The sequence below is a fragment of the Cupressus sempervirens genome, chromosome 1 (assembly GCF_028749045.1).
Source record: "Cupressus sempervirens isolate cs-2001-9-10 chromosome 1, ASM2874904v1, whole genome shotgun sequence".
NCBI classification, from domain to species: domain Eukaryota; kingdom Viridiplantae; phylum Streptophyta; class Pinopsida; order Cupressales; family Cupressaceae; genus Cupressus; species Cupressus sempervirens.
The window spans coordinates 566,294,746-566,438,924 of record NC_143118.1 but is presented as its reverse complement, the minus strand read 5'-3'; the positions used below and the strand labels follow the sequence as shown (position 1 = coordinate 566,438,924).

General features: G+C 34.0%; 1 protein-coding gene across 1 annotated transcript; it reads right to left on the bottom strand.

The window, feature by feature from the left end:
- Positions 1-60,033: 60,033 nt before the first annotated feature.
- Positions 60,034-138,231, bottom strand: LOC149578690 (cell number regulator 6-like). The gene is made up of 4 exons (XM_089831099.1): positions 137,710-138,231; positions 136,484-136,598; positions 61,584-61,849; positions 60,034-60,515 (listed from the first exon to the last, which is right to left on the bottom strand). Exons 1-4 carry the CDS (start codon positions 137,818-137,820, stop codon positions 60,294-60,296), a joined length of 714 nt encoding a protein of 237 aa, XP_089687225.1. The 5' UTR covers positions 137,821-138,231; the 3' UTR covers positions 60,034-60,293.
- Positions 138,232-144,179: the final 5,948 nt, after the last annotated feature.

The window sequence follows — 144,179 nt, the reverse complement described above, 5'->3', positions numbered from 1 at the left end:
TCTAAGGTCATTATTCAAGTCATGAGAGTACGACTTATTAATTCTGATATCAATATTTCTACAATCTCATTAAAAGAATTATATCAATTAAATCTCTACTACATAACTTAATTATTAATTAAATCCAATTAGCTCTAGTTAATTGATTTAATTAATGATTTCACAACCAAACCATCAACCCAATGAGTATTAGTTGACTAACAATAGTTTGTACATCAAAGTCAACTTCAATCCAATACACAAATATTAATATTTTAATAATAATAATAATATTAACAAGTTATTTTATAAATCTTATCCATAATGACTATATTCATCTTTCTTAACAATTTCGTATTAATGATAATCATTTCAAATTAAAACTCTATCGCATAATATAATTATATTGACAACTCAATGAATATCAATTGATTAAAATCAATTATAATCCACTCCAAAAATTATTATCTTTTACAAAACTTCAATCAATAAATAATTTTTACTAGATTAACTCTAATCAAATTTGTTGATATCTATTTAATCCATTATTTATTAATAGTTTGCTAGTCCTTACAAACATTAATAAATAATAACACCTCAAACTATAAATACTTGATCTATAGAATCCTTCCATAAACTCATTAGTTAATATTTGACTAACTCTTAACTCTATTAAAGTATTCAAACGTATTAACCAATAACATAATAATTCAGTCTTAATCCAATATCATTCAGAATTTCTAAATTTAAATCAACATAATATAAATTATCATCTTACAATTATTTAATCAAAATCAACCATTAGACTCCATTTTCTAATTGTTCTAATAATATTTTGTCCATATAAAGATCCCTATCACAAACCAATAAGACTCATTGTAGATTTTAACATGAATAATCTTCAAATTCTTAGCATTATCATCTTCATTAAACAACTCTAAAATTGTTTAATAGTATTCAATATACATTATAAAAAGTCCACTATATAAACTATATTCAAAAATCTTTTTTCTTTTAATCCATTTACTTAGATTGACTAATAATTATTTACACTTCTTCTACTATTTACTAATCTTAATTAAATTTGATTTAATTAGATTAGATAATAAACCATATAAAACTAATGCATATTAATAAGATTTTAATAAGGGAAGATTGCAATAATATCTTTAATTCATTTCATGCTTTGATATATTATTTTTGTGAAGTTTAAGAACTCTTGGTTATGGAAGATGAAGAGACATCCGTTCTTGAATAAAACAGTCCCAGTACGACGGCCATATCTCCGTAATGAACCGTTGGATCGGGCTGAAATTTAAATATGTTGGAGAGGGCCAAGTTGCACCAATTCTGACTGAAGCGATCGAATAAATTCGACCCCGATAAAAAGTTATGAATGACTGAGTTCGGGTCTATCCAAGGGGCAGCGACAAGACAATTTTATGATGAATTAAGAATTTCTCCTAAAAGATAATTGTTCTCTAAATTTATCCAATAATTTCACTAATGGATTTGACCATAAATCTTGAAACCATTTTCAAATCTATTTCAATTTGACTCTAATTCGAACCCAAACCCGTTTAGATCTAATTTCTTCCTTAATTGAATCTAGGGTTTTCTATTGTTTTCTTTGCAACTCTACATATCTAAATTCTGATTCAAATTGCAAATTCATTTATGGAATATAATCAGACACTTATAACAAACATGATGAAGACAGGAAGAGAAATGGTGCAAAGAGAATATGCGAATATCACGAGTGCACCTGGACACTGATGCTAATTTGCCATGCCTCAGAAGTCGATAGCAAATTCCTTCCTTCTCCATCATTCGCAACTCCTTCAAGATCCAAGCCAACCGAATCCTCCAAGTGACTAGAAAAGCTAGATGGAACATAGAAGCATGTAGAAAATATATGAGAATATGAACTTCTCCAATGCATGTAAGCTTTGAAGCTTCCATTTTAAGCTTGCGGCTTGTAGCTTCCATTCAGCTTTCCTTTAAGCTTCCATTTTTGCTTGTCCAAACACACTAGGGGAGCCTCTATTTAAAGGCCTCTAAGATGCATCTAGAGTGTCTCTAGAGACAGCTAGAAGATAAGTATGACAACCAAGCATGGGCATTCTCCAACCTTCTAGATAATTCTTAAGGTTGTAGACACCATGTGCTCAAATAAAATGCTAACTCCTAAGTGTAGACAACTTAGTGCATTCTTAGAGTGCAAACTCAAGTGTTGTCTACACGACAACTCCCGAGAACTTGCCAACTCCTATGTGCACAATAATTAATATAATATTTAATTTACTCTTTTCAATTTAATTATTTTATTTTATTAAATCTCATGCACTAACTTTAATAATTCCACTTTTCAATCTTAATATATTTATATTTTAATCACATGAAATCTAGAATCTTTTAATAATTTAAATATATTTTCCACTTTTAAATTTCATTTCCCAAAACTTATTTGCTAAAATATTTATTAGCTTTAATAATAATATTATTTAGTCATTTATTTAAAAATGAACTCCAAATATATTATTATTAAAATAAATATTGTCACATTCCAAATTTAAACTTTTAACTTTTATCTTCAAATTTAATTATTTTATTTAATTAATTTTTCAATTAATTAAATAAAATAAATATTAAAATACTATATTAATTTTTCATTAAATTAAACCATTAATTAAATCTTTTAATTAGGCTTAATTAATAGAAAATACATCAAAGTCTCACAAGGTAAAAATATGAAAACCCATCACAACCAAAATACATACAAAATCAAACCAAGGGTTTATATCACGAATTATGTCATCTGACATATTCAGAGGGTACTCAACTCAGATACTTGTCCTAATTTTCCAATTAGAACAAATGGCTTAAAGGGTTGGGATTTGGACTTGAGAATTTATCTCTCCTCTCTTATCATTGAGATAGTGTGATAGGGACGCTCATCCTGGCAATTTAGGGAAGTCGATACCCGGTACCTGCAACCTGCATAAAAAAACCACGCATGTACAAGCACAATATATACTAAATTAAACAGGCAATGGCAGGAAGTGGTGCATCGTGTAGATCCCGACTAGTAGGTGACTACGACTCCCTTCCTTAACCAAATCAGACATGCCATACAAAAGCAAACACGCACACCATACACATGCAATTATGGGGTAAGTATCCATAATAAAAACACATATGATAATAAACCATCTAACTAATCATCATTAATAACTGAAAGCAATGTAATATTCACCATCAATAATTGTGAACACTAAAAATAATCATGAAATGTAGAGTCTAAGTGATCTCATCACATAATAAACTGAATCCATAGCACAATATCTGATAATCTCAAAACAGTGCTACTAACCAACAACATAAAACTAGCCCTAAAAGAGTTAAGCAATGATAACAAAATGCGAACTAGGGGCAAGCACTACAGTTGCAACATGGCAACTTTGTCAATTTTTGCAAATTTTGCAAATTTTACAATTTCATTACAACTTTGGGCTTCCTTTCCACCAATGGAGGAAATAATGAGGTCCTATGATGTTTCAAACCTCATTACATGTCACTCCACCTTATTTCATACCTTGTGACCATGTTGTGGTTGTTTGACCACTATTGACCGCCTATGAAGCTTTTTTATGTTTTAACCAAGAAATTGAATGAAATGAATGCAAAATGCAATTTAAACCAAGAATTTTGGTAAAACCACACACTTAGGTTATTAAGAACCTTTATTCCATAGGCAAGGCCCGAATTTGAGTCTTTCAAGCCAAAATTGGGGTGCTCCTGCACCAGTTATGGTGTGAATTTGTGAGAGGGCAATCTCAAACAAGGAATACCTTTAAACCTTCCCTAACTCAACACAAAAAGATCATATAGTCACCAGGGTACTTGACTCTAAAAATATACATAGCTTATTGTCTAACTAGTGGAGTGAAAAGACAAATACATGCACTATTGAAAAAAAAGTGAGGAAACATGGTTTTCTCTTTCAAATAATGTTTGTTGTTTCTTTTAGAATGTAGAAAGGCATTCTTTTCATAAAAAATATTATATTTTCTTATGGAATGTTAAGGTGTATTTTTTAACCAAGTTTTTTTCAACCACTCAAAACCTATTTGGTTATGTGTGTTCAAGTTGAACTCCCTTTATTTACCTCATAATCCTCATAAGATGGAGCTTTGAGTTAAACCCTTGAGATTTTAGTCCAAAAACATTGAATTAAAAACACTAAATTATTCTAGATAAAACTCCTCTAAGTGATATCTCAATCTAGATAAGGATGATCCACCTTTGGTGGGTGTGGTTTCACCTTGTGTGAGTGATAACTTCTCTTTATCATGGTCTCTTATTATCTTGACTATATAAGCAAGAACATCCACATTGTAAATGAATCCATTAGTTATGGTATTGTATTCAATTGATCCATTATTGCATCATTGATAAGAGTACAACTTATTCTTGTTCATATTATCTCTTTCTTTTGTTTTTTTCATTAGCCTCTAATCCTAAGTTGTCAGTGTTATATGCAAATTCTTAGAGAGACCTATACAAGAACTCATATGAGATTATGTAGCATGCCATTAGGAATTATAGAACACTTACATAATGTAAAAACTTTTATGGCAGCACCAAATATTTGTATAGACCATAATTCTCCAATAATCAAGATTAAACATGAACACAAGCATATCTTGCAACTCAATATTTTAAATTTTCAACCAAAAACCTATAGCTTTACAAAATATAAAACAAAATGGAGATTTCCAAAGGCACCCCAACATAATTCTCCTCACTAACATCAAATTATAATGTTAGCTTATGCATCTAAAAAAGACTCTACACCAAACTATAACGAGCAATAACTCATTCTTGAGTAACTCCATAGCTAACTTTCACAACTAAAGAATGCAAAATCTTATCCCACCACGACATGAAAGGCAATTTAATATACAATTATAAAGCTCAAATAAGTAAAGATGTAGACCTCTTTTGAAGGATGAAAAACATACTACATTCCTTATCAAAAATTATCTTTTTCAACCTCAATAAGCCATTGACCTTTGTAATCCACAAATACTCAATTTTATTCAAATGAAAAGACTCACAAGGATGTTGAAGGGTCCTCTTTTCAAGGAGCAATAAATGATTTCATCGTGAATACATTTTCCTTCTTCACCAAGTAAAGTTCATTTTCGTCACAATATATTTGTGAGTTTACAACCAATTACTCATGCACTTAAGGAGTAACATTGAAGGTTCAAATCTTGCAACATGATAACATTTTTTGACACTTCTGGAAAAATAACATGTGTGATAAGAACACCTACTAGTCAAGTTTTTAGTCTCCCAAAGAATTTGACAAAGACAACTTTCTATTTGCACCTTTACACAATAGCACCTATCGATCAAGTTTGCATCTGAAAAGGTTAATCATGCACTAATAAAAAACACACTACAAATTCAAATCTTTTAGCATAACAATAACTATTCATTGACACCATTTCCACAATGCCATGTGTTATAAAAAACCTACTAGTCAAGTTTACACCCTCCTAAAGATTTAAACATAGGCAACTTTCTATTTGTACCTAACTACAATAAGAACACGTATTGATCAAGTTCACACATCACAAGTTTAATCAAGCACCATTAGTGAACAGCACTATAAATTCATTCACATCTTTCAAATATGACAACTCTTTGTTGTCACCACTTTCATAAAAACATGTGCAATAACCTACTAGTCATGTTTGCACCCTACCAAGATAGGCAACTTTCTATTTGCATCTCTATGGTATACAAACACTATGGTCAAGTTTGCACCTCACATGCATACTTGCACCTATAATAATATTAAGACTTGTGTCCATGTTGAAGAATCCAGACAACTTTATAGAATGCGAAATATGGCACAATATTAAGAAACACTCCATGTGCTCTCCAAGAAATATCCCAAGAGGCAGCAGAGCCCGTGTTTACACAACAAAATAACACTTCTCCTTGAGTCAAGAAAAGATCAATAAAGTAAAAATGATTGGTATATAAACGAGTTATTTAAAGTTTAAGCACATTGCAATAAAAGCCATTTATGTTCTCTCAATCAGACAAGAAAAACATATTATAAGAAATTTTTCAGGAAAACATGCATATAATAAGAAAGTTTAGATGCTTAATTCCATCATCTAAAGAAATTCTTAATGATATTGCACAATTGATCTAAATATTCAACCTACAAAAGTAACACAATTGTGAATGTCGAAGGCTTTAATTGTATCCTTAGCACAATGTACTCGTGATTAAGAGCTCTTCACTACCTATGGACTCTATTGAATGTTTAGTGATTGATACCTTTGTAGATGTCTATTTCATTCTCATCTATGTACAACAATTTCACATGTTTCTATGATATGTTCATTTCTTATGGATTAAATTGAACTAGTCGTAGGTTTGGTATGGATTAATTTCCATATATTCTCTAGTCAAAGCTAACAACAACATGGATCATAGCTTTTCAAGCTTCGACAATCATTTGTGCATTCCAAACATGATGAATATAACGACTTTGTTTGCTAGTTATTGAGTTTGCTAAAAATCAATGCTACTTTGAGTCTGTGTTCTCTATTCCCCATTGACTATCCCATAAAATTCACATATTAGTTAGGCATATATGCATCATAGATAATTTAAAGATCCATCCATAGATTTTTTTGAACTTGATACACGTCAATCTCAATATGTAATAATGTGAATAACACCTGATCTAGAACATAATAAAGACCTACATCCAATGTTATTTAGTACAAAGAAAACATATGATGTCTATGTGTACCAATGATTTTCCATGAAGATACTACCTATGTCTTCATGTAAAGTATAATATCTATGTCTCTATAGTGATTTTTTTTAAGGAAATATTTTCTTACTATTTTATGTATATATATATGTGTGTGTGCATGTATATATATATATATATACATATATATATATATATATACAAACATATATATATACATACATATATATATATATACATACATATATATATATATATACATATATATGTATGTATATATATATATATATGTATACATATATACATATATATATACATATATATATATATATATATGTATATATGTATACATATATATATATATATACATATGTATGTATATATATATATATATACATATGTATATATATATATATACATGTATACATATATATATATATGTATATATACATGTATACATATATATATATATATATATACATATATATATATATATGTATATATATATGTATGTATATATAAATATATATATATGTATACATGTATATATATATATATACATATGTATGTATATATATATATATACATATGTATATATATATATATACATGTATACATATATATATATATGTATATATACATGTATACATATATATGTATATATATATATATATGTATACATATATATATATATTTATATATACATACATATATATATACATATATATATATATGTATATATATATATATATATATATGTATACATGTATATATATATATATATGTATGTATATATATATATATATATATGTATGTATATATATATATATATATATGTATGTATATATATATATATTTGTTTATTTATATTGTATAATTCATTTGATTTGTTTAGATGCCACCCCTACTGAAGAGATTAAAAAAATTAATTATTTTCAATTATATACAAGATACTACTAATGCTTGTATGTTTATATTTGATATAATTTTATAGCCCAAATATTTGCATGTGAAGAAAGTTTGTGCCTGACAATATGAACCCAGAACAAAATAAGGTGACAATTGCTAGATTGTGGTCTCAGTTCAAAATAAAAGGTGATGGAAAATGTTGTTGTCTTTGAAAAACATGCAAGGGATTAAAGAATCAAATAATTCTAATCACAACTCAAAGACATTGTAGGCAACATGATCACATTGAAGGGGGAAAGGATTCTTTCCCTTTGGTGAATGTAGATTTTGAAATGGTGGAACATGGAGGTGTCAATATCAAAGTAGAAGGTAATGCAGACGATGAATATCATGAGGCAAAGATCACAATTGAAGATGTTCTTATTGGCACAACTGATAATGTGCTAGAGAATAGGATTGAAGAAGATGTTACTAGTGCAACTGATGAAGATGATGATAGTAGCACATCCAATGATGATGAAGAGAACCTTGATATACCTATAATTGAAAAGGCATGTGATCCCCTATACCAAGGCTCCCAAACAATGCTTCTCTCTGATGTATTATTTTTGGTAAAATTCAAGGTTATGAATTGCATATCCAATGTAGCAATCTCATGTATGCTAAGAGAAATACATGAGGTTAGAACTGTTATATGTTAGATTTGTTGTATAGATATTATTTTTGTGTCTTGCTCTTCATTTTATGTTATTTATTGTATAATTTTTTTGTAGAGTCTTGTTAATATGTTTTTGCATGATAAACATCTTCTAGGTGGTTTTCATCTAAAAAAATTGATATAAAAGACATAAAACATTGGAAGAGAAAAATTCCTCAGCTCTTGTGTGAGATGCAAAAGTGTTTACCTTCAACTTTTTTCAATGTACAAGAACACTACCTCATACATCTAGTTGAGGATATTCAATTGTGTGGACATTTACCAACTAGGTCAATGTGGATGGTGGAGAGGCACTTGAAAATTTTTAAGGGCTTAGTTTGACAAAGAGCACGTCCTGAGGGTTCCATGGTTGAGGAATGTATTGTGTACTAGCCCATGGTGTAAATTAGTGAATATTTTTCCAAGTTTGCATCAAAGATCCATGTAGATCACATTTGGGATCCCAACTCCATTAATAGATTTGAAGGGGAGTACTTGATGGGGAAAGGTAGATTGAGGAAAGTGAGAGGTAATTATAAGATTTTATTGTAGTTAATTAATTCTTATCCATCATCAATATAAGTTATTTCTAACTAGTCTATTTACTTTATACAGTTTCTCATGAGTGAATGCACTTCATTTGTATATTGCAACCAATCTTGATTGGATGATGGTAGGGATTGAACGATCTCAAAAAAATGGTTGCTCATTAACATGGGAAGGTGTTGCTTTATTGTTTAAAGAAGTTCATTGTAATTGAAATCCCAATGTTACGCCAATGGTAATTGATGTAGCAAATGGTTTAAGGGGTGGAAAGGTATGTATAAGTTAATCTATCATGATCCATTTGTTTAATATCAACTCACGAATGGATGCATAATTTTGATATGTTTGAAAAATAATAGGTTAAGCACCACAAAGCTATGCACTACAATGGCCATAAATTTCACATAGAAAAGGTGGACGACACTAAGAGAATTTGTGATTCTAGGATAATTGTAGTCTTTGAGGTCACCAATATTTTGTCTAGAAACAACATGCATCCTCAACAATCTGAAGATAGATACTATGGTATTTTGGATGGTATAATTGAGTATGATTTTAATTCCTTCAAACTAGTTCTATTTATTTTAAAATTTTATAGGCTACGATTGAATCATAATGATCTTGATAAAACTATTATTCAACATGATAATGGATTTATAATGATTAATATAGGGTTATTTGAGCCAGTTGGAAATGAGCCCTATGTTCTTCCAAGCCAATGCGAGCAAGTATTTTACTTTAGCATTCCACATAGACTGGGTTGGTCATTTTTCATCAGACACGATCCAAGAGAAAGACCAATAAAATATAATGTGATTAAAGAAGAAGATATCAAAGAAGTGGAAGATGAAGTAGATGATGATGATGATGATGGTGAAGATGATGATGATGGTGATGACATTGATGGTGGTGGTGGTGGTGGTGATGGTGATGATGATGATGGTGGTGGTAGCAGTGGTAGTGGTGGCAATGATGATGGTGGTGGTGACATTGATGGTGATGGTGATGGTGATGGTGACGATGATGGTCATAGTGATGATCATGATGATGACGATGGTCATTGTGATGATTTGGTCATTGATGGTAGCAATAATGATGATGTTCATGATGATGAGATGGATGAAGAAGATGATCAATGACATGACCAATGAAAATGTATTAGGTGTTGATTAGGTGTAAATATTGTTACGATACTCAATTCTTGGTGTTGATTACTCATAGTATGTTTTTTGTAGAGGTAATGAATTAAAAAGTATACAATGATTATGATGTATGCATATTGTTCATGTTATGTTCTATGTAATTTGTAGCCTAAGTATTATGTAATGTGTAACTAACTTAAGACAAATGATTTACATATGTAGGAAACTATACCTGTTTGATGAGGATCATACATAGTGACATGGATAAGGAGGTATAATTTTATTACATGCTTGCTTTCTCTTTATCTTCAACATTAACTTTAGGAAAACTTCATCAATATTAGCCTCATTTTATAGCAAAATGTTTTGCTCCTTCAACTATATCTCTCATTTGATGGGCTACAGGTACCACCAAATAGGTATATGTCATATTTGTCTTCCTCGAGTGAGGGAAATGTGGAATAGAAGAGGATAGTGAGACATGTAGTAGGTCTACGAAAGAGAGACAAACTAGAGGTCAAAAGACTAGAAGAAAATTCAATAAATGCATACAATTTTTCCTTTCTCAAGGGGGGTCATTTTCTTATGATAATGAGACAAAGGGAAACATCAAGGTTCCCTTGAGGTACACACATCTCTAGAAAGAATGGGTAAACAAGGAATTTTGTCTAATTAACACTAATTTTTGTGTTAACGAGAGGATGTATCGCATAGCTCCATCATCATTACATGGTTTGGGCCTATTTTCCATGGATGGCATAAAGGTCAGTTATAAAAAAGTTGTTGAATTGATGGAATATGTAGGACCTTGTTATAATTACAATAATTAGATGTGGATAGTTCAATAAAAAAAAATTATGCATAGGTATGGACTATCAGCAAATTATCTACAATGGAAAGAAAATGATCAAAGTAAAAGACTTGACGTGTATATTGATGGAAGGCCAAAAGAAATAGGTAATATTGTAGGTTTTATAAATAGTATGTGTCTTGGGTCAACTAATAAGTGACCCAATTGCATTTTTGAGGAGCATGAGGGAAATCATGTTTTTGTATGTGAGATAAAATCAATAAGTTTAGGTGAAGAGTTGCTAATAGATTACAATTTGAGTCACATAGATATAAATAAAGTTACTATCATGGGACTTGTAAGTACTATATATTTAATACTTAAACTGATTACTTCAAATTAGAGCTCCAATATACAATATACCATTTTATTAATAATTTTTTTTGCTAAGTCGACTATTCCTTTCATTATGCTGATGTTTTTATATATATTATTTGTCACAGGGTGACATGGTTGATCCATCGGATGGCAGAGGCAGGGATGTTGCTCCCACCCCTTCTCTAGAAAAGGTAAACCTTTTGTATAAAATAAAGTGTAATTATAATTTTACTAAATGTCATATTATTATGTTTTTTCGTTAAGGTTTTGGACTTGTTTTTATTGTTTTACTGATATTTTTGTCACAATTTGATGCTTAGGGAAAGTGGAAAGAACATATTACACAAGATCAATTAGTTGCCAATATGGTGACCATAGTATTATGTGATGAAGTCATCACATATACCAGTAACCCTATAAGAATGTGTAAAAAGAGCCTCAAAAGCATCAATCTACAAATTCTTACACTTGTGATGGATCAAAATCCATCCAAAGAGGAAGAGGTGACAAGAAATGCATTGTGTCAAAGAGCACATTGTTTGGAAGTAAGCAACAATGAATCTTTTTCTAGGACAATAGTTAAATAAAACTTTAAATGTTTTATACTAATTTATGGATCATGAACCAAAAAATGTATTTGTTGTTCCAACAATTGTTGAGACCTTACCAAGTTGTTCCACCTGATGAGGGTACCAATGTAGCTCCTACAGCTATGTGATTCCAATTTTCAATCATCAGAAGGGACATATTTTATTCATGATTATTATTGACAGTTTTATATTATTGTTGTCATGTTTTTGCAACCTAAATTTTTAAAAAAGACAATACATTGTGTGTGTGTGTGTGTATAAAATTATTTTTCAAGTCTTGATGACATGCATACACCTCTAGCTTCCACGAGGCTGGATAGCACTCCAAGATTGTTGACTATATGATCGGCAATAAGGAGCATGCAAACATCCACACCTGCTACAACTAGAACTAGTAAATCCTTGTTTTGCTACATTTTTGTGTTAAATATGATTTGATTTGTACTTTCTTGTTCATTTGATCATAGTATGACATTGATTAACTTTATGCATTGAAAAGTACATCGTCTCATGATGATAGAAAAATATTAGTACTAGTGATAATTTACCAGCCTTTCCTAGAGCAACCTATGTTACTTCTATTGGATCGTTGGAGGCATCATTGTTGATGGCCGAGAAATATATTATTCTTGTAAAATTGCCTAAGCTTCCAGGTACTTTAAAATTGTAATTATTTAGTGTAATTGTAGTTTACTTATTCATAACTCATTTTTAACTAATGATCTCGTGATGATTTTATAGGAAATAATTTTTTTTATGAAACTTTTTATGATTTGACATTGAAGATATTGGGCCCACATTACATAAAAGGTACATAGCTTTATATAATTGGTTGATACATTTTTTTGTTCATCCATTTGTTCTAATATATTCAAGATACATAGCTTGAACTCATTTTTTTATCTAACAATTTTGCTTTTTGTTAAAAGGTGGAATGAGAAAGGCCCTAAATTAAAAGATCAGCTCATAAAATCTATAGAGGAGATTTTTGGTCAAAATATTTTGAACATAGTCCAAATTCTTAAAAAAACATCTAAAGACTATGAGAGACCAATACAGAAGGGCTCTGAAGCTCAACCCAAAGTACGAGTGTCATCGTATGGTTCTAGAGCTAGAGTAGAATGAAATCATTGAAGATGCAAAAGAGATAAGACTAAAAGATAAAGGAATTAACCCACCACTTGGAAAAAATAGGTATGTGGTAGTATTAATGTAATTATGCACAAATTAGTGATCTTTATATTTATGTAATCTAACATATTTCAAAGTTTACATATATAGGTTTTAGGACACATCAAAGGCTACACAAACTAGGAAAGAGAAGGTTGTTCAACACCATTTTGGCTCTAGTGGATATATGAAAATTCACTCACAACTTGTAAGTAGCAGTAAATGAAATTTCAAATCAAATTTTTTATATAAAATTAAAAATAAGCAATACATTCAATATTGACGATATTATGCAAAAAATGCAGGGCATTGAATTTAATCTAGTGCCTACAGAAGATGACAAACAAATTGGCTTCAAGCAAGGCTATAAAGCAGTGATTGCCCACCACCACACAGATTCTAGTGGCCAAAGAGATGTAGAATATTTTGGTGCACTGGTTCACACATAGGTAAATATGCCTAATGAATAATAACAGAAATTGAGAACTTCATGAGAAATAATCTATTTGATGTTAATTTTGAACAATGATAACAATGCACATGACATTTTACTACAACCATCTACTCCTGGCATAGATCCTATTCATGATAACAAAGGCAGGAATCCTATGCATGACGAAGGCCTTGATGTGCATCATGATGATACAAGTACATAATCAATTTCTATTAAAAATTAATTGTGTAATTATTACTAAAATTTAACATCTTAAATTACAATTGGTGTAACCTTAGTATGTAGAATTTCATGATGACGGAGTTGAGAGTTATGTTAGTGTTGAGCATGTTGAGGCTCGAGCTAAACAAAATGTGATAGTAGATGATGTGGCACTATTAGGTAAAGAAAAATCCCTATTATGTTCTTTAGATTAATGAAATACTTATAACATTTTTAAATATGTTTAGAATTAAACCCATTTATTTCTTATTGCAGAGGCACATTAGCCTTGTCCTCAAAAAAAAAGAGGAAGCCCCATGTCATAAGATCAAAACCACAAGAGCCACATGAGAATGTCAAAAATAGTCACGATGTGCCTATTAGCCTTTATCTTTGACAAAAGAAAAAACAAAAGAAGAAATGAATGTTAAAAACCTTGTTTGATGATGAATGTGTTGATGAATTTTTTTTATGAATGTTGCTTATTAATTAATTTTATGTCATATTATTGAATATTGTTATGTAATTATAATGATTGATGTATTCACGAATTATTCATGAATTTTTTGTATGTATTAATAAATTACATGTCATGTTAATGAATGTTATGTGAATATAATGATTGATGTTTTCATAAATTATTGATGAATGTTTATATGTATTAATAAATTTTATGTCGTGTTAATGAATGTTATGTGATTATAATGATTTAATGATACAGTTCTTAAATGAATGAATGAATTATTTGCTTAGTTGTTAATGGGGAATTTAGAATGATTATGGGGGGGTAGGGGGAAGAGGCCAAATGAACTTCCAACTTCACGTGGTTTTCCTTGTTAAGTAGATAATATGAAAGAATTCTCAAAACCAGGTGAGACTGAAACTGAACCTATCAAAACTAAACACCAATATATGGTCCCATCATCAAGTGGTTGGAGAACTTCACCATAGTCACTAACGATTTTCATTTCGTCCATGTTGATGTAGACGTGTCTAATTGACTCCTTTGGTCATCACCAAACTCCACCTAACACACTTTTCTCAACTTTATAATGAGGCCCTTTACAACACCCAAAAATTGCTTTATTTTCCCAACATGGTTTCTCTATCCTAAATTGCTTGAACTTGCTCCTTTCTTTTCAATGTCTTAGAGGAAATTGAATAAGGTCTAAACATCTTGGTTTTGATCTAGAATGAAAAATCAAAACAACCTCAAACTCCCTTTCTTTATCAATTTCTAAATTGGTTGGTTACTTCCTAGTAGCCCTTTCATGCAAGTATTTTATGGGAAAAAAGGGTTTGTTATTTCTTAAAAAATAGCCAATCTCACTGCCTGAAGATAATATTCTATTGTGAGATTGTACATATGAAAAGAAATTTTAGGGGGAAGATGGCTTGGTGGATATGACATGCGTTTGATCATATGTTATGATTTTGATTAAGTTTGAGGAGAATAGTCTAAGGTAGTTGTGAATGAGGACGTAAGAGCTTTCTATTTGGACTCCTAGTGAAGGATTACAAATTTGATGTTTATTAAAACTTTCATTCTAATGTTTTATTAAAACCTACTCTTTGGACCTTAAATAAAATTCAATTCTTCCCAAATTCCTTACCAACTTGACACTCAAATAAACCTTCACTAAATCATCATAACACCTTCTAAATAGGATCAGATGGATCAAACTCATTTGCTAATTACAAAAGATTTATGAACAGACTCCCAATGGAAGCTTCACCATTTCCATCACACAAACCCAAAGGGATATTTGGATCTCTAATTTTCCATGCACTCCATGAATGCAATCAAAATACCCAATCCCACAGACATTTAAACTCACTTCACTTCCACTCATGAAGTATCCAATGGAATTAGATCCTTCAAATGAATTGTCAACTCTTATCCCATTCACTGATCACATAAATAATAAGGTTTATAGGAAATTCATGAAAATTTTACTATACCCACCTAATTTTCAACCCTTGAATCAACTTGACAACTCTCAATATGGATTCAAATTTTCTCCTTGCACCCTTTCAAACATGACAGATGAATGCACAAACTTTTTTGGAACCAAAGGCTCTTTCTTTCCACAATCTGATTTGAATGTCATACTGTGATTGTGGCATAATAGTGACACATGAAAGGATCCAAAACTTCCCAATGCACATTTCAAACCAAATAAATAACCTCAATGCATTTCAAGGTCAATCATAGTGTTTTGTTCCCAACCATACAGATCTAACCTTTAATGAATCAATATATTACTATGTCTATCACGGTCATGGTCAAGACAATATGATAATATATTTTCTACACAAGGACTCAAAACAACTTAAAAGCCATTTCCATCCAATGTGAGGGTTCATCTTATTAAACTTCATAGAATAATAGGAGACCTAATAATAATAGTGACTTATAAAACTCTGCAATAATAGTCATAGTTCACAAAATAGTTGGATAGATTAGGGGAAATGACATCCTCAAAATACTTGAGATCCTTTCCATGCAATTTAAATTGATCCTTTATATTTTAAACAACATTATTTGAATCTATCTTTTAACATTTGGAGACTTCCATGATGTTTGGTCTCAACCACTTTCATATTGCAGAATAGATACATGCCACTTTTCCACTTTTCTTTTGGTATCAACTATTACTTATCATTTAATATTTGCTCCTATAAATGATTTTTTCCTAATGATCATCCATGAGATTAAATTCTTTGACATATTAATTTGTTTTATATGTTTTTTTTTGACCATATGATACTCCTAATTTTTTAAATAAAAAATTCTTTATTTCTTCATTGCTAATCAGGCACTCTTGTATGTTAACATCCCTTTTTTAATCCTCTTTTTTTTTCCCTTCATCCATGCGGTCTTTCTCCTATCTAATATTTCCTCTTTGACTAATTTAGGCCAACCAATTTCCTCCATATGTTGGGTTTTCTTTAGGTATCTCAATAGTTGGGTCATTATTGAAGCTCTAATGGGAAGGTACTTATTTTCTCCAATAATATCTCTTAAATAACTATTGTTTTAATTTTGAGGTTGGTGATGATGAGATGCTTAACTAAGAAACCCTTATTCCATATCTATGACCCAAAATTGAGTCTTGCAAGAAAAAATGGGGGTGCTCTTGCACCATTCTCCCCCACAAAGAAATAAATTATCATGGAACAACATGGGTAAGTAGTTGAGGATTGATTCCTCTCTTCTTGAAGTCATCTTAGTCTTCTTAAAGAAGTTGTTATAACACTATAGATCCTAATATGCATATAGCACACTCACCAATGCAACAAAATTAGAACATATCTTGAAACTTTTCAACATCTTTTGTAATGTTAATTGATCATGATTTCATTATATTTGGTTGCAAGGTACCGAGCAATAGAACTGAATGAGAAATTGAGGTTGTAAGGTATATAAAGTATCTCTCCATCATTTGAGGGTGATTCCAAGTAAGGATTTAATCTATTTATGGTTTGAATCTAGAAGGAAATATTGATGACAATATTTTTTTAAGATTCTTGCATAATGTTGTTTTCTTACATGTTTGGTGTTGAATGAGGGATGTCAATCGATGATCTTCTCCTTCTTATTCCAATTGGATATAATGTTATTAAGGCTTCTCCAATTGTAGTAATCTATAAAGGATAATATAGTAATATAAAAATATCTAGCCAATCCCCCCTTGAAAAGAGTTTGAATCCCATCTTATATCTTGCAAGAATGTGAAGAGACGCACCCTCAAAGCATAAATTGGTTGTTTATAAGTTAGCATTACACACAATGTTTAAATAAGGATAAGTTCTCAACTATTTGTAAGATACAACTTCTCACTTCATCTACCCTTACCAATGTCACTATTCAAAACTCAACTCCTTAAACATCAAGCACTCAAACTTTGACCAGTTCATCAACTGTTGATCATATTGCAAGGTCCGACTTTTAATCTCAATCACAATTTTTTATCACTCTCATCATGAGACATCTTGTCCTTCCCTATGTACACACCCTTGGTCTGTTCAAACACACTATTTTCCATCACTAATGCCCATTGACAACTACCATCACTATCATCATGTAGACAATAAAATGTAAATTTCCCTCTCTCCCAACCAACCCACATTACATCTTTTCATTTATCCAGTCCTTGGATCAACCCTTGACCCTTCAATCCTTAACTCTTTTTAGGTCCAAGGATGTTACTTGTGACATACCCTTGAACAAATATCTGATACTAAACCCCCAATAACATCCTTGACTTTGTCAAACTTATGATAGACAACTAAACATGTGGAATGTCACTCACCTATCAAACTAGAAAATGTATTCCTCCATTCTTAAATCAATAGGGACACTTACTCCCCATAGAACGATAATTACCTTACCTTGGACCACCAAAGAAATAGGACTCTTACAATCCTAATGTTGCTAGCATGATAGTCACCAATTACCTTGGATAACCAAAAAAATAGGATTCTTATGAAAAAAAATTATTAAAAAACTAGGGTTGTCATTGAAGTTTTGACGACTATGAGTCAATTTATTGATGGTCATTTTCGTCGATGAAATGGAAATGTCGTCAGAATCTCATAGGATTCCAACGATGTTTCATCGATGTTTTGACAAGGCCTATCATCAATGGCATGGAAAGCTTGTCGATAACAATCTCCTAATCATCAAAGTTTCAACGAGGCTTGTCGTTGATGGCATGACAAGCTCATCGATAAAAATCTTCTAATTGTAAAAATTTTGATGTTTCCTAGTAATGATCAGATGTTGCCTCATGACAAAAATTGGGATAATTTTCAACGAGGTTGTCCTTCAATATATAGATAGCACTAGATTTCATCAAAAGTTTGATGAAATTATAGTGATGCAATTTTTTGACCATTTTCTATGGAAATATTAACCAACCGTCGTTGAAAAATAGGTACAAATTTACTAGTGGTAGTTGATATAATGAAGGAGGTGTGTTGGAGTGTGTATAATGTAACCACATCAAATTTTTGAGAATTGGTCATTGCCCAAAACCCTAAATTAGTATAAACCTTGATTTTTAGGCTTTAAACCCTTAATACTAGGGTTTTGCAATTTTGGGCCTTAATAGTGACTAAGAGGGCTGAAACTTTGAAATTATGGAGAACTCCCAAATGAGTATCAAAATGTCCATTTTTTTTCTTAAGGTGATTTGGATAAGTTTAAAGTTATTTGTCAAATATTCGATATGGAGGCCTAATTGAATTAAGCATGTTTTAGGCTTGCTTGATAGTTTCTCTTTGTGGGCTTTTTAAATGAGAGTTGTAACCTCACTAATGGTTTAATCTGTGTTGTTTGAATTTTTTGAAATCCTTGACATGTTTATGGGTGGCCTTGGTAATGTTGGTGTTAAAAGATCCTATGATGTGCTAGTGTGAATTGATAGGAAGGTGAGGAGCTAGCTTGGAGCTTGGGTGAAGCCTTGTGTGTGGGTGTAGGAGTAGGCGAGTTTGATGTGATTGGTGGGATTGTGGACATCATTATCTTACTACCTAATTGTCTAACTCAATGCCTTACTTGGCCATTAGTCTTGTTTGGCTCACCTTGGCTATTTATGATCTTACCTGGCCTAATCCAATTCTACTTGCATCATATCAATACCATAGAAATGAGTGAGTGTTCAGTTTAGCAAATTAATAGGTCAACATGCCACTAAAGGAGTTAAGCACCTTGAAATGGTGATTGACCAATCGAAGGAGAGGATTGACCAAAAAAATGGAAGAGAGATTGAAAAAGATGTCAAAGAAGTCAAAATCTAGGGAGAAGAATTTTGACAATAAAGAAGAGGAACAGTAGGAAAAGTAGGAAGAAGGTGGGGAACAAACCCAAGAACCAAAATTTTCAGGTAGTAGAGTTGCAAATGAGGCTAGCTAAGAACAAAAATCTTTCCTAGATGCTATTAGGGAATCCAAGAAAGAGGACTTCAAGGTTAAGGTGTTTTCTTTCAATGACAAGATGGATGGAGAGGAGCTAACAGATTGGATAGTCTACTTAGATACTTATTTTGATTTGAATGATGTTGAGGAGGAGAGATAGGTTAATTACGATGCAAGGACAAAGCGAAAACATTTTGTTAGGGTTAAAGAGATAGAAATAACAATTACATGCAACATAGAACCAATAACAAAAAAAACATAATGCACACAGAAGAGAACACAAGACACAAATATTTAACGTGGTTCACCCAATCCCTGGGCTACATACACCAAATAGTGAGTCTAATATTCTTATTATCCATTGATTACAACTTGTTTACAATATGCAATCCCTTGTGACTCAATACCACTATAAGAAGCTACTATCTCATCATACATCATAAAATCCCTAACCCTAAGCCATTTTATACAAGGCTTTTTTACTTACAAAATTAAGGCTAGAAAATGTTGTCCAAGAGAAAAATAGCTCACAAAACCTTTAAATATAATAAATTAATTTGAGCTTTTCAAGGCGCTACCTTCAAACTCCCATAGAAAAATATGGAGGGAAATTTTGCTAAATGAAGTGAGAAAAAATAAAACTCTGACTCTGATTAGGACCCACATAACAACAGGTTTTTCTCTTATTTGGTAGAGTTATACACAAAAAGTGTGTGTTTTTGTGTGTGTGTGTGTGTGTGTGCGTGTGTGTGTGTGTGTGTGTGAGAGAGAGAGAGAGAGAGAGAGATCAGTAAGTGGAACAAGATTATTGGTTTGATGAAGAACAACTTCATGCCCAACTAACTTTGAAGCATGGATGATAAAAAAATTTCACAATCTTAGGTAGAAGGATCTAGATGTTGCCAACTATACTAAAGAATTTTATAAACTCAGTATGAGAGTAAATCACAATGAATATAAAAAAGAACTTGTTGCTAGGTATGTAAATGGATTGAAGTATAACATCCAAGATGAAATTAGTTTTCTCATACCAAAAATAGTTGATGAATGCTTTCAACTAGCCATCAAGGATAAGGAAAAACTTAAGAGGAAAGGTGATCAAAGAAATAAGGGCAGAGGTTAGCACAACAAGAATGAAGATCCATGAGTGCAAAGGTGAAAGTAGTCACAAAGGTGGACATAAGTTTAGCGGTCAGAGGAGGCCTTATAATAGAGGTAGAGGACATAGTGGAGGACTAGGAAGAGGGAATGGAGTCTTCAATGTTAAGTGTTACACACGTGATTTGATTGGTCATACAAGTAATCAATTTTTTAATAAATTTTCTAGTTTATCAGTTGGCAGAGATAGAAGTAATCAACTCATAATGGATGAAGAATGTAGTAGCAATAGTGTTGATGCACCAGTTGGGAGTGCAACACCTACCTTAGATGGGGATAATATGATGATGAAGAGAACTCTCCTCAAATTCCCATTAAAGCATGACCCCACTCAAAGGAAGTCATTATATAGGAAACAAGGGAAAGCTTATGGGAAGTTGTTCAAAATAATTTTTGACTCTAGTTCAACAGCGAATGTTGTATCAATAGAGCAAATTTAGTGTTACTGATATGTTGAAATGAAAACATAAAGTAAATAACAACATAAAATATTCTCCATAACACATGAAGTTTTGGTCTGACAAAAAACACTTGGTCAGAGGGAAAAACTACAGTGGGAATGGTACCCACAACTTCTCTGTAGTAGAAAAACATTATTTGTTAGGACATACAACATGTCATCTTCTAAGTGACTCACCCAATAAGGAGTGACTGATACAGTGTAAGTTGTATCTGCAGCCTCTTAAGACTACTCTATAAAGAGATTCTATCCTACCTTTACAACATTCATCCTACTAAGGAATTTACAAAAGTTCTTACACAAACTCAATTGTCCTGTTAGTGACTACCCTATTAAAGGATTTAGAATACCTTGTAGTAAACTAATTGGGATTCCTTGCAAGATAATTAGATCTATTTACACTTTCTTCTGAAGCTTGTCAGATCCCTGATGCTCACCAATCATTTCTCCTCTTTCCTTCTCTATTTCTTGGTCTTCTTGATTGCTCAATGCTCAATCTACCTTCTCTCCATAACCATACTCTATTTTAACCTTTTTTCTTCGATCCCTTGATCATCAATTGTATAATCTCAACCTTAGATTCTAGGTTGTTTCTTCTCAGCATTTCCATAATTATTTCTCTCTAATATGTTATAGTCTTATCAATAGTTTTCAACCTTTGATAGTTGGTCTCCATTTTCTAATAACATAACCTCAATTTTTATAGCATTGCCTTCTATCTGATAACATGACATGTCTTTCGATAACTCCTATAGACTCTAATAGTGTATATCTAGAAGTCTTTATATTCCTTGACATCAATGACAAAATGATATGTATTTCCAAAAATCTCCCCCTTTGGCATCAATGTCAAAAAAAATAAAAAATTCCTGCACAAAAATGTCTAAATTGTTCCTATCATCTATTGTTATCAGCCGATGTCATAATTATTTTTGCAAAATCCTTTTCAAATTATATATTATTTTCATCTTCTTCATTTCTCCTCCTATCATCATCTTCTCCTCTTAGTATTGTTGTCTCCCCTTATTTGGTTCTCTATCTATATTCTATCGCCCCTTTTTTATAATATACACAGATATCATATCTGGTATCACTTCTAGCTTATCTATGGTAGATTTATAATGATAGCCTGTGTTAAGAAAAAATGTATCCTATGAATCCTTCAAATTTGTTAGACTAATGACATGTCATTTTAGTTCAAATGTTAACTCTTCAAGACATTCTAAAGTACCAAATTCTGGTGATTGCACAACTTGTTCAACTTCTTCAAGATTGGCTTTTATGATATCTACATGTGGTGTGATTAGCTCTTGTAGTTCTAAAATATTTATAACTATTCAATATCTTTTTAGTTGTCAACTCCTATTCTTTGGATTGTAGTTCATGCATTTTTACCGAATGCTCCATACAATTTGTTATAGTAGACTCTAATCCTTTGATATGATTTGCTAATTTTCTATATACATTGATAATTATTGTATCTATGTCATAGGTAAATATGTCAAAATTGGATAATGTAGTATACATGGTTGTAGCCTTATTTAGAATTTCTTTCAAAGAATCAATAGCCTATGCAAGTTCAACTTTCAAAATTAGTATCTTTGTAGATGATTTTTTCATAATCTTATCTTTGATTTTCTATTCAACATCTTAGGAAAATTGTTCTAGGTTTGTTCCCAATGCACTAATTTTATCAAGGTAAACTTTGAGTTGTTTCTCTAATGATTCTTCTTCATTTATAGTAACTTCAGGCATCAAGTCTTCAAATAAATTCAATGTTCAATTTAGAATTCTCCTTTTCAGTTTCTTTGACTTTCTCCTATCGATTTTTGTCTTCATTATAAAAATGCTAGAAAATTCTTCTTTCTCCTTCTTCTTCTTCATTTTAAATGGATCTAGTTTGAGTATCTCAAACTATGAATCATCACTGCCAGGGTCATTATTTGCTTCCTCTTCTTCTTCAATGTTTCTCTTTCTCTTGATTTTTTATTTTCTTTCTCCTTATTGGATTTTTAATTTATCTCCTTGTCATCTTCATCTTTCTTTTTCTTGCCTTCATTTTCTTTGTTGGATTCACTTCTTCCTAGATCCTTTGGTTGTTGTGATGATTAATTATCCTTATACTTGTCACCTACATCCTATGACTGATTTGAGGTATCTCAAGCATTTTATGGCTTCTCAGTTAGTGCTTTCTTATCAGTATTTTTCGGTGGAAATGGGGCCAAGTGTTGTTGCTCAAAAAATATAGGGTTATGTTCTTGGACTTGTAAGACTTTATCTTTATTTATTCATAATATTTAACACTTATTTAGTTAAAAGTAGCATATGAATAGATAACTCTATGATTTGTGTTGTAATTTTGTTAACAGATTCATTACATTGCCTCTCTTCTGCATCCTTCTTTGTGCTATCCTTTGTTGGTTCTATAAATACATTTGCAAATGTGTCAATCTTGTCATCTTCTTTTCCTACTTCAATTTGCAAGGGAGCCTCTTGTTGCTCCAATTCTTTAGTAGACTCTTTAGGTTTGTCTATGATATCTTTGATTATCATTGCACCCTTCTCAAATGGCTTATCAAGTGCACTAGATGCATTTTCAATCAATTCGTTAATAGTAAAAGTGTCATAAGCATGAGATGTACCTGCCTCTGAATAGGCTTGTGTCTTCTCTTTATGTAGCACTTCTTTCTACATATTTGTAAGCTCTTCTTCCAATATATGCTCTTCATCAACTAAAAATCATTGTCAATGTCTTCGTTCTAAATTCTTTCTTATGTCTTTCCATGCAAATTTTAAAATTATTCTTTCATGATTCTGGCAATATATCTTCCAAAATCTTTTTCCTTAACTCCTCTACTCTGTGAAATGCAAAGTTCCATCTTACTAATAGTGTCTCTTATAGTTCCTTTGGCACATTGCCTATAACATCTCTTGGATATTTATTGTACATTCTAAAATGTTTGATGACCGTATCTTCTATCATCTTCTTATCTCCTTCTACCAATTTTGCAAATGCTATGGGACTGATCCTCCCAACTAATCTACTTTCCATTTTATATTTTACCATTTCTTGTCATTCTATTGGAATCTTGTACATTTTATGTCCACATTTCTTACCCCATGTACCAAATTATTTTTCAAGATCTTCTCTAGATTGCTTACCTGTGGCTGGTGGAGTTCTGGTCTATCTCTTTGTAGTCCTTCATTCCAAAATTTGTTCCTACGACTTTCTTCTTTTAAATATTCTTCCTTTGGTAGTTTTCAACACTCTTTTGTCTTCCTCTTCTTTACCGATAGTTACTGATGTCTTCATTTCTATTTCTTGCTCCTCAATCTCCTGAACTTCTTGAACAATAGGCAGAGTTAGTAACTCCTCTGACTTTCCTTCTTGTTTAGCTCTTTTCTTCTTGGCAAGTGTGGTTAGGAGAAATAGTGTCTTAGCCTCTTTGTTATATTCAATACCTTCCAGTGAAGTACTACTTGCTCCTTCACCATACTTTCATGTAAGGGTTTTCAACATTTTATCTTTCTTCTTCAATATTTTTGGTATATTTAATTCTGAATTTATATTTTTTTAAGCCTCATTAGTCCCAAATCTTGTGGCCGAATTATCTTCTAGTAAATTTAGAGTATGATTAGCACAACCAATAATGTTTTTCTCAATAACTTCATAGCCAAAAGATGGCACCCAAGATGTTCTTGGTTTCATTGGCTAAATCTTGCAATATTCAATGTCTACTAAAAAATGTATTGAATCTTTGTACTTATCTAAAGTTAATGGGGATATATGATAATAGGCTTGCACTCTAACTTTGAATTCTTTAAAATAATTCCACATGACTTGATTAAATTCTTCTCCTAACTGCTCAATGTAATCATTCATTTGGTAGATTATAAGTCTATCTCTATTCCATTCTACATTTCCAAAACCAAGAAAAAATGTTGTAACATAAAATTATATGAAAACAAGTAATGAACCATACTTAATGTCTTGATGGCAATATTTCTTCACATGCTCCATGTTTACAAATAATAGAGTGACAGACATAATTGATAAATCATAAACTTTGTTTAGTTTAACTATTTTGTGAGTTGAATATACATCAGTGCCAAACACCTAGTTGGGTGGGTTAGATTGTACACCTTGTATCTGATAATCATTGTAGCGAAATGAGTACCCACATCCTTCACCTTGTCAACATGCATAGCTCTCCTATCTAATTGTGTCTTTGTTATATGTTTCAATTCCTTCATATTACTCACATGAAGGGAACAGTCTTTTCCTTGTGTTGATAACCCTATGACCATGTGAATTAGGTCTTTGGTGATTTTTACTAGTTTCTCCTCATCTGTCCATAGATACTTGTCATGTATGTGACTCAACACATATATGATCCAACCTTCTTGGAAGACTTTGGGCATAAAAACTATGTGTTAAACCTTGTGCTTCAAGATGCTTGAACTCATTCTTTAACACTCTTTTTTCACACAATTCTTTATAATTCATTTTTTGAATTTTTTCATCACCCAAAACAACTATCTTGTTGTGAATAAAGCTTTGAATGTCTTGTATCAACATAACCCTTGGTGGTGGTGAAGATAGCACTCTTGCATCATCTTTCTATGTTGCCTTTAAAGGGCATAACTAAAATTTTGGTGTTGGCTCGTCATTGACCCATACTACCACTAGGGTTTGAACCATAGCTTCCATTTTCCCAAATATTTTGATAATTCAATGCTTCTTACAAGAATTTTGAAAATAAATTCCTTGTAATTATTGATATCTAGGGCAGAAAGGTACTTTCGATCACTCAAGAAAGATTTACTAATAGATCTTTATAGTTGACTACTCTAAGCTCTTTTTCTCAAACCATAGCTTAAATAAAGTAAGGTACCAAATGAATAGAGTCAACATTTATTTATTAACTGAAAAGTTTATAAATGGCTAATTATGCAAAAATGATCTTCAACAGTAACTTTTCTACTGATAGGCATTATTTCTATCGGATAGTTATTTCTTTTACCAATAACCTTCCTTGACCTCGATAAACATTATTTTACAATGATAGATATATACTTTCAAAATAGAAAAATAATAGTGTCCAATATAAACTATCTTTCATGTGTTGTATTCAGTATAGGCACTAATGCATAATCTAATATTCATCATATTCTTCTTATAAGGGACAAATAAATTTAGTAATTCCTTACACTTCCCTAAGCAATACTTACCTAATTAGTTTAATGATGAATCCTCTTGACTTGAGTTTGACAGGTTGTTTATATGTGTCTCCCTTTCCTCCTTCTTGACCCAAATTTGTTTCATATTGTTTCTTACTTGTTCTTGGTTTACTATTCCTTTTCCTTTATAGTTGTCATTGTTAACTTTTCGATACCTAGAGTTATGTGTTGTATGCACATACTTATGACAGATGAAACATTTCATTCTTGTTGATCGCCATGGTCATGTATTTCCTCTTGGATTTTTGAATCTACAATTCTTTGTTGTATGTATGAAGTGTCCATAGTTGTTGCACATGGTATTGGTTTACTATGTGTTCTTGTTGGTGGAGCTCTTGATCTACAATATTCAGCCTTGTGACCATATTTATTGCATGTATAACAATATCCTAAAATTTCCCTCTACTGAAATAGTATTTTCTGTTGACCTGCACTCTTTTTCTTTATGACCAAACTTGTTGCAATTTAAGCAGTAACCATAAAAGGATGTAGTTTTCATAATATTTATGAGTATGCTTCTACAAACATTTCATGTGTGACCAAGCTTTCCACATTTATAAAAAGTAGGTTTTACAGGTCTCTTTCCTTTGATGATGTTGGACTCTTTGGATTTCTACAATGGATCCTTTGCTATCGATTTGGATGATTCACCAATTTCAAATTTACTGATGCCGATGTATCCAATTCCAGTTGCGTCTCTAGATCTTAATTGACTTTTCAATTTTTCATTTATCTTTTGCATACTGAGCTCAAACTATGCGAGCCTTTCATTGATTTCCTTTTCATCTTTTAGATTTTTCTTTAAATTCTCAACTTCCTTTCTCAGATTTTCATTTTTAGTGAGTATCTGTTTGTTCTCTTCATTTGTCTTGTTCACATAATCATTCAATGTGTTATTTTTCTAATGTAACTTGAGGATAATGTCATATTTTTCTTTGATTATTTTTCCCAGATTTCTCTTATCAATTTCTAGACTTTCCTTTGCTTGCTCATCAGTCTTCATTATTTCAAGTATTTCAATCATCCTTACGACTTGACTTTCAAGTTTATTTTAGGCTTCATTTAGGTTTTCTTCTAGTTCTATATTCTTTTCCATCAAATCTATAACTATAGCATTTGCATCTTCTGAATTCATACTCTTTTTTTATAGTTCCTCAATATCTATAATCTTTCTGACAATTCTTTTCTTTTTGCGAATGAGCTCAACTTTTTCTTCTGATCATCAATTTGTGCCTTCATCCAAGGCTTCTTCCAATTGCTTTTCCTTTATGCACCTCTCCATATTCCTAAATCTACTCTGAAGTTGTTAGGTTTTCCTTCTAGATATCTAGGCATTGATACAAATTTTTAATTGGAAAGGTTAGGTACTGAGGGGGAGTGAATCAATACTAACATATTTTTAACTCTTTATCACTTTTAATCATACTAGTTCATTTCACAATTCTTTGATAGCATGTTCAATGTTACTGATACATTGAAATGAAAACATAAAGTAAATAACAAAAATATAAAAGATTCACACACCTGTAACACATGAATTTTTGGTCTTGCAAAAAATCCTTAGTCAAAGGGGAAAAGTGCAGTGAGTATGGTACCCATAACTTCTCCTCTGTAGTAGAAAAAGGTTACATGTTAGGACATAAAATGTGTCACCTTCTAAGTGACTCGCCCGATGAGGAGTGACTGATATAATGTAATTTGTATCTACAACCTATTAAGACTACTTTGTAAAGAGATTATATCATGCCTTTAAGACATTCATCATGTTAAAGGATTTACAAAAGTTCTTACACAAACTCGACAATCCTATTAGTGACTACCATGTTAAAGGATTTAGAATACCTTGTAAACTGATCAGGATTCCTTACAAGACAAATTGATTTGTTTACACTTTTTTCCAAAGTTAGTTGAATTCATAATGCTCATCAATAATTTATCTTCTTTCCTTCTTTGTTTCTTGGTCTACTTGATTTCTCAATGCTCATTATATCTTCTCTCCATAACCCTAATCCTTTTTAACCTTTTTTCTCTGATCCCTTGACGATCAATTATATAATCTCAACCTTAGATTCTAGGGTTCTTACTTCTCAATCTTTCAATAATGGTTTCTCTCTAATTTTTTCATTTCTTACCAATAGTTGTCAGCCTCCTATAGCTGGTATCCATTTTTCGATAACATAACCTTCTTTCCAATAGTGTTGCCTTTTTTTTATAACATGACATGTCTTTTGATAACTCCTATAGACTATGATAGTGTAAATATAGAAGTTTTTGTATTCCTTGACATAAATGAAAAAATTATATGCATTGCCAACAAAAGGTTGCCTCATACCAAACCTCACAAGATCTCCTAGCTTTACAAGAATCAAAGTTTAACCATGGAAGAGCAAGCATAGCTTGAGTTTGAGATTGCAGAGTATAAGGAAAAAATTATTTGTGAGATCATCCTTTATGGATGCATGCCATTTAATATTTGGAAGCCCATGGCAATTTGATGTTAGAGCTCAATAATGGTGAACTAAACGCATACCTCATCACAAAGAATGGAAGAAAGTTCAAGATGGATCCTTTATCTAAACAATTTGGCAAGGAGAAAGATGACTCATTTGTTATGTTAGTAGGAGGCAAAGGATTTTTTAGTCTAGCTAAGGAAGATGATTTTCAAGATTATGCAATATTTGTCAAGCCCAAGGATGATAAGAAGTAGTGGGAACCATCACCGAAAGAGGTGAACAATTTACTAAAGCAATTTGTAAACATTGTAAGAGGATAACAACCTAAGTCTTTGCCACCAATAAGGGGTATAATTCACCAAATTGACTTGATAACAAGAGCCACATTACCTAATAAGGTTACCTACAAATTGACTCGCCAACAAAATGTAGAGATAAGAAGACAAGTACAAGAGCTATTGAACAAAGGATTGATGGGGAAGAGCTTAAGTCCATGTGTAGTACCATCTTTCCTAGCACCTAAAAAGGATGGAAAGTGGAGGTTGTGTGTGGACTCTAGAGCCATAAATAAGATCAGTATAAGGTATAGGTTCCCAATGCCAAGGATAAAGCACCTATTGGACTATTTGGGTGGAGAATGTTATTACTCCTAAATTGACCTAAAAAATGTTATCATCAGATAAGGATAAGGTATGGTGATGAATGGAAGATAGCATTGAAAACCATCAAGGAGTTGCATAGATGGCTTGTCATGCCCTTTGGGTTGAGAAATCCTCCAAGCACATTCATGAGATTGATGAATGAGGTCTTAGTGTAGTTCATTGGTAAGTTTGTTATTGTGTATCTTGATGACATTTTTGGTGTTTATAAGGTCAAAAGAGGAATATTTAGAGCATCTTAGGTTGGTGATGTTAAAGCTTGAAGAGGAGAAATTAAAGATCAACTTAGAAAAGTATGGGTTTCTCAAAAGAGAGATACTATATTTGGGTTTTTTCATATCAGAAGGTAGTTGGAAAATAGATATGTCAAAAGTGGATGACATCTTGAATTGGCAAAATCCAAGATCATTAGGGGAAGTAAGGAGTTTTCATGGCCTTGCAACCTTTTATAGGGAATTTATTAGAGGATTCAATGGAATTTTTGTTTATATCCTCAACACAATCAAAAGTGGGCTAACATATAAATTAGTATGGGCTAAGGAGGCTAAGGACAAAAAGTAGCAGAGTTACCTACACTTGTGTTGTCTAATTTTGACAAGGTGTTTGTAGTAAAGGCATCCTATAGAATTCTTTTCAGAGAAATTGATGAGGCCAAGCAGAGGTACAATGTGTATGATCTTGGACTCTATGTTATAGTGTAAGAATTAAGAAAATGGAGGCACTATCTGATGCCAAATGAATTCATGGTTTTTACAAATAAACATACACTAAGTTACCTTAATAGGCAGGAGAAATTAAACCACAAACATGTTAAGTAGATGGAGCAATTGAAGTCATTTACCTCCTCTATTAATAATCCTCTCCATGAAGTTTCTTATGATGTAGGAGCATCTTGGGCTTGCTTGCAATCTTGCATGTTAGGAGAGATTTTGGTTAAGTGTTGTGGAGCTTGATAGATAGTGGTGTTTGGCATACACTAGGAACTCAGCATGGTCTAGGAACTCGACATGGTCTCTGAAACGCGGAAATGCTTGGGAATTTACTTGTGTTTGGCTTGGTTTTGCTGACACTTAGCTTGGCCTTGGTATTTTTTGGTGTCAAGTTGTTTGTGAGCCAACTTTTGTCATTTAATTTATGTATGGTTATTTAATTTAGTGTTGTATTCAACTTGTGGCTTGACCTATATTTAATGTAAGGGATTTAATTTAGTTTGTAATGAGTTGGGTTGACTTGTGACTTAGTAGGGTATAAGTAGGGGTCTTGTAGAGTCTTTTGGCATTATTATGGATGATTATGGTTCATTCCAACTTGGAGAAAGGGATGAGGAGTAGATGCAAAATTTTGAAGAGCTAAGGTTGTGGCTTAGGAACCAGACGATTCCTTGATGGACCTGAGGGTACAAGTGTGGATTCTTCTTGGTGTTCTTATCCAGTTGTGGATCTGGACTAGCTGGTATTAGTGTGTGGTAATTGGATCTTGTGGGATCTTGCAAAATTGGTATTGTAATTGTTGTTTGTATTTTTCCCTAACCAAGAAGGCCTTACAATAGGGCATATTGCATGTATTCAGATATTATATGAATAAAGAGTTGTGATTTGGTATCAAATCTTGTCTTGTTGTTTCTTTATTGTATTGTTTCTTTTGTGTGGTTATTTGTTGGGGGGTTTGGACATCTTCTTTGGGGATTCTCCCACCTTGCACTACGTTAGGTGGTATCAGAGTGAAGGTTGTTCTTGAGTGTGTTGACACAGTGTCAAAGTTGAGGTTGTTTACATTAGGATCTTGGGTTGGAGAAGGTTGATCTAGTAGAGCTGGTTGATCTTTTGGATGGTGGATCTATTGTTGAGGGTTTACAATTTTTTTTGGAAGATGCCTCCAAGAATATTGAACCCTAGGGAAATTTATGATCTTAGTGATGCTATGGAAGAAAGGATCTCAGAGAAGATTAGAGTAGAATTCAGATCTAAGATTGCATTGATTAAGAGTGACATGATTCCTGAAATTGTGAGTTCTTTAGGTGGTGTACCTAGGCATGTAGGTATGAAAGGTAGTTATAAGGAATTTGTTGAAGACTTTGAAGTTGTTGGATCTAGTGGTGAGCACAAAACTGATCATATGGAGAGGCCTATTGGAACTAGGGTTGGTCAGTTTGCTAGACCTGGATCTTAATTGAAGCTAAAGCATAAGATGGAGGTTAATTTCTTACTTTGACTCCTGAAGACCTGATTGATTGGATTGGTGAATTGGAAGACTACTTTGAGCTTGAGGATATTGAGGATCCACTCAGAGTGAGGTTGGCACAAACTAAGTTGAAAGGACATGTTGCTCTTTGGTGGAAAGAACTGCAAAGAGACAAAGAGGAGGAAGGTGAAATGAAGATCTCTTGATGGAGATTGATGGTGACTAAGTTGAAGGCTAAGTTCATTCCTGTTGATTATGAACTTGGGTTTTTTAAGAGGTTGTAGAATCTAAAATAGAAATATATGTCTGTGAAGGATTATACCGAGGAGTTCTACAAGTTGACTATTCGGTTAGGTCATAGAGAATTGTCAAAGAAAAATGTAGCTCAATACATTAATGTTTTAAGATTCAATATTTAGGATGAGGTTGGTATGTTGAATATTTCTCTAGTTGAGGAAGCTTATTAGTATGCTCTAAAGGTAGAAGATACGTTAAAGAGGAAAATTCAAGGTAATGCTAGAGGGAAGGAGAAGTAGGATAGCTTGGCACAAGCTAAATCGGGTGTTGAAGAAGAACCAAAACCTGTTGATCAGAAGAAAAGGATAGGTAGAGGTGGGTTCAAATGTACTTGTTTCAGGTGTGGTCAAGAAGGGCATAGATCTTTTGAATGTATGATTGGTAGGACAATTGTTGTTGTGAATGAGGTTGCAGTCCAAGACAGTTATCCTAAGTAAGGAGAGAGTTTGTTGGCTTGGAAAGTACTGGTTGGTGAGAGGACACTAGATTCTTGTTAGAGGACTAGTTTTTTTGGGACTTTTTGTAAGTCTGATGGTAAAGTTTGCAAGGTGATTGTGGATGGTGGTAGTATAGATAACCTTGTTGATGAGAAGATGGTTCAAAAACTTGGTTTGAAGAGAGTGAGACATCCTTATCCTTATAGGATTGGTTGGTTACAAAATGAGCATGCTTTAGAAGTGAGGGAGCAATGCCTTATTGATTTCTAGATTGGGCTATATAAGGATCAAGTGTTGTGTGATATTGTGGACAAGAATAGCATGTGTTACTTGGTAGACCTTGGCAGTATGATTGCAAGGTTGTGCATGATTATGTCAAGAATGTGTTTAATATTGACAAAGGTGGTAGGAAGTTTTCCCTAATTCCTTTACATAATGAAGAACTTGGTAAGATGAACTTGAGTATTGGCAGCCAAGTTTAGTTGGAAGATTTTGAGAAGGTTGGAGATTAGTATAGAAAGAAAACTTGTGGAACACCTATAATGGATGTGAAGAGGTGGAAGAAGAACAAGGGAAAGAGTGTACAAGTTGAAGACTTGGAGGATATGTATGTGAAGAACCAATTTGGGATTTATGTGTTGAATCCCAAAAGATTTGCTTCCAACTACTGAGTACATGTTTTCGAACCTGGGGTGTCTGATGCAGGAGCATCTTGGGCTTGCTTGCAATGCTGCATGTTTGGAGGGATTTTGGTTAAGTGTTGTGGAGTTTGACAGATACTGGTGTTCAACATACACTAGGAACTCGACATGGTCTAGGAACTCAGCATGGTCTTTGGAACTCGACAATGCTTGGGACTTTACTGGTATTTAGCTTGGTTTTGTTGACACTCGACTTGGTCCTGATTTTTGTTGGTGTCGAGTTGTCCATGAGCCAAATTTTGGCATTTAATTTATGTATGGGTATTTAATTTAGTGTTGTAGCAAACTTGTGGCTCAACCTATATTTAATGTAAGGGATTTAATTTAGTTTGTAATGAGTTTGGTCGACTTGTGGCTTAGTAGGGTATAAGAAGGGGTCTTGTAGAGTCTTTTAGCATTATTATGGATGATTACGATTCATTCCATCTTGAAGAAGGGGATGAGGATTAGATGAGAGATTTTGAAGAGCCAAGGTTGTGGCTTAGGAATTGGAGGATTGCTTGGTGGACCTGAGGGTACAAGTGTGGATTCTTCTTGATATTTTTATCTAGTTGTGGATCTGGACTAGCTGGTATTGGTGTGTGGTAATTGGATCTTGTGGGATCTTGCAGAACTAATATTGTAATTGTTGTTTGTATTTGGCCCTAACTTGAAAAACCTTACAGCCAAACATATTGCATGTAATCAATTATTATAGGAATAAAGAGTTGTGATTTGGTATCAGATCTTGTCTTGTTGTTGCTTTATTATATTGTTTCTACTATGTGGTTATTTTTTGGGGGTTTGGACATCTCCTTTGGGGATTCTCCTACCTTGCACTGTGTCAACTTAGGTTTGTCAACATATCCTACCTCAAGTAAATGAGTTTGCATTGTACATTCCTAAAGAAACCTTTAAATAAAGAGAACAAAATGAAATGAAACAAGGTGAGGGACTCCCCTTCTCATCTACAAATTTGTCTCGATGGGCTAAAGGTGGGGCAACATAGGTGTAAAAGTTATGTTATTGAGAAGAACAATATGTTGTGAAGTAGTAATCCAAAATACAATGATGAGCTCAAGAGACTATGGAGAAATTGTAAGAGAGTGTAATAGAGGCTTGAGAAAGACAAAATTGTGAAGAAGATTTAGAAATGTTCCAAGAGTCAAATTAAGCTCCAAGATTAAGCTTTAAGATATCCTAGTGATTCTCGACATTGAAGGGCAATAATATGAGGCATTACATTGCATGAGTGGTATTTTTTAAGTCTTGATGATTCGCTACCTATCTGCAGATTTGCAAGACAAGTGCATGTCATGTAGAAATCTTTATGGTGTGCATGCATCATGTGTCGATCAAGCCATGTGATAGAAAAATTGGATGGAAAAAGGACAAAATGGATGAAAGGTTAAACGGAGTTTTGTTTTTTCCTAAAGTAGGAGCATCACATAATAATAAACTATAAAGAGTGCAATTTTAGGACTCTACAAACTTCTACTTTGATTAAAAAGAGTAAGAGATTGGAGAAAGAAATGAAGAATGTTTAAAATGAAATCATTTTCAACAAAGTTGTACTATTGAATAAGGAGGAAAGACATAAAGAATAGGATGCAAGGCTAGCCAGGAAGAAAACACTTTTCAAATTTAGATAAACTATAGCTAGGGCATATTCAAGGTATGAACATTTCATCTAAATATCACAGTCCTCTATATGAAATTGCTTAGGTTTGTCAACATATCCTACCTTAAGTAAATGAGTTTGTATTGTCCTCTCCTAAAGAAACCTTCAAATCATCATCACAATAGTCTTTGACTTCGCTTCTCAATGCTCAACTTTTTAAAAAATCATGGTCTAGTCCTCTAAGGGACGATGTGAGACCCCTATTCATGTCCAACAAAGTATCATTATCTTCTAGCAAGGCCCCGACACCTTTACATAAAATTCCTACCTCTCTTCTCATTATAAATGATAAAATATGTCCTAGCATCATTGGGAAAAATAAAAGAGTAACTAAGTCAAAATTAGACAATAATACTAAGTAGCTATGCTTCCAAAGTAAAAAATCTTCATAAAAAAGATAAAGTAAGGTCTTCCATCATAATTGATAGTTCAAGAAATAGATGTGCTATTGCATTATTATCAAATATTATTAGAGTGGACATACAAGCTTTTTATTATATTATTATCACTATTTTCCTATGAAATTCATTGATCGCTTTATTGGCACAATCATAGGCATGATCTTCCAATCATAGAATAGATTCAATGTATTGTGGAGGTCACTTAGATGAATCTTGAGGCTAGGGCATTTGTAAAGAACATAAATTGATTAGGAGATGAGAGGTGGGAGGCTATACGGTTCATGTGTATAAGATTAATTGTGAACTTGCCAATTGAAGCTAAACATGGGGCAATGGCCAAATATACTTATCATAGAATGAACAAATGGTATTTGTTTGATTGTTGCACTTTTGGTTCTTCTATCCATTGACTATTGTATACCCTACATAGGAACATTAAATAATAGATGTCCATTTATTTGATGTATAAATAATATAGTTGTGTATGTGTAGAATGCCTTTGTTGGTTACACCTTCAATTTTGAGGTGATTTTGCCCATGGGCGACTAGGTGTGTGTTGTAATGCTTAAGTATAATGTTTTTCAAAATTGTGAAATCAAGGGTGCAAATGTTAGAAGCACTTCAAAATGATTAGTAAATAGCTAAAGGAAGCAATTTTATACAAGGGTGTGAAGGATGAGAACTAAGTAGTTCATCATTTTATCTAAGTTGTGGGAATAGGTGGTTTGTTCATATAAGAAGGAATTAAATAGTTACAGTTTACTAGTAGATCTTTCTCTCCTTCACGCCCCCACGAAGAGACCTTATTAACTTAATAGTGAAATTAAAAAGGACAAAAGAAAAATTGTAGTACTCAATTGTCAAAATCAATTAAATAACAACAAGTATTAATTTTAGGATGTTTTCATAATGACACAAAGCAAGATCAAATCAATGATTTCTAATATAAACTTCAAAGAACTTGAATGGTTTCAAATTTTCCTTGAAATTTTCCATCTTTAAAATCATTATTGTTGATCTCATTTTAATTATAGGTTAAACTTTGGTTTCAACAACTCCAATTTTGAAAAAAAAGGGAACCAAATCTAAATAGGTTCCAAAATCATAACAAGAGATTTAAGATAATCTATAGATCACTACATACTTAATACTACTCAAATTGTTTAAAATTAAATTTACTAAACTAAAAGGATCTTTAAGCACATAATAATTCACGTCTAACATTTAAGATTGAATTTTTTGAACGTTGCATTTTCAATCATATAGCAAATTTTGGCCCAATGGAATAGGCACCAAAAGAAAAAGAATAGAAACAAAAAAGGAAACAAATGTCTATGTGTGTCATGTGTCTTGAATTTTGTTCCTAAATGATATGTCTTAGTTTACATTCATTCTAAGGAACTATAAATGAAAAATCTTGAGAGGGCACAAATAATTAGCCGATAGGCTATTATAGGCGAGCATTTCACTTCAAACCTGTCTAACACTTTAAAATAACTACTTCCATTTTTAGGTGGTTTGCAGTTTTCAATCATGCATAATCAAATCATATTTACAAATGAAGTTTAGAATCAAATTAGATTCATCCAATGATTTGATTTCACAATCAAATCATATTTAAGTGATCATCTCTTACCCTATATTAGATAGTTTCTTTCTTATTATTCCAAAAAGACCTCAGCCTGGAACAGAGCAGAAGAGAGGATGCAAACTATTAACACACCTTCCATAGATTAAGAGTATTGATAGGTGCATTTAGTATACAAATTCATGAGTAGAAATTGGGAAGCAAAGGCATTGAGGACAGGGTTGTAGGAAGAAAAGGTATTAAATTGAAGAAGAGTGTAGATGGAGGAGAGGTAGAGGCAACGTTACACAAGTTTGCTTAGAAGTTTAAAGGTCTCTCTCGGGATCGATTTCAATTTAGGATGTTCAAGGACTAGCTGCTTAGGCATAAAAGTTTCAATAAAGGCACTACAGAACCCATCAAATTATCTGGGTTATCAATATTATTTCTTTACCTACATAAAATATATAAGAAGCCATAATTGTTGTTGTAGATGTGGTTTTGGTTTTTCGAGTATACCCAAAACTGTACAGCCACTATTTTTGCAATGGAGTCAGAAGTTTGTAAACCCTCGATTGTATATAAAACCTTTGGCTCTGCAGTGAACACAAATTTCCATAAATATTGAAATCTATTTGAAATCATGATTATTGGATAATACTCAGCTCAAGAGCACAAATCACCTAAACCACTGATCTCTCTAGAAATTTGCAAGTCTTGCCTACAATGGGGCAAAAATCCCTGAATCTCATAAAATCCCCTTTGAAAATCTTTTGAGATACTTCCTATTTTTGCTTGAGGCATATGATATTCGATATAGTTATCCCATTTATGATATTCAGACTAAATTGAATTTTTGAATTCATTGATGGAATGATCTGATTGACATCTATTTCGTGGCCAAGTAAAATTGATTCATGATTCCCTCTTTCTTGTGTTTTATTACAACTTTCAAAATTTATTTGGAAGTTAAATTTTTGGGTTCTTATTGAGGTTTGTAAGATGTATTAGATAGCTTGTTCTACAAGAGAACCGCTTGTTGTTGGTGATAGTACTGTCTATTCATAGAAAAAAATTAATTAGTATATACGAAATAATAGATAAAATAGGAAGAATTGCCCAACCAAGTGAAGAAAAAAACTTGGAACTTTTGATTTTGATTGAGGTCATTAGAAAAGTAGAGTATTCTAAGAAGATTTAGGGGAATGCTTGGGTGATTCAAGAAATGTTTCTATTTAAAATTGAATTGCACTTAGTAAATATTTGTTAGTAAATTAATCTTTTTAATTTTTTAGTTAAAGATTAAAAATATTTATATTACTGAAGTATGGGACATGATCTTTCTTTTATGTCATATGTTTATAGGGTTTTGAATCTTTAGAGTGGTGTAATCAAAGAACATATAATTATCTTTAGCAATTATGTTCAGTTAATTGAATTATAAATTTTTTGGTGTCTATTTCAATTTTAAAGATCACAGTGTTTGTATATGTACGTTGTATCACAAAATTCTTCTTACAAGAAGAGATAGGTCAAGTTGAAGACGAGATGAAATCTAAATAATAATAATAAGAATAGTATATTTGATTTTAATCAAGCAAAATAAAAGTACATAATAAAAATTATCAAATACCTTGAGAAATGTAGGTCAATATATAAGAAAAGATGGGGAACCAAATGTTACAATGAATATTAGAATAACTCATTAGCCAAAATAAGAAAAAACCTTAAAGTTTCAAAAAAATTGTGATATGATAGAAGGTTATAAGTGAGTTTGTCTAGAGAAAATTAAAACTTGCTACATTATTGAAGAGCAAGCTTTGGACCCATGAAAAAAAAGCATTTGGCTCATTTGAACACAATGATACGTTGCATAATAATAACATTATATGTTGCACTAGACCTGTGGCCTATTAATAGGGACAAGGACATCATTTTGAAATTAGCACCAATGTGAGGTGTATTTGTACAAGGGCAATGACATCATTTTGAATCTAAATTAGGGTAATAAAGAGAGTATGTGAAGACAATCATTGTTCACTATAAACAAAAACTGATTATGTGGAACACATAAGTGCCTCCAAACATTGCTACCACTGGCATTGCAATATGCTATCTACACCTAATATTTTACATTTTTCTATGGTTGGATATCGTTGAGGCTATATGCCATCTCATTGATTGACTTAGTTAGTATTGTGTAGAGGACAATGTTGTCACATATAAATAAGTTTCATTTTTTCCCAATGCAAAAAACAACTAAGGTGAACCCATTTATGTGGTGGTAGGAGCCACTTCCTAGTCTAATAAAATTTTGAGATCTCTAAAACTTAAAAATATCATCAATATACATGTGTTGTTATGTGTCGTTTAACTCATCAAGTTTATCCCAATGACATTTTTCTTTGCTAAAGATGCAGGAGAGGTTAGGAGGTCAAATTAGGGATGCAACGAGATTAACATGGACATATATTCTCAGAAATGGTGGCACAGTGGTTCGAATAGTTGTCACATGTGTAAGCGAATGGTTTGAACACACAAGTGGCTCCAAAAATTGCTACCATTGGCATTACAATATGTTATCTACACCTAATATTTTACATTTTTCCATAGTTGGATATCGTTGAGGCTATATGTCATCCCAGTGATTGGCTTGGTTAGTATTTTGTAGAGGACAATGTTGACATATATAACTAAGTTCCATTTTTTCGTAATGCAGAAAACAATTAAGGTGAACCCATTTATGTGGTTGTAGGAGCCACTTCCCAGTCTAATAAAATTTTGGTACCTCTAAAACTTGAAAATATCATCAATATACATGTGTTCGTTATGTGTTGTTTAACTCTTTGAGTTTATCCCAATGGCATTTTTCTTTGCTAAAGATGTATGAGAGTTTAGGAGGTCAAATTAGGGATACAACAGGATCAACATGGACATATATTCTCACAAATGGTGGCACAATGGCTGGAATAGTTATCACACGTGTGAGTGAATGGTTTGAAACCCTAGTTGTGAACTCAATACTCTAAGGCCAATCTAAAAGCAATATTCAGACCAAAATAGGCAATAAGAAAGTTACGAAGCACAAGATAAGATGAAATGTGGAACAATCTACTTAGTTGTGTTAGGAACCTGTGTGTTCCTTCTGTTTATTTTGTTAGAGTAGTGTTGTTGGACGCATATGCTTTGTAAGTCGTCCCGTGAGTATATTTTATTATCCCACATGCATAGGTAGTATTACTTTTCTAGATCGTACTCAGTATATAAGAATAGGTTGAGGCCCTTGATGGGCACGGACGAATTTATTGTATTGAGCTTGCTCAAAGGAGGTTACCCCCTCGAAGTGGCCTGCGATCAGTAGATTCATTCTGAGTTCTGCTATAAAAAAAAAAAAAAAAAGAGTAAAAATTTTTCTGTTTTTTAGTCGTAGCTTCCTTGTTTGCTTTCTGTTTCTGCTCATACTTCCGCAGAACGTCTGCAATATCATTTCGCATACTTCCTTCCTTGGCGACCCAACCCCAAATTTTACATATCAAAGCCCTAAATCCCTCATTTATCTAATTTTAGGGTTTGCCCTATCTTTTTCACCTCTCATCCAATCGCCACCAAACTGAGCCACAAGATTCAATTCCTCATTTTGCTCCCTTATCCCTCTTGGACTGTTCGCCTCATTTCGCCTCCCTACCCTTGAAACCCTCATTTTTCTGTTTCCCTTGTCCCCAGATAGTCTCCCACCACCCGTCGAACACCCATTTCCTATCTGAGTTTTACCCAAATCCAAGTTTGCCGTAACTAAAAAAGTTTTTGTTTCTCATCTTCTACCCATTCCAAAAAAAAAAAAAAAAAAAAAAAAAAAAAAAAAAAAAAAAAACCTTGCTTTATGGTTGTTACGCGTACAGGAGCAAAAATCATGGAAGAAGAAATGGCATCCCTCAAAACCAAACTTCAAGATCTGGATGACAAAATTCTGGGTCTTAACTTTTAGTAGTCAGCCATGAGCCGAAACCATTCAGGAGATACTGGGTCCTCTTCTGGCAATTTTCGTGGACCAAAGCTTGATTTTCCACGCTTCGATGGTTCTGATCCGACTGGATGGATCTATAGGGAAGAGCAGTATTTCAGCTTGCATAATACTTTGGATAACCACAAAGTCCCCCTTGCATCTTTTCATTTGGAACATGAAGCTCTTCAATGGTTCCGTTGGTACATCAAGGCTAATGTAGGCCCAACGTGGAGAGAATTGTGCACCCTCATTTTGGAGCGCTTTGGCCCTAGTTCCTTTGATGATTTCACAGGAGCACTCACTAAACTGCGTCAAACAGGCACTGTAAGAGAATACCAGACAGAGTTTGAAAAATTAGCTAATCACACAGAGGGCTTGTCTGATGAATTCTTCCGTAGTTGTTTTGTCAGTGGTCTGAAGGATGCACTTCGCTCAGAAGTCAAAATGTTTCGACCTACTACAATGATGGAAGCCCTTGGGTTGGCTAAGTTAGCGGAAGACAAGATTAGTGCTCTACAACGCTCCAGATCTAATTTTGTTCCATTCAGAAATACAGGTTCTCACAACCCTCCAGTCATACCAGCTCCCAGAACTACTCCGATCAAGCACTTGTCTGAAACAGAGATGCGAGTCAGGCGAGACAAAGGGCTTTGTTATAATTGTGATGAGAAATGGTCTCGGGGCCATAGATGTGTTCAGCAAAAGCTCTATCTCTTGGATGTGGATTCTCCACCGGAACTGGAAGAATATGTAGATGCTCAGGAAATAGTGGATGATGAGGTTGAGCCTCACCAGCCTGAACCTCCTTCACCAGAAGCTCCACCAGAGATATCTGTCCATGCTTTGGCAGGCGTCACTACTCCACAAACCATGCGGGTCCAGGGTTTCTTCAAGAAGATCCCTCTTACTATACTCATTGATTCTGGTAGCACTCATAACTTCATTGATCCACGAATAGCCAAACAGGCTGATTGCTTTATCCATCCCTGCTCTAGCTTTGAAGTCATGATTGCCAATGGGGGCACTTTACCTTGTAAAGGGAAATGTCGCAATGTGCGTCTCTCTATTGGCGATTATAACATGCGCTCTGACATGTTTTGCCTTACCCTTAGGTGGCTGTGATGTGGTTTTGGGTGCCCAATGGTTACGCACTCTTGGCCCCATTCTCTGGGATTTTGCTGAACTTTGGATGCAGTTTTCAGCCGAGGGGCACCAACACACTTTGAAAGGCTTACAACCAGGGTCTCTCAGCATCATCAGTTCACACCATATGGAAAAACTTCTTAAGAAGAATTCACATGGTGTCATCGCTCAGCTCCATTCCATTCAGATGCAGCCATCAGCAGTCTCTAGCACTCCTGCCGATCTCCAACACATTTTGGACAAGTATTCTGGTATATTTGCTGAACCTGTGGGATTACCTCCTTCTCGTCCAGAGGACCACCGTATTCAGCTCCTTCCTGGCAGTGTTCCGCCCAACATCAGGCCCTACCGCTACCCATTTCATCAGAAGACCGAAATCGAGATACTTGTCCGTGACTTACTGAAGCAAGGTATTATTCGCCCTAGTACCAGTTCCTTTTCTTCTCCAGTTCTGCTTGTTCGCAAAAAAGATGGGTCATGGCGTCTCTGCATTGATTTCCGAGCACTTAATCATCTCACTATAAAGGACAAGTTTCCCATTCCAGTTGTTGATGAACTTCTTGATGAACTTCATGGGGCTCATTTTTTCTCCAAGTTAGATCTTCGTTCTGGGTATCATCAAATTCGGGTTAATGAGGAGGATATACCTAAAACTGCCTTCCGCACACATGATGGTCACTATGAATTTTTAGTCATGCCCTTTGGCCTCACGAATGCTCCTTCAACATTTCAGGCAGTGATGAATAACATATTTCGACCATACCTCCGGAAATTCCTTCTGGTCTTCTTTGATGATATCCTCATATATAGCAAAACTTGGGCTGAGCATCTCCATCATCTGGAGCTTGTCTTGCAACTTCTCTCTGATCATCAACTCTGTGCAAAACTATCTAAATGTGTGTTTGGCCAGGAGGAAGTGGAGTATCTCGGGCATATTGTTGCACACCATGGAGTGCGGGTGGATCCTACAAAAATAGATGCCATGAAAACTTGGCCGCATCCTAAAACTCTCAAGAGCCTTCGGGGTTTTTTGGGGTTGACTGGCTACTACCGCAAGTTTGTCAAAGATTACGGGAAAATTGCAGCACCATTGACAGCTCTGTTAAAAAAGGATGCCTTCTCCTGGACCCCTGTTGCTGAGACTGCATTTGAACAACTGAAACAGGCTATGTGCAGTACACCTGTTCTCGCGATGCCAGATTTTTCCAAACCCTTCACTATTGAGAGTGATGCTTGCGGCAATGGATTGGGTGCTGTTCTCCTGCAAGATGACCATCCTATTGCGTTCACTAGCAAAGCCCTCTCTGGTAAGAATCTAGCCCTCTCTACTTATGAAAAAGAAATGATGGCTATTTTGCATGCTGTACAGAAGTGGCGGCCATACCTCTTAGGGAGTCATTTTTGCATCAGAACCGATCACCAAAGTCTGAAATACTTCCTGGAACAACGGGTATCCTCTCCTACACAACAGAAATGGGTCAGCAAACTCATGGGGTATGATTATGAGATCACCTACAAGAAGGGTAAGGAGAATATTGTGGCAGATGCTCTTTCTCGCACATTTGATAATCAAGCTTCCCTTTCCACTATTTCTATGCCCATTCCCAATTGGTTAGCGTCTGTTCAGCAGGGCTATGACAGTGACTCTTCTTTATCTCAAATCATTCACCAGCTAGCCAATAATCCTTCTGCTATACCACATTACTCTTGGGATGGTGCTTCTCTTCGATACAAGGGTCGGCTAGTGCTTCCTCAGAACCCAGCTCTACATCAGGCTATTTTTTATGAACTCCATGCTTCTCCTTCAGCAGGGCACTCAGGCTTCCTCAAAACTTATGAGCGAGCAAGGAGAAACTTCTTTTGGAAAGGGATGAAACAGACGATTCAACAGATGGTGGCTGAATGTGATACTTGCCAACGCCACAAGGGTGAAACGACCCTCCTTCCTGGCTTGCTCGAACCATTGCCCATCCCTACACGGATTTGGACTGATATTTCTATGGATTTCATTGAAGGGCTTCCTAAATCCGGTGGCAAGACAGTGATCTTGGTTGTGGTTGATCGTCTCTCGAAATATAGTCATTTTTGTGCCCTCAGCCACCCCTATACTGCCTCCTCTGTTGCACAAATCTTCATGGACCAGATATTTCGTCTTCATGGACTCCCTTCTTCCATTGTCTCTGATCGTGATGCAACTTTTACCAGTCATTTTTGGACTGAACTGTTTCAGAAAACTGGCACCAAACTGAAGATGAGTTCGGGCTATCACCCACAAACTGATGGTCAAACTGAAATTGTCAATAAATGCTTGGAAACTTATCTTCGTTGCTTCACTTCCGAACAGCAACATCAGTGGGCCAAGTGGCTCCCTTTAGCTGAATGGTGGTACAATACCTCTTACCACACTGCCTCTAAAATGACTCCATATGAAGCAGTCTATGGTCAGGCACCTCCAGTGCTCCTTCCCTACACTCCCAACAGCTCACCAGTCCAGGCAGTTGACATAGTTCTCCGCAACAGGGATCAGATTCTTCGTACCTTACAGGATAATCTTCACATGGCCCGTAATCGGATGAAGCAGCAAGCAGATCAACACCGTTCTGAGCGCTCATTTCAAGTTGGGGATATGGTTTTTCTTCGTCTACAGCCATACAAACAATCCTCCCTAAAGCTGAAAGGGCGTCATAAGCTGGCCCCAAAATTTTATGGGCCTTATAAGGTTCTGCAGAAGATTGGTTCAGTTGCTTATAAACTGGAACTTCCTCCTTCTTCCCGCATTCATCCAGTCTTTCATGTTTCTTGTCTAAAGAAAGTTCTGGGTACCACTGTCAGAGCACAAACTACTCTCCCTGAAATGGATATGGAAGGATCCATTATCCTGGAGCCGGTGGCAATCATTGACCAGCGCACTCGCCAGCTTCGCTCTCGCTCCATCTCTGAGGTCTTGATTCAGTGGCATGGCATGCAACCAGAGGATGCTACCTGGGAACCCCTTCTTCAGATTCAACAACAATTTCCACACCTTAAGCTTTGAGGACAAAGCTTTTTTCTAAGGGAGAGGGGATGTTAGGAACCTGTGTGTTCCTTCTGTTTATTTTGTTAGAGTAGTGTTGTTGGACGCATATGCTTTGTAAGTCGTCCCGTGAGTATATTTTATATCCCACATGCATAGGTAGTATTACTTTTCTAGATCGTACTCAGTATATAAGAATAGGTTGAGGCCCTTGATGGGCACGGACGAATTTATTGTATTGAGCTTGCTCAAAGGAGGTTACCCCCTCGAAGTGGCCTGCGATCAGTAGATTCATTCTGAGTTCTGCTATCACTTTGTATTCTGTTATTTCGAGCATTCTCACGATATTGCTATAAGGAGGTTCATCACAAGTTGAAATTATCTTTATTGATTCTCCACAATGCAAAGTGAGAGGAATAGACAAATAAATGTTCACACATAACACAAATAATTAAAGAAGTATACAATGGAGAAGATATTTTATCACCACTACCATAACACACTTTCAACTAGAGAATATATTTTATGTATCTTTTTCAGTCATAGTTGTGATTGTAGTCCTGTGAATATTAAATAGAGGAATTTAAGCTAGATCCTTAATGACTTAGTGATAGCATATGTTCTTAACCATGAATATATATAGTGCATAAGTTATTGAATAAAAAAACATCTTAGCAAAGTTCTCTTATTATAAGAGAGAAAGTAATGTATAACAATGTTCATAGAATTATAGAACTTAAACATCCTGCAAGTGACAAACACTATTGAATGTTCACCCACAACCTCAACAATATTCATCCTTCTAGTCTCTATTGCATCCTACTTTTTTGTAGTTCTCATATACTCAATCCCCACTTTAAAATTAAAACTTTACCCCTTTATTATGAATATTGGATTGATATAACTAACATATTAGTTGGAACTTTCATAAATGATATGTACAACATATGTTGGAATATAGATTATTCTCTTTAAATACACACAAAGATGCCTACACAAAATTTTGTCTCGTTGAATGCTATAATTGCAGGATGTATCTAAAATGGTAGTTGTGACCAGATTCTCATTTTTTAAAGAGAAATGCAAGTAAAAATTAAGTTGTATGAATACTTAGATATTAAGTATTCATTCAAACCATCCTGTACCCCAATGCAATTCAAACTTTGCAATAGTTTCTAAGCAATTCTACATTAGGACATATACATTGTCAACTATGTCGGCATGTAAAGTGTAGTGCCTGCCCTACTTTGCATTTTTGTTTTTATTGCCGAACTCTTTTAGGCTAGTTTTATGTTTGATGATTAGTAGCATTGTTTTGATATTATTAGATATTGTTTTACATTTAGTTGATTATATGATGAGGTTACTTGGTACTCTATATTTCATGTATGCATGATGATTATTACAGTGTTTTTCAATAATCGATGATGTTTAGTTAGATGGATTATCATATGTGTCTTCTTATGGATAATTACCCCATACTACATGTGTATGGTGTGCGTGTATGTTTTTTTTATGTATGGCATTTTTGATGTGGTTAAGGAAGGGAGTTGTAGTCACTTGCTAGTCGAGTTCTACACGATGCACAACTTCCTGCCATTGCATGTTTAGCTTAAAATATTGTGTTTGTACATGTGTGGATTTTATGCAGGTTGTAGGTATCGAGTATCAACTTTCCTAAATTGTCAGGATGAGCGTACCCTATCGCACTATCTCAATGGTAAGAGAGGGGAGATAAATTCTTAAGTCCAAATCCTAAACCTTTAAGCCATTTGTCTTGTAAAATTAGGACAAGTATTTGAGTCGGGTAACATCTGAATGCGTCGAATGACGTTAATTTGTGATTATAACCCTTTAGATTGATTTTGTATGTGTTTTGCTATGATGGATTTTCATATTTTATTTTATGAGTCTTTGGTGAAATTTTTTATTAATTAGGTTTAATTAAAAGATTAATTTAATAGAAAATTATTATGATATTTTAATATTTAATTATATTTAATTAAATAAAAGAATTAAATTTAAAGATTAAAGTTATAAGAATAAATTTAGAACGTGATAATATTTATTTAATTTAATAATAATATATTTAGAGTTCATTTTTAAATAAATGCTAAATAATATTATTATTTAAGTTAATAAATATTTTATCAATTAAACGTTCAAAAATAATTTAAGAAGTGGGAAAAGAAATTAATTCATTAAAAGTTTTAAGTTCTCATGATGTGTGCATGAGATTAAAATATAAGAAATTAATTAAAAAGATAAAACAAGTGAATTTAATAAAGATATTTTAACTGCATAAAGTGCACATGAGTTTAAAATTTAATAAATTAATTAAAAGAGAAGTCAACTAAAAATTAAATAAAGTAATTTAATAATTCATTAAACGTGCATGGAAAAGATAAAAGAGAAATAAAGGAAAGATAAAGAAAACTTCATTTAGAGTTTAATCTAGTGAGCACAGAGTTCTCTCGAGTGATCGCACAATTATTGCCCCAATTTTAGGAGAGAACTCCTTATCACCAATTGAGGGTTCATTTTTGAAGGAGGACAAATTTTGGAAGAGGAAGGAATTTCGAAAAAGAGAATGCTTTGAGAAGAGAAATTTCTCTACAATTGTATTGGGCACAGCGATTAGCATCAGTGTCCAGGTAGACGCTTGTGATTTTTGCATAATTTATTTTGCTCTTTCTCTCTTGTCTTCATCGTTTCTATTGAATGTTTTTTCTAAAGAATTTCTGTAACGAATGTTTCAATATTGCAATTTTATAGTATGCATGTTGGGTCTTCTATGTGTGTAGAGATTTATTAAAAAAGAGAGAAAAAAACTCGATTAGAAACCCTTGTTCTGTAGATGAAAGAAATTATAATTTAATTTAGGAAAGATTTGAATTTGAAAATGAAAATTCTAGATTGGAAATTCGAATGGTTGTTTGTATTTCTTCTATCAGATTAAAATGGTAATTGTGTATTAAAAAATATATTTTAAAATTGTTTTTTTTTTTTTTTTTTGGGTGGGGGGGAGGGGGGGGTTATTGTTTTTACCAGAATTTGAATAAAATAAATTTTAAAAAAAATATGAAATAGATTTTTAAAACATAAAATAAATGTTAAAAAAAAATATTAATATGGGGAGGGTGCTTTACCCACCACCCCTCCCCCACCTTACCTATTTTTCGGTGGCCTTGTATGGGCACCGTACGGAAGGCCCTGCTATCGTACCAGCAAGGGTGCTATTGTGGCAGACCCTGCTGTCACAACAGCAAGTGATGTCGCACAGCAAGCCGCCTACAACTTTATTAAAGTTGTAGGTAAGGTGAGTTGTAATTTTTTTTAAAAATTTTATATATATATATATATATATATATATATATAATAAACATGTTATTAGTAATTTTAAATTTTAATTAATAAATTATATTAAAAGTTCTTAATTAATTATTAATAATAATAATAATTATTATTATTATTTATTTAATTTCTTAATGAGTTACTATTTATTAATAATTATTAAGCTTAATAAACTATGAATGAATGGTAATATAATTAGTTGTAATTATTAATTTAATTTAATTTAATTTAATTTAATTAAGTTTATTTTTTCTATGGAAGTTATCTAATAAATTTGTAAGATTTATTTAATTATTAATAACTTTGATTTTTAATAAAATTATAAAATGATTTATTTAAAATCAATAAGTATATTTTAATAATTTTAATCAATAATTTACCCTTGGATTATTTTAGCAAATTTAGATGTAAAAATCAAATAGGGGCAAATTTTATATTCTTTTTGCATATTAAAATGGGTTAATTAGTGGGGGAAATATCTAACTCAACTATATGTGTTTTGTAAACCAAACCAAACTATTAGACTACTATATTTCTATGTGTTATCTGTATTTTGGGGTTTTTGAGTTTGAGCTAGCTTTGACCAGTCCTAAGATGTTACCAAAGGCTTGGGGGTTATGTGTTTGTAATGCCATGATGATGTTTGATCTCGATCTGTTTAACCCAACCATGGTAATGTGTCTGGCATGCTCTATGATGTGTGTTGATCTATTGATTGTTATTGCTTTCTAGTGTTCTTGTGTGACACTGAGGTGAATATATGTCCTACTTGACTTAGCCATTTTAGTCCTCGATCAGTTATATTTGAATTTCTTTCTAGTCGCTTTGATAGGACTGAGATGTGTATTTGCTTTGATCTTGTTGATGTCATGTTATGACATGTTTGACTTAACCATTATGAGTCTTTGATTAGTATTACTTTTGTGATGCTTTCCAGTTGCTCATAGAGAACTGATGTGATTATTATGATTATCTTTTGATGCTTTCCAGTCACTTGTACAAGACTGAGGTGATTTTATATGATTCTTTGATTTATAATTTTATGAGCCTAGGGTAGGTAATTTATATGTAATGTTGGGAAATGGCTTGCAATGGGGGTCGAGGCCCTAAGTGGTTCCAAGGGCAATCCATTGTAAGTTGGTTAATAAGTGAAAACACTATACTAAATGGGAATAAAATGAGCCTAATAAGAGTCTTGTATGTTCTCGCCCATGCCTCGAGTGCTACTACAAACTAGGATGGGAGTAGAGAGAACGCTTGGTTGCGACCTTGAATCTGTAGTATGTCTTGTCAGTATGAGAGGATACTAGTGGCCGCATAGGGACCACTAGGGGTTCGGGGTCCTGAGAGACTACCAAGGTAACTCTAGCATGATTCATGCGATGACACTTGCCCACTTGCATAGTAGTTTCCTACATGTCTTTGTGTGCCTCTGGGTATAGATGTTGACTTATCTTAGAACCCTCGAGTTAGAATACTTTTAGGATTTCTTGGACTTAGAGAGTACTTTTGATATTTGGTTTGATATCATGTTTGGGACTTGAGACTATCTCCTCGGCGTGGTCGAGTGGGCCATTTAGGTTCCACGTGGTTGGGTGGTAATGCTTTTTCACTCTTACCATTGAGATCTATCTGTAGTCATCGTGGCTGGAGTATTCATTATCTGCATTTCCTTTCATTCTTTCTATGTATCATTATGATGGATGGATATATCATGTATGGTGGATGGTTTCATTTATTTGATTGTACTTGTATCATATATATGAGGAGGAGGATGTATTTCTAGTTCTACATATGTATATTTTTTTAGCCTTTCATACTCTGTGACATGTACAACAGATGATTGAGCATTTCGAATTTCATTTGCCAAGAGGCATTCAGAACAAATGTATATTATTTAAATGGACATTGGACTTTTTAATTATTCTTTTATATGGATGTGGTATTTGATGGATTTAGTATTAATTAAATTTAAATGTGATTCAATGCCATGGGATCCTTAAGGAATGTAACCTGTTATCTATGCTTTTTAGTTGATCGTATGTTATTGCTTCTGCTACTATGTGTTTAATGTGTATGGATTTATCTTTCTTGTTTTTTAAAAAAAAAGTTTGGCAAACTTAGTAAAACTTTAGGTTATTTCTTTTGAATCCCTTGGCGGGGCATTACATCTGGTATCAGAGCCCGAGTTTCTACATTGGGAGCTCTGGATATATTGGAACACCACTAGTTGTTAACTAGTTGAACAAAAATGAAACTTTAAACTATTGTCTATATCAACTTCAAATTGAAACTTGAACTAGTTGAATTGAAACTTAAACTTAAAATTTTAGTTGTATATTTTTCATACTTTAACACTTAGACTTCAAAACTGAAATTATACGTAAACCTAAAAATAGGTAAAACTAAAAATTGAAACTTATCATGTTTTCAAAACATGTATCTTTTATCTATGGTTTAAGGTAGTATGCCTTTGATTGTCTTTGCGAGCATTATGTTGTTCTTGTTTAGAGTGTTCAAGAGATCTATTTTAGTATTTGTTAAAAATGATGAATGTTGGATCAATATGGTTTTTGGTTTACTATTAAACCAGAGTCATATTGCTCTATGTGTGTTGTAGTGTTCACAGTAGAGTCATATCCTCCCACAGAGGGAAAGGGTTCAATGGGATCTACATAGTGAGTTCCTTAGTTTTACTTCTCTCTTGGGCTTCCAGGAGTAAGCCTAAGTCTTAGTTTTACTTCTATCTTGGGCTTCCACGAGTAAGCCTAAGTCTAGGGGGGTGGATGTAGTGTCTACCCTAGTTTGCATTTTTGCTTTTATTGTCGAACTCTTTTAGGCCAATTTTATGTTTGATGATTAGTAGCATTATTTTGAGATTATGATCATATATTGTTTTACATTCAATTGATTATATAATGAGGTTACTTGGTACTCTATATTTCAAGTATGCATGATGATTATTACAATGTTTTTCAGTTATTGATGATGTTTAGTTAGATGGATTATCATGTGTTTTCTTATGGATACATACCCCATATTGTATGTGTATGGTGTGTGTGTATATTTTTTTAATGTATGGCGTTTCTGATGTGGTTAAGGAAAAGAGTCCTAGTCACCTGCTAGTCGGGATCTACACAATGCACCACTTCCTACCATTGCCTGTTTAGCTTAGAATATTATGTTTGTACATGCATGTATTTTATGCAGGTTGGAAGTACCGAGTATCGATTTTCCTAAATTGCCAGGATGAGCATAACCTATCACACTATCTCAATGGTAAGAGAGGGGAGATAAATTCTTAAGTGCAAATCCTAAACCTTGAAGTCATTTGTCCTATAAAATTAAGACAAGTATCTAAGTCAAGTACCTTCTGAATGCATCGAATGATGTTAATTCATTATTATAACCCTTTAGATTGATTTTGTATGTGTTTTGCTATGATGGGTTTTCGTATTTTATTTTATGAGTCTTTGGTGAAATTTTCTATTAATTAAGTTTAATTAAAAGATTAAATTAATGATTTAATTTAATGAAAAAATATTATGATATTTTAATATTTAATTATATTTAATTAATTGAAAAATTAATTAAATAAAAGAACTAAATTTGAAGATAAAAGTTATAAGAATAAATTTAAAACATTATAATAGTTATTTAATTTAATAATAATATATTTAGAGTTCATTTTTAAATAAAGGCTAAATAATATTATTATTTAAGTTAATAAATATTTTATCAATTAAACTTTCAAAAATAATTGAAGAAGTGGATAAATTAATTTATTTATTAAAAGTTTTAAGTTCGCATGATGCGTGCATGAGATTAAATTATAAAAAATTAATTAAAAAGATAAAACAAGTGAATTTAATAAAGATATTTTAATTATATAAAGTGTGCATGAGTTTAAAATTTAATAAATTAATTAAAAGAGAAGTCAACTGAAAATTAAATAAAGTAATTTAATAATTCATTAAACGTGCATGAAAAAGATAAAAGAGAGATAAAGGAAAGATAAAGAAAACTTAATTTAGAGTTTAGTCTGGTGAGCATGGAGTTCTCTAAGGTGATTGCACAATTAGTGCCCCAATTTTAGGAGAGAACTTCTTATCACCAATAGAGGGTTCATTTTTGAAGGAGGGCAAATTTTGGAAGAGGAAGGAATTTCGAAAAAAAGAAGGCTGTGAGAAGAGGAATTTTTCTACAATCATATTGGGCGTAGCGATTAGCATCAGTGTCCAGGTAGACGCTTGTGATTTTCACATAATTTATTTCGCTCTTTCTCTCTTGTCTTCATCGTGTCTGTTGAATATTTTTTCTAAAAAATTTATGTAACAAATGTTTCAATATTGCAATTTTCTGGTATGCATGTTGAGTCTTTTGTGCGCGTAGAGATTTTTAAAAAAAGAAACAGAAAAAAACTTGATTAGAAACCCTCGTTCTATAGATGAAATAAATTAGAATTTAATTTGGGAAGGGTTTGAATTTGAAAATGAAAATTTTAGATTGAAAATTTGAATGGTTGTTTGTATTTCTTCTATCAGATTAAAATAGTAATTGTTTATTAAAACAAATATTTCCAAATTGTATTGGGGGGGTTATTCTTTTTACCAAAATTTAAATAAAATAATTTTAAAAAAAAACATGAAATAGATTTTTAAAACATAAAATAAATGTTGTGCATGTATGTTTTCTTTATGTATGGTGTTTCTGATATGGTTAAGGAAGGGAATTGTAGTCACCTGCTAGTCGAGATCTACATGATGCACCACTTCCTGCCATTGTATGTTTAGCTTAGAATATTGTGTTTGTACATGTGTAGATTTTAATCAGGTTGCAGGTACTAGGTATCGACTTCCATGAATTGTCAAGATGAGCATACCCTATCGCATTATCTCAATGGTAAGAGAGGGGAGAGAAATTCTTAAGTCCAAATCCTAAACCTTTAAGCCATTTGTCCTATAAAATTAGGACAAGTATCTGAGTCGAGTACCTTCCAAACTCGTGTAATGACGTTAATTCGTGATTATAACCCTTTAGATTGATTTTGTATGTGTTTTACTATGATGGATTTTTGTATTTTATTTTATGTGTCTTTGGTGAAATTTTTTATTAATTAAGTTTAATTAAAAGATTAAATTAATGATTTAATTTAATAGAAAATTATTATGATATTTAAATATTTAATTATATTTAATATTTAATTAATTGGAAAATTAAATAAATAAATTAATTAAATTTGAAGATAAAAGTTATAAGAATAAATTTAGAACGTGATAATATTAATTTAATTTAATAATAATATATTTAAAGTTCATTTTCAAATAAATGCTAAATAATATTATTATTTAAGTTAATAAATATTTTATCAATTAAAAGTTCAAAAATAATTTAAGAAGTGGAAAAAGAATTTAATTTATTAAAAATTTTAAGTTCGCATTATGCCTGCATGAGATTACAATATAAGAAATTAATTAAAAAGATAAAACAAGTGAATTTAATAAAGATATTTTAATTGCATAAAGTGTGCATGAGTTTAAAATTTAATAAATTAATTAAAAGACAAGTCAAGTGAAAATTAAATAAAGTAATTTAATAATTCATTAAACGTGCATTGAAAAGATAAAAGAGATAAAGGAAAGATAAAGAAAAGTTAATTTAGAGTTTAGTCTGGTGAGCATGGAGTTCTCTTAGGTGATCGCACAATTAGTGCCCCGATTTTAGGAGAGAACTCCTTATCACCAATACAGGGTTCATTTTCAAAGGAGGGCAAATTTCGGAAGAGGAAGGAATTTCGAAAAAGAGAAGGCTGTGAGAAGAGGAATTTCTCTACAATCATATTGGGCGTAGTGATTAACATCAATGTCTAGGTAGACGCTTGTGATTTTCACATAATTTATTTTGCTCTTTCTCTCCTATCTTCATCGTGTCTGTTGAATGTTTTTCCTAAAGAATGTTTCAATATTGCAATTTTTTGGTATGCATGTTGATTCTTTTGTGTGCGTAGAGAGAGAGAGAGAGAGAGAGAGAGAGAGACTCAATTAGAAACTCTCATTCTGTAGATGAAAGAAATTAGAATTTAATTTGGGAAGGGTTTGAATTTGAAAATGAATATTCTAGATTAGAAATTTGAATGGTTGTCTATATTTCTTCTATGAGATTAAAATGGTAAATGTTTATTTAAATATATATATTTTTAAATTGTATTGGGAGGGTTATTGTTTTTACCAAAATTTAAATAAAATAAATTTTTTAAAAAACATGAAATAGATTTTTAAAACATAAAATAAATGTTAAAAATATATATTTTTTAATATGGGGAGGGGGTTTTACCCCCCACCTTTACCTATTTTTCAAGCCTTGTATGGGCGTCGTACGGTAGGCCTTGCTGTCTTGCCAGAAGGGGTGTTGTCGTGGCAAAACTTGTTGTCATGACAACAGGTGCTGCTTTTGCACAGCAAGCCGCTTGCGACTTTATTAAAGTCATAGGTACTGTGAGTTGTATTTTTTAAAATATATATATATATATATATATATATATATATATATATATATATATATATATATATATATATATATATATATATATATATATTTAAATTATATAATAAACATGTTATTAGTAATTTTAAATTTTAATTAATAAATTTTATTAAAAGTTCTTAATTAATTATTCATAATTTTAATTATTATATTTATTAATGAGTTACTATTTATTAATAATTATTAAGTTTAATAAATTATTAATGAATGGTAATATAATTAGTTGTAATTATTAATTAATTTAATTTAATTTGATTTAATTAAGTTTATTTTTTGTAAGGAAGTTATGTAATAAATTTGTATGATTTATTTAACTATTAATAACTTTGATTTTTAATAAAATTAAAAAATGATTTATTTAAAATCAATAAGTATATTTTAATAATTTTAATCAATAATTTACCCTTGGAGTATTATAGGAAATTTAGACGTAAAAATCAAATAGGGGTAAATTTTATATTCTTTTCGAATATTAAAATGGGTTAATTGTTTGGGAAAACTAGAATTTTCATCTACCTTATATATATATTGATTGAAACGAAAAAACTGAAACCTTATATCTAACTGAACTATATGTGTTTTCTAAACCAAACCAAACTATTAGACTACTCTATTTCTATGTGTTATCCATGTTTTGCAATTTTTGGGTTTGACTTAGCTTTGACTAGTCCTAGAATGTTACCAGAGGCTCGGGGTTTATGTGTTTGTAATGCCATGCTGATGTTTGATCTCGATCTTTTTAACCCAACCATGGTAATGTGTCTGGCATGCTCTATGATGTGTGTTGATCTATTAATTGTTATTTTTTTCTAGTGTTCTTCTGTGACATTGAGGTGAATATATGTCCTACTTGACTTAACCATTTTTAGTCCTCGATCAGTTATATTTGAATTGTTTTCCAGTCGCTTTGATAGGACTGAGGTGTTTGTTTGCTTTGCTCTTGTTGATGTCATGTTATGTCATGTTTGACTTAACCATTATGAGTCTTCGATCAGTATTACTTTTGGGATGCTTTCCAGTTGCTCATAGAGAACTGATGTGATTATTATGATTATCTTTTGATACTTTTCAGTCACTTGTACAGGACTGAGGTGATTTTATATGATTCTTTGATTTATACTTTTATGAGCCTAGGTAGGTAATCTATATGTAATGTCAGGAAGTGGCTTGCAATGGGGGCGGTGGCCCCAAGTGGTAATATTATATTATTAATGAGTGGTACTGACAAGACATACTATGAATAAAATGAACCTAATAAGAGTCTTGTATGTTCTCACCCATGCCTCGAGTGCTAGTATAGACTAGGATGGGAGTAGAGAGAACGCTTGGTTGTGACTTTGCATCCATAGTATGTCTTGTTAGTACGAGAGGATACTAGTGGCCGCATAGGGATCACTAGGGGATCGGGGTCCTGAGAGACTACTAGGGTAACTCTAGTGTGATTCATGCGATGAGACTTACTCACTTACATAGTAGGTTTCCTATGTGTCTTTGTGTGCCTCTGGATATAGATGTCGACTTATCTTGGAATGCTTGAGTTAGAATACTTATAGGATTTCTTGGACTTAGAGAGTACTTTTGATATTTGGTTTGATATTTTGTTTGGGACTTGAGACTATCTCCTCAGCACGTTGGGAATGGGTCATTTAGGTTCCACACGGTCGGGTGGTAGTGCTTTTTCACTCTTACCATTAAGATTCGTCTGTAGTCACCATGGCTGAAGTATTCCTTGTTTGCATTTCCTTTCATTCTTTCTATGTATCATTATGATGGATGTTTAGATCTTTTATGATGGATGGATATATCATGTATGGTGGATGGTTTCATTTATTTTATTGTACTTTTATCATGGATCCGAGGAGGATGATGTATTTCTAGTTCTACATATGTATTTTTTTAGTCTTTCATAACCTGTGACATGTACAGCGAATGATTGAGCATTCTAAATTTCATTTGCTAGGAGGCATTCCAAACAAATGTATATTATTTAAATGGACAATGGACTTTTTTATTATTCTTTCATATGGATGTGGTATTTGATGGACTTAGTATTAATTAAATTTAAATGTGATTCAACGTCATGGGATCCTTAAGGAATGTGACTTGTTATGTATGCTTTTTAGTTGATTGTATGTTATTGCTTCCGCTACTATGTGTTTGATGTGTATGGATTTACCTTTCTTGTTTTTTTTTTTTTTTAAAGTTTGGTAAACTTAGTAACACTTTAGGTTATTTCTTTTGGATCCTTGGCGGGACGTTACATAAAGTATACAATAAATGCTAGCTTGGGATGCATACCACTTTAATCTAATGTGGTACAATTTATACTATATGTGCTCACAAGAAAGGAAGGATTTGATTATTTGTGTGTAATATTATAGACCTAGAAAAAAAGCTAGAAAAATTAAAAAATCTAACCCAAATGGAAGAGATGTTCATAACATGAGTAAATCTAAAGTGCAAGTGACCAACACTCATGACGAACAATACAAATATTGTGGGCAAACAATTAGCTTCCCATAAGACATTAAAATAATAGAATATCTCTCATGTAAATTACAAATTTGGATGTCCTAATATTTGAAGACTCCATACATATGAAAATTATTATGATTGTTATTTAAGTAGAAGTTGTAAACTACATTACAATGTAAAATTAAACATGACCCATTCTATAAGGATGTTTAAATAGACATTCAATATCTACAACTACTTAATGATGCAAGTATAGGCATTTCAAACATGATTCACCCTGGAAAATTGTTATCAATATTGAGGGACTTATTGACATGGATTTTCCACGCTCTTCTTGGATGGCATTGCATTGCCAATAGAAACTCACTATCGTCAAGTTAAATTGCATTAATACGTAATACACTTAAATGATATTCCATTATAGAAGATTTGAAAACCAACCAAGGTTTTTCTATTTTGTATTACATCTAATAATGAGACATTGCAATCAAGGACTCTCTTCTATGTTTGTTAATAAAAATCTAGATGATCACTCCATCCAACCACCATTGAAAACATTTGCATCCACATACAAAAAATTTCCAAAGCTCAATTATCTTAAGAATTGATGCATTTCAAATCTTTCTTGTGGGGCACCCAAATGTATTGGAACAAATGTTGTGGTGAGCTTTCAGACATGAGCCAATTAGTATCCCCTAGTCTATTCTTCATATTTAGTGTCGTGGATAATAAATGGCAATGTTTCAACAATTATTTTCAAGTGACATTCCATCTATCCTTCAAAGAAACAAATAACACTTGTAAAAAATATCATTAATAACTTGCATCCGACTTTCTTGATCTTGTACGAAATGTTCATAATTTTCTACAAAGAAGCAATATAAAAATTATTTTCTACCTAGACAAACTAATGGTATAGATAAGAATGACAAATGAATTTAAGAATAAATCAAGTATGATACCCAACTATTTATTATGTAACTTTGATTGTTTTATTTTTCTCTTTTACATTTCCTTTCATATTATACCAAAAAGAAAATTTGTAGGAAACCATCTTATATAGGCATGCATTTTTTGTCACTATCGGCATACCCCTTGCTCCTCCTGGTGCAAGTGCTAGTATAATTATAATGGAACTTTGTATTCTTTATGCTAGAGACATAGGGGTGTAATTTGTCTTCATGCATCTTTAGTTGTCTAAAAAACTTTACAAAGGCCCAAGAAGTGTTTAGCCACTCTTATGAAAGACCCAAATACTTCAAATGGTTTGATTATGATCTGTTTGTAATAATTGATTCACATTCCTTCGGGTATGATCCAAGGGATAAAAATTATCAAAATTATCCAAGGACAAAAAAAAATTTAATTTAAATTTTTTTTTTTTGGAGTTGTAATTGTCCTTACTAATGCGGCCGTAATCTTTGTAGAACTTAATTTCGCTGTGAAATTAAGCTTTTCCCCTTAACCAGAATATACATGTAAGCTGATACTACAAGAAAGCACAACTGCGTTTCTTTGTCTGCATTTGTTTTTCAAAATATTTTTTTAGCTTAATAATTGAACTTACAACGTCATCCACAAATTTCATATAAGTTGGCTACCATGCAAAGAACGGACAGCATGTTATGGGTACTCGAAGCAAATGGTTTCCATTCATTGGTGCATATAAGAAATACTCCCACAATGGGGTGCAACAAAAGTTGCTTTGGGATGCCCAACTTGCAAAGAAGCCTCGCTCTTTTTATTCATTCCACAGTGATGCTTCGTAGGCGCACATACATAACTGATGATCCTTTTTTCTGGGCCAATCTTTGCTGCTACATGATGCTTCTACATAACTTCTGCACCATTCTTCGAGGGCTTAAAATTAATAAGAATCCACCTTGCTTTTTGTCGCCCCAATTTCTATGGATCTTTCATAATTAGTCTAAAAGTATAAATATAGGAAAACTATCGCAGATTTTCATTAATCCTCATGGCTCTGATACCATATCATAATTTTCCATTGAAATGCACAGTAACGGGATAACGTCATGAATCAAATGAGAGAGATGTACAATGCACACCCTATTTTCAACAATTATATTTATGAGCAACCACTCCCTGGGATAGACCCCTGACAAGCTACTACAAAAATAGGATTAAATATATTTATTTGATCAAATATCCGATTAACGATATTTTCAGTTACCATCTATCTAAACTGGAGTTATGCTTAGGTGGAATGATACTCGTCATTATTTTTTCACTGTTACCTTAGTAAGATGTAATATTCTCGACAGTCCTAATTCACCCTCAATTAGATTTCAGCCCTTGCTTAATTATAGCCTCGGGCTAATCATACCCAGTTCCTAATATATCTAGGGCTTTTAATTAAATTCAATTTACGCACACGCCCACACAATGTTCCACGGGACCAAACAAAAATTCCAGGGAAAAAAATTGTGTCCCATGTGTGGGACGTTTCCAAGACTTGGGATAAACATTTCCACACAAAACTGCCACCTCCACTGGGGATGTCACCAAATCACTATATGGCACGTGCCATTACATACTAATTACAACCTCTAAATCTAAAAAATTAGTTCGCCTTTCACGGGGCACTCACAGAGATATTGTTTTTGCCTTGAAGATTCCAATTTACCTCAATTAGTATATAAGAGGTGCCTTCCTATATTTATATTGCAGATTTTGCCTAGGATATTTCAAATCACCTCAATTTCAAGCATCCTACCTCTCACATACAACATAAAAAATACACTTTCAGTTCAAACCAATAACGATGAGATTTGACTGCAATATACTACATTCAACTTGTTTCACCAACAAAATATTTATTCAACTAAGTTCTTTTTGAGCAGTCGAAAGAAAATTGACAAGACATTTACAGAAATATATCCTTGATCTCTCTGTTGATGCCTCCAACTACCAACAAAAAGATACAAGCAGAGATAGTCTCACTTATGGCACTTGCATCTGTGCATGGTTTTGGTGCTCGTTGTTCTCCACAAAACCAGAATTCATGTTCTCAGAAGCATGCATTTCTTGAGGAATGGGTGGATTTATGACAGTCATTGGCATCACAATATTTTCTGACAAGCGCCCTTGCATTTCTCGATGTTCTTGACAGAGTGCACACCAATGCATGCAACAATGCACCATACATGGATCACATGGTGAATTCTGCAAAAAGCAAGCCAGATAAGATGTATGTTTGTAAGTCTCTTAAGCAACATAAGATGAGTATAATATACTTAAAATCACTGGAAGAAGCTTAGGATAAAGGCCGGTTAGTTAAAAGCTTAGCTACTTTCTATTTAGGAACATCCACCTCTCTGTGGGTGTAATGGATAGGCTAAAGATGCTGAAATGCCATTGTAAGACTCTACAAGCCAAAAATATAACAGAGCAAAAAGGCAATGTTGAACTACCAACAAGAAAAACACCAAAACGGTGGTTGTTGCTCATGCTCAAAAGGTTCATATGCTATAAAGGATTCTATTCATGTTGGGTTTCATCTTGCTCCATATCACATGGGGCACCTCCAAGGACATTCCAGTTGAATAGGAAATCTTAGGTTTCAGTACATTCTGACATGAAACAGTACAAACACACATCCATGTACGTTTTGAGAAGGGATCTTTCTGACTGATAATTGCAGGCTTTCTGGACTTTGCCTTTGAATTTCAATAACTTAGGAGCCACACTATGTGCTGTATTAAGATGGTCTCAACTCAGGCACATTTCCTACTGCATGAAATCAGATTAACATTCAAGCAGTTGTATTTACAGACAGGGATAATTTCATTATTTATAGGTCCTTTGTTTGATTTTGGGAGCAGATTGACATTCAGACTGTTACATTTTCAAACAGGGGCAATGGTATTCCTTAAAGGTTGCTTTTCTTGATTTTGGGAGTTAGTGCTTGGCATGCCCTGCGGGGAACAATCATTAAAAGCCTTAATGAGTATAGCAGATGGAATTGAGCCATTAGGCTTCAAAGCGAGTTCAAAATGTTTGCAGTTGTTTCCCTGATGTTTTCTGTGATGTGATGCGTGTTTGTTTGTCATGTAGGTGTGCATGGTTAGCCACTCATCTTTGACATAAGCATGTCATTTCTGCTATTTCCTGAAAGCATAATTAACAAGGAAAAGAATTTGTAATAGTGTTCAAAGAAATAGAGATATCAACAACTAGAACAAGTAGTGCAGGAAAAGGAGATCATTACAATAAGCATACAAACTAGCATACCTTAAGATGATATTTCTTCTGTAAAGTTTGCCTAAACAGACCATTATAGATGCCACACATCCACCATGCAAATAATAAGCCTTCTCCAATCAAAAAAGCACTGTGGGGATTAACTCCATGGAATATAGCTGTCAATAAACCTAATGCCATGCCACCTTCAACAAAAATTGCATGACAAGTACAAGGTCTCGTCCATGATACATCATCCCTTAACCTCTCAACATTACGTCCGAACAAAACACATGGGCAGAACAGGCCAAGGCAGCCTGTAACAGCATAGTAAACAACGGAATTAAAAAATTATTATGCAGAGACATGGAGAACATGGATGATTTCCACTAAACCCTATTAACATTGAAAAATAAAAATCGCGGCTGTTCCAAAATAAAAATAGCTGAAATTTAAGCAGCTCAAAACACAAATACTATTGTCAGAAATATGACATTTTATAATAATATTTCAACAAAAAGGGATACATCTCATTAACTAAAATATTCAAAACAAAAGAATAAAACCTAAAATATAACACAAATAAGAACAAGAAGCAGATTGATCCATGCAAGAATTTCAAAAAAAATCAGAGATTTGAATGCATAAAAGATGAGCATCAGTCCAAAAGCCTCAGTTGTATATCAAAGTTAAGAGAAATATTAACAGTCTGAACATACACAATGGAAACAATTCAAACAATTTTCCAAAATTATGCAATGTTTTCAAAATCCATCATTCAAATAGAATTTTCTGATTGGAATTGATAAATATATAGAGATAATGATGTTACAATCTTATAATTTGTGATAATGTTTTATCATCTTTATCCTGATTATAAGCATCCAACATCCAGTGACATACCTACATCTTTATTAAGATCAAGAAAGAGACATGACCTCACCACATTTAATGATGGTATTAAGAAGTGCTTCTGAGAGAAAATTGTAACAGTTTTTGCATCAACATTTCTGATCAGTTTTTCACCAAAATTTCTATTCACACTTACATGATCCATCATCGCTCATGATGGATCATGTTGTGTGATCTGAAACATTAGTATAAACTCTGCTACACAGTTATATCCAGAAGCACTCTCTACTTCTTGATATTTTTTATTAAAGTGATAAACATTTTCTAATGATAGAGATTCACAAATAACATTTTTGCTTTTAAGAAAGTTACCCATAACCACGTGTGTATCTTCTGTTATCTCTGTCAAATTTAGTCATAAATCTACAATTTATATTTTAAGAAAATCATCTATCTTTATAATTTTGAACGTTCAATCTCCTAGAAGCTTCCTCATATACCTTGATATCATTTTACATATAGTAGTCTAGAACAATTTAATAGCTACAGTAATTGCATTCCTGTTATCTTGCTCATTGTTCACTAGATTCCAATTGCCTTCTTTAGCTTGTATCGTTTCCTGGAAACTGGAATCCATCTTTTTTCTTTGAACAAATAATCAATAACTTGACAGTTACAATGAAAAATTCTAGCTGTCCATGGAATGAAAGAGAGTTGTAATTCAATGATTCATTGAGTCAGGTCTGCAACATGCTTAGCCTGAATCGGTTTACATGATGCACAGAACATAAGATGTATAAAGTAGGATTTTTAAATGCATGTCTCGTTTCACTTTTGCGATGAACATGATAAAACCATTTGTTAGAGAAGTTTCCTGCAATAGAGTTAGGGTTTTTACTATGATGGCCTGTACTCCTAAATGTTTAAAGATCTTGGCAGCATTTTCTAATTTGTTGTTGACCTGCTGTCACGTTAAGCCTTTTATGGTGTTCACATGAGGGTCTTTATCTTGTTGGATAATGGGCCCCTACCCATTTGGTTTTTATCATAGGACAAGCTTTATCTTAAGGAGTCATGCTAATGACATGAAGTTATTTTCGTATGTCATTAACTAACTGTTCCCCCTGCACAACTTGATGCTTGGCTTATGTACAGCTGTGTAAATTACTTTTATGTTATAGCATCTTAGCCCCCCGACATCAACACATTTAAGTCCCTTTTATCTCCCCACACTTATGAGTTGGTTCTGATTGAGGCTAGTTGCCACTTGTGTTTGTCCCTATTGTTTACTCGTAGGCTCGTTGAAGCCTTCAAGTTGCTGAGTTGGTTTTGTGTACAGGTGTTCATTTTTACTTGATCCTGAAAGTTTAGCAAAGAGTTTAAGTTCCCTTGGCACGTTACCGAGTATGGCATGGAAGCTGATGAATGATATCGCTCGGTGACTCGTTGAGGTTTTCTCCATGTCCCACCACATTGACGAGCTAATGAAGACATGGCCTTTCAATAGACAAAGGTCCACATGGATGATGTTTTCAAATGGAGTGCTCACGAATTGGCTCAGGGAAGGTTCCCAAATGCCTTGACAAACCAGCAAGTGTATATATGCTGATCTAGAATGAAAGAGGAGAGAATTAGTCATCGCTCATTGGCGCATTTGAGATGTGTCATGGCATTCCGCCAAGTTGACAAGTGAAGTAACAAAGACGTGAGGTCAGTCCACTCATTGGCCCATCAAGGTGTTTTATATCCTCCAGCAAGCTCTCAAAGACCTAAACAATGTACAGGTATCGGTTCACGTAAGTAAGAGTCTAATTCAAAAATGTGCAGGGTGACTTGTCAAGATCTTCAAGGCATCCCGCCAAGTGGACGAGTTGGGAAATGATGTTAACCTAGTGGGCCTGGAATGATATAAGTCTACTCACCATCTCGCTAGACCTCTTCCCAAAGCTCCACCACGTGGCTAAGTAATCTGATGTGGCAAATTTGAAGATGCATAATGTGAAAGCAGATCAAGTGCTTGTTGAAGTTTTTTCCGACTTGGACGAGTTATCGAGCTTGTTAAGGATGGTGATATCGATACACCATAGCAGTACCGTCAGATGTATTCACTACTCATTTGTGCATTGGGATGTTTCTTTTGTCTCCGCAAATGCCTGAGTATGCCATGAAGGATTTACTTTTGGGCTTGGTGAGATGGTATTGAGTCTCCTAAAGAGCTACGTGCAGGTTGGTAAACCTAATTTGACTGTTGTCAAGCACTTCTAATTTGTTGCATCGACGACTATGTCTTAAAATCAACTTGTTGACCACTTACACCATAAAGCCCACACAAGCTGCATACATACGAGAATAAGGCCAATTCAATTGGGTCCTTTTGCCATTTCAAAAAGCTGAGGCAAACTTTAGAGACAAAGCAGCGTTGGGTCACCAATCTTGTGATCAGCTTCAACAAATTCAGCAGATTAATTGTGCAATTTGGTGAACAGCAAGTCAAATTCTTGTCTACAGCCCCTAGTTTCTATGGATTTATAGAGTAAAGGTCTAGGAGTAGGTTTTTGGACTGGTTAATTTGTTCAATTAAGGTTTCTTGCTGAATTTTACAATAGCTTCATCTTCTAGAAGAACTATCCTAGAGGGCCCAAAATCTAAGAAGCAAAAGGAGCATCTTTGTGATGACTTAATTACCCAACCCCTTGGCTCCATACAGAAATATAAAACATAAGTTGATGTTCCCAACTTTTTTGACAAAGAGAGGCCAATGAGACCACTATAAACGTTAAGGCCACAACATCTTCGGATACTTTCATTCAAAATACAAGAACCCCAGCCAGACTGCAACCCTTGCAGGTTAGGGCTTGCATGTTTAGTGGTTCCCAATGTCTTTGTCAATGTTGATCTAATTAGGATGTTGGCCAAAGTATATAACCCTGGTTGTTGATGTCTAGAAACGAATGCGGGGATCTTCTTGCCAATCACCAAAGCAAACATTTATGAGATTTTTAATAGGCAAGATTATACCAATTTGGTAATGAGGATTTATTTTAAGACCCTAAAAGAAGAATACAAAAATGTAGAGGGGATGTATAGGAGGAAATGGTTGCCTTCCACAGGCCTAGAGCCAATGCTGATCTCAATAAAATTCATGACCTCTTAGATCCCAACTTAGAATGTTAATATTTTTCACAAGAATTACTAGATGACATGTTATGGAGCCTCCCAAGTTATGAGGCATGAAGGGCATGAAAATATGCCCCCGGAGATCATTGTCCTAGCTTGTGATATTCAAGATATAAATAACACCAGGCCATTTGAATACCCACAATATGTTGCAAAGCAAACTTATAGGGCCTTGAGTGCCATCAGATTTAATAATGCATTTGTCAAATTCAAATGGTATTCAGTTCTACTGCACATTATCTTACAGCAGGGATATATGAAGACCGCATGGATGGAAAAGCTCCATATTAGACTAATGGTCATCCATGGGAACCCAAGCCATATCCAATTATGGACAAATAGATGAAGCCATTGATGATGTGGACAAATTCTTCAAACATTTGCTCACTTGGCTAAATGGGTTATATGAGTTGGATTTTACCATGAAACACCTCAACAAATTTAATGCTGTTGTGGCCAGCCCACAATATGACAATAACATAAACAGATGCAACTGCTTCTTATTTAAGGAAATGTAGTTGTCAGTATCAAGAGATTGGCTTGGTTTTCTGTGCCATATGCAGGTCCTACAACAGCTAGATCGATTGGTCCTGTTTTGATTTCAAGTTACATGGACGTGCATAAAAAACCAAATATTCTACACCAAGTGCAATCATATTCCGTTACCAATTAGGTTAGCAGTCCCGTTTGCTTCATGTTTCCATTTATTGGGTTTAAAGCAGTGTTATTGGATTCTGCTAGTCCGGGCAGGACTCTACGAGTCTTGAGCCCAATTTGGGCTCCATAGTTTTTTTGACTCTGGACTTGGACTCGGCCAAGTCCTCCAAAGTCCTGCCTGGACTCGCCAAACTCCGCGAATCCCAACGAGGAGGCTATCGCAGCCAGTAAGGATACAAAGTTCTTTAAAATTTGCTTTTACTTAATGTTTTTGGTTTATATCCCTTGTCTAGGACCTAAAAAGGTTATTCCATTACTTGCAAACACAAAGAAGAAAGAGAAAAGGTCTGAAAGAAGAATATTGAGGTTTAAGAAAATAGATTAGCAAATCAATTGGCTCTCATTTATTGATTGTTGATTGTTTGTACAAGTTTGTAGCCTACATTCACATTGAGAGGAGGTAAAAGAAGCATTTGGAGGTCTCTACAAATTTGAGTTGCATTTCCATTTTTTCAGCAATTTTGAAGAGGTAAGTTACATTTTTTTGTTGTTTTCTGATTTTTTTACATTCACAAACCATATTTTGGTTTCCATTTTGTTTCCATTTGTTCTTATTACACAAGTAATTGGTAAATTATTTGTTGTATTAACAAATGATCAAAGAGATCATTATAAAGACTTTACAATAGGTACAAAATAGAAAGTTTCTCGTAAGATACTGAAAAAGATCATAGAAACAATCTTATTTACTTAATTTACATAATATCAAAAGATGACCATTTAAGAAGTATAATAATACTCTAAAACCCTCTCTTAGTGTCAATTTGTCAACAACACCAAGTTGTCACATGAATTTAACAAACTTATCTGAACCAAGAGGCTTGGTGAGAATGGCTGCAGTCTAATCTGATGTTGGAACTTCAACCAATTGTCGAATGTAATGACAATGAACATCCACATGTTTGGTTCTTTCATGGAAGACCACATTCTTCGCAAGTTTGAGAACTCCTTGATTGTCAAAGAGCAAGGGAGTTTGGTCTACGTGATATAAATGCATATCCGCAAGCATCTAACGAAGCCAAACTGCCTCACAAGCTTCCCTAGCAGCTCCTCGGTACTCTACTTCTGCGGAGGAAAGTGAGATTGCATGTTGCTTCTTACTAGTCCAAGTGACTGCACTAGATCCCAAACTCAACACATATCTAGAAGTTGATGTCTTATCATCAACGAAACCTACCCAATCTGAATATGTGAACCCACTAAGTCTGGAATCATGACTCAGTGTAAAGAAGCCCATGATTGGAGGTGCCCTTCACATAATGCAGCACATGCTTTGTTGCGACCCAATTACTAGCCTTAGAGGTCATGTCTAATGGTAGTAAGATAGATAAGACAGTCCAATAGTTACCTATAAGTGGTTCCATCAACAGGAAACGAATCAGACTTGGCTGACAACTTCAATCCCTTCTTTGTAGGTATAGAAGCAGGTTTACAATCTTGGATGTGAAACTTGTCAAGCAAGTTCCTAGCATACTTAGACAGAGAAATAAAGATGCTACCACCATTCTGTCAAACCTCAACACCTAAACAATATTAGAGAACCTCCAATATGTCATATCAAAATCCTTGCATAGGTCTTGTTTGATTTCTACAATCAAATATCTTGAACTGCCAGTAATGATAAAGTCATTTACATAGACAATAAGAAAGAGAACATCATCACCAGAGCGTTTGATATACAAATTACTATCAGAAGGGCAACACTGAAAACAATGAGCAATCAATTACTTATTAATCTTGATGTTCCAAGGGCTTGCTTGAGTCCATAGATTACTTTCTTGAGTCGACACACTCAGTGGTATTTGCCAACAACCTTGAAACCAAGAGGTTATGTCATGTAGACTTCTTCCTGCAATTCACTCTTGAGGAAGGCACTCTTAACATCCATATAATGGATTTCCAATCCAAATTGAGTTGCAATGGCAAGAATAAGATGAATTGTACTCATTTTGGCAATAGGAGCAAAGGTCTCCTCACAGTCAATGCCCTCTTGTTGTGTGAACCCTTGAGCAAGTAATCTTGCCTTGTATTTATCTAAGGTACCATTTGCATAATACTTGACTTATACACCCATTTATAGCTAATGGGCTTCATCCTTCGAGGAAGATCAGAGAGAACGAAAGCATTGCTCTTCATAAGACTTCCATTATTTGCATCCATAGTCTATTCCCACTCTAGAATCCCTTTTTCCTCTTTAAATGTTTGAGGCTCATAAATATTATGAATGTTGGTCATTTGAGAAAAGTTTACTATATCTAGTTGCTTGCCCTTATCTCTAGAAGATCTACCTTCAATGAGCTCATCAAGACAAAGATCACTAATGGTCGTAGACCACCATTTAGGATGAGAGTAGATGTGTCAACATCAATATAAGTAATAATTGGAGCTGGAGGTGGAAGAGGATCAGCAATAGGTGGAAGATCAACATCATCCACAAGAAATTCAAGTAGTGCATCATCAAATACAGAATCTGCATCATCCCTTCTACAAGGTGAACCAATGGAAGACGGCCACCCAAACTAGAAGCCTTCAAAGGTTGATCCTTTGAATTCTGCTCGAAAGAGGAAAGTTAAAATGCTCCTCACTCTTCATCAAAGGCAACATCACGACTAAAGATAAAACAATCAATGTCTACATGAATCAGCCAGTAAGCTTTATGGTTGTCTATAAACATGAACTTCTAACTCTTCGAATCCAACTTGGAGTGTTGGGCATCTCGAATCCATACATATGCTAAAGGGCCAAAAAAATTAAAGTGGCTGATCCTAGATTTGTGATCGATCCAGGCTTCCTTAGGAGTCTTCCCCTTAACTGCATGTGTGGAAGACTGACTGAGGAGATAGACTGCAGTACACACTACTTTTGCCCAATACTTCTTAGGAACATTTATGTGTTCCATCATACACTTGGTCATTTCTGTAACAGTGAGGTTGTGATGCTCTAGAACATCATTTTGTTGACGGGTGTATGGTGTGTTTAACTGATATTTTATGCCATGTATATCATAGAAGTGCAGAAAGCAGTAAAACAAAACTCCCCCCTCCCCTCATTATCAAACCTAAGAGATATTATAGAACAACCAGACTCTTTCTACTAAGACCTTGAATTTCTGAAATATTGTAAACACGTACAATTTCTATCTAAGAAAGTACAACCACATTTTTCTTCTAAAATCGTCAATAAAAGTAAGATGTACCTACACCCAGTAATAGGAGTATTCATTAGACCACATACATTAGCACAGACCGACAATAGTACCTTAGAGGTTCACCATGAGTCATCATCCTTCAACGACAGTTTGTGCTTCTCTGTAGCCTAACAAGCTCCACAAATTTGTTGATTCTAAGTTTGAATTTCAAGTAGGCAAAATACTAAATGATATTGAACAAGCTGAGCAAGATAGTAAATGTTCAAGTAACCATATCGTTGATGCCAGAGACTGCTGATAGAAGATGATTTGGAGGCGTGCTCAAAAGAATCACTTGTATCCACAAGTCTGTATAGACCATGATCCTCAATGCCAACAACTATAGTAGTGCATGTTGCACGATCAACAATCGAGTGCTTGTGTGTACTAAATACCACATCAAGGTTAGGAGAGTGATGCATGATGTGACTCATAAAAAGTAGGTTACGTTTCATGCCAAGAATGTAGTATACATTGAGGAAAATGAGATTCCTCGCACCAGACTGTATCTAAATGTTGCCCTTGCCAACAACAGTAGACTCTTTGCCTCCTCCAAAAATGACAGAATCAATAAAGGGAGAAAAATTTGTAAACCAATCACACCTGAATGAAATGCTGAGAAGCACTAGAATCTATATACCAAGCAGAAGATTTCAAATCGTATGCATCATGTCTTTTAGCCATGAAGCCATAAGAGGCTGACTCTTTTTGCTATGTTGCTCAACAACATTGGCTTTAGGCTGAGACCCTCCCTGCTTCTACTATTCGAAAATCAATTGATTGTGATAATCCTTGAGCAAATGGCCATATTTGTGACAGGTATTACACTACACCTTCTTCTTCTTTGAGCCATCCTAAGACTGACTAGAGCCCTTCTACTGAGATGACTGAGAGTATTGAGATTTGTCTTTATCCTTGTCAAAGGATTTAGCTACAAAGGCTTTCTTTGAGGAGGACAAGGTGGCACTGCTACCAAACAGTTGTTTCCAATGATCCTATTGTAGAAGTTTGGTGCAAAACTTGGGAAATTCTAGATCAACATTACTGAAATAAAGTTGAGTCTCTATAAAGTGCTCATAAGATTTAAGTAGAATCTTCAAGGTGATGACTATCATATCCTCTTCCTACATTTTCCAACCAACAGCTTGGAGCTTATCTCAAATGTCCTTAATCTTCATGATATACTCTTGTAAGAACATTTGTTCATTCGTCATGGTGGAGAACGGTTGGTTCTTCACAAAGAATGCTCGGCTCATGTCAAATGTATGTTGCAGACTTGTTAGAAGGAATCTAAGGCAACTGATCATATGTGACAAAGAGCTTGAGAAGCATAACAGCTTCTCCATTTCGATCATTGAACTTTTCTTGGTTGGCTTGGACTGTGGTAGAATGAGACTTTGTGCCCAAAACAAGTGTATCAAGGTGGCGATATTTGAAGATTGTCAACATGCGCTGCTTCCAGATGTTATAATTTTTGTTGTTGAATCCTTTGATTGTCTTCCAACAGTAAGTTGTTCAATGATATCATCTAGCATGTTCCCTGATGCAATGAAACAAGAAATAAAGAAGAGGTAATAGCATGGATTATGAAGCCCGAATCCCAATGCAAAAAATAGAGGCAAATTTAAGTATAGACTTCAAAAGATAATGAAATATTGGTGGCATGGAATTCAAGAATTTTTTTGGCTCACCCAAAAAAATCTAACAAATACCTAAAAGAAATCCCAAAAACCCAAAAAGAATTTGAAATCAAATTGAAATTCCAATTGATAAGGAATTCAAGGCACAAAAGTCGAGGTGCCTGTTGTGAGGTTTTCACACCATCCCCAATGCAAACATGGCCCCCCTCTTTTTACTTTAGCAATAGTAGTATCCTTAGGTGGTTTTCGTTGGTAACATTTTCAAGTCTCCAAGTTTGAGGGTGAGTTTGAGCAATTTTGGCTAGCTAGGAACCTTTTGAGGTAATTTGGTAGCCCAAGTCTTGGTGGAGGGTTATAGTTTTAGTCTAAGCGAGAAAGTTTTACATGTTTGGGAGTTGGGAGAAGGATTGTGTGAAAATTTGAAAAGTAGTGGAAATCCTTTGATCAAAGGATTTCCCCAATGGAAATCATCAAACTCTAGGATTTCCACCAACTATCATTCTCCCCAAAACTCTCAAAATCTCACCTTAGGACAAAGAGATATGGTGCAAACTTTGTTGTGAGGGATCCTTACTAAGGTAGGAAATTAATTGATGCAATGTTAAAATGATGAAGAGAAGGAAAAATGGTAATTTTGCTAAGGATAATTGTTGCAATCATGGTTGGTGGAAATCCTCTAATCAAAGGATTCCCACTAACTTAATCCTCTCAAACCAAACTTCTCCCTTTTAGTTTGCACCAAAATTGACCCCAAGCAAGTGCTACAGGTGAGGAATGTGGAATTGAGGCAAAATTGATTGATCAATGATGATGTTTTGGAAAGTTGCAAGGAAAAGAAAAGCAAAGTAAATTTGGTGGAAATCCTCTCTCCTTAGGATTCCAACCACCTTAATCCTTTCAAGCCCAAGTTTCCCCCATTTTTACTTTGCACCAAAATTGACTAAAAGCAAGTGTTAGAGGTGAAGAATGATGAATAGAGGCAAAATTGATTGATAATAAGGGAAGTGTTGGAAATTGTTGAAGGGAAAGCTAAATCATGTTTGGTGGAAATCCTCTGACCAAAAGATTAATCCTCGCTCCAGAGGATTCCATCACCATAATCCTCCCAACTTGGAATTTCCTCCTTTCGCTTCAATCTTATTTTCCTCATGAATCAAAAAATCATGAGTATATTGGAGAGTTGTAGAAGAAGAGAATTTTAGCGCCAAGTGACTAAAATTGGGATGGTTTTGTTTTATCATGCTTGGTGGAAATCCTCTTTGTAAATTTTCTATAAATTCTTAAGTGAATCAAACTTATATTGTACCTTTATAGGTCTGTTGTAGATAATCTTCAATAAACAGTCTTGTTTGAATGAAATAATATAATTCTGGAAATGCTTATAATTTCTGCAATTTGTCTTAGGGCAGAATTGATTTAAGAAGCAGACTTCAATGTGTTGAGTGTCCTTAAACTTCAATCACACCCACCTCTTATACCATGACCAAAGGGCATGTCCCTTAAAGGGACATGACCCTCTCTAGGTCAGCCCACACTTCACTTATAGAAATCGGCGCTCAATAGGATATAAAAAATGTATTAACTAACATAACTAAATAGTTATAGTTAGTGCATAACAAGGTTATTGCCAAGGATTGCCGACCATCCTATTTCTTAAGTGTAATGCATATAATGTCTTAGAATAGTATACAAGGAGAGAAGATTAATGTGCAGTCTACACACTCAGACCAGTATGAATATCACTATTAGAAATTTAACACTCCCTCTTAACTTGATAATCATACTGAGAGATAACATATCTAACATCATCAATTACGATGAATGAGCATACATTGATACTCTATATCTATCTGAATCTTCTGAGCAAGTGGTATCATGAAACACGTGATGCTGAGTCATATAACCATCCTATGATATGACTTATCACTTATACTAGTGATGTCAATATTGCATGTAATGCAATACACACAAGATAAAATCCGAAGAATGATTAAATTCTTCATTTATCCAGGTTGACTCATAGGTACTAGCAATCCTGTATCACAACTTGATCCTAGTTAAGATCTACCAGAACACGAGATAAAGTCTGAAGAATAAATTCTTCCTTTATCCAAGTTGTGATTCACAAGCATAGAAATGCTTACGTCAGAAATGATCTTGAACTCACCTAGATCTAACAGTAGTTCTCTACTATTCAACACATTATCTAAGAAATCATCATCTCTCATAATGTCTTTTATACAAGTATTCATTATCTCAGAAATTGTCAGCTCTAAAATAATGAATACAAATGGTGGAGCCCATAACAGTCAATAGCCTGATGATAATATTTTTTTATTAATTATTTAAAGAATACAAATGAATTAAAATTCAACCATACCAAGTCTTTTCCTGAAGTGATCTATCTTCACTCTAGAGAGAGGTTTCGTGAGAATATCTGCTATCTGATCTGCAGTGCAAATGTGTTCTAATTTTACAGTATTCATGTCTACCATATCTCTTACATAATGGTAAGGAATTTCGATATGCTTGGAACTGTCATGGAAAACAGAATTCACCAAAAGCTTGATGGAAATCTGATTATCACAATAAATAATCGTAGGATTCATGGCTTGACCAAATAATCCCACAAGTAACTTTCTGAGCCAAACTGCTTCTCGAGAGGCCATCGTTGTTGCAATGTATTTGGCCTCTATGGAACTTTGTGCTACTGAAGACTGTTTTCTGCATATCCAAGATATCATTGATGATCCTAAACTTAAACAACATCCTGAAGTACTTTTTTTGTCTTTAACACTTCCACCCCAATCTGAGTCAATGAATCCATGTAAATACATGTCAACTTTCTCATATTTGAGCCCAAGGTTAAGAGTGTCTTGTAAGTATCTCATAATGTGTTTGACTACAACTAGGTGAATCTCCTTTCACTCGCACATAAACTAACTTAAGGCGTTGACAGCATAGCATATAGCAGGTCTTGTATTCATCAAGTACATAAGGGACCCAGTCATCTATCTGTAGAGAGTAGAATCTATGGAGGGTGATTCTGCTGCAACTTCTTTAAGTTTATGTAGATTAATCTCCATTAGAGAAGACATAGACTTGCAGTTCCACATTCCAAATCTCTTCAAGATAATCTAATGTATACTTCCCTTGATTACGTATAATGTTGTCAGAATTTTTCCTTACTTCCAGTCCTAGGAAGTAACGAAGGAATTCCAAATCTTTCATCTTGAATTTTCTAATTAGATCTCTCTTGCATTGATCTATGCGATAATCATCACTTGTTATTAGTAAATCATCAACATACAGTATCAAAATTACCATGTCATCTTTATCCCTTTTATAGTATAGATTTAGATCAGCTTCATTTTTGGAGAATCCTAAGCTAGTGAGATACTTATCAATTCTTTCATACCTAGCCCTTGGAACCTGTTTAAGCCCATAGAGAGCTTTCTTGAGCCTACAAACAAAAACTTTAGGATCATGAGTTTCAAGTCCTTCAAGTTGCTCCAAATATACCTCTTATGTAATCTTTACATTTAGGAATGTTGTTTTTACATCCATCTGATGTACTTTCCATCCCTTTGATGCTACAATAGCTAGGACTGCTCTTACAAAGGTGTATCTGGCAACAGGAGCAAAGGTTTCTTCATAATCAATCCCTTCTTTATGAGAGAATCCCCTGACTACAAATCTAGCTTTAGATTTTTCAATGCTATCGTCAGTAGCATGCTTTATTTTAAATATCCACTTGGAAGAAACAACAAATTTTCCTTCAAGTCTTAGAACAATTTCCCAAACATCATTTTTCATAATAGATTGGTACTCTTCTGTCATAGCATCTTTCCAAGTTGTATATTTAATAGCATCTGAAACATTGGTTGGTTCTAATTTAGACAAATCATTCATGTTTGTTGTATAACTAGAAAATCTTTTGGGTCTTTTGCTTTCTTTGACTATTCTAAATGATGCAACAAAGTCTTGTGCTTCCTCTACTGTTTTAATGGCCCAAGGTGATCTTTTTTTAGAATTTTGAGTTTCTTCAAGATTAAGATTTTGAATTTCATCTTCAATTTTTTTAATGTTCTCCCTCTGAGACTCAGATTCAGTATCTCTTTCAAAACTAGGTAAAGGAGAGGGTTCTTCAAAACTTATGGCTCTCTTGAATGCTAAATCCTCTTAAAACATTACATCCCTACTAAGTTCTATAGTTTTTTGACCAGGTATGGAAATCCTATATGTTTTAGATGTTTCACTATACCCTACAAAAAATACCTTTCTTCGTAGAGTGTTCTAAATTAGTTCTCTTTTCTTTTGGAACATGGATATACAGGGCACCCAAAAATCCTAAGATAACTTATATTGGGTTTAACCTTAGTAAAGACTTCTTCAGGAGTTTTATCTCTAAGCTAGGAGAAAGGACTTCTATTTTGAATATAGACAGCAGTACAAGAGACTTCTGCCCAAAGATAATATTGTAGATGTTGATCAAATATCATAGCTCTAGCAACTTCTATAATTGTTATATTCTTCCTTTCTGCTACCCCGTTTTGTTGCGGGTTATAAGGAACGGTATACTCCCTCTTAATTTTTGTTACTTTACAAAACCTTTTAAACAAATCTGAGGTGTATTCCCCCCCCATTATCAGTCCTAAGAGTTTTAATTTTATGTCCTGATAAGTTTTCAGTTAAGGTTTCAAATTCTTTAATTCTCTTCAGGATTTCTTCTAATTCTTTGCATTTTAAAAAATAAATCCAAGTTTTCCTAGAGAAGTCATCCAGAAAAATTATATAGTACCAGAATTCTCCGAGAGAAGGAACAGACATAGGTCCACATAAATCTAAGTAGACTAATTCCAAAACATTTTTAGTTTTTCTAGTGCTATAATGAAATGGACTTTTGGTGTTCTTATCCAAAGCACATCCTTTGCATATGCTTGAGTGATCTTTATTCAGTTTAGGTAAACCAGTAAGCATCTTCTCCATAGTTGATAAAGTTTTAAAATTTAGATGTCCTAACCTTATGTGTCATATTTCATTTATATCTGCAACTTCATGAATTAAGGCTTGAATTGCTCGACTAGGTTCTGAATTTCATTCATACAAGTACCCTTTTCTTTGACAAATCAATTTTGCTTTCTTAATTGAGGAGTTCTTAGCCTAGGTTATGACTTTGCCGTCTATTAATGTAACATTATGTCCATCATCTTCAAGTGTTGTAACCGAGATTAGATTCCTTTTTTTTATTCCTAGCACATAGAGTACTCCTTCGAGAAGAGAATTTCCTGACTTTAGTTTCAAGGTGCAATTTCCAATTCCTTTGATGAAATGTGCTAAATTATCACTGATGGTGACTTCACCATTAACCTTTTCTAATATAGAGTCTAGTGATTCTTTGTATCCTATAATATGTCTAGATGATCCACTATCAATCACCCATGCTTTACTTGAGACTTCATTTGATAGTGATGAATACAATACACAATTCTCAAGATCATAGTTATCTTCTTCCCTAGTAATGTTTGTACAATTCGCTTGCTGTTTACAATTCTCCAGGCAATTAGATCTGTAGTGTCCAAACTTTTTGCATCTGAAGCATTTTATTTTGAATAGATCTTTCTTAAGTTTGTCATTCTTTTGACTAACCTTTTTCTTTTTGAAATGCTTCTTTTTGCCTTCCCCTTTCTAAAGTTTTATGGATTCTTCCCGAAGACAATCTCCTTAAGTCTATTAAAGTGAGGAAGTTTGTCTCTGGGACTTACTCCTTGTGCGAATGTTTCCCATGAGTCTGGTAATCCATCTATAGTTATCAATGTTCGTTCTGTGTCATTAATGATGGTTCCTATACTTGCAAGTTCATCTCTTAGACTGGCAACCCTTAGGAAGTCAAAATCCATTGATTTTCCCTTGTTTATTTGTATGTGATTTAGTTGTCTTTTCAATGCGAGAACTCTAGTTGCATTGTTGACCTCATATGCATTTAGTAATGCATTCATCATATCAAATGTTGTTTGATGTTTCATTAGCATGAGTACAAATTTACAATATCATTTTTCACTCCATCTAATATGATTTGAATGGCTTTTCTATTTCCTTTACTCTAGATAGTTTTATGAGGTTCAATAGTAGGTTGTTTGGATGCTGAATCAACAAATTGTTTTACATCATTTTCTTCAAGAATTGTCATGATTCTGAATTTCCAGGCATCAAAATGTTCTTTTCCATCAAACCTGTCCTCGGGTCTAGTTATGTATGTCATTGAAGATAGGAGAATGATGCTAGATATATATCAAGTTTGATTAATTTGTAGAGCCTAGGTTCAACTACCAGAGCCTTGATAACATGTAAAATTTTTGCAAATTCTTAAGTAAATCAAACTTATATTGTACCTTTATAGGTCTATTGTAGATAATCTTCAATAAATAGTCTTGTTTGATGAAATAATATAATTCTGGAAATGTTTATAATTTCTGCAATTTGTCTTAGGGCAGAATTGATTTAAGGAGCAGACTTCAATGTGTTGTGTGTCCTTAAACTCCAATCACACCCACCTCTTATACCATGACCAAAGGGCATGTCCTTAAAGGGACATGACTCTCTCTAGGTTGGCCCACACTTCACTTATAGAAATCGACGCTCAATAGGAGATAACAAATGTATTAACTAACATAATTAATTAGTTATAGTTAGTGCATAACAAGGTTATTGCCAAGGATCGCCGCCCATCCTAATTGCCAAGTGTAATGTATATAATGCCTTAGAATGGTATACAAGGAGAGAAGATTAATGTGCAGTCTACACACTTAGACCAGTATGAATATAACTGTTAGAAATTTAACACTCTTACCATAAGATTCCCAACATGGAAATCCTCTTGCATTGGGATTTCCACCCAAGAACATTGTCTTCCAAGCCTCTAGAAATACTTGAGACATTGGTCATTGCAAGAAGATAGAAAGGCTCAATCTTGAATAAGAGAAATCCATTTATTTCATTATTGATGTGATTTTATTTGCAAATCTCTTTCATGAACTTAATGAAGCTTTATTTTTTGTTTTGCAAGGCGAAAGATGGAGATGATGCAAGTTGAGCTTGAGACTTCAAGAATAGAACCAAGTAGATGCCACAAGAAGATGGCTCAAGCTCGAGGACTGTAATGTCCCCAATAGGTTATCCTTTGAATATTAGGGCATTAGCTCTTAATTCACCATGTCCAAAATCTACTAACTGAACTATATGACAGAGCATCACCCTCTAATCATCAATAATATATGTCTACAAGTGAATTTGATATGATTTAAATTTTATACTACTTGAGACAATTAAACATGACAATAAAATCTGATACTGTTTGGGTAATAGACGTTGTTGCCTCCAATATGATTATTGATGGAGTTGTTGTGTATAACTTGAAGATAGAAGGTTATAATGGATAGGTTGGTATTGTTTTCAAAAATTATGCACTGGTGTTATCTATCCTTCCTCATATACTTGTGCAATCAATTATGCCAGATTAGATAATTCTTTCTATAAGCAAATCCACATTGATTTTAAGCAAGGTATGCATTCCCAATAATGAAGTAAGAATTTAGATTGCAATTTTAATCATTCCTTATAATCTGTAGTATTCTGTCCTTAAAAAAATATTTGATGTTGATGTATATACTTAATGGATAGATTCCCAATAAGAAATCTTTAATAATACTGACTATGATTCCGATCCTCTGCGGTTTCTTGTGGATTTCCTTAGCCCATCTAGTGATTTGGTCTGAGTTACTCAATCTGAGATGGTCATATTGTACTCTTGGTGTTGATGTGAATTGCTGAAGGTTGTATTCTTCCTATTTCAACTCGTGCTGCCTTCCTCTACCTTTTTCCTTCCCGTCCCCATTCTCCTACAACCGGTCAGTATATTTATCATATCTATAGGGCATAGCATGAATAGACATGACCTTTTACTGAATAGTCTCTTTGAAAAGACATGGTAACTAAATCCTTAACTAATCAAGAGGCCCGATTGTGATTGGATGAAGTTATTAAGAGAATTAGTAAACCCTTAGAGTATCGACAATTGCGATCTCCCTGGGTGACATTAATCGTCTTTTGGAGTGGCATCTCCGATAACTGTGGAACGTTAATGTGAGAAACAATGGCAAACTAACTGTTTGATGGCGGATCAGATATCATTGTATTTCCATGAGGCTTTTGAAAGCAGGCAGCCACTTTTTACTGCTTAGAATATGGGTATTGTCGCCTTTGATATCCAATACATCCGTGATGATTTTGGATACACTAATTATATATATTAACATCACCAATAGTTATTGTGCCAAGTTATGCCATTGTGGACATGATCATAATATAAGTTACTGGTTTTGACACTTTCCAATGCTTGTATTTTTTTTATTTTTTTTATATATTTATTTTATAATATATTATATTGTAATATAATATCATATTATATTTAATAACATTATGTCAATTAATAATATCTTTAATTATTGTATTAATGTAACTATAATTATTAATTATAATATTATTATTATAGATTTGTGTCTTACTTATTATATTGATTATGTTGCTAATCTCTTTATTATATTTATAATAATAATATATTATTATTTATTCTATTATTAATTTACTTTTAGTTTTATTATTAAATCTTATAAATATGGGTACATGACAAGGACTCTAAGTGAGAAGGAAAGATTCATGGTCAAGTTGTCAACCTGCAAACCAGATTAAAATGAAGCGGAAATTCAAGAGAACAAAGAAGATCCAACTATATGAGGACATATTCAAGGAGAATCACGAAAGATCAAGTTCACAAGTTCACAAATATGCAAGTGATTCAAGTTAAGACCATGAGGAAATTTTAAAGCATGAAGAAAATCTCAAATGTTGAGAGATACTTTCTATTAATCGAGCAAGAAATATAGGCAGTTTTAATAGATACCTTCTACAAGCCAAGACTCCAAGTGCAAGATAAGGATGGTGAGGTAGCAATTAGTTGTCTCCTCCAATCAAAAAATTTCAGTTTCAAGCATAGTCAATCACAACATGCAAAGTGTCCTGTTTTCTTATTGGCTAGCAAAATTATTGTAATTTTCTTATTGGCCCATGAATTGTTGGCCTCATGCAATTGGTTGTAAATTTGGCAACCCTAATCAGGGTTTGTAGGATTAAATCCTAGCCCTTGATCTGGGATCAATCTTCACCCTTTGCTATAATGGAGTTACTATAAAAGGCCAAGGCCTTCTCATTTGTAAGGCATGAGCTTAAGAGATTAGAGTAGGAGAGAGAGAGATTGGCTAAATGAGAGACTTGATGAACTTGTTGCTATAATGCTTGTCAAAGTAATTGATTATCCATTTTTGTTTTTTCATGGTGGATTACTTAATATTGCTTTGAAGTGCATGGTTTCCTCAATCTTTTACTTGCAGTAGATTTGTTTTCATGTTGAAGTAGTTTAGCTGAATGAAAGTAGTTGTTGTGGATGGTTATTTTCTTGACTCGGACAAATCCAGGCCAATACCCTCTAGTTGATGGTAGGAATGCCTTGTGTGCTAAGTCGATGATTGAATGCATTTGACTTCAATTGATGTTGAATCTTTAGTTTGCATCCATTTGATGGGATTGGCGAGGAGATTTGGATTTAAAAACCATTAGAGTATTCCTTAGGAGCTTGCACTAGGTGGGTGGAGTCGCTAGCGAGATTGCACTCTAGTAAAGTCCAAGTCATTCATGATTCCTTGCATTCACAATTTGAGTTGAAGTGGAAAGGTTTGAAGAACAAAACTATATTTTCATTTCATATTGTAAAACTAAATCTATAAGAGAAAGAGATGATATCCATTCAATGAATAGCGTAAGTCCCCTTGCGATAACCGACTAATCACATCATAAAACTGAGTGAATTCCAGGATTAAGAAGCAACCTTTAAGTCATTTCATGATCTTACTTTGCAAGCTTGCATGAGAGATGGCCTTATATCAAAAGAGGATTGAATGTTTGGTGTTTCTCCTCGAAACATTTAAGTATTTGATTCTACATGTTGTATTGGAACAAAGATCACATCAACAATACCTAGAAAAATTTGAGAATGATCCAAACAAGATCTTGAAAAATCCACCAATAATCTACAGTTAGATTCAAAAACAAACAAAGCAGCCTGAGGCCGGGAGGGTTCCGAATGAACCCCTGGCCAGCTTATAAAAACTTTAAAAATGGCAAAAAAAACCCGCAATTGCAGAAACACAACCATAAAAGGTCGAAACTGATGGATGAATGGGTCGTAACACTCGAGGAAGTGGCTGTTTTAATAGAAAATGACCAAGAAACAACGTTTGTTTGCTGAAATGGTCGTTGCAAGTAACCTCGGTAAGAGAGAAAAATGTCTTCAACAGGTGAGTTCAACAACAAGTAATGGCAAAAACACAAACATTGTGGAAGTTGTAGAGGCCAAAAACCATTGTCCAAGAACCTAGAGATTAATGGCAACGATTACAGGAAAAACATCACCCAATAGCAGACACGAGCCATCACCCAAAAAACACCACAAAACAACCACAAAAAAGGAAGAAAAATTTGAATCCAAGAACCCTAGTCGGGTTTGGCAAACAAGAAGCCAAAAATCTTTAAAAACAAATTAATGAGAAAATAATTTGGAAAAACCAAATTTCAAAAGATTTAGGACATGGCTCTAATATCATAATACGCAAGTAATTAGTAAATTATTTGTTGTATTAACAAATGATTGAAAAGATCATTGCAAAGAATTTACAATAGGTAGAAAATAGAAAGCTTGTGAAGATTGTAGAAACAATCATATCTACCTAATTTACGTAATATACAAAAGATGGCCATTGAATTAATATAATAATATTGAATATTCTAATAGTTTTAGTCTATAGATTTGTTCCATTTTAGGTTGATGAAAAGCTTGAAAAGCAACAAGCCCTAGTATCTGATTTTCTTTATTGTAGATGTTTATTTTTTTATTTACGATATATTGCAGCAGCAAAAATAAAGTCTCAACTTGAGGGTAGTTAATTGGGCCTCCATTTAACCCAATGTAGGCCCTATTAGTGTAGCAAGGGATACTTGGAAACATGTCATCCCCAGCTCAAAAAATGTAGTAGTTATATGTTGGCATTGTGGCGTTAAATATAGTGAGGGAGGTATTTAATAGATTGAAATATCACCTTGCACATACATTTGGGCTTGATGCTAAACCATGATGCAAAGGAACACCCAAGGATGTTACACGTGAAATGCAAGCTCATTTAGAGGGATATGATGAAAAAAAAAATTAAGAAAGAAGCAATAAGAAGAAATGGCAAACATAGATGGAGAGGCCTCTTCAAGTCTTCATTCTCAATCACCTCCATCTAGTTAGTGGTACAAGTGTTACCATTGGGCCTCGGATTTGTAAGAAGATACCCACACTAGATTCCATATTTGTTCCACGCATAACTCTCGATGCCCAACCATCACTTGAGAGCATGGATTGGAATAAGGAGAAGGCATGAGACTGCAAAAATGGCACTTGGAGATTTTTTTTCAACAATAACCTTCCATTTAATGCAGCAAGGTACATGTTATTATTTTAATTTTTGCCTTATTTTTCTTACTTTCAAGACTCAAGAATATGACACATTGATTATATTAATGTTTTAAGTTAAAAGTAAAACTCAATAATATACTTATTTTGTTTATTCGATTTGTTTTAGGTCTCTTTATTGGCAATTGTGATAGATGTTGTTATTGTTTGTTGTCCGGGGTTCAAAGCACCTAATGATGAGGAGCTAAAAGGTCCTATTTGACCCGAAAGGTAGCTTATGTAAAAGTTACAATCGACAAGCAGTGTGAGGTATGGAGGAAGAAGGCGTGTGCCATCATGACTGATGGTTGGACCGACAGAAGGAAAAGGGCATTGGTGAATTTTCTTGTCTTCTCGTCAGTTAATTGTAGACACTAGAACTTGCACTTAGTACTTACTAGTAGTAAACTATTGATTTAGTGATCAAGATCTTAATTTATGATTGTACTAAATTGCTTTATATTTCTCAGGTGCCACAATGTTTTTGAAATCAATTGATGCTAAAGGGTAAAACAAAAAAAGTTGAGTATCTTTGTGAGGTATTGGAGGAAGTATTGAAGGAGAGGAGAATGTAGTATAGAATCACAGATAGTGATGAATAATGCAGCAAATTATGTTGTTGCACGTAAATTTCTTATGTTGAGGCACTGCCACTTGTTTTGGAGCCCTTGTGCTACCCATTGCATTGAACTCATGTTGGAGGATCTTGGTAAACTTCCTTGGGTAAAAAATGTGTCCACCATATGAGGAACTTCACAAATAAAAGAGAGATGGTTCATCCAAATATTGCCTGATTTGCAATTCTTGCTTCAATCTAAGACCAGTTTGAAACACATGATTTTGAGGAGTGGACAACATCATCACACGCGAAGACCAAGGCAAAGAGTAAGATGGCTGATCAGATTTTTGATGAGTGGCTTTGGCAACTTACCAAAGAGATTGTGCAGGTAATTTTCCTTTTGTCCTCATTTCCATTTCATTTCATCATTATTGTTCAAACTTATTTATGTCCATTGATCATTTTCAAAAGTAAAACTTAAAGCTTTCCTCACAATGATTGCAGTTCGTAGAGCCTCTTGTTCTTCTCCTATGAATTGTTCATGGAGAGAAGCCCACAATGGGATACATTTAGGAGTGCATAGATAGGATGAAAGAGGTCATTAGATCTTTTTATGCAAGGAATCAAGATTATATGGTCCCATATGGGATGTGATTGATCGACAATGGCACAATTTACTTCATAGGCCTATACATGCAACTGCCCAATGTCTTAATCCGGCATTCCAATTCAGCCCAAGGTTCAAGGCTGATAATGAAGTGTGGAGTGGGCTCTATGATGTTGTAGAGAGAATAACACCTAGTGAAACAGTTGGAGCAATTGTACTCCATAAGATAGAAATGTATAAAAATGCACAAGGAGACTTATTCTCATGAGACTTATGCAAGAAAAATCGGACACTATTGATGCTAGGTAAAAATTTATGATTCTAATGCATAATTCTATTACCATTTTACATTGATAAAGTCAAAGTTATAGAAATGATTTTTAAATTTTCTTATTTCAGATGCATGGTGGGAAATGTTTGGTACTATAGTGTCAAATCTACAGAGGATTGAAGTTTGTATCTTGAGCCAGTCATGAAGTGCTTCAGCATGCGAGCACAATTGGAGTATGTTTGAGCATATACACTTGAAGAAGTGCAACAAGTTGGCAATGAAAAGGTTGAATGATATTGTGCTCATTCATTACAACCTTCACCTTTGTCACAAATACATCTTGGGCACTGACACATCTCTTGTCAAATTAGTGGAGGTTGATCCACAAGCAAAGTGGAACATTGAAATTGATTATCTGGTCTTTAGTGATGAAGACTTGGAATGGATTGATCAAGTGGATCGAGAGGCAGAGACGTTAGTGATGGCACAAGAGGAGGCTAGAGTACGTGGAGACCTAGTGGAGGACTATGGAGCTGAGACAGAGGGATCTGACTTTGAGGATGATGAGGATTATAAGGATGAGGATGCCATTGAGGTTGAGCCTCGGACACAGGGAGAGAAGATAGTTGTAGAATCTTCCATGACCTATCATGGGCATACTCGTAGAAAAACACAGGCTACTATAAGCCTTAGTCTTCAACATTGTAGCTTTTACTTCAATATATGTTCTAAACTTTTGTTTCCATGGATTCTATATTCCATGAATATTGTAGACATTTGACAGTGATTATTTATATTTCTAATTTGTTAATTTAGTTTTAACTTATTTCCATCAAAAATTTGCATTTATACTTATGTGATCTATGTAAACCTACTTCCTATGCCTTTATGTCCATAATGGGTGAATTGTCCTACTTCCTTGGGCTGCAAATTAGTCAATCAGCTGAAGGTATTTTCATTTCACAAGCTAAATACCTTAAGAGGGCTGCTTAAAAGATTTTAAATTGAAGATTGCAATCTGGTCAGCACTCCTATAGAAATCGGATGCAAGTTAAGGATGGTGTGTCTCCCTTTGTTGATCAGACTTTTTACAGGTCAATGGTAGGAAGCTTGTTGTTTGCTACAGCTACTAGAACAGATATTATGCAGGTTGTTGGTTATGTTGCACGCTTTCAAGCATCACCCAAGAAAACACATGTTTCAGCAGTTAAAAGGATCTTTAAGAATCTTAAAGGATCTTCTGATTATGGTCTACGGTTTCCTAAAAGTTCTGATTTTTCTCTGATAGCTTATATAGATACAGATTGGGGTGGCTCCATGGATTACAAAAAGAGCAATAGCAGTTGTGCCTTCTATTTAGGTGTATGTTTGGTCTCTTGGCTCTACAAGAAACAGTTTTGCATGTCCTTATCTACAGCTAAAGCTGAATATATTATTGTGGTTTCATGTTGTACTTAGGTAATATGGATGAGAACACTTTGGTTGATTACAAAATACAAATTGTTTACCCTATTAATATCTATTGTGACAACACGAGTGCAATTGATATTTCTAAGAACCATCTCATGGATGAAGAACACTTTGGTTGATTACAAAATTCAAATTGTTTATCCTATTCATATCTATTGTGACAACACCAATACAATTGATATTTTTACTAATCATGTCACACACTCCCACACTAAACACATTCATATTAAATATCATTATTTAAAAGAGAAAATTGCTAACAATGTTGTTAAGCTAGAGTATGTATGTTCGAAGGAACAGATGGCTAACATATTTACCAAGCCTTTGCCTTGGGATTTCTTTGAGTATCTTCGAAGCAAGCTAGGTATTCTACTACCTCACTAGATAGCATGTATTCAGGGGGAGTGCTTCGTTGCTATATCAATTTCCACATGTGTTTTTCATTTTAGTCTTATGGTCATTGATGTCAAAGGGGGAGTAGATATTCAGGAGTTGTTTGTTTGAAGGTTTTCTTGGTAGATAGTTTTCAATGACGGTTGCCATCAATCAAAAAAAGAGAGAGACGTTGATAGTATTTTCGTTATTGACGTCAATTGGAAAGTTATCAAGGTTAATAGTTTGGAAAACATTTTAAGCTAGCGTGTGATACGCTCTATGTTACCTGCTCACGTTTATGTTGGCCAATTATTTTCTTTTTGTCTCCATACTGCCAATGTAATTCAAGCACTTATGCCTATAAGTAACGGGATGCTGGCAATTTTTATTAGTATATTGTTCAATCTATGGAATGTAGCATGTGTGCTTAGTCCAAAGGTCTAGTGAGTTAAAGCGTTTTTGTCATCATGAGACACTGCAATCTTCTGCGGACATATCTGAGCATCTTTGCATTACAGTGCATAGGTGTTATATTCAAATTGTAATGGCTTGTCTCAAAATGCATAACTGCATCTGTATGAGCATTTTTGCATTTCATTGCTCAAGTGTTATCCTGAAATTGTAACAGCTTGTGTAAGACTGCATCACTGCCATGAATCACCACTTTTCAAAGGTGTGCGATGTTGCTTCCTAGCCTGGCATGCATCACAAACTCCAAGTTGTTGAGTTCAAATCTCTGGCAATCCAAGGGCAAACTCTTCCCGAGTAAGCTGTGAGAGATAACACACATTTAAGTGTCCATATCATTTATGCCAAAGTGAACTAACAAAAGACTCCGTAGCTAAGTCCTGAGAATCACTAGAATCAGCAAGTCTGAAAAGACCATGATCCTCAAGGCCAACTGCAACAACAAAGTCTCCCTATCAGTGATGGTGCACTAATGTGAACTGAAGGTGACATCCAACTGTAGAGAGTATCCCAGCAACAAACTGACTGAGAATAGATTTAGTTCCATCCCCGAAACATAATACACATCAAGGAAAATGAGATTCCTCGCACCAGATTGAATTTGAATGTTGCTTTAACAACAACAGTGTCTTCCCCTCCACCTAAAATAATTGAATCTGAATAAGGCTGGTAGTCAATGAACCAATCTCTTCGGTGGGTGCAATGACAAGAGGCACCTGAATCAATGTATTACGTAGGTCACTTGACATGATCTGCAAGTCTTTTAGCCATGAAAGCATACAAAGTAGATTTTGTCTGCTCAGTTTGCTCTACACTGTTCGCTTTGGGTTGTGAACCAAATTGCTTAGAAAAGGCAACTAAGCGTTTCTGACATACAGCGTTCATGTGACCATACTTGTGGCAGTAGTTGAACTGAATGTTCTTTTTCTTGGAGCCTTGTGCTGCTGGAGCAGACGACTTATGCTGAGAAGACGATTGTGAAGGAGACTTACCTTTATCCTTCTAAAAGGATTTAACAGTAAAGGCTTTCTCTGTGAAGGTGGAGCTAGAACTACTACCGAATCGTTGTTTCCGCCAATCTTGATGAAGCAGAAGTGTGCAGAAATCTATGAACTTGAGAATAACACCAGTAGAAGTGATGTTGAGAGTCTCAATAAAATGCTAGTAGGACTTGGGTAAACTTTTGAGAGTGATTACCACAATGTCCTTTTCCTCCATCTTGCGTCCAATGGAAAACAACTAATCACGAATTTCCTGAATCCTATTTAAGTATTCCTGGAGCAATTTACGCTCATCCATGACAATAGAAAACAAAGTGCTTTTGAGAAATAAAGCTCTACTTTTATCGGAAGTCTCATGTAGTTTCTTCAGGTGCTCCCATATCTCGGCAACTATTTTGCTAGATGGAATCTCAGGGTGTTGTTCATCAGCTACTGATAATTTGATAATCATCATTGCCTCCAGATTATGTTGATCATAGGCAGTCTAATCAAGACTAGCTTGAGCAAGATGACTCGTAGCACTCAGAACCACTTGATCGTTGCTGCGATATTTGAAGATAGTTAGCATCTATTGCTTCCAAGTGCCATAATTTTGACCGTTGAATTTTTGATTTCCCTCGAGCAGGAGATTTGTTAGTGATGCCATGGCACATAAATCTATAAAGGCACGCACTTGAGGCAAAATGTTGAAAGACCCAAAAAAATGAAGAGGTACCCGAAAGAGAGCTCAAAAAACTCAAGGAATCTAGTGTCAAACTATGGATCCGTTGGCTTAGAAAAGGAGGCACAAAAATTGAGGCACCCAGAAAAACAGACAATGACCTGGTTGAGCTCTTCAAAAACCATCAAGAATATGCAAAAAACAAATTGAAACCGGTATAGAAAATTAGGGTTTTTGAAAAAAAATATACAGTTCAAAAAAACTAAAAAATCTGGAGGAAAAATGGAGGATTTACAGAGAAATTTTCCACATCAATTTGTAGAAAATAACTTCGAACAATTTGTTCGGACAATTTCTATTTGAAATTATAACTTTTTTGAAAAAAAATTAAGTTTATGCTTTGATACCATATTACGGAAAGCAATTGGTAAAAAACTTGATTGATATTTACATAGATCAAACGATCAATATATACAAATGAATAAATGATATTTCCTTAGCAAATAGTCCTCAAGAATAGAAATATTCTATTCTAGCTAACAGATAACTAATAGCTAACTAAACATTAGAAAGATTCTAATATTTACAATAGATTACAATCGATAACCATTAAATAGATATAGAAACTATCTATTATCGTAATATTTCCCTTCATTTCGGAAGGTTTTTCCTAGGATAATTTTGTCTCTTTTATCTATTTTGGCTATTCCTTATTGTTGTTTATCATTTATTTCTAGGCAAATATCCAATAGCAATATTATCTTTACGAACCATCATGGGTGTAGGAAAACTTTTCATGTTGCCCTATAAATTCTTTTTGTAACTCAATGTGTTCTTCACAGTTTTTGTTTGAAATCATTTCTGCGACAGCTGAACTTTAGAAAATCCATTACATTTGTATTCCATTTGAACATTATGTGCTTGCATACCATGGAAAAATTTGTAAGTGCGTTCCCATTATTCTGAACTCACATTTGTGTGATTTCAAATTGATTCTTTGTTGAGTGTAATTGGATTCTTATCTATTTTCTATAACTAGTTATTCTAGAGAACTTGGATCAGGAAAATTAAACCTATTTTCATTGAAGTTAGGGAAGGAGGAACTTGTGGCTACTTGTTCTTTTAGCAATCTTTTTTTGCTGATTAGTTCCTAAGTTATTAGTACATGCAAAGTGGATGTGTTGCTGATTTTATTCTAATATGAGTTCGTGTGGAGGAATAATGGAATCTCTATTAGAGGAGTTGAATGGAATCATATGAATTTTATATTTTTAGATTGTGGCTTTACTACCTTCTATTTGAGTTCTCAAAGCTTACGAAAATGAATGTCTATGTATTTAAGGTGATGTTTCTTTTGATTTTATTGTATGGGTAGTCTAAGAATTAGGTGGTATATGATAATTGTCAAATGAGACAAATTTACTATGCTAGGGTAAATGTATATGTAATTCTTTTAATATAATCATTTTCCCTGAATAGTTATGAACTTTTGACTATCATTACTGATGTGAACTGAAGGTGACATCCAACCATGGGTGAATGTATGTTTAAAATTCTTTTACTATAATCATTTTCCCTAAATTATGTTATTGTTGGCATTTCATGCATGTAGGCTCTTTTGTTGTCATGTACCCATTTTAAGACAGAGTTTTAATAACAATTAGATAATATAATATTATTACATAGATAATGATAATGAAGTCGTATGAAAACAAGGACGCATAGTGTCAAGTTCCTGCCGGAAGCTTATAAGATCAAAGTATTAAAAAGTATTAAGAATGTATGCAATATAGCTATGTTAGGAGAATGTCAATTGATTTCTTAATACTTATGTATTAGCTAAAGTCTTATATAATTCAAGTGTTCATATTCTCCTTCCAGCAAAATTAAATTGTAATCTACAATGTTCAATTTGCGACTTTTACAAAAGAATTTTATTCCAACACTTATATGTTTTTATTACTATTTTATGACTTTTATTAAACGCTATTTTTAATTTTTGTAATTAAAAAATATAAAGATATAAAAAAATGATATAAAGCTTTATTCCTTTATTTGTTAAACTAATTCACATTATAAAACTAGATTTTCTAGATATTTACATTGTAGAAAAGTCTAAAGTTAAGGAGAAACATATTTTAATTTAATTTTCCAAGACAATCTATGTCAAAAACATGAAGAAGATATTCTTACATATTGTCAAACTTATTTATTTCATTTCAATGAGTTGTCTTATCATATTAATGGTAGCTATAAAGTCTCGACTACAAAAAAATTGAAGTGAAAAACAAAAGCTACCTCATGATTGTAGCAAGGATGCAACCAATTAGATTGGAAATAAATACTTTGTTCGCAAATTAGTAAAATATCAATATATTTTAGAACTATATAGAGTTAAAGTTCTTGAAAAATAAGTGAATATGATTGGGCACTTTAATCAAGATAAGATATGTCAGAACACGAAGAAGATATTCTTACATATTGTCAAACTTATTTATTTCATTTCATTATCATATTGATGGTAGCTATAAAGTTTGGACCAAAAAAAATTAAAGTGAAAAAATAAAAGTTAACTCATGACTGTAGCAAGGATGCAACCAATAAGATTGGAAATAAATACTTCGTTTGCAAATTAGTGAATATCAATATATTTTAGAACTATATAGAGTTAAAAGTTTTTGAAAAATAAAAGAATATGATTGGATAATTTAATTGGAAAGTAGCATTTCACTGATAATAAACACAAAATAAATAATATAATATATAATATATAAATTAACTAAATCTAATGAAAAGTCAAGATATATATAATAAAGAAATGTGACTCCTTGAAATTAACATATAAATTGGAGGAGAATTCATTTTTTTCTAAAGAGAGGAAGATAGGAGAAAAAGAAGGATTAATGGAAGAGGAAATGAATGAGAAGAAAACAAGTGACTTTTTCAAAGGGTTGTACTGATGAAAGGATGTGACTCTTCAAAAGGATTGTAATTATGAAAGGTTGTGACTCTTTGAAAAGATTATAATGAAGTGCTGTGAATCTTTGAAAGGATTATAATTATAAAGTGTTGCGACTTTTGAAAGGATTGTCATAATGAAAGTTTGTGACTTTTTGGAAGGACGTAGATGACAAATAAAACGACATTTATAAATTAGTATTGAATAAGAAAAAAAGAAAAATTGTACCAAAAGAAGAAAATAGAACAAGGTAACAAAAGAGATATAATCACATACCTATTGGTCCATATTTATCGGAAGTCTCATGTAGTTTCTTTGGGGCTCCCATATCTCAAAAACTGTTTTGCCAGATGGAATCTCATGGAGTTGTTCATCAGCTATTGATAATTTGAGAAGCATCATTGCCTCCTGATTATGCTGATCATAGGCAATCTGCTCAGGACCGGCTTGAGCAGGACGAGTTGTAGCACCCAAAACCACATGATCGTTGCCACAATATTTGAAGATGGTTAGCATCTGCTGCTTCCAAGTGCCATAATTCCGACCATTGAATTTCTGATTTCCCTCAAGCAAGAGATTTGTTAGTGATGCCATGGTGCGTAAATCTACAAAAGGCACGCACTTTGAGGCAAATGTTGAAAGACCTAATAGAAATTGAAGAGGTACGTAGAAGATAGCTCAAAAAACTCAAAAGGAATTTGATGTCAAATTCTGGATATGTTGACTCGAAAAATGTGGCACAAAAATTGAGGCACCCAAAAAATGAACGACAACCTAGTTGAGCACTTGAAAAATCATCAAGAGTATACAAAAACAAATCAAAACCAGTATAGAAAATTAGGGTTTTTGAAAAAAAACGGTTCAAAAAAAATTCAAAAAATTGGAGGAAAAATGACGTATTTGCAGATAAATCTTCAAGATTAAATTGTAGAAACTAACTTCGAACAATTAGTTCAAACAGTTTCTAAGTGAAATTATAATTTTTTTGAAAAAACTTAAGTTTATGCTCTAATACCATATTACAGGAAGCAATTGGTAAAAATCTTGATTGATATTAACATAGATCAAGCAATCAATATATAAAAATGTATAAACGATATTTCCTTAGCAAATAGTTGTCAAGAATAGAAATATTCTATTCTAGCTAACAGATAACTAACAACTAGCTGAATATTATAAAGATTCTAAAATTTACAATAGATTACAATAGATAACCATTAAATAGATATAGAAGCTATCTATTATTGTAATATTTCCCCTCATTTCCGAAGGTTTTTCCTAGGGTAATTTTGTGTGTCTCTTGTATCTATTTTGGCTATTCCTTATTGTTGTTTATCATTTATTTCTAGGCAAATATCCAATAGCAATAATATCTTTACGAACCATCATGGGTGTAGGAAAACTCTTTATGTTGCCTTATAAATTCTTTTTGTAACTCAATGTGCTCTTAACAGTTTTTGTTTGAAGTCATTTCTGCGACAACTAAACTTTCGAAAATCCATTGCATTTGTATTCCATTCGAACATTATGTTCTTGCATACCACGCCAAAATTTGTAAGTGCATTCTTATTATTCTAAAGTCACATTTGTGTGATTTCAAATTGATTCTTTGTTGAGTGTAATTGGATTCTTATCTATTTTCTATAACTAGTTATTCTAGAGAACTTGGTAAGGAAAATTGAACTTATTTTCATTAAAGTTAGGGAAGGATGAACCTGTGTCTACTTGTTCTTTTAGCAATCTTTTTTTGCTGATTAGTTCCTAAGTTATTAGCACATGCAAAGTGGATGTGTGACTGATTTTATTCTAATGTGAGTTCATGTCAAGGAATAATGGAATCTCTATTAGAGGGGTTGAATGGAATCAAACCAAATGTTTTTTTTTAGATCGTGGCTTTACTACCTTCTATTTGAGTTCTCAAAGCTTACGAAAAATGAATGTCTATGTATTTAAGGTGATGTCTCTTTTGATTTTATTGTATAGGTAGTCTGAGAATTAGGTGTTATATGATAATTGTGAAATAAGACAAGTTTACTATGCTAGGGTAAATGTATGTATGTAATTATTTTACTATAATCATTTTCCCTTAATGGTTTTGACTATCATTACTGATGTCAACTAAAGGTGACATCCAACCATTGGTGAATGTATATTTAAAATTCTTTTACTATTATCATTTTCCCTAAATTATGTTATTGTTAGCATTTCATGTATGTAGGCTCTTTTGTTGGCATGTACCCATTTTAAGATAGAATTTTAATCACAATTAGATAATATAATATTATTACATAAATAATGATAATGAAGTCGTATGAAAACAAGAAATAATAATTAAATATATATAATCTATTATCAATAAAATAATAGTTAGTAATCATAAAATTACAATAAATGAATTAAATTAAGTACAAGAAAGAATATTGTAGAAAGTATGTTATCTTTCTAAATAGGATTTAATAATGAATGATAATAAACACAAAACAAATAATATAATATAAAATATTTAAATTTACTAAATTTAATGAAAAGTCAAGAGATGTGACTCCTTGAAATTAATATATAAAATGGAGGAGAATTCATTTTTTTTAAAGAGAGGAAGATAAGAGAAAAAGAAGGATTAATGGAAGAGGAAATGAATGAGAAGAAAACAAGGAAGTGACTTTTTCAAAGGGTTTTAATGATGAAAGGATTTGACTCTTTGAAAAAAGGTTGCGACTCTTTGAAAAGATTATAATGAAGTGTTGTGAACCTTTGAAAGAATTATAATTATAGAGTGTTGGAACTTTTGAAAGGAATTTCATCATGAAAATTTGTGACTTTTTTGAAGGATGTAGATGACAAATAAAACAACATTTATTAATTAGTATTGAGTAAGAAAAAAGAAGAATTGTATCAAAGGGAAAAAATAGAACACGGTAACGAAAGAGATATAATCACATACCTCTTGGTATATATTTAATGTGAGAAGCAAGGCAATTCTAAAAGGTGGTAAACCCATCGTAAAGATACGTATATAAGCTATGTTGTACATTCAAAGTTTTTCTTTATATATGTATGTGTGTGTTTATTTATATAATTCCATTTGAAATGTATATTCATTCGAAATGATATTTAAAAGTTTATCTATATTTAATAATGGAAATTCACATAATGATATTTAATGATTATTTAATGTTATATTTATTAATTGAATATAAGAAGTAATAAATCAAAACTCTCTTAGTGTTGATGTAGGGACTACGCTCATGTCTATATGAATGGCTACGTGTCAGTGTAAGGTTTGAGGTTGTCTCTATATGAATGGCTAAGATGGAATAAATGGAACCTCATAGTGTCAGTACAGGAGGTTTTTACAATCTTGTATAAATGGTTATCGTGCCAATGCGAGAGATTAGTGCAACCAGTATGAATGGCTAGATGAGATTGTAGTGTTGGTATAAAAAACTAACATAATCTCCATCCAACCAACATTATAGAGATTGATATAGTCTCTATAATGTTGGTACATGAGTTTGTTGTAGTCTGCATTTGACTAACATGACTCGAACTAGTATAATCCCCATTTTCCAGAATATTTTGATGTTGTCAACATGTGCATATGTGATTAGCCTTGGATAGAGGATGTTCCGTCCAACAAGAACCTTAACGGTTGCACTCTAGAGAAGACAGTGAGATAACTAAGGGTTAGAAAATCGTTTTGAGGACATATTTAAGGTTGGGGTTAGAATGGAGGATAGGATATATAGTTAGACTTGTTTTTTTTTTTTTAAATTTCACATTTCTTTTGCAAGTTTTACTCCTCTCTTGCTAAGCCCAGTAGTGGGAGCATTACAATGGTATCAAAGCATGATTTTGCCATCCTATAGGGTAAAAGAGGATATAGAAAAACAATTCATATGAAATATTTAATATGGAAAGCCAATAGAGATTAGAAGAGGTTAAAATCCATGACAAAACCGAAGAACTTGGACTAAAAGATGTACATCTTTCAAATCAATAGAATAAATTATCTAATTGTTTGAGGACAAGCAATTTGAGGAAAGGCAGACAGTCATGTCCACATTTTAAGATAAAATTTTAATAAAATTAGATAATATAGTATTATTAAATAAATAAATGATAATAAAGTCATGAAAATAAGAAAGAATAATCAAATATGTATAATTTGTTATCAATGAAATAATATTTAGTAAAATAAAATTATAATTAATTAATTAATTAAATTAAATACAAGAAAGAATACTGTAGAAAGTATGTTACCTTTCTAAATAGGATTTAGTAATAAATGATAATAAGCACAAAATAAATAAGTATATAAATGTTATAATATAGAATAATATTAAAAAATATATATCAGTAAAAGGCTATTGCTGAATTTTATTAATAAATAAGAAATTTACATAGTTTTTTTTTACCCCATTCAAAGTGCCGGCACTAGGGAGAAAAGAACGGGGAAGAAAACCCATAGTCTGGCCCAAGACTAGCTAGGTCCTGTATACAAAAGGCAGGGGGGTTCCTCCAATACAAAAATGAGAGGGCATACCCTCGGTTTACAATGGCCATAATCAGATGGCAAAGGTGGCGTATCACCCTTACAAATGCCTCCATGTGAGGGCTTTGAGATGGCATACCAGCCCTTACGCTAGAAAGATTTGAAGAGATGAGAAGGAGATAACAATATGAAAGAGTTGAAAGCACTAAATGCAATGTAATCCTTTTGTTGGCTAAACTTCAGCTTATCCAAGACCCTACAAAACAGTGAACATAGCATCAATACAAAAGAATGATGGGGGGAGGGTTAAAGGGTTCCCCCACCCAGAGACTTTAGAGTTCAGCTCTCAATCCAATTAATGAAGTTAAAAGGCTCAAAACAATATACCAAACCAAGCAGAATATATCCATATTAGCTTTGACACCTGATATGATGTCTCCACTATGGGGAGAGACTAGCTTGCCCAAATGCGTAAGAAATGTGAATCTACAGATTCAGATGCCGACTCACAGTCCTTTATCTAAAACTTGCTAGAAACAATACTGAAAGTAAAACCATGAAACCAAAGGCCCCAAGCTGAATGTATAATCATGAAGCCATAACAGAGCACCAAACTGGCAGGGTGCTTTCTTAATGTTAACAGAAGAAACTTATCTCAACCAGAGTAATAAAGAATCATATACCAATTACTGCTTAGAAATTGTAACCATGAGACACATATACCACATCTACATTACCCATAGTTAAGAAACATGTGGAAATGAAAGCCTAAAGGAGACATGGGCTCCAGATTTCCTTAGAATCAATCACAAGAACTCAACATAACGTCAAGAGATCCCAAGCATGAACAGGGAAATTGGATAGAAAAGTGCTTAAAGAAATTCTTGAACAAATATCTAAAAAACCATTTTAACTCGAACATCACCATTTAGTCCTAATAAGCATAAGGGCAGGGCACAGGGAAGAGGAATAAACCCGAGCAGATATTCACTCAGCAGGGACCACAGGATGGAGAAAAGAGGTCCCCAGGGAGAGAACCAGGTGATAAGAATAAACTGATTCACAAAATCATCCCAGGACTGACGGAAATGTAGCCAAGTAATGTGCCCTAAGCCAATTAAAAAATGCAAATGAGCAATAGTTCTCTGAGTCCCCGAGTTGAAGCATTCAGAGAGGGACAACAAGGGGGAGTGGAGAAAGGGGACGGGGTTCCTTATGCTTAGAGGAACTGAAACTATAAAAATTTCTAAAACATAGCATCCACTTTGAATAGACAACCTTTGAATCACAAATTATGTGTCAAGAAGCTAAGTCCCAAAAGCAAACCAGCAATATGATAAACCCACATATAATGAAATTCTCATGAGAGCAAATCAAAGGATTGACCTCTTGAAATAAGTTCCTCCATATCAACAAAGAAATTGCCGCGCAAGAGGACGGCTAAAGCAAACAATCTTCATAACTTTATAGAACAAAGAACTTATCAACCTAAAAAAATAAAAACATCGGAATTTAGCAAGGAAATAAATCTGCATATGTTAAAGCTCCCTACAAAGCAAGATATAAAACCCTTATTTTCATAACAATATAGAAAAGCACTCATCTATGAATCTTGCAAAAAGCTGCACAGGATGAGGGAAAAATCCGCTACCCATTTTCAAAGTAAATCAGAATATGACACATAATTAAAGTAACTTCCAAGATCTAAAAAGTTTGTATAGATATATATATACAAAACCAAGTTTATCGAGTCAGTTTCAAAATTTAAACATTCACATGGTTCATTGAAAGCCAAAATTCCGAGCAATTTTAAGCTTAACGAGAAAATAATCAGCTAACTAGTCTTCTTTATAGGACGAGTCGACTTCATAATCGCTTTCCCCCAAATGATCCTCTAAGAGGAACCAATCTATACCACACTATTCTGGGGATTGGCGAACTTGCATAACAAAGAGCAAGAACCACCAATTGGGACGGATAAAGGGAATCCGTCTGCTGAAAGCAATAACATTTTTAATTATCAAAATGGGGAGCATTTTCACTGGCCTATCCATGAACCCAAATTCACTCCTTTTGGGGATGCATAGATTGTTATCTATATTTTCCAAAATTTCCCCAAGTTCAACCACCAGCGGTGGTTTAAAAAGGCTACGGCACAACTCTAATATAGATCTCTTCTCACCACGAACATGTAGAATAGTAGCAGCAAACATAACAATTATTTCCACATTAGATTTTGGCCTATCTTGAAGGAGTGAGAATTCTAGCACCATAATATTCCTTATTGCTCTAGTAACCAAGCTATGAGGAGTATTTAACATGAGCATGAGCCGCCAATCAGAGAGTTGGCCCCAAAACTGCAAGAGCCTATTGCTCATTTTCATCCTTATATATGTATCCATCACAAAAGGTAATGCCAACTGAGATTAGCTAACCTCTAAATAAGGGAGGAAATGCCCAGAATTGGTGTGATGTTGACAGGTTAATAAAGATAGGGGTGTGCGAAAAGGAAGAACTGAATAAATAATATTGTGTCCTTATTGAGAGCATTGCAAACTTTGATGTACCAAGCACTCAGTACTGAGGGCTTCCTCAAGAGTATGTAATTATGCCACAGTAAGTGAGCTTTACCTGAAAAGGGCCCATCTTAATCTAGTTTTAAGCATAACAAGTGTGATGTCATAGCGGTGGGAAAACACTTATAATAAGGAGAGGGGATTAACAAAGGGAGGAGTGTTAATGTTTAGGGGGGTTCGTAAATAAATATACCATCTACCCCTTTATTAGCAAGTGAATCTGCAAGGGTGTTACCCTCTATAAATATGTGTAATTCTATAAAGGGTGAAAAGATCGGGTAGGGATAGGGCTCCATCCAGTCTGGAATTTAGAATCCAATTAGGGGAGAATTAGTTTCTAAGAGCATTAAGAATGATCTAAGAATCCCCTTCAATGATCAAGTTACTAATATTAAGCTTCTTGCAAAGTGATAGACCTTCCCCTAGAGCCTCCATTTCTACTATGTTATTAGTGGCAATACTGATTGGCTTGGCAATCTGCCCGCAAATATTCCCATACCAATCATGGATGATGCATCCAATACTATCTCGGTCTAGATTACCTCTTGAGGCTCCATCAAGGTTAAGTTTGAACCACGAGGGGGGGACTGAACCATACACAATTTTTCCAATTTTGGTTTAGATTTAGCTCCACCCGTCCCACACATTGTAAATTGATAAGACCAAACCACTCCTTCATCCAAGAGTCCCAGTTAGTGAAGAGGCCTTCATGCAAGGGTTTAGACTGCAACTTGCTATTAATGTTTTCCACAATATTGGCTTCTACTTTATTGCATAGGGAGTCATAAGGCATTGCTTGATTTTTGAAGATCCTTCGATTATATTCTTTCCATAATTCCCAAATAAGTATTGTCAGAACTGATGACCAAAGGGAATCATAAGTGCTTTTGGAAACCTTGGAAGGCCATGCTTGAAGATGGCACAGAAGGGAATTTGGAAAAGCCATGGAGAGGTGGAGTTTCTTACAGAGCCAAACCCAGCATTGGTGGGAATAAGGACAAGCGAGGAGGAGGTGGTCCGCTTTTCCTCATGCTGTTTACAAAGATAACATTGAGAAGGTCCTGAGAACCCAATCTTCCTAAACCATTCTTCTGTAAGGATCCTCTTTTGGGCTGCTGCCCAGAGGAACATTCCTACTTTGGGAAGGCCATTTTTACTCCAGCAAAGGTCCAAAGGGAGGGAGGATAAGGTCCAATTATTCTGGAGCACCAGAGAATTGTATCCTTCTTTGACACTGTATAGTCCAGATTTATCCTTGGCCCAAACTAATGAATCTTCTTTGAACTTGGGAAAGATCTGACGAGTGTTAAGGATGTTTATAAATTTTGTTTTCTCTTTATTGGATAAAGGAGTGTCCTCACAGGATCTCCAATTCCTACCTAATTGGATGTCATTATTAGTATAGGAGATATAATTGACAAGAGATTCACCCCCAACGAGCTTTCAAAGTGCTAACAATGTTAGGGGGTATGGTGCTAGCTAGGGGAGGGTATCCCCCCCAAGAATCATCCCCAAACAATACCGATTGACCATTCCCCACATCCCAAGAGAGATGTTCTGCAATCAAGGGTCTATTATCTAGCATAAAGTTCCATACTCGCATGAAGTTCCATACTAGCCAGTACTCAAAATACTAATGGGATCATTAGGGGAGAGATATATATGAAAGATAACTTTTGCCCATTTCCTGTGGGATTCTTTGTATAGTCTCCACACCAGTTTAGCACTGAATTTCCAAAATAGCTTCCTTATCCCCACTCCTCCATTCTTAATTGGTTTGCATATACTGTCCCATTTGACAACAGCAAACTTTTTGTTTTCTGAGAGGAGCCTTACCAAAGTCTTGAATCTCTTTTCTAAATCATCTTTAGCTTTGGATGTAAGCGGGAGGCAAGACATTTTGTTGTAAGCTGGCAGGGCTGTGAGAACTGATTTGATCACGGTTAATCTACCAGTACTAGATAACCACTTGGTCTTCCAATTGTCCATTTTGGAATCTAATTTTTGTAAAATGTGGTCCTAGAGGTTTGTGGACCGAATACCTTTATCTAGAGGCATACCTAAATATTTGCAAGGGGAGGTGTCTTTCTTGAAATTCATAAGATTACAGATTCTATCCTCAAGGATTGGGTTTGTGTTAATGAAGAAAATTTCTGATTTATTTATATTGACAATCTGGCCCGAAGCTGCCATATATAAATCTAGATTGTCTTTAATTGCTTGTGCCTCACTGACCGAGCATTGACCAGGCAAGATTGTATCATCAGCAAACTGTTGATAGGTGATATTGGTAATCCTCTATGTTACCTTAACCCCTTGGATGAAGCCCCTTTCTTGAGAGGCTTTAGTTAACCTGCAGAAACCTCTGCCATAATGACAAAGAGAAAGGGGGATATGGCGTCTCCCTGTCTAAGCCCCCTAGAAATGTTAAGAAACCTTCTAGACCTCCACTAAATTAGATATTTTTGGGGAAGAGATAGAACTGCGAATAAAGTTGATCCATTGCCTAGAGAAACCAAAGGCTTCCATGCACTTGAGTAACAAGCATTGTGATTTGTTCTTTTGGACAAAGTGTATAAGTTCTTGAATGATAATAATACCATCCATAAAGGATCTACCTGGGATGAAACCTGATTGTTCATCAGAGACAATGAGGTGCATGACAGATTTCAGCCGATTGGCCAAGCCTTTGGTGAGAATCTTATTAATGGTTTTGCATAATGCAATGGGTATATAGTACCTAGGGTGAAGTGCCTCAGCTTTTTTTGGTATGAGAGTGAGGAAGGTGTGATTGATTTCTTTGAGAAGATTGTCTGATTTTCTGCTTCCTTCAAGGGCTTCCCATAGCTCATCCCCTAAAAAGTGCCAACACTTTTGGAAAAAAATGGCCTGGAATCCATCAGGCTCGGAGGCTTTATCAGGTTGCATTTGGGAGCCAAAAGTTTTCTCTGAGCTGAGAGATCTCAGGATCCCCAATTATTTAATGTGTCATTGAAGTAATCTACGAGTTCATCTGCCATGGTTGCAGGGTCTTCTAAGATATTTTCCTGGGAGTTGCTAATTTTTTGAAATCCTGTTAAATCAGCTATGGGCCTTAGAGCTATTATGGAATAACTTGGTGTTCCTGTCACCCTCATTCAACTGTGTTTATCTGGATTTTTGTTTGCAGAAAATTTCCTCTTTGGCCAACAAATCAACTTGCTTATTAAGAAGAAATTTCTCTTGGAAATCGGCATCATTATCCATACCATTGTGTAGAACCTTTTCATTTAGTTCTTAGATGTCTGATTCCACATTGGCTAGCTTCAAAAATGTTGTTGAAATATGATTTATTTCAGTCTTTGATCCTAATTTTAAGATGTTTGAGTTTGGATACAAAAATGAACATCTTAGAACCTTGAAAGGATTCTTCATTCCACCAAACTTCCAAGAGGGAAAGAAATCCTTTGTCTAGGAACCACATATTTTCAAATTTGAAGGGGATTCTATTAGATTTGACCATATCAGCAATGTTCAAGTAGATAGGGAAGTGATCGGATCCAAAGGTGGCGTCCACCCCTGCTGAGAGGTTAAAATGGAAGGAAGAAAAATCACCATAAAACAGGAAGCTATCCAGTTTTCCAGCTATAAGATCAGCTCCTAATCTTCTATTACTCCAAGTGTGCGAGCCATTAGACAAACTAATATCCAATAGGTTATTGGCAGATATCCAGCTCTTGAAATCTCTGGCAGCTTGACTAAGGGATCTGATACCACCTATCTTCTCCTCAAGACAAGTGATGGCATTGAAATCCCCTCCAATGATAATATTACTAGTGTGATGAGTGGAGAGAAAACCTATTAGTTCTTCCCAAAGTGCATGTTTACCAGCAGTAGAGATGGGTCCATACACATTGATAAGGGTAAATTTCAGACTGGAACTAATGCACTTGACCTTCCCACAAATCCATTGTGGCCGGATGATATCTGGAGTAAACTGAATGTGTTTGGGATTCCAAATGCAAACAAGGCCCCCTGAAGCAGAGATTAGAAGGAGTTCCCAAACTTTCCAAATTCCCAGCTTCCTATCTAAACAGGCTAACTCATCAGAGTCTAACTTAGTTTCTTGTGGGAGAACAATGTCTGAATCAAAGGTCTTAAGACAGCGCTTAAGTAGCCACTGCTTAATAGGGGCATTGCAACCCCTAATATTCCAAGAGGTAACTTTAATGGATTTTGTGGAAGGCCCTTCCCATTCCCATTATTGAAGATGGATGTGAGCTTGGCTTGACTGCCTGCCTCACCATCTTGTATTCTTAAGTCAGATCTAGACTTCCTTCCCCTTTTTTTATGGGGGTTATACCACAATTGGGAGACTTATTGCCTTGCGAGTTAGCAACAGTCCCAAGCGAGCAGAAAGAAGGTTAGGCCTAAGAGGGAGATCCAGAGAGAGGGGCAAATTCCAAGGAGTGGTCAAACACCTGTAGGCAATCCTACTGATAAGGATTTACCAAGGGGTCAAATGGAAGGTCTCCTACCAAATTAGACTGTTGATTGAGACCAATCATATCATAAATTGAAGCCAACTCCATCCAAATTTGCTCAGACTCTTCATTGACATATTGAGTATCCGAAGCAGTTTTAGAAGTAGCTGGAAGTCTTCCTTCTAATTCCTTCCATCTCAAAAGCTCTTTTTGAACCTCTACATGAGTAAATACAAATTCACCCATCAAGTCATTGAGCTGGAGTAATCTAGTTTGGGAGGAATTGATGATTGCAGTCGCTTCCTCTTTACTAGCAATGAGGATATTCTGAATAGGATTAGATGCCTCAGGGGGAGGATTGACAGGGGGGGGGGAGAATTCTTGCATCCATATCTAAAAGAGATAATCCATGAGGGACGACCACAAGTTGAGAGTTAGAGGAGGCAGCTATCTCACTGCAATCTAAATCAATAAGAAGGAGAGAGGAAGCTGACCCCTCTGGACTAGAATTAGTGATAACAACTGATCGAATTGCTGGAGCATTCCGTATAGGGGGAGCATTGGGAGGGGATTTGGGATTCAAGGAAGTGTTGTGATTGACTATAAACCCTCCTGTTTGTAAAAATTTAATCGATGGTGCTAACAAGGAGGAAGCGCCTTCCATGAGAGACAGATTCAAGGAGCACAAAATATTTTGAGGGTAAGAGAAGTCTTCCAATAATCTAACTCTGTTGTGATCAATATTGTAATGTCCCCTTTTTCTAGGACATTATATTTTGGTGTTGTCGGCTCACTTCACCTTGGTTTCGAGGGCAAAAAAGTTTGTTACGAGGTTCAGTTCGAGATTTGGCCTAGACATTTCTAGTTTCAGACCCATCAGAGTAGTTTGGCAAGTTGTCTGGATACTTACTATTTTTAGTAAGTAAACAGAGCTCAGAGTTCTTGCTATCTCAGTGTTGGTTTGGAAGCGTCTCATCAAGAGCTTTCCAACGAGCTATTGCACGTGCTTATCTGAGTTCATTTGGTCAGTTATTTTGATGCCTGATGATTTTATGGTTTACTGACTAAGTGACTTTTAAAGTTCATTTAACTTGTCACTTTATTTTAAAAAGCTACTATGTTCACTTAAGTGACTAAAGGGCAAAAAAGGTGTTTTATCCCACATTGCTTAAAAGAGCGCACATCACATTGGGAAAAGTGATAAAGGTACAATAGGCTCCACATGGGAAGTTGTGAAGAATATAATATTTAAAACAAATATTAATGTAGGAGCTGGAAACAGTTACTAGTTATCTCTTCAAGGATGTAAACCCTAGAAGAAGTTTTGGAGGTTGGACGGAAACCTAGCCTTCGTACAAGTTTTATCTACATTTGCCACTCTGACTATTATTTCTGTTTATAAGATTGGATTACTTGGATTGTTGCATGTTATTGTATTGTTGTTATATAATACAGTAACGTATTTTGGCGGATTATTGTGTTAATTCTTGGTTTATGTATGTACTTCTGAATATTGGAGGAATAAAACAAACTTTTCTGAGTTTTTTGTATGCAAATCTGCAAGTTGCAAATCAATTAAAGTTCTGGAATTTATATCAAATATTGGCTTTCTATTCAGTTTTATATTTGCACGTTATATCAAGGGTTTTTTAGTAAAATATCTAAAAGGGGATATTACAGTGATATCAGAGCCAAAGGTCTTGCCAACCTGTGAGGTTCAATAACAGTGGTGTTCTATAATAGACTAGTTAGTTTTCTAGAGAAGGGTCTCATTAAATTTCTTTGGGGGGGAGATAAAGCTTAAACTTCTGAATATATTATTACAAATATATGAAGTTGTCATTGTCGTGATTTGCAAGGACAGCTGTATAAGAGGAGGCAATGTATTTTAATTCAGCCATCTCTTGTCCTCGGGTGTGACAATACACAAGTTGATTCTTTTCAAAGCTTAAAGGGCAAGAACATCCGCCTAGAAACTACAAGAGCTGCTCAAACTTTCCTGAGTGTGTAGGTGGCATGAAGTGTGTAGGTAGCATGAAGTATTTACTGAATCTTCGACAACCATCAAGCCTTGACAGGAATGAATAGAAAATGTTGCTGGATAAGGACGATTCGTATTCCCCAGAACACATGAGTTGCTATTATCTGTGTGCTGTGAAAAAGTTGTAATTTTAGACCAATGGCCACGCGTATCTTTCCAGATTGGATGTTGTTTAAAGACTTTTGTTAGCGGGAATGTTTAGAGTCGTGACTTAAAAATTTCTTCTCGACTCTGACTATCTATGATCAATCACTTGAACATCTTGGGTGTGAATATCGTGATTGTGATTTGAATCGCATTCATATTGTGAGGACCATGATGATTATCGAAATATATTAACATCGGTTCTACTGAAGGAATGTTAGGCATTCACGTGGGATATTGTTACTAGGCAAAACAATATAAACCGCAGCATGAGAAGATCATCAGACGGTTAAAGGAAGGCGGACGTCTCAGTTACGGGTCAGGATTGCTTGATTCACAGGGATACCAGTGATCTCGTGTGTGAACCAGTAGCCTTTCATGTCGTCATTTTCGTATAACTCGACCAAACTGTCGCACAGGAAGAGAAGTAACATAAACAGTTAGGGCCCCCGTAGGAAAGGGACTCGTCACTAGTATAGCCCGCACTATTCCGCCAACATACAGGGAGCAGACCAAAAACACTTCACAGCATTCTCCTAAACACAAGTCTGTGCATTTCTCTTTCCCTTTGTAATTCAAGCTGACTGTTGTTTACAGGTCTGCAGATTTGTAATAAACTTATCAATTTACCAGTCCTGAATACGAGTACTTAGTCTTCAAAACACCTGCAAATGGTTTGAGATACTCCAGATTCAGCATTTGGTTCTTATCCATATGCATGTTCATGTTGTGTGATGGTATTTGTTGTCTCCATTTGCAATATATGGTTTTAGTTGGGTGATTACGCTGAGGATTATACTGTGTTGTATGCTCCCTGATTTTCTTTAAAAAAAAAGATAACAACTACAGTGGTTCCCCCCCCCCCCCCCATTCAGCAGTATGCATGCCAACTGTTTGGAAAAATGTCTTGAACAGAAAACATACCAAATTTCTAAATATCTAAGGAAGTATTTTACAGAGTGAAAATAGGTGTTAAAGACAAATATAACAGGGATATCTGCACCATATTTCCGCACTGTTGAAGAAGAAGAGTGTCATTTGAAGGCCGTCAACAAGTCATGTTTGTTGGAACGGAGATCAAGTTAATCTGCACAGGTGCATTCTAAGGGACGATAGCTACAGGTCTCATGGCAAGTCAGGAAAGTGAACAGTGTGGCATATCATATAATTTCCAATCTATACGAGTTGCACTGATGGCTCATGAGGGGAAAGCTTAAGCAGTTGAAGAGTTCAATGCCAGTAGGAAATCAGTAGCTGATCATCGCAAGGAAGCGTGGTCTCATCAGTGTTTAATTATGATATTCCCTTATGCTAAACGGCGATAACATCTCAATCATACCAAACCCAGTCTTGCAAATACAGCTGTAGTACACAACAGTAACATATCAGTACAGTGTGTTCAAGACTTGGTTTTCATGATAACTGTTTGACAAAATTCCCCAGTTTTAAATCAGAATTCCATGGCCAAAATTAGTAGAGTTTATTACAGTGGTAATATAACATTCTGAAAGTCTGTATTCGGCTTCAAGGTGCAGTTGCAAAAGTAAGCCTATAGGTAGAACTTATGAAACTGGATTGGGTTCATTTCAGGCACATGAAAAGCTACATGGTAGAGGAGGTGGGATGAGACTTCCAACTCAATATTAAAACTGAAGTGAGGAGACCGTACCATGATTATAACAAATTCTCGTCAAAGCTTCAAAAAGAATTTCCTTTCATTAATTATGTGAACTTTCAGCTAGAGCTGCAAAACAATACGGGTATGATAAGAAACAAATACCATGAATTGGTTCGAGATCTCCTTGCAGAGGACAGTTAGAGAAATTTGCATAAGGAAAATATCAATCAACTTGATAGCTAAGTTACCGCTTCGGATGCGGATTCCGAAGCGGATACGAGATGCGGGGAATTTTTTTTTTTTTTTTGGATGTGGATGCAGGAGGAAACATGTATATATATATATATATATATATATATATATATATATATATATATATATATATATATATATATAATATTATAATATTAACATATGCAAAGAAATGCAAGAAATATACAAAAACAAATCATTTGATAAAGCATAATATGACTATGAATCTATGATACTTAACAGTTAACTGAACCCTTAAACAAAATTCAAGATATTTCAAAATTCATATGATATTCATATATCAATATCAATATGTGCTTGTCCAACATTAGCGTTTAGTCTTAACTCTTAAACAATAAGTTCAAATAGGTCATGTTCAAGATTCCAACAAAATAAAATTTAAAAACATGGTAAATGATTGAAGTCTGAAGATTCAATCAATCAGAGTTTGGCTCTGAATCATAGGGATTTGCAAGAAAATCCACATTCTCATTGTCATTTCCAACTGCTGAAAGATCATTTGAACCAAGCATGGTTCCACTTATGCTAGATGCACCACGTGCCACACTAACATCATCACCATCTCCAACTATAACAAGATCATGAAGTGTTGCATCCAAATCTGCACACTCAGGGGCTACATCCCAAAGCTTTGTTGCCCATTCCTTGTAATGATCATTCTTACGTGACAAAAGACGCAAGTTGGTGTGGACAAAGACCAAGTCCTCAGCTTTCTTGGAGCCTAACCGGTTGCACTTCACCAAATGGATAAAGGAGTATGTACTCCAATTCCTTTCAGCAGCAGAAGAACTAGCAACCTATATAGTTGTCACAAAATATACAAATGAAAAGCAAATTAATTTTATAGAATGTGTAAAACATAAATTCTACAATGCAAGTGTAAACATAAAATTTTAAAACAAATTTACAAAACAAAATAAATAAATTACTTGTGATAGGACTTTGATTGCAAGAGGTTGAAGATGCTTGAAAGGTTGACCATAGATGTACCACCATGTGATAGCTCCCATTCTATTTTGGTCCTTTAGTGCAAATGGAGAATGTTTTAACCCCGAAGCAAACAACCCAAATTCTTCCCTCACTTTTTCATGCATTTCTTCCAGTGGGAAGAGTCTTGAAAGGGCTTTGTGGCACCCCTCAGCAACCTCCTCATCCGCAAATGGTGCAACTCTACCCGGCATACCAGCTATCTCCTCACTATAGTACCTAGGAGATAAGGCATATGCAAGGAGGTGCAATGGGGTAGTCATCTTATTCCAGCGATGGTTGATAATTGCTTGCACTTGTTTGCATAAGGCTTCACATTGTGTGGGGTCACTCTCATGTGCTTGTATAGAATGTTTTACCTTCTCAACCATAGTGTCCATGCCATCATACACATCCCCTAAGCAAGGTGTATCTGTATCAGCAAAACGGAGCATAGTCATGATGGGCTCGGTGAAATCCAATACATATGCCACACGAGCCCACCAACTCTCATTCAAGATCAAATTCCTTATCCTTTGTGCTCTTTCTGAATTTGAGATCTTCCATACGCCCCATTGATGACCGATGACCATTTGACTTAATGCATCTTTTACCTTCAGGAGTCGTCTCATAATGATTATATGAGATGCAAAACGGGTCTCAGCAACCTAAGCAAGTTAACAATATGTCAGTTGACAATATAATTATAAATTTTAATTTTTAACTAAATTACAAAACTATGAAACTTAGTAATTTTAAAAAAAAAATTTACCTTCAACAACTCCAATTTGGAGTATGTTCTAAAAATGGATTGTAAAATGTGGTGGTTGGTCACAAACATCTGTAAGTCCTCCCCCTCTTCATATATTTTCTTCACCCAATCTACTTCAGTGCCAATCCTCTGCATGATCAAGTTAAGGGAATGAACAGTGCATGGAGTCCAAAAAATATGGTCATACCGACTCTCAACTAAAGCACCCGCACCCCTACAATTTTTGGCATTGTCAGTGACCACCTATACCACATTCTCACTACCCACCATCTCAATGGCCTCAATGAGAATTCTAGAAATGAATTCCGAATCCTTCACTTTCCCTTCACAATCAATGGCCTTCAAAAACATTGCCCCTTTGGGGGAAATTGCAATCACATTAATCAATGGCCAGTTTCTTGTATCCTTCCAACCATCTGACACAATAGTTAGACCGAAGTTTTCCAAGATTTTTTGATTGGTTGAAGGTCTCTCTCTATATGTGCCCTCTCTTGTTGCAATAAAGTTGTACGCACCTTTTCATAGCTCGGGCTTGTGTAGTCAGCTGGTGATTCTTTGATTGCTGCCACCATTTTCTTCCAATATGGTGATCTCACCAAGTTGAAAGAAAGCCCATTCGCATAGAGGCAACGTGCAATAGCTTCATCAGCGCGGTCTCTTGCCCCCATTTTAAATGCGGTGTCCAATGGGCCTCTTTTACGGGTTGAAATTTCCACTTCTTCCTCATCCTCTTCTGGCACAGGTACCTACAAGAATGGGTGTTGGGAGGATGCCATTGGTTCAGTGGGTGTCTTTGGCTTGCTCTTTGAGGAAGGACCTTGATAGTAGCTTTTTTTTGATCTATTGATCAATGCATCAGCACCTTCTTTTTCTCTTACAAATGAAAGTATTTCCGCGCTAGTTATCCCAGTACCATTTTTGCCTTTGCACATTCCAAATCCTTTGCTAGCAAGGCCCATAAAATGAAGCTTCACTCGAGAAAATGAGCTATTGAAAGGTTTTCCTTTGTTACTTTGACAATAATTGCACTTCCAATAGTATGAGCCACCTCCTGAAACCTGTGATATCCGTGTTGTATGTCTCCACAAAGGAGAACCTACATCAATTTTGAAATTATCAGTCCCTTCCCCTCCTTGGCCCCCCACTGAACTTTGACTAGCACTACCACCGATATCCATTCTTGCCTAGTTTTTTGCAACCTATTTTATAAGAAAATAAATAAATTTTAATTAGTTCCTAACAACGATGAACATCAATGATCATGCATACAAGTGGAAAGAAGTGAGAAAAACTACTAAAATAGATACCCAAAGTTGCTTCTACATATCTTTCAAAAAAAAAAATTGAAAAAAACTTTTAAAAAATCTTCAAGAACTTAAAAAAATAATCAAAAACTCAAAAAATTCATCTAAATACTCAAGAAAAGAATTGATCACTTACCTTGAATGGTTTAAACTTCTTTGAGAAAGCTATCTCTCCCTCTTCGATCGATCCTCTTTGAAAATGTTGAACTTAGCTTCACAATGAAGGAGTGGCTGTAGGTGCAAACAAAACTCTAAAATGACTCTTGTGACTGCTTCTATGTTGTCTTCTAGGGTCGTTTTAGGGTTTTATTGTGAAAAAATGCTTTAAAAAATGCTTTTAGTCACATGTTGTTTCATAGTTTTAAGTTAAAATATACATTATTTTATTGATTTTCCACTTAACTCCCGCAGATGCGTCCGAATGCTCCCAGATTCCCTGCGGATGCTGCCCGAAAGCCACCCACAAGCATCCGGATGCGGGTGGAAGCTGACATCCCGATGGAAGCTGAGTATCAGCTTCCACCCGCATCCAGATGCCTGCAGGTGGCTTCTGGGCAGCACTCGCAGTGCATCTGGAGGCTTCCCGCATCCGTCCGTATCAGATGTGGAAGCCAGGCACTAGGGCCATGAATCAGTATCAGAGCTTGATAGTAGTACTAATAATGGCACAAGTATACTAACAGGTAATTGGGAGACAGAAGTATCTTATGGAGCTGTTTACACTAGTCCTTCTGATGAGCATATTGAGGGCCCAGGTAGAAGAGTTGACCAAACCGCCAACGTTGCCAACTCCCCATCTTATTTAGACATGGAAAACACCAACATCTTATTCGGCAACATGAAATTAACTTGGATGAATTTTATGGTGATACTAAGTTAGAAATTATGTCAAATATTGAGGAGAAGCAAATGGACCGCAATGTTGGCAGGATACATTATATAGCACACATTGAGTTAGAGGACATATCTGAAAATGTTGTCTCCCTAGGTGATGAAAAATCAGAAGATTCTATGGAGAACAAACCGCTTGTGTTCGAAGAAGATGGTCAAAAAACATTATCACTCCTTGACTTATTAAATATGCTTTGGGTCAAAGAGGACAAGATTGTCCAAGTGTTGACGAGGATGGATGATTCTTCCAATTTGATTGAGGATCTCATACAAAAGATTGTGATAGAAGAGAGGCATGGGAATGTTGATGGTGTCACAAGTCCTCTTTTACATACTATTTTTGAAACTTTGAAAATGATAAAATATGAGTACTTGCAACTATTCATAAATAGAGATCTAAAAATAAAATTTGGGAAGGACAAGGAGAGTGCGGTAGATGAGCTATACCTTCAATTGAGTTTAACATAGTGCTCCATCCACAAAATTGAAAATCAAATGAGTGGGGCAGCCACTTATGAAGAAGGTAACTGTGGTTCAAGGGCACAAGAAACCACACAAATCATTGAAGAAATTCACAAAGTGGGTAGATGTGAAGGCAAACAATATAATTCAATCATGTGTTTTCCGTTTGAGACTTTCCATGATGAGAGAAATTCTATGGACCAGCAAGTTGATGAGTCTAGAAATTCTGATTTTTATGACAGCAGCTATACATTTTCACATAAGCACACGGTTAGTGTTACAACACACGAGGATAATTCTGAGATTTCAATTAATGGTGAATCTTCCTTTTATGAAGACTTTGACATGAGCAAGGGTACTTATGGTGGAGTAAGAAGTTTAGATTTATCGTTGGCCTGCTCTGAGGGATTTTTCAGCTTACCCAAAGATTTATCACCTAGCTCTTATGAGATGTCCACGGCCTACTTGTTGAATGGTGACTTTACTTGTTGGAATATCTCAGTTATCAGTGAATTGTCTATGTATGTTAGTAATATTTTCACTGACTCTATTTGACCATAAAGGGTCGACGAGTTATTTGTAGATGAGTGGGAAGAACACACATTATCCTATGTTCCACATGAGATGTCTTCATTTTTTATTCAGCAGTATATTGAAGACAGTGTTAGCATTCATGATGTGGGTGATTCATCAACCACTCTTTCCTTTAGCCAGGATCATGTTGATTGGGTAATCGGGAATCCAAGTGTTAATTGTATCTTACATATGGTGGGTTACGTTGTGTTGTTAAATAGTCATAGGGTTATGATCTGTGTATTCCAGACTTCTGCCATATCAGAGTTCCAGAGATCAGGATTACTTCGCTTTCACCAGGGTGATATAGTGGTTGAGTCAGATTGGCCGGATCTGTCATTGTCATTGGAATGAATATTGTGGGAGTCATACAATGGTACAGTGGTACAGATATTATAGGAGCTGGTCAATAGTATCTCACTCAGCGCTCGAGTTCTCACTTGGGATCCAAGGGGAGCATCCCTATGCATTGCCTTTTATCGGGGAGCTAGGAGGAGAGTTTGGTTGCTATTATCTTGGGGTGGATATTGGTATATTGCCGAGCTCCCATCTTCACTTGATCGTAGAGACTTGCAAGGTCACTCATGTAGTGAGGCATTCATTCTGATTGAGGGTATTGGTACACAAGGCAGCAGCGCATGTCAGTTGGTGTCCCTTAATGGTGAGCCTTGGGATCCTAGCATTCAATTATTTGGCACATCGATTCCTATTGTACTGTTTCACCATTCCAAGTTTGGGAAGATTCATGTCAGGGTATATCGGTTGAGGTGTAAAACCTCTTTCTCAAGGCGGGTATGGGATCCTGGCATTTGGGTTCTGTAAGTATGAGCAGATTGCTTGAGGGCAAGCAATCTTTGAGAAGGGAGGCTTTATAATGTCCCCTTTTTCTGGGACATTATATTTTGGTGTTGCCGGCTCACTTCGTCTTGGTTTTGAGAGCGAAAAAGTTCGTTACAGGGTTTAGTTCGAAATTTGGCCTAGACATTTCTAGTTTTAGACCCATCAGAGCAATTTTTGGCAAGTTGTCTGGATACTTACTATTTTTAGTAAGTAAACAAAGCTCAAAATTCTTGGTATCTCAGTGTTGGTTTGGAAGCGTCTCACCGAGAGCTTTCCAACGAGCTATTGCACGCGCTTATCCGAGTTCATTTGGTCAGTTATTTTGATCCTTGATGATTTTATGGTTTATTGACTAAGTGAATTTTAAAGTTCATTTAACTTGTCACTTTATTTTAAAAGGTACTATGTCCACTTAAGTGACTAAAGGACAAAAAAGGTGCTTTATCCCACATTGCTTAAAAAAGCATGCATCACATTGGGAAAAGTGATAAAGGTGCAATAGGCTCCACATGGGAAGGTATGAAGAATATAATATTTAAAACAAATATTAATCTAGGAGCTGGAAATAGTTACTGATTATCTCTTCGAGGACGCAAACCCTTGAAGAAGCTTTGGAGGTTCGACGCAAACCCAGCCTTCTTACAGGTTTTATCTACATTTGCCAATTTGACTACTATTTCTATTTATAAGATTGGATTACTTGGATTGTTGCATGTTATTGTATTGTTGTTATATAATACAGTAACGTATTTTGGCGGATTGTTGTGTTAATTCCTAGTTTATGTATGTACTTCTGAATATTGGAGGAATAAAACAAACTTTTTTGAGTTTTTTGTATGCAAATCTGCGGGTTACAAATCAATTAAAGTTCTGGAATTTATATCAAATATTGGCTTTCTATTCGGTTTTAAATCTACACATTTATATCAAAGGTTTTTTAGTAAAATATCCGGAAAGGGATATTATAAATATCTCCATCGAAGAGTTTCAGGTAGATACAGAAAGATTCATTGTTATTGGATGTGATCATCTTTGATAATTTGGGTCTGGAATTAATGAGAAGAAGAATTTTACATTCATCTTGAACAGAGTTGGGGTGCTCAAACCCTAGATAGGAGCCAAGACAATCCCCGATGCTATGAATAGAATCCTTATTTAATAAGGACGGAGGGAGGTTACCAAAAGGCTCTTATTTGCAGATAGCATGTCTAAGGATTGAAATTATCAGGATAGTCCATAAACAGAAAGTGGGAGCTTGCATAATAGATTTTAACCTCTTCCACTAGAAAGTTCTTAAGAATTTTTTAATAGCATTCTATACAATAGAAATCGCAATAAAGATATGATATACTTATCTGGCAAGAAAAAGCTGAGAAACACCATTTAATCGTCCCTGATTGATCTTTCCCACTCCAGTGTGCCAAAAGTTTGAATGAGCTTGAAGATGCATCCACGGACGAACCATTTGCCACTTCTGAGTTTGAAATTCTTCAATTTAGAGTTTGAGTTAGGGCAGGGATGAGATTTGTTGGGCTTTTCCAATTATCCTAAGTCAGGGGGTTACCAACAAGGACAGTATTAGCTCCAATTGCAAAGGAAGGAACTAAAGATGATAGGGGTATTGCCCAAATGCCCACTTCTCTGCATGGGAGGGTTTGGTTGAGAGTGATGGAGGGAGCAGTAGGGGATTTTCAGTATCTCCTAGATCGAAGGCGTTAATCTCTCCTAGTCATTGTCGAAGGGTTTCGCTTTCTATTGAAACAAGGAGATCTGAATGGAGCACTTCTTGCATTTTTTAGGAGTCGCCTCTTAGATTTGCCAATGACTTGAAACCAATATTGATCTGAGAAGGAAGAATCTCAAAATGGGGAACATGTGATGATCTCTATCCTTCATTTATGGAGAGGTGCAGGAGATGGGAAGGAAACAAAGTGCCACTTCAAAGGTAAAAAGGAAAAACAAAAAGCAAAGATCAATAAGGTTGCAGATAAAGTTCACTCGCCTCAATTAATTTAAATGAATAAATAAACTAAATTAGAAACAAGAAAGCATGTTGTCTTTCTAAATAGGATTTAAGAATAAACACAACATAAATAGTATAAAATAATATAATATAAATTAACTAAATCTAATGAAAAGTCAAGAGATATGTAATAATGAGATGTGACTAGTTGAAATTAATATATAACATGGAGGACAATTCTTTTCTTTCTTAAAGAGAGGAAGATAGGAGAAAAAGAAGGATTAATGGAAGAGGAAATGAATGAGAAGAAAACAAGGAAGTGACTTTTTCAAAGGGTTGTAATGATGAAAGGATGTGACCCTTAGAAGGGTAGTAATTATGAATGGTTGTGACTCTTTGAAAGGGTTATAATTATCAAGTGTTGTGACTTTTGAAAAGATTGTCATTATGAAGGTTCCTGACTTTTTGGTAGGACGTAGATGACAACTAAAACAACATTTATAAATTAGTATTCAACAAGAAAAAAGAAGATGAATTGTATCAGAAGTAGAAAATAGAACAAGGTAACAAAAGAGATATAATCACATACCTCTTGGTATATGTTTAAAGTGCAAAGCAAGGCAATTCTAAAAGGTGGTAAAGTCATCATAAAGGTGCGTATATAAGGTATGTTGTATATTCAAAGTTTTTCTTTATGTGTGTGTGTGTGTGTTTTTATTTATATTCATTCTAAATGATATTTAAAGGTTTATCTATATTTACTAACGGAAATTCACATAATGATATTTAATGTTATATTCATTAATTGAATATAAGTAATAAATTAAAACTCTCATAGTGCCAATGTAGGGACTGCACTCATCTCTATATGAATGGCTATGTGTCAGTCTAAGGTTTGAGGTTGTCTCTATATGAATGGCTAAGATGGGATAAATGGAACCTCATTGTGCCAGTGCGGGAGGTTAGAACAACCTCGTATGAATGGCTATCACGCCAATGCGAGACATTAGTGCAACCTTGTATTAGTGGCTAGATGAGATTGTAGTGTTGGTATGAAAGAGTAACATAATCTTTCATATGACCAGCATCATGGAGATTGGTATAGTCTCTGTAATGTTGGTACGTGAGGTGGTTGTAATCTCCATCTGACTAACATGACTCGGACTAGTATAATCCCCATGTGCCACAATATTTTGATGATGTCAACATATGCATATGTGATTGGCCTTGGATAGAGAATGTCTCATCCAAGAAGAACCTTAAGGGTTGCACTCTAAAGAAGACAGTAGGATAAGGGTTAGGAAACCTAATCTGAAGACGTCTTTAAGGTTGGAGTTAGGATAGAGGGTAGAATATATAGTTACAATTGTTTTTTTTAAATTCTGACATCTCTTTTGCAAGTTTTACTCCTCTCTTGCTAAACCCAATAGTGGGGGCATTACAATGGTATCACAGCATGATCGTGCCATCATGTAGGGTAAAAGAGGATATAGGAAAATAATTCATATGAAATATTAATGTGGAAAGCCAATAGATATTGGAAAAGGTTTAATCATATCCATGACAACAACCAAAGAACTTCGACTAAAAGATATACATCTTTCAAATCAATAGAAGCATTTATCCAATTGTTCAAAGACAAACATTTTGAGGAAGGGTGGGCTATCATTTGCCCATTTTAAGATAGAATTTTAATAAAATTACATAAGATAATATTATTAAATAAATAATGATAATAAAGTCATAGGAAAATAAGAAAGAATAATCAAATATATATAATATGTTATCAATTAAATAATATTTAGTGAAATAAAATTATAATAAATCAATTAATTAATTTAATTTAATACAAGAAAGAATATTGTAGAAAGTATGTTCTTTCTAAATAAAATTTAATAACAAATGATAATAAGCACATAATAAATAAGTAAACAAATAATATAATATAGAATAATATAAATTAGCTAAATCTAATGAAAAATCAAGAGGTGTAATAAAGAGATGTTACTCCTTAAAATTAAGATATAAAAGGGAGTAGAATTCATTTATTAAAAAAAGAGGGTAAGATAGGAGAAAAAGAAGGATTAATGGATGATTTGAATTATGAACTCAGGTTACAATATCTAGTGTAGAACCTGCGGTATTGTGAACAAATTGAAAACAGTTAAAATGCAATAGTAGATGTTCTGCAAGCCAAAAAGTGATTCATTCATTTTGAAAAATAGAGTTTATACAAGTTTGTTGGATCCCAAGGGCCACCATTATCCCTTGGATATGAAGACAACAAGTCCACAAGCTAACTAATTACAAAATAAACTTTTAACAACTATAAAAACTATTAAAAACTATATTAAAATTTACGTCTACTTGTAGAAGTTGTAACTTTCTACTTGTAGCTCGAAATCAAAAACCGTCAAAATTTTTGGGGAGATCTTCTAGAGTTCTACATTTATTATCTCAAGTTTTAAGCGTAGCACTATGACTTTTTGGCCCTGCCGAAGCCCAAAAATGCCCTGGAGACCTCAAAAAATTCAAAATACTAGAACATAGAAAATACCGAAAAAATGGATTTCGATATTTTCCCATTTTTGCTTGTGCCAACATCCTCTGCATCGTCTTGGACTATGTTTTGATCATTCCTTCCTCCTTGAGAGGAAATGGACCCCATTTCATCCACGCTTTGCATCAGATGTGGAAAATGAAGCTGGATTTGGTCACGTGTAAGCCATTTTCCTTGTTGAACAAATTGTCCTGCTTTTACCACACAGTACAAATAGATTTTCCGGTTCCTCAAATTCTTCATGACAACTTCCACAATTTGATCACTTTAAAGTGGATTAACAGCTTCTGGATTCAGCTCTATAGGACTGATTTCTTCAGCAACGTCTGCAATATCTAGTAAAGGAGGGAAATCTGGCTTCAACAGTTCTACATTGAAAACTGGGTGAATACCCAAAAATGGAGGCAAGTTGAGTTCAAATGCATTTTCACCAACTTTCTTTATAATCTTATAAGGACCATAGCAAAGAGGACGAAGCTTCCTATGAGGGCCGTGTAAGCGTTCCTTTTGGAAATGCAACCATAACCTATCCCCAACCTGAAAATTATGAGGAGTTCGATGCTCATCATGCCTCTGCTTATACTACTTAGTGTTATGCTCCAAAATTTCATAAACTTGTTGCTGGAAATGACGAATTCTATCAATGAACTTAATTGCTTTGTCCTTCTTATCCAAGCATGGTACCAAGTCAGGTTGCATAACAAGAATAGAAACACTTATTGGTGCTAAGGGCTGATACCCGAGACAAACTTCAAAGGGGCTATGGCCAGTTGAACTATGAATTGCCCTATTGTAGCTATGTTGTACATAGGGAAGGCTCTCATCCCATGTACGAGGATGTTTGGAGTGAAACATACGCAGGATTTGAATAATCATTCGATTAACAAACTCTGTTTGACCATATGTTTGAGGGTGGAAAGCAGTAGACTTTGTTAGTTTTGTGTCCATCATTGCCCATAATGAAGACCAAAATTTACTAAGAAAGCAACTATCCCTATCTAAAATAATGCGTTTTGGTAGCCAAAAATGAACCCAAACATGCTTAAAAAAGAGTTTTGCAGTTTCTTCAGCAGAGATTACCTTTCTGCAAGCCACCAAGATTGCCATTTTGGAAAATCTGTCAACTACAACATATACACAATCATGCCCATGTTTTGTGGTAGGTAAACCAGACATAAAATCCATTGAAATTGAATGCCAAGGTTTATCTGAAATAGGAAGTGGTAAATATAAACCCATCTTACGATTTGCAGGCTTTGTAATGGCACATGCTTGAATGTATTTCATCACATCATTTTTCATTTTTGGCCAATAAAAGTATCTTTGTAGTATAGCTATAGTCTTACCTATTCCAAAATGACCAGCAACCTTACTATAGTGAGCTTCCCATATTAACTTCTTATGTTCTTCCTCAGGAACACAAATTTGGCCAAAATGACAGAGCATTCCATCTTGCAAGTAAAAATCATTCACATGCTTACCTTCCACTAGTTGAGTATAAACATAAGAAAATTCATTATCATGTCCATTCAAGTGGGCCCAATTTTCTATTTGGTGACCACATGATTCTAATACCATACTTATTCCTGCAATTGGAGGCCTACTTAGACAATCTGCTACCTTATTGGCGCTTCCTTTCTTATGACGAATGTTGAGATGAAATTGTTGAAGATAAGTTGACCATCTTTGATCCCTGTCATTTTGTAATTTACCTTGTGTTTGCAAAAATTGAAGGGGTTTGTGATCTCTGTGGATGATAGTCTCCTTTCCCAATATATAATGTTTCCATTGCTTGCAAGCTTGAACAATAGCATATAGTTCTTTGTCATAGGTGGGATATCTATGTACTATATTAGAAAAAGTCTCACTATGGTAGGCAACTGGATGTCCATGTTGCATGAGGACTGCTCCCAATGCATATTCCGATGCATCAGTTTGTATTTCAAAACACTGCTCTAAATTAGGAAATGATAAAATTGGTGCAGAACATAACCTTTGTTTTAACTCCTCAAATGCTTGTTGTTGAGCACCTATCCACTTGAAACTCACTTTCATACCTCCTCGTAATGAATGATTCAAAGGCCAAGAGAAATGTGAAAATCCAAACACAATTCTGTGATAAAATTTAGCTAACCCCAAGAAGCTACGCAACTCTGTGAGATTCCTTGGAGCAAGCCAATCTTTAATTACCTGGATCTTTTCAAGATCAACATGAACACCCTCACTATCAATAACATATCCCAAGTACTTAATAGTTTGCATACCAAAATAACATTTTTCTTTATTTGCATAAAGTCCATGGTTTTGTAATGTAGAAAGTATTTGTTCCACATGTTGCCAAATGTTCTTCTCAAGTTTTACTGAAAATTAGAATATCATCCAGATATACAACTACAAATGAGTCAGTGAATGGCCTAAGAACATCATTCATCATCCTCATAAATGTGGCCGGAGCATTTGTGAGACCAAAAGGCATCACCAACCATTCAAATAGTCCCTCTTTAGATTTAAAGGCAGTCTTCCATACATCTATTGGATCAATTGGTACTTGATGGTACCCAAATTTCAAGTCAATTTTAGTCAAGAATTTTGCTCCTCTAAGCTGGCCTAAGAGATCATCTATCTGAGGAACTGGGTATATATTTTTTACAATGATCTATAATTAATATAAAGCCTCAATGTACCATCCTTTTTCTTTGCAAGAACAATTGGGCTACCACAGGGAGATGCACTTGGGCGGATATGTCCTTTCTGAATTAATTCTTGTATTTGCCTTTTTATCTCATCATTCTCTAGAACTAATCTCCTATATACTAGCTCATTAGGCAATGGTGTTCCTGGTATCCAATCAATAGAGTGTCTAACTTGGCAATGTGAGGGTACCCCTATTGGTAACTCAAACACATTCTGATATTTTGTTAAAATCTGATCCATTGATCTTGGTTGTTTTGTTGTGATAGACACCATGGAATGAGGATTTACACACATTTCTCTTTTGTTTCTCTGGACGGATCATTAATAACACAAATGTATCAATTTGGGCTATTAACCTCCTACACTATTTTGCACTAATCAAAGATGCAAAGCGTGCAGGACTTACCTCTAGAATCCGGTACTTTTGTCCACCTAATTTGATTGTCACACTTCGTGGCCTTGACTCATACACTCCATGACGTTGATACATGTATGGCTGCCCCAACAGAATATCACACACATCAAGAGGAGCTACATCACAGATCACATCATCTTTGAATGGTTTTATGGAATATGAAAGATGACATTGCTTGTTTACTTGAATGTCTCGCCCTTGGCTCACCCACCCCATAGAATATGGTTGTGGGTGTGATGTTGTCTTCAGATTCAATCTCTTTACAATGTCAGAAGATATCAAATTCTTTTGACTACCACTATCAACAATAAAATGTGAAGCTTTTCCTCCTACCCACATTTGTGAATGGAATAATCTCTTATATCATCACGAGCAAATAACTTTGCAATGGCTACAGTGGCATATGGGTCAGCCTCAATGATTTGTTCATCCTCTTGTTTTCCAACTGCTGTCATCTCGGGTTCAATAGCTTCTTCATGGGTTTCCATCATTAAATTATTTATAGTTCTACAATCTTTAGTGTTATGAGGACTTTTCTGGACTCCAGACCACATACCTGATTCTTGTCCTATTTTCTTTACCCCCCATGTCTTCTTTGCTGGTGAATTTGGAGATGGTTCCTTGGCTATTTGTTTTCCCATTGACTTATTACCTTCACCTTTCCATTTGTTGTTCATTGGATTTTCCCTCCTCCCTCTTTGTTTGAACTTCTCCTCAATTTTTGATGTATATTTGAAAGCACTGGGTAATGTTTCTATATTCAAGAAATCCATTTCAGTTTGAATGTATCTATGAAGACCATTCTTATAATTCAGAACTAGATGCTTTTCTGAGTCTTTGATACCAAGCTTTGCAGAGAGTGTGAAAAATGTTGGCGTACGCCTGAACTGACTGGTCTTGCTTCTATCAAAGTAATTGTCATTACATATATTTTTGTTCATAGGTATCCTCGGGGCAATATTCTTGTTCTATATGCTCTACAAATTCTTCCCATGTGGGTTTTCCATCAAATAACATAGAAAATTCATGTCCATCCTAAGATTCTTGGGTTTCTTCAGTTGTTAAGTGTACCTCCCATGCCAACTTCACCTGATTCTCAACTTTGAGGAGGGCGAAGGTTATCTTTTCAATATCTGAGAAATTATTAACACAAAAATACCTCTCCAATTTGGACAACCAGTCATCAACAACATCTGCATCAATTTTTCCTTAAAAAGTTGGAATGTCAAAATTTACCTGCACCTAGAATGGGGTTTGCCTGCCAAATTTTGGATTGCTTGGACTGGCATGTAACTCTCGTTTTTCAAGCATCTGTGAAACTTGTTGCATCATTTCTTCACACTATTTATTTAATGCCTCTTCTACCAGTGTTTTGAAGGATTCATCCATCTCTTCCGATGATTGTTTTGCCATTTGCGACCGTGTGCGTCTCAAAGGAAGATAAGCTGAACCTTCAATAAGCTGACCACGTACGATGGGACATACAGGAGCGAACGAGCTCTGATACCACTGATCTGAATTATGAATCCAAGTTACAATATCTAGTGTAGAACCTGCGGTATTGTGAATAAATTGAAAACAGTTAAAATGCAACAGTAGATGCTCTGCACGCCAAAAAGTGATCCATTCATTTCAAAAAATAGAGTTTATACAAGTTTGATGGATCCCAAGTGCCATCATTATCCCTTGGATATGAAGACGAAAAGTCCACAAGCTAATTAATTAAAAAATAAACTCTAACAACTATGGAAACTATTAAAAACTATATTAAAATTTACTTCTACTTGTAGAAGTTGTAACTTTCTACTAGTAGCTCGAAATCACGAACCATCAGAATTTTTGGAAAGATCTTCTAAATTTCTACATTTATTGTCATAAGTTTTAAGTGTAGTGCTATGACTTCGTGGCCCTGCCGAAGCCCAGAAATGCCTCGGAGACCTCCAAAAATGCAAAATACTAGAACATAGAAAATACCGAAAAAATGGATTTTGATATTTTCCCATTTTTGCTTGTGCCAACATCCTCTGTATCTTCCTAGACTATGTTTTGATCAATGGACGAGAAAATGAATGAGAAGAAAACAAGTGACTTTTTCAAACAGTTGTAATGATGAAAGGGTTATAATTATAAAGCGTTGTCACTTTTTGAAATGATTGTAATTATGAAGGGTTGTGACTTTTCGGAAGGACGTAGATGAAAAATTAAAAAAGATTTATATATTAGTATTGAATAAGAAAAAAAATTGTATCAAAAGGAGAAAATAGAACAAGGTAACAAAAGAGATATAATCACATACCTCTTGGCATATCTTAACGCAAGAAGCAAGTTGACTCTACAAGGTGGTAAAGGAATCACAAAGGTACGTATATAAGGTATGTTGTATATTCAAAGTTCTATTTATATATGTGCGTGTATGTGTTTTTATTTATATAAGTCCAGTTGAAACATGTATTCATTCAAAATGATATTTAAAGGTTTGTGTATATTTAATAATGGAAATTCACATAATTATATTTAATGTTATATTTGTTAATTGAATATAGGAAGTAATAAGTTAAAACTCTTATAGTGCCAAGTAGGGTTTGAGGTTATCTCTATATGAATGGCTAAGATGGGATAAATGAACACCATAGTGCTAGTGTGGGAGGTTAGTACCAACCTCAAATGAATGGCTATTGTATTAGTGCGAGAGATTAGTACAACCCGTGTGAATGGCTACATCAGATTGTACTGTCGGTATGAGAGATTAACATAATCTCCATACACCGTGGAGATTGGTATAGTCTCTGTAATGTTGGTATGTGAGGTTGTTGTAATCTCCATCTGACTAACATGACTCGGACTAGTATAATACCTATGTGACAGAATATTTTGATGATGTCAACATATGCATATGTGATTGGCCTTGAATAGAAGATGTCCTGTCCAAGAAGAACCTTAAAGGGTGCACTCTAGAGTAGACGGTCATATAAATAAGGGCTAAGAAACCTGATTCAAAGACATCTTTCAAGTTGAGGTTAGGATAGAGGCTAGAATATATAGTTAAGACTTTTTTTTTCTTGACATTTCTTTTGCAGGTTCTACTCCTCTCTTGCTAACCCAATAGTGGGGACATTACATTTACACTCTGATACCGATTCGTGGCCCTAGTGCCTGGCTTCCGCATTCGATACAGACGGATGCGGGAAGCCTCCAGATGCTTGTGGGTGGCTTCCGGGCAGCATCTGCAGGGAATCCGGGAGCATCCAGACGCATCTGCGCGAGTTAGGGGGAAAACCAATAAAATAATGTATATTTTAACTTAAAACTATGAAACAACATGTGACTAAAAGCATTTTTTAAAGCATTTTTTCACAATAAAACCCTAAAACGACCCTAGAAGACAACATAGAAGCATTCACAAGAGTCATTTTAGAGTTTTCCTACAGCCACTCCTTCATTGTGAAGCTAAGTTCAGCATTTTCGAAGAGAATCGATTGAAGAGGGAGAGATAGCTTTCTCAAAGAAGTTTAAACCATTCAAGGTAAGTGATCAATCCTTTTCTTGAGTATTTAGATGAATTTTTTTGAGTTTTTGATGATTTTTTTAAGTTCTTGAAGATTTTTTAAAAGTTTTTTTTCAATTTTTTTTTTTTTTGAAAGAGATGTAGAAGCAACTTTGGGTATCTATTTTAGTAGTTTTTCTCACTTCTTTCCACTTGTATGCATGATCATTGATGTTCATCGTTGTTAGGAACTAATTAAAATTTATTTATTTTCTTAGAAAATAGGTTGCCAAAAACTAGGCAAGAATGGATACCGGTGGTAGTGCTAGTCAAAGTTCAATGGGGGGCCAAGGAGGGGAAGGGACTGATAATTTCAAAATTGATGTAGGTTCTCCTTTGTGGAGACATACAACACGGATATCACAAGTTTCAGGAGGTGGCTCATACTATTGGAAGTGCAATTATTGTCAAAGTAACAAAAGAAAACCTTTCGATAGCTCATATTCTCGAGTGAAGCTTCATTTTATGGGCCCTGCTGGCAAAGGATTTGGAATGTGCAAAGGCAAAAATGGTACTAGGATGACTAGCGCGGAAATACTTTCATTTGTAAGAGAACAAGAAACTGCTGATGCATTGATCAATAGATCAAAAAAAAGCTACTATTAAGGCCCTTCCTCAAAGAGCAAGCCAAAGACACCCACTGAACCAATGGCATCCTCCCAACACCCATTCTTGCAGGTACCTGTGCCAGAAGAGGATGAGGAAGAAGTGGAAATTTCAACCTGTAAAAGAGGCCCATTGGACACCGCATTTAAAATGGGGGCAAGAGACCGCGTTGATGAAGCTATTGCACGTTGCCTCTATGCGAATGGGCTTTCTTTCAACTTGGTGAGATCATTATATTGGAAGGAAATGGTGGCAGCAATCAAAGAATCACCAACTGACTACACAAGCCTGGGCTATGAAAAGGTGCGTACAACTTTATTGCAACAAGAGAGGGCACATATAGAGAGAGACCTTCAACCAATCAAAAAATCTTGGAAAACTTCAGGTCTAACTATTGTGTCAGATGGTTGGAAGGATACAAGAAACCGGCCATTGATTAATGTGATTGCAATTTCCCCCAAAGAGGCAATGTTTTTGAAGGCCATTGATTGTGAAGGGCAAGTGAAGGATTCGGAATTCATTTCTAGAATTCTCATTGAGGCCATTGAGATGGTGGGTAGTGAGGATGTGGTACAGGTGGTCACTGACAATGCCAAAAATTGCAGGGGTGCGGGTGCTTTAGTTGAGAATCGGTATGACCATATTTTTTGGACTCCATGCACTATTCACTCCCTTAACTTGATCATGCAGAGGATTGGCACTGAAGTAGATTGGGTGAAGAAAATATATGAAGAGGGGGAGGACATACAGATGTTTGTGACCAACCACCACATGTCACAATCCATTTTTAGAACATACTCCAAATTGGAGTTGCTGAAGGTAAATTAATTTTTTTAAATTACTAAGTTTCATGGTTTTGTAATTTAGTTAAAAATTAAAATTTATAATTATATTGTCAATTGACATATTGTTAACTTGCTTAGGTTGCTGAGACCCGTTTTGCATCCCATACAATCGTTATGAGACAACTCCTGAAGGTAAAAGATGCATTAAGTCAAATGGTCATCGGTCATCAATGGAGTGTATGGAAAATCTCAAATTCAGAAAGAGCACAAAGAATCAGGAATTTGATCTTGAATGAGAGTCGGTGGGCTCGTGTGGCATATGTATTGGATTTCACCAAGCCCATCATGACTATGCTCCGTTTTGCTGATATAGATACACCTTGCTTAGGGGATGTGTATGATGGCATGGACACCATGGTTGAGAAGGTAAAACATTCTATACTAGCACATGAGAGTGACCCCACACAATGTGAAGCCTTATGCAAACAAATGCAAGCAATTATCAACCATCGCTGGAATAAGATGACTACCCCATTGCACCTCCTTGCATATGCCTTATCTTCTAGGTACTATAGTGAGGAGATAGCTGGTATGCCAGGTAGAGTTGCACCATTTGCGGATGAGGAGGTTGCTGAGGGGTGCCACAAAGCCCTTTCAAGACTCTTCCCACTGGAAGAAATTCATGAAAAAGTGAGGGAAGAATTTGGGTTGTTTGCTTCGGGGTTAAAGCATTCTCCATTTGCACTAAAGGACCAAAATAGAATGGGAGCTATCACATGGTGGTACATCTATGGTCAACCTTTCAAGCATCTTCAACCCCTTGCAATCAAAGTCCTATCACAAGTAAGTTATTTATTTTGTTTTGTAAATTTGTTTTAAAATTTTATGTTTACACTTGCATTGTAGAATTTAGTGTTTCACACATTCTATAAAATTAATTTGCTTTTCATTTGTATGTTTTGTGACAACTATATAGGTTGCTAGTTCTTCTGCTGCTGAAAGGAATTGGAGTACATACTCCTTTATCCATGTGGTGAAGCGCAACCGGTTAGGCTCCAAGAAAGCTGAGGACTTGATCTTTGTCCACACCAACTTGCGTCTTTTGTCACGTAAGAATGATCATTACAAGGAAGGGGCAACAAAGCTTTGGGATGTAGCCCCTGAGTGTGCAGATTTGGATGCAACACTTCATGATCTTGTTATAGTTGGAGACGGTGATGATGTTAGTGTGGCACGTGGTGCATCTAGCATAAGTGGAACCATGCTTGGTTCAAATGATCTTTCAGCAGTTGGAGATGACAATGAGAATGTGGATTTCCTTGCAAATCCCTATGATTTAGAGCCAGACTCTGATTGATTGAATCTTCAGACTTCAATCATTTACCATGTTTTTAAATTTTATTTTGTTTAACTCTTGAACATGACCTATTTGAACTTATTGTTTAAGAGTCAAGACTAAACGCTAATGTTGGACAAGCACATATTGATATTGATATATGAATATCATATGAATTTTGAAATATCTTGAATTTTGTTTAAGGGTTCAATTAACTGTTAAGTATCATAGATTCATAGTCATATTATGCTTTATCAAATGATTTGTTTTTGTATATTTCTTGCATTTCTTTGCATATGTTAATATTATAATATTATATATATATAAATGCATATGTTAATATTATAATATATATGTATATATATACGTTTCCTCCGGCATCCACATCCAAAAAAAAAAAATCCCTGCATCTCGTATCCGCTTCCGGAATCCGCTTCGGAATCTACATCCGAATCAGTAACTTAGCATAATTTGCATCCGAATCGGTAACTTAGCATTTACACTATTTCATTATTCTCATAGTTTTGTTTGATTAGGCTCCCTTATTGTCAAGCTAGGCATCTTTCATGTCAAAAAAGATTTTGAGGAAGCTTAACAACTTCATGGTAGGGTGGAAAAGCACTCCTACAATATTCTCACCCTTTGTGTTTCTTGAGTACGTTCTTGAGCTCTTGTCTGAAAGGTCATCATAATCAAAACATTACAGTATTCTTGTAACCGACAGATGGTCTCTTGGGTATTTTGATTAGTTAGCTGTTGATTCTTGTTAAAACTGTCATTTGTAATTCAGATCTTGTCTATTTATCTTCTTTGTCATGATTGTATTTATTTATTTTAAATTAAAGAATTTTATATTTTGTTGACTGATCATTATGCATATTGACCTCGACTCTTGTAGAGTTTTTCCACTTTTTATGGAGATTGCTGGTGTGGTACTTGTTTTGTAGTTGTGGCCTTTACATGAATGCCCAAAAATCAAGCACTTAAAAACTTTTTGGTTAGAAATGCTCAAAAAGCCAGCACTCAGAACATTTTGTTATGAATGATTAAAAATCAGGCACTTGAAACATTTTGGTTATCAATGCTCAAAATTTGAGCACTCAAAACCACCGATTTCTTCTATGCTCGGCAATCAAGATCCTAAGCTATGAGCTTAAATTGTCTTGACTTTTCAAATATGCATATTCTTGATAGTTTTTCTGGGAACTTAATTGTCAATCAAATGAATGTGTTGAAAAAGCTTTAGAATCTTTCAAGGTAATGCAAATAGAAAGAACAAGGGTGAATTTCAAGACATTTACCAATCTCTCCCCAACCAATGGCAAAAGTAACAAGTTTTGGAACATTGCATGGAAATGCATACAAGGAAAATGAATATGGAATTGGAAATGATCCAATAATGCAATGGTTCATAGACCTTTGAAGTGTGGATCATAAGCAATGCGTCTGAATTAAACAATATGCAAGAACACGCATCAGTTAATACTCAGAGGAAAACCATCCAAAAAGAATCTCGAAGCATGGAACACAATTTCTAGATCTACACAATGGATTTACTGAAGGGCCTTTTGAAACGTTCAAACAAATGCAATTCACATTTACAAAGCCAATTTGAAAACCTTATTTAGCAATATAATAAACGCTTTAAAAGGAGAAACTATTTGAGTATTAGGATTTTGCCAAAAGTTATAGTTCGTAAATAGGGTAAACTTTAAGAAACCCCCCTCCAGAAAAAGATATAAATTATTGGCGAATCTTTCATTATTTTGAAAAATCAAATTATTTTTATCAGCAAATATCTCAATTTTTTTATTTTAAATATTATGTACATTGGCAATTATTTTGGAATCATAATTTTTGAGTAGAAAATATTGGCAAATCTCAATAATAATAGGAAGTTTGCTAATCGTCATGGAATATTACAAATCAAAATAGAACATCTTTTATCTCATGGAAATTGTGAAGATAATTACATTATATTTTAAATCAATATTGAAAACTAAATATTGGTAATATATCCCTAAAGTAACTAATAATTATGATAATTATTGGTGAATTAATTTTAATTTCTTTGATAATATATAATATTTAGGTAAATCAAATCTAATCATGTATCGAATATTGTAGTGAATCTTTGAGTTTAATTTTTTTTATTAAAATAAATTATTGAGCAATTTTAAATATTTTAGAACTAAATTTGATAAAAATGTGGCGATTTAGGTTGCGTTAAATCTTAAATTATTAGCCAAATTACTAGCAAAAAGTTTCTAAAATTTGCAAAATTACGAATATTCACCACTAATAAACACCCTATTCATTAATTATGGTAGAGAGAAATGTAGATTGGGAAGCACAAACAACGTATTTTAAACTGTTTGTTAAAATGCATAAAAGAACTGTTGTTTTTTTGTGGAACAATTGCATGACGTGAACATTTGTTTTGTTGAGCATCTTCAAGTAAATTTAATTTTTAGGCTGTAATGTCCCCTTTTCGAGTCGGTCAGCAGTGATACTTATTATATCAATAGTAATGTTTGTAACAATCATTTCAATTATCAAATGATATTATTATTTGGATTTAAGACTGAAAGATATAGACATTATCCAAGTTGCCTAGACACCATCAATGCACTCCCTCAAAGTTTACAGATCCAAGTCCGTTTTACCAAGATGTATAGAATGTTGACCCCTACCCTCAATTGGGATAAGATCCATTAGATTGGATTTAAACAAGCCCCTCCTTGGCAACACTACACATCCTTATCCATAAGTTAGATAATGATAATGGTGGAGATTACTTTTAGGTTTAAGAAGGAGACTTCGGGTGTAATCAAGTTTCTTAAACACCAATCCTCAATTGGTGTTCCCTCAAAGTCTGCAAATCCAAGTCTATTTTACAAAGATTTACGGAATGCTGACCCCCACCCTCTATTGGGATACATCCATTGATTGGAATTTACTTGAGTCTCTCCTTGATTGCATCCTAGACTCCTCTCTTTAAATACTTGATAATAATTATAATATTGAGAATAATTTTCATAATAATGATAATAGTATTCAAATTTGTTAAATAATATTGTTTGTCCTCAAAATAACATAATTATTTTATTATAAGTTGTGCAAATATATAAATGTGTACATCATATAGATAAAATATATCTTAGAATCATATAAGATTATTTATTTCCTTCTCCTTTTGAAGAAATTTCATTGTATTTATGATCTCCACTATAATCATAATCCATTCGAAAAGTCACACCCCTTCATAATTATAATCTACGTAAAAGTCACAACCCTTCATAGTTACAATCCTTTTGAAAAGTCACAGCCCTTCATAATCATAATCCTTTCAGAAAGTCACAATACTTTATGATTAAACATTTTTGAAGAGCCACAACCATTCATAATTATGACCCTTTTGAAAAGTCACATCCTTTCAATATCATTAATACCTTTTGAGAAAGTCTCTTTCTTATTTTCTTCCATTACTTACCTCTTCCATTATTACTATTTTTACTCCTCTCTTTTAGATCTTATTTTAAAGGAGTCACGTCTCATTATTACTCATCTCTTGACTTTTCATTAATTAAGTTAAATTATTCTATGTTATATTATTTATATACTTATTTACATTCTATAATATTATCTCTTGTAGTCAATTTTTATTTAAATATTCATCCATTGTAATTTTAATATTATTTATTTTTAGATCTTATTTTATTGATAAAAGATCATATTATTATTTATTTCTATATATTATAATAATATTTTATTATAATTACGCAAGAGCTTACAACACAATGGAAAATTGTGAGCCTCTCATCTAGGAGGTCTTGGGTTCGAGCCTATTAGAGCTTAACGCATGATAATAGTTAATCTCAACAAAATAATAATAAATAAATAAACAATCGAGGCTTCCGCCCATTACCTATCAATATATATATATATATATTATAATTTCTTATTTTTTATATATTAATACTTATTGTATGATTTTATTATCATTATTTATTTAATAATATTATCTTATTTAATTATTTTTAAAATTCTCTCTTAAAATGGGGACATGATATAAGCATGAAGCCAAATTCCATAATTGCTACCCGAATTTTCTCTACTTGCACAAATTGGAAACTTTGGAATAACTAGGAGATATTTGCCACAAGTCAATTTGTGGAATTGATATCAAGAGTCAACTATGTAATTTTTAAAGTCAAACTCGTTGACCCATGTTTCACAAGTAGTGGTTCACAATAACCATCTCTCATGAGAATGAATTTAACACTTGGCACTCTTTGCATCTAGGTGATGCTCACAGAGGTGAATCGTCAAAACTTCCTCGGAGGTCAATCATCCCAGTATTACTCCAACTCAAGTGTGCTTAACCACATAGTTTCCTCCAAAATTAAGCCAACTTGCCTTGTTGTGAAAAATCTCCTACTTATCAATTGATGAGCTCAAGGGGCTTTCTAATGAATGGTCTATAAGACAAAACACTTGCTAAAGGCTTTTCAAATGGGGTTACAAGCATAGCAGGCTTAATCTTGGAGGAAACTTTGTGGTTATGCCACTTGAGTTGGACTATTACAGGGGCTTAATCTTGGAGGAAACTTTGTGGTTATGGCACTTGGGTTGGACTATTACAGGGATAGGTGACCCCTCAAGAAGTCTCAGTGCTTCACCTCTGTGAGCATCACCTAGATGCAATGAGTGCTAAGTATTCCATTCATTCTCATGAGAGATAGGTTATTATGAACTACTACTCATGAAACATGGGTCAATGAGTTTGACTCAAAAAACTACACATTTAAATCTTGATAACAACATGACAACTTTGGAATTAGTTATGAACATCCATTCAAGTATGTTGATGGGGAGATTTATAATTATACATTATATTTGGGAACTTTCTTGCAAGGTATACACGTAAACATGGAAACAAAGACTACACATATAAGTCATTTGACAAAATGCATAGTGCATTTCACAATATAGAATCACATACAAGAAGCATGAACTATTTGACAAAATGTTTTGAAGAGATGCAATTTCAAGAGATGAAATAAAGTGATAGCGGCAGTTTGCACAAAATGGATTCGATGAATTTTTTCAAAAATGCAAGTAATATATGTGAAATCCTCATTTCATAACTTTATACCAGCATCTTCATTATTTGAACCTTAATGGGAGATCTTCAAGCAATGTACGTATCATAGTTCAGGCTTAGACTTGGCAAGGTCAACTTGCCTCAGGACTCTAAAATGACTCAGCAAAGTGAAAAAAAACCTTGAAATTTAGAGATTTGTAAGGATTTAAAACTTGTTTCATGTACCCATTATTGAATAAAGCTTAAAGACACAATAACATCATCAAATAGAAGCTAAATTGATCAACTACATAAACATACATCGATTGCATAAGTACAAATGCAAGGACTATGATGTTGGAAGGAAAAGTACCACAAATATATTGGAGAGAAGTTATTGCTACTACAGTCTAGACATTGAACAGAGTTCAGATAAAGCATTGTACCAGTAAGACACCTTATGATCTATGGTATATACATGTGTCTACAATTAAGCACTTCAGAATTTTTGAAAGTGAATGTTACATCAAGAGACATGATGGCATAGGAAAGTTTGATCCTAGAAATGATGATGGAATATTTCTTGGTTATTCTTCTAAGAGCAAAGCCTACCAATGCTATGATCAGAGATTAAAGAAACTTGTTGAGAGTTGATGAAAGATTGCAGATACAAGAGAGATTGTGCAGTAATGAGTTAGATGATGATGAAGATAATCAGTTACAGATCATAGAAGAGCAAAATTAGAATCATAATACAATTCAGGAAGGTTTGGTTGAAGAGATTTACAATGGAATTAAAGTTGAGAAATTTCAAGCTCTAAAGAGTCTGAAGCATGTAAAGCTTAATCATAGTAAAGATTAGATCATTGGTGATAAGAATAAAGGAGTTATGACTCAAGGAAAGATTGCTAGAGATGCAATTTGATTGATTTCACAAGTTGCACCTAAAAGTGTTAATGAAGCTTGCAAAGATGATAACTAGATCAAAGTTATGAAAGAAGAGGTAGATTGAATTGAGAAGAATAGGACATGGATTTTACTTCCTAGACCTAAAGATAAAGATATTATTGGAACTCAATGGGTTTTTCAAAACAAGTTGAAAGAATAAGGTGAAGTGGTCAGAAACAAAGCTAGAATGATTTGCAAAGGATGTTCATATATTGAAGGTATAGCTTTTGATGAGACATTTGTACTTGTTGCTAGAAAGAAATATTAGATTAGATTCAGAAGAACAGGACATGAATTTTACTTCTTGGACCTAAAGATAAAAATGTTATTGGAACTAAATGGGTTTTCTGGAACAAGCTGAATGAAAGTGGTGAAGTGTGATATTGCTGTCAGGATTTAACTGTGTGATTTTTTCAGTCAAATTCATTGACCCATATTTCATGAGTAGTGATTCAACATGAATCCATCTCTCATGAGAATAAATGGAACATTTAGCACTCATTGGATCTAGGCGATGCTCACAAGGGTGAGCACCGAGACTTCTCGGGAGGTCACCCATCCCAGTACTACTCCAGCCTAGCGTGCTTAACTACGAAGTTTCCTCTATGGTTAAAATGGGGTTGCAAGCTTTGGGTTTAACCATGGAGGAAACTCTGTAGTTAAGCGCGCTCAGGCTGGAGTAGTACTAGGATGGTTGACCTCCCGGGAAGTCCCGGTGCTTCACCCCTGTGAGCATTGCCTAGATCCAATGAGTGCTAAGTGTTCCATTTATTCTCATGAGAGATGGATTCATGTTGAATCACTACTCATGAAATATAGGTCAATGAGTTTGACTCAAAAAATCACACAGTTAAATCCTGATAGCAATATCACAATTTGACTTGCTGTGGAAATTATCTCCTACTTATCAAGTGGTGAAGTGGTCAAAAACAAAGCTAGATTTGTTTGCAAAGGATATTCACATATAAAAGGTATGGTGTTAATGAAGCTTGCAAAGATGATAATTGGATTAAAGTCATGAAAAAAAAATTAGATCGAATTGAGAAGAACGAGATATGGATTTTAATTCCTAGACCAAAAGATAAAAATGTTATTGGAACTAAATGGGTTTTCTAGAACAAGCTAAATGCAAATGGTGAAGTGGTTAGAAACAATACTAGATTGGTTTGCAAAGGATGTTCATATATGGAAGGTTTAGATTTTGATAAGACATTTGCACTTGTTGCTAGAATTAAAGTTGTTAGATTGTTACTTGCTTATGTTGATTACAAGAATTTCAAAGTATATCAAATGGATGTTAAATCTGCATTTCTAAATAAAAATCTTGAGGAAGAAGTCTATGTTAAGCAACTGAATGGATTTATTGTTGATAATTAGAAGGACGTGGTTTACCGATTGAATAAAGCTTTATATGGATTTAAGCAAGCATCTAGAGCCTAGCATGCACAGTTAGACAAATATTTATATTTTTGGTGGTGATGATGAGATGAGTACAAATCTAACGACATGCAACAGGGATTTGAGATGCCTATGATAGGTGAGATGAAGTTCTTTCTTGGTTTGCAAATTACTCAAACTGAGACAAGGATTTCATATCACGGAGCATGTACAAGAACTGTTGAAGAAATTTGGAATGAAAGACTCAAAGCCAATTGGAACATCAATGGTTACACGTAGTAAATTAACAAAGGATGATGAATTTAAGAGTTACTAATATGACCAAATACAAATCTGTGATTGAAGGTTTGCAATATCTAACTCACACAAGACCTAACATGACTAATGTGGTTGGAATTGTTGCTAGATATCAAGTTGATCCAAAGGAAACACATGTAGCTTCCGTTAAAAGAATATTTAGATATATGAAAGGAACAATGGACTATAGATTATGGTATGACTGAGTTGATGATTTCACACTTCATATATACACCGATGTGGATTAAGTAAGTAATATTGATGATAGGAAGAGCACTAGTGAAGGAGCATTCTTCTTGCGAAGAAGATTAGTTTCATGGTTGAGTAAAAAGCAAGATTGTATTTCACAATCTACTACCAAATCTGAATATGTTGTTGCTGTTATTAATTGTACACAAGATATTTGGATGAAGCAAACGTTCAAGGATATTAGAGTTGCCGATGATGAACCGATCACTATTCATTGTGATAATTCAAGTGCTATTAACATTTCAAAGAACCCTATGCTACATTCAAGGACAAAGCATATTTCAATCAAGTATTGTTTCCTAAGAGAGAAGGTGAATGAGAAAGAAGTGAAGTTGGAGTATGTGGCTACTAAGGAACACATTGTTGGCATCTTTACCAAGCCCTTACCAAATGATGCCTTGGAGTATCCCAGAGGTATGCTTGGGGTGATAGCCCCACCTTTCCAGAACTGATTGATGCAAAATGGCATCATTCCAATGGTCCTAATTGACCTATCCTACATTTGAACTTGATCTTTTTGGGAGCTGCTCCTAAGGGGAAGTGTTTTTAAGTTCTTGAGCTATGTGAAGAGTATGCTGGCCCTTTGCCATTGATGTCAAAGGAGGGGAGAGAGTCATATGAAAAACAGAGTTATCAAAGCAATGCTGGGAGAGGGAGTCATGTGATAAAAAGAGTTATCAAAGCAATGTTGGGAGAGCGAGTAATGAGAGATATTACTCTGTGCAGTGAAGGTTTTTCACATCATATGTTGCCATCAATGCCAAAGGGACAATTGTTAGAGATGGAGATTGTTGATTTGTTTGAGAGTGGAATCGTTGTTGTTATGTGTGGCACTAATGATTTGTGATTGATGTCAACATATTTGTTTCTTAGTCAGTATTCATGAAAATTCATAGCTCATTTGGCTTGTGAAACAAGTTTTGTAAACCATTCCACAACTCCTTTGGAGTCGTAGATGAAAAAGAAGTTGAGGAAGTTACGAACAATGTGCACCTTCAAGATTCTCCTCCAGAAAGTAAAGAACTGTTTTAGTCTTCCACATAATCCACCGCAAACAAAGACCAAAAAGTCCTCTCAATCATACATACACAAACCCTGTGCTTGACCATCATGACAAAAATGGTTATCACCTTCATTGTTAGTTGAGATCATTGCAAAGATTTGTAGCAAGATAGGAAAGATGTTCAACTACATAAGAAAATTAGTATAGCTATATCTGAATAGACAAGTGATCCATTACAAATGTAAATGCACATCCCTAACTGCAAATCTATTGATAAAATATACATATCCATGTAGTGTGTCTCCTCATTCATTATTTGGGTCCCATTGAGGGGGGGGTTCCTTAAAAATGGCGCAGGTGACCCCTGAGAATTTTTAGGAATATTTGAGGGTGAGTGGTCCCATGAAATTTATAGCTTCTTTCTGCTCAAAACTTTAGCTCCTAAATTTAAGGAAGCTAGAGGTCCCATGAATTTGAGAGTGAAGATCACTTTAAGATTTTAAATTTATGGTGTCATTATTTTATTACTATCATAAATAAATTTTTAATTTTATAATATGCTATTATGTAACTTGTATTTTTCTAAAAAAATTGTAATTTTTTTGGTGGGAAAATGATGAGTGGATTGTTGACATGTGGCGAAAAAATCCCCTAAGCTGGTGGGGCTGTTTCCAGCCCCACCCTGTTTTTACCCACTCAAATTGAGAGGGCTAAAAAGTCAGAGCTCCTATTTTGTAGGAAAAGATTCCAAATAAATCTTTAGCCCTCAAAAATAATTATCATAGACCTCCAGCTCCACAAAAATAGAGCCCAAGCTCCCTCCATGGGGCCCTGCCTTAGCTAATTATTAATAGTACAACATTCAGATACAGGTATTTGCTAGAGCAAATAGACTATAATAGAGGTTGTAAAGATTTGCTAGGGGCCCCAAAAATAACACATTTTTCTCAAATTGCATTTACAACATACGGCAAAGAGAATCAAAATAAAGATGAAGTTCTAAAGTAAATCAAGTTTACACCAAAAAGGCATGTGTGATACAGGTTTTGAACAGATTAAATGAATTGGAAAAGATAAACATGATATAATGCAAGGATGCTTACAAGTTTCAGGATCTTCAGCGCAACCACAAATTCCAGTAGTCCAAGGTTCATCTCCTGGTGGCTCATAACTTTCAGGAAGAGGCTGACCACACTCCCGACATGAACGTGTTGTTAGCTGATCAAAAGCAAAATCAGCATTTCAGTTTTATCAGTTCCTTGCAGCAACAAGAACAGGAAAACTATACAAGTAATCACATAGCTTCATTGAAACACAAATTACTTGGGAATCAGACATGAAGATTAGTTTCAGAAAACCCAGCCCCACCCAAATGAATATTTAATACGCAATGGACATTTAGAACTATAAACTACAAATCCTAATCAAATTTTATTTGAACCCCATGAAAACAATTGAAGCCATGTTCAATCATACATGCAGTGTAACAAATATACAATTGTATACAATAACATAGAAAAGGAGAAAAAAAGTGTAACAGGCCTGAAGCTTAACAGGGTATGGAAACAATATGCAGGTTCACTTGGGGAAATTTATAAACAATTGAATGTCTCTCAATATTCCAACTTCATTTGCTGCTCTTTTTGAGACCATGCATCAGAAGCAACTACCAAATCCTCAATTATATAACTCTAGAAATTAGAATCACAAAAAAAAACAATTAAACATGTTCAAGGATGTATGGAGAGCATAAAAAATGAAACATAAAAGTTAAAAAACCAAAGATGAAAGTTGAGGCTTCAGTCTCAAATGCTATACCATGTTTATCAAGATAGCCCCATAATCCATTTTAAGCCTGGCAGCAGATAAATTTTCCAGCAGGAGATACCCACTGTTTTATGAAGTCCGGGCCACTAAATTTTATTATAGGAAGAATCAGCCCAGCCTGCATGCTCTAGGGCCAGTCTCATCTCACCGAACCCAGCAAAAGGGCATGCCCCCTATCATTGATTTAGAAGTTTAGAACCCAAACCTAATGGAAAACCCATTCGTAGGAGGAGAAAATGCATTCTTAACCTTAACATAATTTGAATAATATATCTACTTCATCACATGCCCAAACTTGATTTCAAGCCAAATGATTTGCATAAGGAATAAAATGACGGATACTTAAAATTATTTTAGAACGTCCTATATGTATTTTTCTTCCTCGAACTAAGAATATTCTAAAAATTGTGTTACAGACGCGAACAAAAAAAAGCCCATATAAACCGAAAAATTAAAAAAGCTCAGGCATGTCATAGATAAGCGGGTTGAAATGTAAAACAACCTGGGGAACATGTACAGGCTGATTAAGTTCTCCAGGGTGTATGTCCTCCACTTCGATGTCCCGTTCCTTTGTTAATTTCACATACCGTGATACATTGCTGTTTTCCGTCATAGCTACTTCTATGTTCTTGTTGACAACTTATCTGATATACAGTGTGGATCCCCTTTCAATTCTTCTGTTGCAGTCACTTAACAATTAAACCTTAGAAGGATTTCAGAGTTGTGTTTTACCCAGTTTAAGAGAGGACCGGCTTAAATAATTTGCTAACCCAGTTATGTCGATTTTAGGTCTGTAAATTTACGCTTTGGAAGGGTTTTTCCTATCATTTTCGTCTTCGAACGGCAGATTCTGAACTTTTATGTGTCGTATCAGTGACGAGGTAATTTTATTTTACCTTCACTTCTTCGACGTGGAAAGAAAATTTTAACGCCGAGGAGTGGAAAAGACCCAATCGCTGTTTTATTAAATTGATCTATTTCTATAGATGAGCGAAGTGGTTAAAAGTAAAGTTTCCATTTTTAACAAGAGACATAATGCGCCATAGTTCTACTTAATGCATAATGGTTGTAAAGGTGTACATGAGTGAGAAAAAGGTTAAATAGTTCTAAATTAACATTGTGAATGCATTAATTTTTGTCTAAAAATGCACTTGTGATTTGATAAGATGGCTTATATTTTGTTGTTAAATTTTCGTCTTAGAAATGCACTTGTGATCTGATAGGATGACTCATATTTTGTTGTTAAGTTCTTGTGTTATATTATTATATCTTTGGGCATTTAAGTCCAAGAATAAGAGGCCAAAGTCCCCAATATGGCACTAAGTACTTACTATCATACTACAATCAATACATATGCTTTAGACAAATTTGCACTTTCTACATTGACAACTTAAAATATGTGCAATGAGGAAAGATATCCATACCAATATTTGAATTATAGAACTTGAAGAAGTGATGAAATATTTGGAGTATCACGTTATATGTTTAATCATGTTATGCATGCTATTAGAGAACTATAAGTAATTGAAAAAACCCCCAACTATGTATTATTCTCATCTTGATTATCAAATGAAAGTCACACTATTTTTAATCATTAGATAGAGATAAATAGCAGAATAGAACAATAACAACATAAACATAAATGTAGAGGAAAAAAGGATAGATAATATAAAGGAAGAAGATGAAGAGAGATAAAATAGTAAGATTGAGTGATACCAACATAAGTTGTGTGTGTGAGAGAGAGAGAATTAAATATAATTATTTTTCTTAATAAAACAAATAGTCAAAATAAAATCATGGTTATAATTAAAAAAATTAAATGTATTATATTTTAATTAATGAAACTAAAAATTTAATTTTTTAATTAAAATTCACATTTGTATAAGGAAAAATGAAATGTATTGAAATATAAAAATATTTTATGAGTAAAACTAATTGTTTAATTTTATACAATTAGAAAAGGTTCACTATTTAATGTTTTCTATTTCCAAAATTTTCGTAAAATTAAGTAATTTTTAATTATGAAATAATATCTATATAATTTAATATGTACATTTGTAAATAATAAATAGATGTAATACATATAAATTTGATGTTGAAGAATAAAAATGATGTAATAAATAAGAAATAGAATATAACTATTTAATTTAATTTTAGTACATAGTTTATAAAAATTTAATAATAATTTATATATCTTTTAGGATTGAATTATTTCTTTTTTTTGGTTATTTTCTTTCGTATATTTTTTTACGTAAAATATAATTATTAATTTAATATTAAAACATATATTTAAGTTTTAAATATATTTAAACTAATTGATAAATTGTTTAAATAAAAAATATTACTAATAATAAATGATATAATTCATAAATTGTAACACTTATCAATTATACATATTAATAGAAATTCAAATATTTAAACTAATTGATAAATTGTTTAAATAAAAAATATTACTAATAATAAATGATATAATTTACAAATTGTAACACTTATCAATTATACATATTACAGACATTATTATAAAATATAATTAAAAAATAATATTGTTTAATTTATTTTTACAAAAATAAAATAATATTAATAATTTAACTACTTTTATTAAAAAATCAAAGTTTTAAAAAAATTAGAAATTCAAATAGAAAGATGCAACATATTGAAATTATATTGATATTGAGAGTTAATATTGATTAAACATGTTGTGTGAGGTGGAAGATAATATGATTGAAAAACAAAATCTTATCAACTTGTCACAAAGATAAAGTTGTAATTAATGCAATTGAATTAATGCAAGTTGAAGTTGTTAGAAAATATTTGTATTTTTGTTGAAGAAAAATAATTTTCTCTCCCACCAAAAATAGTATAGACCAAAAGAATGAATGAAAAATGTGATTTATAAAATAATGAAAAATTAGAGAAATATATAAACAGTTGAAGTTTTATATAATATTTTAAATTCTTTAATTTGATTAGTTAGTGTTAATGTAATATTAGCATGACATGAATGCATAACTATTCTTGCCCATGGTAGGAACTAAAAATATATTGGTTAGTCTAAAATGTTAGTATTTGTGGTTTAATGTTTTAGTATTTTTAATTATTATTAGTCCTTGCCTATATAGGCTTGGAACTAATGTTCCAAGTTGCCACACTGAATTAATTTTGTCATTCAGAAATAGTGTATTTCTAAAGTTAAAATGTAAGTTTATTTTTAAATTAATTTTTAAGCATTAATGTCTATATTTTGATTGGCTAGTATCAATTTTATTGGGGATAATATTAATTCATTAACACCAAAATTACAAAATATTAGTTTCTGGAAATTTCCCCACATTCTTTCCACGCATTAAAGAACCTTCCAGGCTTCTTATGCTAAAACGCTAAAACCCCCTGTTCTATTGGTGCAGGTGTCATCCAGTAACTGCAAGTCTCCAAGTCTGACTACTTAGGGTTGTTACTGGTCCTCTGGCCAAGAAAATTTACTGTGATAGTTATATGGCCTTTTATTATATGATATATGGGTGTCAGCAACAGAATTCGATTTTGTCATCCAGCTTGAGATATATAAATTTAGGTATGATGCTTTTTGAATTTTATTTTGCAACATTTTCCCAACAAAATCACCAACTTATATGTCTCTAGAAAATTTGCAAAACCAATAGCAATGTCTCCAATTTTATCTATGGCCACATCAACACTTGTGTCATCGGCTACTTCTGTGGTTGCATCACCATTAACTTCACTTTAACGCCTTAGATGCTTGAGTATATTAGTTGTTTTATAGAATCATTTTGCCTATGTTCAAAAAATGTATTGGTCATGCAGAGACTTTTTACTACTGTAATTATAATACTATTTTTCAGACTATTGGCAAATTGACAAAAAGAGTGTGGCATGGTATAGCATCAGGGACTGTAGGTACTAATCCTACACCAAGGGAAGCCCCCATTGGAATGGATCCATCATCTACATCAACTCCTCCTTCCTTCAAATCTCCCTCGCCAGCTGTTGCACAAAATATTGTAAATGTAGGGACTATTTTTGTGTTGTCTTCTATATTTGGGAGGTATGAGCGACCTTTCAATTCCAAAAATAATTAAATGCTTCGTTTCTGTTTCATGATTCACAAGCTACAATCTTCCATGAGACGGGGTTAAAAGATAGACCTATGTCTCCATTCTATCTGCTACCTATAGTACCAGACATACTTGTAATATCATTGCTACCCATTCATTTTTTCTCTCTAACTTTACTTTCCGCCAATTTCATTATTTTAAAATATTATTGTTAGTTGTAATTATTGGAGAGATTTTTAATGGGGTCATGCATCAATGAGTATTTTATCCAAAAAAAAAAATCTAAAATTAGGATTTTAAAAAAATATAATATAACATTGTGTAGGATATGACAATAAAATAATGAACACGTAACTAAGTTTTACTTGTTCCAAAAGCATCTACAGCTCATAGAACTAGTAAAAATATTCAACATTGATATGAGATATGAAAAATAAAGTAATACTTATTCGTGATACTAAAAGTAATGTTGTCAATATTATATTTTTGTCTTTAATTTTAAGTATTATTTAATTTACTAATCTTTTTATATTCTATTCTTTTATAGAAATCATTACAAGTTTTAAAAACTAAATTTAATTCATTTTATAAAATTTGGATTAGTATTAAACTTTTACAAATAAACTATTTAACTTAAAATGTTCTCATACTAGAGTAAAAACTATACTTTTATTAAAAAATTATACTCACAAATTTGTGAGATGCAATCTTCTTAAATGTATTTCTCTAATTAGAATATGAATAATCTTTCCATCCAATTCATATTTATATTATCTGCAATAATACCTACAAATGAAAGTTCCATTTTATATATTAAAAAAAATGTTAACCTAACTATTACACAATCTAATGTATTGACATATTCACAAATGACTTTAAAGCTTGTATGATTAATCTTCTTCCCCAAAAGGCAAGGACTCTAGCTCTTTCAGAGCTCTTGCTTATGAAATGTTTTAGTGGTAGTGAACAAATAGGAAATTGTCAATCAAAAAATTCGATGTGATTCTCCTTACATGTATTTTTATTTTTGGATTCTTTTAAAAGTAGTAATTGGGGGTATATGTGACAAAACCCATAACTGATTGGGTATTTTCTCCTAAGCTAAATATATTGTATTAGACATACATTTAGAAACTTATTTCTGTGTATTTTATTTTTTTATGAGTGTTTTCAACTAGTTGGCTTATACATCACACACTAATTATTGACTCCTAAGCTAAAAGTGTTAAATAGTCAAAGTCCACTATTTTTTTCCAGGTTTAATTTGTTCCTTATTGTGTGATGTTGTTTTCAATAGTTGATTTATTAATAACACAATTAATTTAAGAGTTAGATGATTATTTATATAAGGGTTTTCATCTATGAAGGTACCACATTCTAAAATGAAATATTTTTATGTTTTAATTTTTCAGTGCAAAAAAAAAATTCTAAAATCTATTTTGATTTCTTCAATATCAATTTCACAATAAAGGTGATGAGGGTTGGTTCTTAATCGACAGAATAGAATTTTAGCTTTCGAAGGGATATTGGCCCTTATGTACTTATTTTTTGTGATGATTGCAAACAAAATTAAATACATTGATATAATATGTTTTCTTTATGCTTAGCACTTTATCCAAATATGCTTGTGAAACTTATCCATAGATTAATTTTATAATTAAAAAAACTCCCCTTTTAGATTGTGAGGCACATTTTCACATAAATATCACATTTACTAAACCATTTGTTGTTCTACCACATCCTTGAGTCTTATTTCTTTTGCACAATATGTCATTGAAGACAATATGAGGTCATTTGTCATCTTTCATTTACCCAACTCTTTTTAAATAACTTGTGAGTCATACCATAGCAATTGTTCAATAGTAGCACTTCCCACTTTACTCAACATAATACCATAAGGGATTGAACTTTTACATTTAAACTTGTTTTAAATTAGCTATCTGTAGATTTTCTCAATTTCCTTCCATTATAAGTAAGAGGTATTGTTGACCCATAATTCAAAACCATCGAGTATAACTGGAAGCCCAAAAAGCCCAAAAGAAGTTTGGGTAGCTTTCTAATCCCATGGTTTTGCCTCTCTACATCTATTTTGAAAAGCATAAAACACTTTTCAACCTCCCCAAGTTCAATTCTTTCCCAACTTAAGTTTATGTTGAAGAAGATTCTATGGTATTTGTAATTTGCAACTCCTTTAAGATTACTACCTTCAAAGTAAAATGCATGTTGGCTATTTTTATTTGTTATAGAAAAACATCACTTTCATTTTGCTAATATCGACTTGCATCTCTTCCATTCTAAAAATTATTCAAACAAAAGTAAGTGCTCTTGTAAGGCAAGAGAAAATTTATAAATCAAAATAAGGTCATCCATATACAAAAGAAGCCTTGCAACAAACTCACGAAATGGACATCATCACCACCTTATAAGTTTAAACCCTCTTTAACTTTGTCAATATATAAAACAAAAAGGATAGGGGGCAATGTGCACCCTTTCTTGACCCCTATATATCACTCCTAAAAGTTCCAAGGATGTTAGCTAAAATTTTAATTTTGACTTTAACCTCTTCATATAGTATATGAATCACTACTCCAAGATACATAGGATCCCCAAGTTCCTTCATCCTATGTCAAAGTTTATCTCTACAGGTCGTGTCACCCATGGAATGCTTAGGTTTAAAACTTGCTTGTCCTCTAGTGCATTTATCTTTTCCTCTACCAATTTGTTATTAATTATATTTTCTAACGTACTCCCAACTAACTTTGCAAATAAATATTTTATCATAATGGTTCTATGATTTGAGGGATTATCAATATCATCGCTCTTGAAAAGAGGAATTGCAAGACTAGTTGTTCAAATTAAAGACAACCCCCTCTAAACTAGTATTTTTTTTTTTTTTTGT

What these genes read in the sequence shown, in the direction of transcription:
- LOC149578690 (XM_089831099.1), bottom strand. Translation starts at nt 137,820, where the DNA reads ATGACGGAAAACAGCAATGTATCACGGTATGTGAAATTAACAAAGGAA. An exon ending in AGCCTGTACATGTTCCCCAG is followed by an intron (nt 136,599 to 137,709) that starts GTTGTTTTACAT and finishes GCTTTTGATCAG; the next exon opens with CTAACAACACGTTCATGTCG. An exon ending in AGAAGAAATATCATCTTAAG is followed by an intron (nt 60,516 to 61,583) that starts GTATGCTAGTTT and finishes TGCTTTTTGCAG; the next exon opens with AATTCACCATGTGATCCATG.